Below are 144,179 nucleotides of genomic sequence, written 5' to 3'. Positions count from 1 at the left end.
TCTGTATGTATGATTGGTTTCTTAAATTGGTTTTTTTTACATTACTTTTAATATTAGATTTGTTCATATTGTCTTTTTACTGTTGTTAGCCGCCTCGAGTCTGCGGAGTGGGGCAGCATACAAATCAATCAGATAGATAGATAGATAGATAGATAGATAGATAGATAGATAGATAGATAGATAGATAGATAGATAGATAGATAGATAGATAGATAAATGCTAGTGAAGGTGCTGGCCTACAAAGCAGGAGATTGTGAGTTCTAGTCCCTATTTAAACCAGCTGGGTGGCTTTGGGCCAATCATTCTTTTTCATCCAAATTGCCTCACAGGATTATTGTTTTTGGGAACATAGGAAGCAGGAATATTTGACAACTTGAATTTCCAAAATATATAAAAGACAGGACAAAATTTTAATAATAATAAAAATAACCCTCAATGAGCCATTACCTTGACATGTTTGTGTGCAGGGGTTGGCAGCAGGCAGGACGGGGTGGAACACAGTTCCACGAGTGGGAATTCATTTATTTATTTAATGGATTTGTATGCCGCCTCTCTCCAAGGACTCGGGGCAGCTCACAACATAAATGAAGCTGTGTGCCCAGCTCCAGCTGACCATCCCACCCTCCCATCCTCCTCCTCCTCCTTGGAAAGCAGCAGGGAGACCAGCACCGGCAGGAGCTGCAGGGGGGGCATTTCCTCCCCCATCTTTCCTCAACAGCTGATTGGCACCCGTTCGCCTAGCTACCCAGCCTGAGGCAGGGGGCGACCCAGGAAGGAGAGCATGGAAAACGCGAAGCAAATTGTCATCACAGAGAGCTACACTGGTGAGGTTGTAAGTCGAGGACTTAACAGTTCACTTGAACGATGATCATTAAGCCACACCCACAAAATAAACCACACCCACAGTGTGGCAGTAAAAAATTTGGCTGCCCATTGCTGTTTGTGTGCCTTGCATGGTCTGAGGAAGATGAGAGCTATGTCAGATGTTCATCCATATTGAATAGGTCTCATCAGAGGAGCCAGACAAGTGTCTCTCCCATAAAAATTTACAGAAACTCATAGCGGATTGGCCATTGTTCAGGTCAAAAAGGGCTATGCTTGGTGTTCCTAGACAACTGGTGACAAATGGGCTATAGAAATGGTGCAACTAGGGCCACCAGTTGTAGGATTATTGGAAGAAAAGTAGTTTGCCTGTCACAAGAATATGAAGACTGAAAACAAAGAAATAATGATCTGTTATTACAAATCAAATGTAACCAGAAGAGAATACCTCAAAGAACAACATCCAGGACAGAGGCTAGCAGATTAATGTCAATTTATAATATGAAATAAAGTATTCACAGAAGCAAGATTGGAAAAATGTGAATGCCTAGCAAAGAAATCAAAACTTTGTGAAAAGTAAATCTCCCTGTAGAGACAAACCAAAGGGATTCAACATTAGAGGAAACGAGCATGCTTACTGATTTGTTTTTGTTCCCATGCCAAGTTCCCTTTCCTCTACCTTCTCCTCAGAAACAACAAAGCTCTTTAACTAAAAAGCAAAAGGAATCAAAATGAAGAATAAGTGGCCATCCAAAACAGCACAAAAACAACCAAAGAAGGCTACATGAATTGAAGTTTGTTCCAAACAAACAACTAGTAGAAGTATTCAAAGATGCCAATAGTGTAATATCAAGTATAAGCACCAATTCGCAGCAAGAAAGAAACCAACTAAAGTACAGCAAAGCTGCAATTAAAACGGAAAAGCTGGGATGCAAAATCAAGAAGAAAGCAAAACAAACAATGCACCACCAAAATAGGAGATACAGTTGGAAAATAAGATCAGATGCAAGCAATCCAGAACAGATGGGAAAAAAGCTGAAGAATGAGAATAACAAGAATATTGATCTAGAAATATCATTTATTTATTTATTTATTTATTTATTTATTTATTTATTTATTTATTTTGTCCAATACACAATGAGGGTTTTAGTGGGTATATATATATACACACACACATAGTAAAATACATGATGAAGGTTATAGAGGAGATACTCATAGTAAAATATATATATGAAAGAATAGAAAAGAAGATATAGTAATAGAACATATCAATGAAAGAAGAGAAGAAGAGATATAGGAATAGAAGAAAGGTATAGGAGATATAGGAGAGCAATAGGACAGGGGACAGAAGGCACTCTATTGCATGGGTTGCTACTGGAAAATGAAAGACAAATGACAGCCTCTCAGTTTTCTTTAACAGCAATAACTCTTTTCTGTTTGTTGGCTTTCATAGAGAAATCTTCCATGCTTTTGTTGCAAAAATAATGGTTTTTTACCTGCTAACAGCAATAGGACTTTTCACAGCAAACTGCAATATGTTACTCAGAGTACTATATAATAGTTAGTAGGTTTCTCATCGCCTTTCTATTCTGCCATGAATTATATCATATCGGATTCAGTGGTGGGGTTCAGCCAGTTCAGGCTGGTTCAGCGAACCGGTTATTAAATTGCTGGCTAGTCCTGTCCCTCCTCGTCCTGCCCCTTCCAGGAGTTCACATATGTCTTATTTTGGCTCCCACATAAATTCAGGAAGGCCTACTAGGCTAAAGTGACCAGATTAAAATTTATTTATTTATTTATTTAGTCAAATACACAATGAGGGTTTTAGTGGGTATACATATATATATACACACATAGTAAAATACATGATGAAGGTGATAGAGGAGATACTCATAGTAAAATATATCTATGAAAGAATAGAAAAGAAGATATAGTAATAGAACATATCAATGAAAGAATAGAAGAAGAGATATAGGAATAGAAGAAAGGTATAGGAGATATAGGAGAGCAATAGGAAAGGGGACAGAAGGCACTCTAGTGCACTTGTACTCACCTCTTACTGACCTCTTAGGAATCTGGATAGGTCAACCATAGATAATCTAAGGGTAAATTGTTGGGGGTTTGGGGATGACACTATGGAGTCCGGTAATGAGTTCCATGCTTCGACAACTCGATTACTGAAGTCATATTTTTTGCAGTCAAGTTTGGAGCAGTTAATATTAAGTTTAAATCTGTTGTGTGCTCTTGTGTTGTTGTGGTTGAAGCTGAAGTAGTCACCGACAGGCAGGACATTGCAGCATATGATCTTGTGGGCAATACTTAGATCTTGTTTAAGGCGTCTTAGTTCTAGGCTTTCTAGGCCCAGGATTGAAAAGTCATCTAGGGACAAGGAAGATTAAGGAAGCATTGGAAATAATAGATTTCTATTCTGATGCTAATATTTTTGACTATTTCTGCGCATGCGTGTAAGGAAAAAGAAAACCGAAATTTCACGCGCCCGTGCATCTTCTTGCAAGATTTGCTTCCTGCGCATCCGCAGAAGCCAAATCTCACTCCGACACATGTGCACACCTGCCGGTCACCTGGAGTTGTGCATGCATCAGCACTGGTAGCAGCGGTAAGTTGGAACTTCCGCCTGCTTACAACCATTCCTCCTACGACCATCACTGCATCCTTACAATCACATGATTTAAATCCTGACTGTTAGAAACTGGCATGCATTTACGATGGTTGCAGCATCGTGGGGGTCACATGATCACCATTTACAATCTTCCCAGCCATCTAAAAACAAGTAAAGTCAATGGATCAACCTACATTCACTTAACCAACTGTAGGATTCACTTAACACGTGCAGTGACTCATTTAACAGGCATGGCAAAAAAAAAAAAGGTAAAATTGGGCACAACTCACTTATCAACCACCTTGCTTGGCTGTGGAAATCCTGGAACCAATTGTGGTCATAAGTTGAGGACCAGTGTACATTCTTTAATTTAGTGCTGTCTGGCCAAGAGCACTCTCTATATTTGTGATACATGTGCAGTCATTGAGCTTGGGAAAGCCAAGTGTAACTTCCCCTACCCCCAGCTCTTGCCTTGTTCATTACTTGACTGAACGGCTCTTAAAATAGCTTTACCTCAAGCACCCATTTAGCCGCTTGTGTGGCAGTGCCAGATTTGGTACATGCTGCAGATGTTTCAGTCCCACAAATGTCCCAGTTTGCTAGTTGTGAAATGCAAAATGCAGCCCGGAAATGCAAGCTCCACCACAGCATCTAGGGGTTCAAGAGGTTATGACAATAAAATGAAATCATGCGTCTCTAGTGCTTTCGTTGGCTCGGTAGAGGAGTCTGCGACCTCCCTGCCCGGCCTCCAGTTCAGATAAACATCTCAAAGCTTCCCATTCCTTCCAAAGGCAGTTTGTTTATAGTCACTTTCAGGCCCTTCCAATACGCTTCTAGGTTGAGGGGTTTTTTTCTAGACTGAAAATGACATTTCTAAGTGCTTTTCTAGATGACTTCCGGAGGTCTCAGTTACATTGTCCAGTAGTTCTGCCCTCCCCACAACCTTTTGGGAGGAAGGTACAGTGAGCAAATACAAAGAGCAGATACAGCAATGAACTCTGGAACCTTTGAAAAATAGGATGTCAAACTATTACTGAGTGGGAAAAAGAGACTGATTTAGAACTGTTTCTACTCTCGACAATGATGAAAACCATGCAATGTAGACAAAGTTACAAGCTACCATGGTCATTTATAATTCCTCTTGAGCATGTACATTATCTTGCTAATATATGGAACAGGACTTATTGAATAGTTTATTATTTCCTAATCGCAGCTGGGAGATGAGAGAATTGCATTTGGAACTGTTGGAACCCTCTTGAAAGAAGAGGGAAGCCTTCATATCAGAAGTTTCCCAGTTATTATGTAAATTCTTTTGTTTGTTTGTTTTCAACCTCTTGTACAAAAAAATGTGTTCCCTAAATATCATGTCACTGTTTTACAAATAATTTTCTAAAATCCGAAGTTTCCCTCCTATTTTCTCTACATTTCCAGAACCATAACAACATTTATTTTCCCAATGGAAAATTGATGTGACTACTGTGTTCAGTATCTCTCCAGCTCCTTAAAATATTGCATATTTATTTATACAAAATACTACTGGAAAATGAAAGACAAATGACAGCCTGTCAGTTCTCTTTAAGAGCAATAACTCTGTAGCTGCTATTTTCCATTTGTTGGCTTTCATAGAGAAATCTTCCATGCTTTTGTTGTGAAAATAATGGCTTTTTACCTGCTAACAGCAATAGGACTTTTCACAGCAAACTGCAATATGCTGCTCAGAGTACTATTTAATAAGTTAGTAGGCTTCTGATCGCCTTTCTATTCTGCCATGAATTATATCATATCGGATTCAGTGGTGGGATTCAGCCGGTTCAGGCTGGTTCAGGCAAACTGGTTATTAAATTGCTGGCTACTCCTGCCCCTCCTCACCCTGCCCCTTCCAGGAGTTCACATATGCCTTATTTTGGCTCCCACATAAATTCAGGAAGGCCTACTAGGCTAAAGTGACCAGATTATAATTTAGGTAAAGCAGGACACCATTGCTGGGGGCGGGGGGAATGGGACGATGGACAGCTTTTTGTGTTTGTGTGTGTGTGTGTAAAAAATACCTCTAGGACAGCAGCCACGGGTGGGGGTATGGTTCCTCCTGGCCCAGATGGTGCAGGTCGGTGCAGGGCTGCTTGCTGAGGAGGGTGGCTGTTTCGGCGGCATCTACCATGAGGCTCAGGACTCCCGTCTTGTAGGTGTCGATGAGCAGGAGGGCCAGGAGGGTGAGGGGCAATTCCCATGCACATTCCATGTGGTCTGTACCTTCATTTGAGGAGGTGGGGGTGGGGAGGAAGAAAAATCCGCAACCACTCCACCAAATGGGAAAAGGTTCAGCTAGATTCATTTATTTACCGCTGAATGTAAGAGAGAGAAGTTGAAAATGTATCCAAGCAAAAGCCGTGAGCAATGGCCACGATGTCTCAAAGCAACCCCAACCAGCCTCCCCTCAATCTCTTTCAAACTATTCCCCTCATTCTGTTTCGTTCCTCCATTTAATTTTTGGTGCGGTGCGGCGAAGCTTCCATTGACGTTGGGTGCTCCCAACCAATCAGAACCGTACATTATATTCTCCAAAGCTAAGGTGACCAGACGTCCCATTTTTTAAAAATCTAGACTTTTTAAAAACGCCACTGAATGTGGGACAAATTGTTCAAAAGCGGGACTGTCCCGCCAAAAGCAGGACATCTGGTCACCTTATACTAGGCCCAAAATGGGGCATGGGGGGTTGGCGTGCTGCCCCAGAGGCCTATTTACACTCCCAGGAGGCTGCAGGGAGGCCAAATGGAGTGGAGGGGGAGTGTATCCCCCCCATGACCCATTTTGCTCCCATGGGGGTGCAAGAGGCCAAGTGCTGCCTGTCACAGCCCATGGCCATGCCCACCCACCTGGTCATTAGGGCAGAGAACCGGCTGTTAAATTATTTGAATCCCACCACTGATTGGATTCCTTCATGGCACAGGAAGTTGAAGATCTCAAAGATCCCTTGTCTATGGAGATATTCAATCATTCAGGTCATGGTTGTCCCAAAGGTGCTTTTTCACATGTCAGCTCAGTCTCAATTGCACAATCATAGCTGCCATGTTTGCTTTTTGGCCCACATGGAAGCTGGTGTATAGTATTTTTATATATATACTTTAAGGGCCAGAACTGCCATAAATGCTTCAGGGAGAGAAGTGATATTTTGTGCAAATAGAAGTTTAGGGGTAAATGTTGCTTGAAATATCTGTTTGCAATCGCGAGGGGCTGCAGTTTGGGAATCATTTGTTGTGAAGTTGTTTTTGTTCTGCCAAGTTACTGTGACATAAACGCATTAGCCAAAATTGCTGTACGATGGTGCTGTTACTAGGCAAAAAGAAAGAAAAGGTCAAGTTGGAGCAAAACAAAAATGCTGAAGCTTCAAGACTTCTACAACAAGGCTATGTGCTCCTTTCTGAAGGAGTGGAGGGAAGGAAAAGGTAGAATAATCACCAGGACTTATGATGCTACCTAGTTTGGACAATGAAACATCTGCAAGAAAACAAGCAAGCTCAGAGAGTATCAAGCACCCCTCATTTCAACCCTAAACTGCAAATATTCTCCTCTACAGCTGTTTCTAGTGTGGAACTGTGAAGTGTGGAAATCAGGAAAACCAGGCAGCTCAAATAAATATAGGGGGTTATTTCAAGTTTAAGATTTTCTATAAGAATAGAATAGAATAGAATAGAATTCTTTATTGGCCAAGTGTGATTGGACACATAAGGAATTTGTCTTTGGTGCATATTCTCTCAGTGTACATAAAAGAAAATATACATTTGTCAAGAATCATGTGGTACAACACTTAATGATTGTCATAGGGGTCAAATAAGCAATGAAGAAACAATCAAAATTAATAAAAATCTTAGGATATAAGCAACAAGTTACAGTCATACAGTCCTAAGTGGGAGGAAAAGGATGATAGGAATGATGAGAAAAACTAGTAGAAATAGAAGTGCAGATTTAGTAAAAAGTCTGTCAGTGTTGAGGGAATTATTTGTTTAGTAGAGTGATGGCATTCAGGAAAAAACTGTTCTTGTGTCTAGTTGTTATTATTATTTATTAGATTTGTATGCCTCCCCTCTCCGTAGACTTGGGGCGGCTTGGTGTGTTGGCTTGGTGTGCAGTGCTTTGTAGCAACGTTTTGAGGGTAGGAATTGAAATAGTTTGTGTCCAGGATGCGAGGGGTCAGTAAATATTTTCCCTGCCCTCTTTTTGACTCATGCAGTATACAGGTTCTCAATGGAAGGCAGGTTATAAGAATATGAACTACTAACAATCAAAGCAAATTGGTGGTAGATAAGATTCAATGGAATTCAAAGTGGGCTGGTCTTATGGACACGAAGGAACTTGAGACTGGTGACACTTTTGATCCTTCCCTCGGGCTCAGTCTGGTCATCTCCTACTATAACATGGCATTTCAAATGTGAGATTATGTATATTTCACTTCTCTAAACTGCAATTGTTCAATAATAAAATTAATCTTCCAAAATACGGCTTGACTAATAATTGTGCACACAGTGTATACACACACACACACACGTATGCATATTTTAATTCTTAAAACATTTCTGGAAGGCTGAGCTAGAAACATAGGAACAATTAACAATGAGACAGGCAGAATATAAATAAAATAATAAAGGATAATAAATAAATTAAAATAAATCACCTGGGAAGAGTCTAGAAAACAGAGAAAATTCCTGGTAAATAACAGTTGATTTCAGAATTCCCCCAATCTCAAATCATAGTAATTTGTTTAAATCAAATTGTCTGGTTCACATGTAGCATGAAAAACAAACCTCAACAACTGAATCCAAAGTGAAGATCCAGATAGTTTCTAGGCTTTTGCTGCTTTTATTTATTTTCTATTTCACTCTTTCCTGGATTGAAGTTTAAAATGTCCCTACTGAATTTTCAACCTTGTTTTTAAATTAAGATACCAATTATATGTATATATATTCATTTAAAACATTTATTCAGTACAGCATGTTGATAGTAGGTCACAATAGAATTGGAAAGGATTGGTAAGAAATATACTATACTGTACATGCCATTATACTGTAAAATATCCCAGATAAACTGAGAAATAAAATAAACAATGCAACAGTGTATTTAAAAAATATAAAAGGAAAAAGCAATAAAATAGAAATTAAAGGCAGTGATAGAAATACTAGAGAGCTCCTTTTAATTCTTTTTGTGAGGGTTTTGATTGAGAAAAGGTTGTAAAATGTATTTTAAAGGAACCATAGATTTTGGGCAAGGAAGGTCAGGGCTCTCTTTCAAAGGGACAGTCGCATTAGAATCATGAAGTGTGTGGGTAGAAGCAAACGGTCACACATTTTAACCTGAATCTAGTGAATTCCTGTTTCAAATGCTAGAGATGCTTACCCTTTTCCCACCCCTTTCCTAAGAACAACTCATTGTGGTTCGTTTCAAATTTGTTAACCTGGGACTAAGCCAGTTCCACTCTATTTAACACAGTAGCCTTCCCATAAACCATTCTGGGCCTTTCTTGCCAGCATGAGATCATTGTCTTGCAGAAGAGAGGGCGGCTGAGGAGGGAGCAGGGATAGGACCTTTGCAAACAGCTGGGACCACTTCACGTCTGAGTTTGTTGACTTCACCGCTCTGCAAACACAAGATAAATCCCTCAAGTGCAAATGTGCTTAAACCATGCCAGAGACAAATGGATTCCATGTGAGCTGAGTAATACTGGGGACGGGGGTGGGGGATAGTCAGATGAGAGGGAAGGAGAACAAGACTGGGAATACAGACAGAGCAAGTGCTAAGGAATCCATGTTCCCTCCACCTCAAACAATAGTTGCTCAAAAACACCAAATGTCACCACTAGTCCTGCCTAAGGAAGAACCTTTTTTTGGGGGGGGGGAGAATACGAACTCCTACAGACATTGTTCTGGCCCCTTCAGAACGGCTGCTTCAATTTACTGGAGCCTCCCACCCACGCATGAGGCCCTGTCGCCAGAAGATTTCTGGCTTCTAACAGGCAGGGGCAGAAGTCAGGGGAAGAAGGGTCTTGGAAGCAGGGAACCAATCCAGGGCTTCAGCCTGATCCTGACACTTCTTTCTTGTGTTGGGGCTACAATTTCCGGCCACTAATCTGTTCCTTGTGTCTCTTCCATCATCCCCTGTTGCCCAGGGGCCTCGGTGAATCCAATTTTGGTGTTTAAAACTGACAAAAGGGAGGGGCTTTGCACTCAGCAAGGTATAGACCAGTGGGTTGCTACCAGTGCGGTAGTGGACTGTGCAGCGCTAGCGGCCGCCAGATTGTGCAATTTGCGTGTGACCGCTCCAGTGGCGGATGCCGCCATCTTTTTTCTTCATTTTTTCATATTTTTTACTTGGTGCGCATGCGCAGAAGTAAAATCTTGTGAGGGGACGTTTGTGTGCATGTCCCCTCATGAGATTTCAGCACTTTTTTGCTTCCTGCACATGCACAGAAGCAAAAACACGCTGGGGACGCATGCGGACAGCGTGCACACACAAAAAACAACTGAAGCTGCATGCACAGCACACTGGTAGCAGCAGTAATGGCAATCCGACCCTGGTATGGACTGGAGGCCACTGACTTCCAATGAAAGGGTGCAGAAAACTTGTTTTCTTGTATTTCTTTATTATATATAATTTAGATGCCATCTAGTTACCAATTATTTTAATCGTTTACAACAATATGGTTAAAGTCCTTCAGGAGTTGGGCAGCATACAAGTTTAATAAATGAATGAATGAATAAATAAATAAATAAATAAAAGCAATTAAATGGTCAAAAATTATCAAAAGTAATTAATGGGGGATAGATCCCTCACTGATTATTAACAACAGCTATGTACTAGAAGTTGGGATTCTTTTTGCAGTTTCTGTAACGGCTATAATTTTTACAGGGACCCTCCTCTTTTCTCAACTGGGCTTGGGACCAACAATGGCGGAGTGATGGCTATTAGAAGATTTAAAACAACAAAATTAGCTGGCTTAGAAGAGATAACCGCAGAGATCTTAAAACCTGATGGCCAGGCTGTGGTGAAAGAGCTGACAACATTGTTTAATAAATGTTGGCAAAATGGTGTAGTTACAGAGGACTGGCAAAGTGGGGCTATTGTTAAAATCCCCCCAAAAGGCAACATTTCAAAATGCACCAGTTGGCAGGGCATTACCTTCCTCTTGGTGTCTGGAAAGACATTTTGAATAATTCTCCTAAGGCAACTGCAAAGTGCCATACACCAACATCTGAGAGAAGAAGAAGAAGATGGATTTTGCTATGGAAATTCCTGCTACAAACAAATCTTCACTTTTTGAAATGCCATAGAATGGTGCATTGATTAATGACATCTGCTGGTGATTGATTTATTGATTTTAAGAAAGCATTTGACAGTGTCACCATGGATCCTCTCTGGCAGATCCTACACATGTGTGGTGTACAGACAGTCTTCATTATTATCTTTTATGGACTGCATTAAGACCTGCTGTGTTAAGACTAAAAATAATCATATGGACATCTTCAAAATTATTACTGGACTTAGACAGGGATGTATTCTATCACCGCTCACCTTCCTCATGGCCCTCTAGATCAGTGTTTTTCAACCCTGGCAGCTTGAAGATATTTGGACTTCAACTCCCAGAATTCACCAGCCAGCGTATGCTGGCTGGGGAATTCTGGGAGCTGAAGTCCAGATATCTTCAAGTTGCCAAGGTTGGGAAACACTGCTCTAGATGAACATCATGCAGTGGGAAACACATTCATTTTTTTGACCAAGGCTGTTTTGGTGACCTGGATTTTGTAGATGATATTGTTTTACTTGAGGAAAATGAGATGACAACAACAACCTTAGATGAAGAAGCAACCAACATAGGCTTCAGGATAAGCAGCAAAAAAAAATAATGATCAGGTATATGAGCTCCTGGGCACAGATACAAGGAATCACAATTGGATCACAGAGACTTGAGGAAGTAAAAATGTTTAGCATAGTATCCTAATTTGGGAACTGTAGTCACCAAAAATGGAGATTCGGAGATGGACGTCAATAAAATCATATTTGTTGTCTATATCACTGAAACTTAATTCCATCTTCCCAAAGTTGCTTTTCAAAAGGCAACTGGATTTTTTTCCTGGTTTTTGTTATTTCCTTGAAGACATTTCACTTCTCATCCAAGAATCTTCTTCAGTTCCAGTTGCCTTTTGAAAAGCGCCTTGGGACAACCATGACCTGGATGAGTGAGAATCTCCACAGACATCTAAAGTCCATTTGCTCTTCTCTATAGTGATACCAACAGCTATTTATGCCAAGTGAGACCTGGAAGCGTCAGTGAGTATTAACAAGAGACTTGATGTCTTCCAACTAAAATACCTTAGCTGCATCCTAAAGGTTCCCTGTTTCAACCATATTACTAACAAAAAAGTCCTCTGAAAGAGTTTCTCCTGAAAGTGAAATAACATTTCACATGCAGATGACTCCAACTTGCAGGTTGTATTCTCTGTACAGAGAACAGAATCCCCAAGATGGCAGTGAGATGGACTCCCCTGATGCCAAATGACAAAGAAGGTGTCCTCAAACTACAGGGCAAGGAACATTTATGGAAGACCTCAAGCCTTTAAACATCACACTGAAGTATTCGCCCAAGCCTGAAAATGCTTGAAGAAATCCCTTGCTGCCAGTAATTTTTACTACCACACTGTGGGCGTGGCTTATGCAGGATGCCCTGCATTTTCTTTCAACATCTTTCAGTGCAAATTGGATGCTCTGGGGTAGAGCTCCATTTGTGCTACCCCACTGTATTGCCCCCCACCCCATTAGGGAAGCAGCCCACCCCTGCTTGCTGCCCAATATGCTAGCAGGAGAGTATCTAATGCTAGTGCTAATGTACTGGTAGCTTCCAATCCATGGCAATGCATCTTTATGTAGAGCGGCATTGTCCTGGGAAATGACGAAAGCAGCACCATATTGTATATGTATAGAAAAGAAGCAGAGTTTGCAGCTTGGCAGTATAACACTGCGTTCCTCATTTTGACAAAGGCTTATGATCCCCCAGTGGTCTTTATATGCCTAAAAGATAGAGAGAAACCCTCAATTTGATCCCTTGGTCTTGAATACAGCAATGAATCTGGCCATCTGTGTTGGGAAAGAAAACATCTGATTAACATCTGATTTCATTCTTCAGCAAGACCATTCTAATTTTCATAAGAAAATAAAGATTAAGAGCCTTGGATATGCCAGTATCCAGTGAAAGTAACCAATTGCCCTTCTTTAGCTGATCCTTCCTTGTGTGTCCAATCACACTTGGCCAAAAAAATTCTATTCTAGTTAGGGTATCTCCTTGATGTGGGGTCTTTGGTGCTGTCAGAGCTAGGTCATTTTCTTGCAGATATTTCATTATCCAACTAGGTAACATTATCAGTACTGAACATGGATATCAACTCTCACAATTTCCAAGCCAGCATTGCAGAGAATAATGGAAAATGAAAACCACACATTTAGAGGTCATCTTGGTTGGGAAAGATAGATCTAATAATAACTAAAATTGTCCCCCTTTGCCTGCAATGTGCATAAAAGGTTGTGTACAATTTGAAACAGGCAAGTACAACAATTTGAAACAGGCAAATAAGCTGAGTGGGGATTTCCAGAAACATACATGTCTTGCCAGGATCTTTGCTAATTTTCCTTCTGTTCAGTCACCAAGCATAAGTTGAATTTGGTACATGACCTTTTTTTTTTATAGAACCCAGACATTGTATAGCATAAGCCAAGTTTAGAGATTTGACTGGCGCCGCTCAAGAAGAACAACAGCAGCCTGCATTTGCTGTCAGTCATTCAGTTTCACAGAATCCTTCCTAGCTGCTTTCCAAATGGAACACCCTCCCTCTTTCTAAGAGCATGTTTGATTTTTTTTTTTTCTGGAGCCAACTGCTGTCTCTAGTTGGGTGACCTCAACTAGGCGTAGAGCTAAAGTAGTTGTGAAATAATTTACCCAAAATGATAGAAGTGGGAAATGCATCCCAGGCTCAGATTAGGCCAAACTTTTCCTGTAGGATATCAATCTGGATCAGTCACTGGGGCCAGAGGTTTGATGTTCTGAGCTTTTGGACTCATGCACTCATCTTCATTGAACTCTCTCACACCAGAAAATTCACCTTCATTTGCAAAGGTTTTCCTATTCAGAAGCAATACAACCAAAGCCATTAAGATCAGTTCAGCAGGAAACAATGAAAAGGTATCTTTGGAGGAAAGTATTTCAATGACACAATCCAGGTATTTGTTGTGTTAATCACTCAGAAAAAAACCTTCACAAGCACCTTCTCTAATTACAAGCTCATAGGCTGAACTCTGGAAAAAAACCGTTCCTTGCACCATTGAATTGAGAAATGGCTACAAATTAAGATCACTGGTTTGCTACGTTTTTGTAGTCACTAATACACTTTCTCCCCATTAATTGTGTCTGTGCTTTTACAAGAAGGGTGGATAGAGATTGAATACCTAGACAAGTAACAGGTTTGTTGTCATTTTAACATATTTAAGATAAGAGGCACGGTCGCTACTGTATTTATTTTTAATAATAATATTCTGCTTTCCCCTATCTAGAAATCTCAGTAATTGGCAAAGGGGACTGTGATGTCGTCAGTCTTCAAACTAATTGGAAAATAGGGTGACATTAACTGCACGGTCCCAATGACAAGTGCTATTCTGAAATAGAACTAAAAACAGAAGTAGCATCATATAAAGTAGAACTTGTACAGTAATGCAGTGATTCCCAACCTTGGCAACTTGAAGATATTTGGGCTTCAACTCCCAGATATGCTGGCTGGGGAATTCTGGGAGTTAAAGTCCAAATATCTTCAAGTTGCCAAGGTTGGGAAACACTGCAGTAATGCATTCTGTTAGGATAAAACCATAATTGCATGAGTGGCAGAAACCAGTGCTTCCTACCACCACTACCATCTTAGCCTAGCGCTCTCTCCCAGGAGTTCTGGTCCTGTTTTCCTGTACAGATTCAGTGGTCTTTCCAACAACTGCTAGATACAGTGGTACCTCTACTTAAGAACTTAATTCGTTCCGTGACCAGGTTCTTAAGTAGAAACATTCTTAAGTAGAAGCAATTTTTCCCATAGGAATCAATGTAAAAGCAAATAATGCATGCAAACCCATTAGGAAAGAAATAAAAGCTCGGAATTTGGGTGGGAGGAGAAGGAGGAAGAAGAAGAGGAGGAAGACAGTCACTGTTGAAGGAAGAAGGTGAGGTGAGGGGAATCAAAATAATCCAAAACTTTAAAAAAGAGAGAGAGAGACTCTGAGGCAACGCCCAGAGAAAGGAAAATGCTCCGTTCACTCTGGGCTGCCGTGCTGCCACCCTCCGTCCCCACCCCCTGATGCTGGCACAAGAGATGGTAGCTGCTGGATCCCATCAGCCCGCCGCGTTGGCAGCTGCCACTACACCGCCCCCTGTCCCTGACGCCAGCATGAGCAATGGGAGCTGCCAGCTCCCATCCGCCCACCATGTTGCCAGCCACTGCCACGCCATCCCCACCCCCTGACCTAGCACAAGCAGCCTGCCCGCTCCATCATGCCGTGGCTTTTACCTGCAATCTCCTGTTTGATGGGCCATGGCGCAGGGAGCAGGCAGGGCAGCCCCGAGCTCTGTGCTCTCTCACATGTGCTAAGAGATGCCCGCAGCGTGGGAGAGCAGAGAACAGGCCACTCGGCCGGAGCTCAGGCGGGCAGCTGTTGCTTGCTGGCCCCAGCTGCCGCTCTAAGGGCTGCAGCGAGATTTTGCTGCTGTGCATGTGCAGCAGCCGAAATCTCATGTTGACGTCCTTGTGGCAGTGAGATTTGGGTAAAAATTGCCATTTCTTTGTTTCTGCGCATGTGCAGAAGCAAAAAACCAGTAATTTTTACCGGAATTGCACCAGCCGCGTGTGCAGCAACGGAGCGGGCCTACATGCTCTGTTGCCGCTACTGGAACCGTGTTCCGGGCATTCTGGCTCATGGCCCATCACTGGATCTAAGGATTGCATCTCCTGGGTATGCTCTTTCTGGAGAGGTTAAATAACCTCTTTGCTAAAGGGTTTCACTTTATGAGCAAAAGTTGGCTGCTGATAGTTATCATTGCATCCTAAGTATTTTAATTCCTCAAGGGGCTCTGGCACCTTTCCTGATTTGTAACACGAGCTTGCAGGTATTTCTAATCTAATGATTGGTATTCAGGGCAGCTTTTTTAAAACAAAGAAACTTTTTGTACAGGCAATCCCTCACTTACAGCAGTTCATTTAGTGACCAAAGTTACAATGACACTGAAAAAAGAGACTTTATTTATTTTATTTTATTTTATTATTTTATTTTATTTTATTTTATTTTATTTTATTTTATTTTATTTTATTTTATTTTGTTTTGTTTTGTTTTGTTTTGTTTTGTTTTGTTTTGTTTTGTTTGTTTGTTTGTTTGTTTATTTATTTATTTAACCAAATTTATAGGCCGGACCTATGACCACTTATGACCCTTGCAGCATCCCCATGGTCATGAGAGGCCAGGCGAAGAGAAGCACGTCTCAAGATGAGTGATGTCGAGTTGGCCACACCCACACAATTACATAACCAGCTGGCCACACCAAGTGTACATAGGGACTGCTCATAGGGCTAAAAAGATTATTTTTGATTGTCCCTTGCACTTACGACTTTCCTCACATTTTACAATTTGTGCCCTATCTTGTCACCATGGTGAAGAGAAGCACCGAAGTTGTGAAATGAGTGACATGGTTGTTAAGACTGCTGCAATGGGCATAAATGTGAAGATGGTTATAAGTGTGAGGATCGGTTATAAGTGAAACACCAGTCATAATTCACTTTTTCAGCCCTCTGAGTTGTTCCTATACATGTAGCCACACCCACCTGATCACATGACCACCAAGCTATGCCCCCAAATAAGCCATGCCCACAGAACCTGTTGTTAAAAAAATTGAATCCCATCACTGGGATGAAACAGTGACAACATCAGGTGTTGTTCTTTAAAACAGTCGGGATTTTCATTCTGGTCTCTCTAGAGCAGTGGTTCTCAACCTGGGGGTCGGGACCCCTTTGGGGGTCGAACGACCATTTCACCGAGGTTGTCTAATACCATAGGAAAAAACAAATTTCCCATAGAGTTAGGAATTAAAGCTTCTATTCTGGCCCCTTGGAACATATTTTTATAATCCGACCAATCAGGCGTTTACAGTGGGGCTGTCCTTCTGACTCTCCTACCAATCAAAAGTTCTGTTGGGAGAACTGGCACTAGACTTATGGTTGGGGGTCATCACAACATGAAAAACTGTATTAAGGGGTCGCGGCATTATAAAGGTTGAGAACCACTGCTCTAGAGGAAAAATATGTATAAAACAACAAGCTGCTTAGTCTCAGCTTCAAAGCTCCAGAGTTAAATGAAAGTAGCCAAACGGATAGCTGAACTAGCATTTTCATCTTTGTAAATGTGTTTCTCACTTTATTTGAACATGGAAGATTTCACACTTCCAGATCTTCAGTGATGCTCATTGATCTTCTGCATCTCCATCCCAATCTCTTCTCTAAATTCTTGGGACTATGCCTGTGATTGTGTTTTGCCCTCTTCCTGTACCTCATTTTAGAATTTTTACATGGGAATTCGGGAATTTAAACTAAATGCTGTCTAGTTTTTGTCTTTGGAGTAAGATGAACTTTTTTTTAGCACGTAGATTGAGATAGAAACATAGAAACATAGAAGTCTGACGGCAGAAAAAGACCCCATGGTCCATCTAGTCTGCCCTTATACTATTTTCTGTATTTTATCTTAGGATGGATATATGTTTATCCCAGGCATGTTTAAATTCAGTTACTGTGGATTTATCTACCACGTCTGCTGGAAGTTTGTTCCAAGGATCTACTACTCTTTCAGTAAAATAATATTTTCTCATGTTGCTTTTGATCTTTCCCCCAACTAACCTCAGATTGTGTCCCCTTGTTCTTGTGTTCACTTTCCTATTAAAAACACTTCCCTCCTGGACCTTATTTAACCCTTTAATATATTTAAATGTTTCGATCATGTCCCCCCTTTTCCTTCTGTCCTCCAGACTATACAGATTGAGTTCATTAAGTCTTTCCTGATACGTTTTATACTTAAGACCTTCCACCATTCTTGTAGCCCGTCTTTGGACCCGTTCAATTTTGTCAATATCTTTTTGTAGGTGAGGTCTCCAGAACTGAACACAGTATTCCAAATGTGGTCTCACCAGCATTCTATATAGCGGGATCATAATCTCCCTCTTCCTGCTTGTTATACCTCTAGCTATGCAGCCAAGCATCCTACTTGCTTTCCCTACTGCCTGACTGCACTGTTCACCCATTTTGAGACTGTCAGAAATCACTACGCCTAAATCCTTTTCTTTTGAAGTATTTGCTAACACAGAACTGCCAATACAATAGTCAGATTGAGGATTCCTTTTCCCCAAGTGCATTATTTTACATTTGGAAACATTAAACTGCAGTTTCCATTGCTTTGACCATTTATCTAGTAAAGCTAAATCATTTACCATATTGCCGACGCCTCCAGGAATATCAACCCTATTGCACACTTTAGAGTCATCGGCAAATAGGCAAACCTTCCCTACCAGACCTTCCCCTATGTCACTCACAAACATATTAAAAAGAATAGGACCCAGAACAGACCCTTGTGGCACACCGCTTGTAACCTGACTCTGCTCAGAATACTCGCCATTCACAACAACCCTCTGGTGTCTATGCTTCAGCCAGCTGCAAATCCATTGAACTATCCAGGGATTAAGTCCAATCTTCACTAATTTATCTATCAGCTCTTTATGTGGAACCGTATCAAAGGCTTTGCTGAAGTCCAGGTAGGCAATATCCACGGCACCACCTTCATCCAACACCTTTGTGACATAGTCAAAGAAATCAATGAGATTAGTCTGACATGATTTGCCTTCAGTAAAGCCATGCTGATTTGGGTCCAATAATTTATTGTTTTTTAGGTGCTGATTTATCCTCTTTTTCAGTAGAGTCTCCATCATTTTAACGACAACTGATGTCAAGCTAACTGGCCTGTAGTTACCAGCTTCTTCTCTACTTCCCTTCTTGTGGATAGGCACAACACTTGCCATTCTCCAATCCTCAGGAACATCTCCTGTTAACAAGGATTGGTTAAACAAATCAGTCAGGGGGGTAGCAATGACAGATCTGAGTTCTTTAAGAACTCTGGGGTGGATGCCATCTGGACCCATTGCCTTATTTATCTTTAATCGTTCAAGTTCTTCTAAGACATCGGCTTCTAAGATCACTGGAGCTGAATCCGTACAGTTGGAGGCAATGCTATATCCCTCTATAGTATTATTTTGTAAGGTGTCTTTTGAGAAAACTGAACAGAAGTAGCTATTGAAATGGTCAGCGATCTCCTTATTCCCATTAATGCATGTATTTTTCCCGGTACTAAGCTTCGTGATGCCGCAGTTTTTCTTCTTCTTATCACTAATATATCTGAAGAAGGTTTTATCCCCCTTCTTTAGAGATTTGGCAATTTCTTCCTCTTTTGAGGCTTTAGCAGCATATATTATCTGTTTCGCCTCCTTCTGTCTCATTTTATACACCTCCCTATCAGCTATACTTTCAGACTCTTTATACCTCCTATAGGCAGCCTTTTTTTCATTGACTATAGTCCTTACATCATTGCTAAACCATAGCGGTTTCTTCTTCCTTTTACCTTTAGTTATTTGTCTTACATACAGTCCAGTGGCTTTTAAGATGGCCTTTTTAAATACAGTCCACTGGGTGCTCGCTCCTGCCATTTTATCCCTCCCCTTTAATTCATTATCTAAATATTCCCCCATTGCATTAAAATTTGTTTTTCTGAAATCCAATACTTTGGTTGCATTATAGGATTGCTCACAATGAGTTTTTATATCAAACCACAAACATAGATGGTCACTGCAACCTAAATTTTCTCCCACCTTGACCTCTGAAACCCAATTCCCATTCGTAAAAACTAAATCTAGAATATTCTCCCCTCTAGTTGGTGTCTTAACCAGCTGTGCCAGAGCTGCTCCTGTAAAGGCCTCTACTATATTCTTACTTTTGCATGTAAGGGCACTGGGGATATTCCAGTCAACATCAGGCATGTTGAAATCACCCATAACCACAATATCTCCCTTTACTGCCATTTGGGTAATTTCATCCACCATCTTGTTGTCATATTCCTCAGATTGCCCTGGAGGCCTATAGATCACCCCAATTCTAATGACAGAACCGTCTTTATTTTGCATGCAAATCCAGAGGGTCTCTAGATCTTGACATGTATTTTGAATTAGTGTTGTTTTTAGAGTTTCTTTAACATAAATGGCTACTCCACCTCCCCTTCTCTCTATTCTATCCTTCCTATACAGTGTATATCCTGGTATGGATATTTCCCATTCATTAGAATCCTTAAACCATGTCTCAGTTATGGCAACCAGGTCCAAATTATCTCTAGATATTATGGCCATTAATTCACAGAGCTTGTTGCTCAAGCTTCGAGCATTCGTGCACATTACACGAAGAACATTATTTTCATTATTAGTTTGCCCCTTATCATCAACAACTACATCTATTTTATTTGCAGCTCCCTTTTCATAAGCTTCCAAAAACTGCTTTATCCTCATTGGTCGGGGACAGAAATCACCCACATCAGTTACATCTCTGTCCCCTTTACCTAGTTTAAATGCCTGTCCAAAAAAGTTCTGAATTCCTCACCGAGTACCTGGGTACCTCTGTATGATGGATGCAAACCATCCCTCTTAAACAACTCCCTATTAGACCACCTACTGACATCATGACTTACATAGCCAAAACCTTCGGCTTTACACCACTGCTTTAACCACACATTAAACTCTATGATACACGTTGTTTTATCCTCTTGGCCACAAACCGGTAACACCTCTGAGAAAGTCACTGAATCTGCTATTTTACCCAGCTCCACACTTAGACATTGAAAATCTCTTTTTACTATATTGACATTTCTCTGGGACAAATCATTTGTGCCAAGATGCACCACCACATCAATGTTATTGCCTTTACTCACAGCCTTGACAATGTTTGTAATCCTCCTCCTGTCCCTGCTGGCAGTGGCCCCTGGGAGACACCTCAGCACCTTCACCACGTCCTTACTCTGTCCCAAATCAACACCTCTAACAGTTGAATCACCCACAAGAAAATGTGTCCTCTTTATATAAAGTCTACCTTAACCCTGCTGTTCTGTTCACATTTACGATACACTTGTACTGTTCTTGGGTCTTTTTGGACCCAGACTAAAAAAATGTTGATTTTAGCTACTGTAAATGGGTTTTTTTTTAATACCTATTGCATTAGTAAATTATATGTGAACATGCTTGATCATAAACAAATGAAAAATGAAATGAAAAAATATTTTTTATTTATTTTGCTCAGAAAAGCCCCCCCCCCCCGGGCTGTTTGTTATTATGTTTGTTTCATATATAGAATAGGCTGCATGTTTCAGATTACATCTTTGTAATTTGTAATTTGGAACGTGCAGCCTAATGTATATATAAAGCAAACATAATAGCAAACAGCCGGGGGAGTGGGGGGCTTTTCTGAGAAAAATAAAACAAAATTAATTTTAAATTTCATTTTTCATTTGTTTATGATCAAGCATGTTCACATATAGTTTACTAATGCAATAGGTATTCAAAAAAACACTTACAGTAGCTAAAATCAACATTTTTAGTCCAGGTCCAAAAAGACCCGGGAACAGTACAAGTGTATAGTCCTTGCACCCAGCAAAAACTAAACAACAAAAAACAAAAAACACTCATAGAAAGAACCCCTCAAGTGAGACAAAGTTATGTAATCTCAAGTTTCAGATATGCAGGGAATTTTTTTTACAGGGTATCAAATTTCATTTCGGGTCTAAGTACAACAGTACAGCAGGGTTAAATCAATTCTATATGTGTTAAATCAGAGGCTGGAGGCCGATGAAGAGGATAACAGCTCTTTATTTAATAGTCAGGAACATCTAAAGTGACCAGCTCGCAGGCAGGTAGCGACTTAAAAAACAAGCGGCCAAAACCGCACCTTATATACATTGTTACTAGCGCAGGGATTGGTGCCAATGTTTCAAGACTTCGTGCTGGAGCTTCCTATTGGTTGAGCCTGGAGGCTCCTTATTGGTCGCGCCCAGGCTTCCCATTGGTTGCGCTAGCAGGCTTCTTATTGGTCGCCCTGCTCCAATCAGCGATCACCTTTATTCTAGCAACTTGCAAACATAACACCCCTAGGTCGAAATGACTGTCAGTCATTTAGGTAGGTTACGTAATCCTGTAACCTGATTGGTGGCTTGGTTGCTCGCCCAGACATGCGCAGTTCAGTTTGTTGGGAGTTGTCCTCCTGGTCGGCTGGCTCCTGTGCAGCTCCATCCGGGTAAAGGTTGCCTTGGCCTATGGATGTCAATGCAGCCATACCAACGCCAGCCACCAGGGTTCCAGGACAGCCGTCGCTGGATGCCTGAAGATGTTGCGGTGAGTAGAACGGTTGTTCTTGCTGGTTTCTTGTGGTGTGGTCTGTGGGGAGAATGTCATTGTTATTTTGGGGTAATTCTCTGGGATGTTGTTTTCTTATTTGGTCGACGTGTCTTCGCCAAATCCTCCCGTTGTGAAGGAGGATTGTATAGGATTTGGGACCGGTTCTATGTTCTGTGGTCCCCTCCCTCCAGTGAAGGTTGGAGTCAAAGTCTTTGGCATACACTGGGTCGCCCACTTTAAAAGTCCTTTCAGGCTCCCCCGTTGGTTTGTCTCTTTCTTTGGTGTATTCCAGGTGAAGTCTGTCCAGCTGGGAATGGAGTTTTCTTCCCATGAGGAGCTCCGCTGGACTTTTCTTGGTGCTGGCCGAAGGGGTAATGTGTTGGGCTGTCAGGAACTTGTCCAGCTGCTGTTGCCAGTCTCCGGGTGTCGATCGGTGAAGGGCTTCTTTAGTGAACCTCACCATGCGTTCAACCCGGCCGTTAGTAGCCGCGAAATGGGGTGATGTTAATGCATGGCGGATCCCCCATTCGGCTAGGAAAACTTCCATTTGCCTGGATGTCAGTTGTGGGCCGTTGTTGGAGACCAGGACGTCAGGTAGTCCTTGCGTTGCGAAAATTTTGCGGAGTGCCTTTATTGTAGCTGTCATTGTAGTTGAGGTCATTAGAACAACCTCCAACCATTTTGAGTAGGCATCCACTATGATTAGGAACGATTGGCCCGCTAATGGGCCTGCAAAGTCTATATGAATGCGAGACCACGGTCTCTTTGGTGTTTCCCACTCTGTTGGCTTGGGCGGGTTTGGGTGAGTTTGGGCGAGTTTGTTGGCACGGATTACAAGTTACCACCCATGTTTCTATGTCCTGATCGAAACCCGGCTACCATAGATGGCTCCTAGCCAGGCTTTTCATTCTCACCATGCCTGGGTGACCATGATGCAGCAATTTTAATGCTTTCTTTTGTAGTTGCTTTGGAACTATTACCCGATCACCCCACAATATGCAATCTCTTAACAAGCTTAATTCCATTTGTCTATTTTTAAATGCTTGACAAGTTTCTTTTGGTATTTCTTCCGGCCACCCCCTTAGAACCCATTGTTTGACTCGGGATAACACGGGGTCTATATTTGTTTCTCTGGCTATTTGGTCTGCGGATATTAGCGGGTTTTCCTGCATTTCAATTAGTAATACATCTGAGGCTGGGGCTGGGTCCTTTACCAAGTCTGCCTGGGGGCATCTGCTCAGGGCATCTGCATGGCCAATTTCCTTCCCTCCCCTGTGCTTGAGGACATAATTGTAAGCCGCTAAGAATATTGTCCAATGGGTCATCCTTGGGGAGAGGAAAGTGGGGGTCTGTCTATCTCCCGCTAAAATTCCCAATAGGGGTTTATGGTCCGTAATTAAGGTAAATGAGCGGCCGAACAAATATCCATGAAATTTTTTAACACCTGCAACCAATGCTAGCGCCTCTTTGTCTAATTGAGAGTAATTCCTTTCTGCCGGAGCCAGGGTTTTTTAATAAAATGCAATGGGAGCATTGGTGCAGTCTGGAAATGTATGACTGAGGACGGCTCCTATCCCGAAGGGGGAGGCGTCGCATGTTAAGGTTACAGGCATGATAATATTATACTGTACAAGAACACTGTCTGATGATAGTAATTTTTTAATCGCTTGGAAGGTGTTGTGTTCGGTGGGTCCCCATGTCCAGACTGTGCCTTGTTTAAGTAGACGTTGGAGAGGCTCCGCTACCGTGGCTTTCTGTTTGAGAAATATGGAATAAAAGTTTAGTAAGCCCAAAAATGATTGTAACTCAGCCTTGTTTGTTGGGACAGGGGCATTTTTTATTGCTAGTACTTTCTCTTCTGTTGGATGGATGCCTTCCTTGTCTATAGAGAACCCTAGAAATTCAACACTGGGGACTGCCCATGAGCATTTATCTGGTTTTATGCAGAGACCCGTTTCCTTGAATTTTATTAGTACTTGTCGGATTCTTTCCCATAATTGGGAAGCTGATGTTGCAGAGATCAGCACGTCGTCGAAATATGGCACCACCCCGGGGATTTTATTTAATAGGCGCTCCATTAGGCTTTGGAAGATGCCTGGGGCGATTGCAACTCCGAATTGTAATCGGGTGCATTTAAACGCCCCCCGGTGCATTACTATTGTTTGAATTTCTGCTGTTTCCTCTGAGACAGGTAATTGCTGGTATGTCTGGGCTAAATCGATTTTGGCAAAAATGGAGCCATTTCCTAATGTGTGCAATAGGTGTTGCACTACTGGAATTGGGTAGGCATTGTGCTGCAAAGCTCTGTTAATCGTTGCTTTGTAGTCAGCACATATTCGGACTGAGCCATCTGGTTTTAAAGGAAGGACAATTGGAGTCTCCCATTTAGCATGATCAACCGGTACTAGGATTCCTTGGGCAATTAATTTGTCTAGTTGTTGGTCGACTTTTGGAAGCAGCGGTAAGGGTACCCTCCGGGGTTTGAGACAAATTGGGGCCACTGTGGGGTCAAGGTTCAATGAGATTGGGGTGCCCCTGTATGTGCCCAGTCCTGGTTCAAATACATCAGCAAATTCCCTCATTATATCCATCGGGGGTAAATTCGAGTTGGCAATGGAGTGAATTCCCGTAATGCCCATACCAAGCGGCTAGAACCAATCTAATCCCAACAAAGTATGTTTAGGCCCATCTACAACAATTAGTGGCAACATTCCCTTAAACCCTTCACAACATACAGGTACATTGATAGACCCCAACACAGGAATAGCATTTCCCTGAAAATCTGAAAGTCTGGAAGTCCAAGGAATTAATTGTTCCTTTTGGATGTGTGGCAAGTATAGGTGAAATTTATGCCACGGCATTATGGAATGACGGGATCCCGTATCAATTTCCATTTTGCAGGGTCGATTGTTAATAAAAAAGTGAGGTAAAAAGTTTCCCCTGCGTTGGTGAAGAGTTATAGTTAATGGTGAATGGGGAATTGCCTTTGCAGAATCCTGGGCGGAAACCAGTGGTTTGTTTGAAGTTCCCGCAGTTATAGGGAGCGTTGAAATTTCCGGACGCAGTTGGTTGGCACTACCAGGGTTGGGCAAAATCCCCTGGTGAAGGTGCTCGGCAAACCTCGGCGATGTGCCCCTTTCTATGGCAATGACGGCAGAGAGCATCCTTGAATGGGCATCTGGATCGGGCGTGTGAGCCGTTGCAACCGAAGCATAGAGGAAAAGGTCACCTTGTAGAGGAAAAGGTTATATTGCGGTGGGTGGCGAATCTGAAGACAGTAGTCCTCCTCTGTCGCTGGGTCTGGAGGTTGTGCAGCGGTGTCTTCGGTGGTTGTAGGGTTGTTTTCGGCTACCTTGTTTACTGTTGGTTCTGATCGCTTGAGTTCGGCGGCAGATGCGTCGGAGACTTCCGTGGCTTTGACAGCTTTTATGATGTCTTGTAAGGAGGCGTCCTCGTCGATGAGGTATTTTTTCTGAAGATTCAAATTGCTCATACCGAAGATGAGACGGTCGATTAGCTGTTCTTCTGGGTCTTTGTATTTGCATTTTGCAAGTAAGGCCCGTAGTCGGGTGACAAAGTCATTGATTGACTCGCCTTCAGCCTGCTTCAACTGGGAGAATTTGTTTCGGCTGATGCGAGCAGGAGTCGTTGGCTGGAAGTGGTTCGCGAACTTTTCCTGCAGAGCTGTCCAGGAGATGTTCTCGATGGATTCTTCATCTGTGACCGTAGTAGCTAGGTTGTAGATCGCTGGACCGCAGTAATGGAGGAATATAGCTCATTTTCTGTTCTCCGATGCGTCGTCTAGGTTGCTTGCTTGGAGGAAGATGCAAAATTTGAACATATATGCTGTCCATGTATCCTCATCGGGGTTGAAGAAGGGCAATGCGTGCGGCATTGTTGCAGCCATCTCTGGAATGCGAAGGCTCGAACCCCTCGTCGCCGCTGTTAAATCAGAGGCTGGAGGACGATGAAGAGGATAACAGCTCTTTATTTAATAGTCAGGAACATCTAAAGTGACCAGCTCGCAGGCAGGTAGCGACTTAAAAAACAAGCGGCCAAAACCGCACCTTATATACATTGTTACATTGGTGCCAATGTTTCAAGACTTCGCGCTGGAGCTTCCTATAGGTTGAGCCCGGAGGCTCCTTATTGGTCGCGCCCAGGCTTCCCATTGGTTGCGCTAGCAGGCTTCTTATTGGTCGCCCTGCTCCAATCAGCGATCACCTTTATTCTAGCAACTTGCAAATATAACAATATGTATTGGTGGTGTGGTTAAGGAAATAGGCTAGAGCAGTGTTTCCCAACCTTGGCAACTTGAAGATATCTGGACTTCAACTCCCAGAATTCCCCAGCCAGCATTCGCTGGCTGGGGAATTCTGGGAGTTGAAGTCCAAATATCTTCAAGTTGCCAAGGTTGGGAAACACTGGGCTAGAGAAGCTGGAAGGCTGTGAGTTTTAATCCTTAGTCACAAAGCAAATTAGTTGACCTTGGGCAGTTGCTCTTTTATTAGCAAGTTTGTTTAACAAGATTTATATGCCACCAACTCCAGTGGGCTCTGGGCGGTTAACAACAAGTCACTTCTGAAAATGCTGCCTGTCTACACCCACACACATTCCTTGATGCTCATGTGACAGCTATAAATGTAATGGAAAAGGAACATGGGGGAAGAGGTCTGGAAGACATCTGTACCTGCTATAGACAGTACGCTAGTGGGCTCACCAGAAACGTAACTTGACTCCTAGAGATTTAACTTTCAGAAAACCAAGGCAATGGGCTTAAACTCCGAACAATGAAACCTGGAGCTATTCTCAACAAGTTTTGTTTCTCAGCCTAGCCTGAGCAATCCTCACATTAAAGATAAGAAGAAGTACAATAGGTAGAAAGAGGTTTGTTTACCCAGCATGGATTCCAGGGACCATAAACCATCCTAATTAAACAAAGAAGGTTAGGGGGCCATTGCAAGCAGAAACCTTTTTCAAAGGGCAGGATTAAATGGCAAGAGTGGAATAGGTACTGTAAAGTAAACTTTTGCTTGAACAAGGTTTTTGCTGAAGAAATAGCTGCTAAGGAGAAGCTGATGGGGGGAAATCTCAGTGAAGGACTTTTGCAAAGCTCGGAGTGGGGGTGTCTAGTCTCTGTGGGTCTCTTTGGTCTCCAGACTGTGTGTGTATAGTCTGCATGCATTCACTCTACAGGTTTTGGACAAAAGCCCAGCTTTCATCTGTCACTGCCTTTTGCAAACTCAGACCCTTTCCCCTTTAATTTTGAAATGGGAGCCTCAGACTTCCATCATTTCTCCCAGCAGGCGAGTGGGCAGAAATGGCAGCATCAAGGTAGCTGTTTCCAATTAGTGTTCTTCCCTCCAGCCTAGAAAGAAATCAAGGAAATATGATCTACCGGATCCTTTCAGCCTAAAACTTGGAGAAGGGTGGGGGCTGCTTCTCTCCCTTAAGTAGAAAGGGCTGCCGTATTTTTTAGAACATAAATGTACCTTTTTCCTCCCTAAAAGAGACTAAAAATTTGGGTGCATCTTATACTCTGCATGTAGCTTTTTCCCCCAAAAAATTTTCATCCCTAACCAGCTGCTAACTATCTTCCCAGCTCTTACCTTGCAGCTCTTTCATTGTTTCTCTCTGCCAAGAATATTTTCCAAGCCCTAAGTCTGCAGAGTTCTTTTTTCATTGCTCTACTTGCTCGGAATGTTTCTTTCCAATCCTAATGAAGTGCTAAGGATGTTCCCAGCTCTTAGCGGCTTACAAGCTCTTTCATTGTTACTATCTCCAAATAAGGTTTTTTAAAAGCCCTAACCAGGGGATAAAGTAATGTGCTGAAGGTGAGCAGACTAAGGATGCTAGTGAGATGAATATCTAAAAGGCAGATCCCCCCCCCCTGCTGCCTATTTTCCTCTCCAATAACTAAAGTGTGTCTTATACTGTACTTTGAAAAATACGGTAAATTTTGATTACCTAGCTGACTCAATCCAAACAAGCAAAATGCCTAATCTATGGGTTCTGCCAGTTTGGAGATCTGACTTAGGTGACAGTCTAGGTCAGTGTTCCTCAACTTTGGCAATTTTAAGATGTGTGGCCTTCAATTCCTAGAAATACTCCAGCATCCATGTTGAGAAATACTGTTCTAAATTCTCAAGTCCAGGAGGATGTATTTGATTCTGCTGAATTCTAATTTTATTAAGTGAGATTTTACTCCCAATTCCTGTGAACACTATTACTCATAAGGCCCCAGCTGAATTTTGGCTGACTTGGGTTGGATTCATAGAGCACGCTGAATCACAGAAGCCAAGCCACATGTTAATTGGGCAAATGATGAACCCAACCATTTATGGTTCAGTATTGTGTGAACCTAGAATTATAGAAGCCAAACACAGCCTTAGTTCAGAAACCAAGTTGGGGGAACCAAAGCTCTCCACAGTGATATAACTCCTCATGGAATGGGTTGTGCCTACTACTTTCCTTGGCTCTTTTCTGCATATTTTTTCCCTGGCATGTTTGTGATATAGTGCAGTGTTTCCCAACCTTGGCAACTTGAAGAGATCCGGACTTCAACTCCCAGAATTCCCAGCCAGCATTCGCTGGCTGGGGAATTCTGGGAGTTGAAGTCCAAATATCTTCAAATTGCCAATGTTGGGAAACACTGATATAGTGGCCAGAAGAGTACTTTCATCAGAGCTGAATCCAAAAGTACAACAACAGCCAGTCAATTTTGATTATTTCCTAATAGGTTCCATTGCATCTTTTAAGCTAGTCACCCATGAGTCATTTCCAAACTTCCAGTGTTTACCTCCCCAATGTTTCTTTGAAATTGGGACATAACTGTTCTTCCAGAGCCATTCTGAGTACTGGGGCTGAACCAGTCAGTGGGCTTCTCATTCACGGGGGAGTAAAAAATATGATCATCCTCCTACTTATATGTTACTCCATATCTTCACGTGGCTGTTGGCTACTCACCATGAGGGGGGGAAATGAGCACTTTTTGTTAAGTTACTCAAAAGAACACATGGCAGCTATGGTTTTGATTTCTCTAACTTTTCAGTGGGAAGATGGGGGGATAAATAAAATAATAAATAAATAAAATGTTTAAGAGAATTATAGGGTTGATAAGCAGGCAGGGATGTCTACTGTGAATGGATCGAAAAAAGCAAAGACAGTGCTGTCACTTGTCAAGGCAAAGTTTAAGTAATTCTGGAACCAGACATCTATGCTGATTCAGAACATTTTGAAAATGGATGTCAACTTGAAACTTGAAGTTTTTCTTTTAGGAATGCCAGATAAACAGGTGGAAAGAAAACACAAGACTTGTTTTTCATAAATTTAATTTAATTTAATTTAATTTAATTGACTTTTATGCCATCCAATTCCATGGGACTCAAGGCGACTTACAGCAATAAAAATATAGCACAATGTTACAAAAAGTCAAATACAAATAATAAAAACAGTTTTAAAAAAAACTATTATACTAGCAATAAAAACCCTAACAATCTATCCAATCAAACACACATACATTCAAGTCAATCACAATTCAGCCATGCCTAGATATTAAAACTCATGGCCCACAGGACTGCCCGCAGAGCCAGGTCTTCACGACCTTTCAGAAGGCCAGTAGGATGGGAGCAGTATTGGCTTCAGGGCGGGGTAGTTGGTTCCATAGGGCCGAGACAGCAACAGAGAAGGCCCTCCCACACCGGCCCGCCAACCTATGGGACCTGAAGAAGGCCAACCGTGTTTGATCTAATTGGTCTCTGCGAGGTATGCGTCAGGAGATATAACATTGACAGAAATAACATTGACCACAAGGTTGCTTTATGGCTAGGGATGGAAAGAGGAATACATACATACATACATACATACATACATACATACATACGTACGTACGTACATACATACATACACTGCTCAAAAAAATAAAGGGAACACTTAAACAACACAATATAACTCCAAGTAAATCAAACTTCTGTGAAATCAAACTGTCCACTTAGGAAGCAACACTGATTAATATTCAATTTCACATGCTGTTGTGCACATTCAACTTTATACAGAACAAAGTATTCAGTGAGAATATTTCATTCATTCAGATCTAGGAGGTGTTCTTTGAGTGTTCCCTTTATTTTTTTGAGCAGTATACCTCTATACCTACCTACCTACCTACCTACCTACATACATACATACATACATACATACATACATACATACATACATACATGCACAATGGAAGAATGGAGTTAGCTGAGATGGAGAAATTGACCGCTTTGCTTGGAGACACTCTTGAGACTTGGAAACCACTATTTTATTTCTTGCAATGTAAGGACAAAAATTAACATTTGATATGGGATTTTTTTTCACTGCCATTGTGAATGGCTGTAAGTAAAGGACTGTGAAATGTAATCAATTGGGGGGGGGGAATTGAGGGCCAACATCCTACCGTCTTCCTTTGCATTTGTGAGATTTCTCCATTGGGCTCAATTAAATGTCACCTAATGATAAAAGAGTCTGCAGAGGGCTTCTATCAGACCTAGCCTCTTCTCTTTGCATGCAAGGTATACAAAGAAGTGGGTGAATGAAGTGAATGAAGGTTTTACCATTTATACTGTCCTCCCACAGGTCTGAAAAGCCTCCGTGGTTATGCAATCACTTTTCCTTAGGGGAGGCCTTGCTGTGGCCTATGTACTGAGGCAGATCAACTCCTGTGTCCTGCACTCCAGCCACATCAAGTCTGGATGTTTTCCATTTGCTTCCCCTTGGAAGTTGTGCCAAAGGTTGATTTATGTTTCTTGGAATCAGCCAGGACATGGATTCCTGGGAGAGAACATTTCTCTGGCCAAAAGAGGAGGATGGAGGAAGCTTGGGGGGACCTTCCTCTGATAAGCCTGACCCATATGATATGGATGCTGACGGATTTAGCGTGTTCAGAATAATTTCCTTTGTGTCGGTAGGAGGGCCCAGAAGAGAGAAGAAAGTAAGGAGTTTGTTGGTTTTTAAATGATTTTTTAAAAATCTTAGCTGACGTGGTTTGCAAAGAACAAATTCATTAAAAAAAATTGGTTTAAAGGAAAGCAACCTTTAAAGAGCAGGGTGTTGTTCTGTAGAGGAAAGCCAAACTCCTACACTGTTTTGGTTTTTAAATAACCAAATAGCTTGACGTAAAACATCCCAGAAAGGTGATTGTCTAACCACCACTGAGATACTTCTCAGAGTATTTATTTATTTATCTATTTACTTACTTACTTACTTACTTACTTACTTACTTACTTACTTACTTACTTACTTACTTACTTACTTACTTACTTAGATTTCTATGCTGCCCTTCGCAACTGACTCAGTAGCTGGTTTTACACTAAGGCAGTGGTTCTCAACCTTTGAGTCGTGACCATAGTTCCCTCTAAGCTGAGCAGTGAGCAATCACTCACTTAAAAATCATCATCAACTCAGAGTTTTCCAAACCTGCCCAGAAGCCGAGAGGGAAAGAGTGAGAGGGAAGGAGAGAGAGAGGAAGAGAGGAAGAGAGAGAAACAGATAGAAAAAAGAGAGGAAGGAAAAGAGAAAGAAAAAGAATGGGAGTAAGGGAGAGAGAAAGAAAATCAAAATCTAGTTTGAAACTAGCTCAACTATTTAAGTGGCATTTTGATATTGATAGAGTTGCCCTATTATGAGCTCATTGTTATAGACACACAGTACAGTATTTTATTTTGAAATTTGTTTGTTTATTATTTCTGTGCCGCCCAGTCCCAAAGGGACTGCCGCTCAGACACTATACTTTTCCGCCCACCCCCCCAAAAAATTAGAGGGAACACTGGTTGTGACCCCTTTGGGAGGGGTTTGAATGACCCTTTCATAGGGGTTACCTATGACCATCAGAAAAATATATATTTCCGAGGGTCTCAGGAACCGAGACACCACTCCTCTATCCGTCTCCAGGTGGGTACACCCACATGTAAATAGACCGATGCAAAAAAAATATTCTGTACCATGGGAACTTCTGAGCATGTGCAGAAGCCGAATTTCTGACACTGTGCATGCATCGCCATTTTGTTTGGGACTCTCTCTCTCCCTCTCTCTCCAATTTTTTTTTTAATTTCAGCACTGTGCATGCGCCCATGAGGTGCACCCACACAGCACAGGAGGAAGCGAACCGACAGCAAGGTAAGTTAGAACCCACCTCTGAGTTTCCTGATAATTTTATTATTTTATGGTTGGGGGTCACCACAGCATGAGGAACTGTATTAAATGAGTGTGGCATTAGGAAGGTTGAGAACCACTGAGACATGATTTCCCACTTATCTAGCATTGTCCATTCTTGTTCCCAGAATGCACTACTACACAGCTTCCCAAGATGGCCTCCAAGAGGGAATTTCCAAAGCAGCTTGGGCAACGCAAAACAATTGCTCCTATCCCCTTGAGGAGAGGGGAGGAGACTTTTGGCTAATTCCATTCCAGCTATGATGGTATTAATCTAAAGGCGAAAGCTAGTGAGAAGGGAATATCATTTCTCAGGCTGGACAGAACTGTTACATAAATAGGGAGCAGGCAGCTGTCTCCAACACTCCAGGCTTGGAAAAGAACAGGCAAAAGTTGATGAAAGGAAAATACAATTTAAACAGAGGAACAGATTAATAAATAGGGCTTGATTTGGCAGAGAACAGATCTTTGCTCCCCTGCAATAAAGACTATTCATGCTAACACTGTAAAACTTCACATTGTAAAACTATTAGGAGGTTCCTGAAGGAGTAGGGAAGGGCATTTTAACTCAGCTGAGAGAAAGAGGCCTTACAACTGTGTCACTCACAAGTTGAGGTTGAAATGTGGGCCAGGGGGGAAAGCTGTAGAGTAGTATTTATATCCAATACAAGTGGGCATTTTTTGTTCCAGTAAAATTGATTGTCATCCTAAATCTAAGAGCTGCTTTAACTCCCCTTCAAGGAAGAAAGATTTAAGGCAGCCGTTACCATCACGGAACTTTTCACATGGGTTGGGGTTGGAGTAGTTTTTCACCAGTATAGCCAACCATTTGGGAAACATGGGAGAGATTGTCAAGTTGATGTAGAGGACAAATATTTGAGAGGAAGTAAATATTATTATTATTATTATTATTATTATTATTATTATTATTAGAACAACAACAATAATAATAACAATAACAATTATTATTATTATTATTATTAGAACAACAACAACAACAATAATAATAATAATAACAATTATTATTATTATTATTATTATTATTATTATTATTATTATTATTATTATTTAGATTTGTATGCCGCCCCTCTCCGGAGACACGGAGCGGCTCACAACAGCAAAACACAGTACAAATCTAATGATTAAAAAAACAGTTATAAACTGTTTTATAAAAACAGTTATAAAAAAACAAATATAAGGAGGGAAGGATTTAGAAGGCAGGGACAATCGTTGGTTAACATTTCTCTTCCCCACCCCCCATTTTTGTATTATGTTGATTTGTATTGAGCAACCCACATTCTTTTCACAGATATTACAGGAAAATATAAAGAGGTTTATTTGTATAGACATATACTTATGATTGTGGGTCCTGGTATAAATGCAGGAATAGAACAGGGATCCCAAATGTGTCCCCATTTCTCTTGCCATCCCTCTGCACCCAGCAGTCTTTCTTCCTCTAAGATAAAGGCTTTTTTCTAGGAAGTGCAATGTGGAAGAATCTTGCTGGGTGGTAACTGGGAGCACAGGGAATATTTTACCCCCCAAAATGGTTTACCTCCCCAAATGTAAGAAAAATCCTTCCCAGAGCAATGCTAGTAAGAAACTCTTGTTACCATCTGCCATCTATTGAACTTGGTTGAAATAAGATACGATTTGCTTGTAGCTGCTTTATTGGATAAGCCATAATTAGCTTCTCCACACAACATGCTAAGCTATGATCCATGGTTTTCAGATCATAGTGCCTTCATGACTACAACAAATAAGCAGCCCACTTTATATCTTAATGTGAATCCAATTTAGTCCTTATTGGCAACTGATAAAACAGTTTCTTTGGATGTTTATTTATTAAATTATGTCTCACTGGCATCTTATCCAGGCAAAAGAACACGCTTCATTCTTTTTTCCAGTTTTATTTTCAAACTATTTAAGAGAGACAAGGCAAATGCAACCAATTGATATTTGAAAACAGCACATTGTGAATGAATCACATATTCCCTGAGTTAGGGAGACTTTTCATTCTGCAGATAATGAATTAAGGGAAGATACCATGTCTAGCACAGGGACCCCAGGACTGGTCTTCCTGGTGTCCCTCCACTTTTCATTCCCTTCCTAGGTAAAAGCTGCCTTTGCAATGAGCTTATCCACCCGAGAGAACCATATTCAGATTGCATCCCAGCTCTGTAACTTCTCATCGACCTCCTGAGTCACCCTTACATTTTAGATACGGTAATTGTGACTGTGCTCCATTCCCAGTCTGTTATTCTTCCAAGCCTATAATACTACCCTGCCTCAATTGGATAATTAGTGGCATGTCAGTGGCTGCACCAGGATAAATGTTTTATGCAGCTGCCGGTAATGTCTTTCTCTGCCAGGTGTCTTTGCCAATGGACTTCCATTAGTGCACAATTAACAACTTCCTTTTATTTAGGGAGCAACCTCTGGATTGGCACAGGCAAGAATAGGGTTTCCTAGCTGTGGTCATTAGCCCAGCCAAAGCCCAGCATCGCAGCCCATGGATTAGTGGATCTTGAAAGATGGTAGTTAGCAAGAAAGAAGCAGAGAGGCTGGGTGATCCAGAAGCCCAGTTAAACTTGATGCTGGGAGCATTCTGGTCCAAGCCCTTCATGGCATTGGACCAGAATACCTCCGAGACGGCCTCCTGCCGCACGAATCCCAGCGACCGATTAGGTCCCACAGAGTGGGCCTTCTCCGGGTCCCGTCAACTAAACAATGCCGGTTGGCGGGCCCCAGGGGAAGAGCCTTCTCTGTGGCGGCCCCGACTCTCTGGAATCAACTCCCAGAGAGATTAGAACTGCCCCTACCCTCCCTGCCTTCCGTAAAGTTCTTAAAATCCACCTTTGTCGTCAGGCATGGGGGAACTGAAACATCTCCCCCGGGCACGTACAATTTATATATGGTATGTTTGTGTGTGTGCTTGTTAGTATATCGGGGTTCTTTTTTAAACTTTTTTAAATATTTAAATTTATTTGAATCTATTTGGATTTGTACGATTTGTTTATGCCTGTTGTGAGCCGCCCCGAGTTCACGGAGAGGGGCGGCATACAAATCTAAATAATAAAATAAATAAATAAATTATTATATAGAGCCTCAGTGGTGCAGTGGTTAAAGTGCAGTACTGCAAGCTACCTCTGCTGATCACTGGCTGCCTGCCAGCAGTTTGGCAGATCGAATCTCAGCAGGCTCAAGGTTGACTCAGCCTTCCATCCTTCCAAGGTCGGTAAATGAGGACCCCTTGTTGGGGGCAATGTGCTTACTCTCTGTAAACCACTTAGAGAGGGCTGTAAAGCACTGTGAAGCAATATATAAATCTAAATGCTGTTGCATTTTGCTACTATCCAAGGCTTCAGAGAAAGAACCAGAAACTAGCTTCCAGTGTGAAAGAGTTGAACCAGGAGGAGAGATGGTTAAGAAGCTCAATGACACCAGTCTGAAAGTGACAGGGCAATTTTTCTGCTGTTTTATGGCATCCTTTTTTAGGTGTGCGAGCCCAGACTTTCTGATCAATTCCAATGCATCAGGAAGGCATCATGTTGGAGAATCCTGTTTTAACCAAGTCATTGAGATGGCAAGAAGGGGCACTGTAGCTAAGCACTTCTGGTGGTCTGAGCTATTTTTAAAGGAAGCCTGGGGAAACTATGGGTTCTCTTTTACTCCAAATTCTCATTCTGGACAGCGACAACCATTCAGAGGTGCTGTGGATGGTAGATTTTCTGCCTTGGACCAGGTGACCTTCCAGCTCTGATGTTCTAATGGCTGGCACATAGGAAAGGAGAAGCGTTTTGGTGTCTTCAAAAGTCTCTGGGTAGGTTTCTCTCAGAGGTTTTCAAGCCAAAGGCATTGGGTTTACATTTTCCCTGGTAGACATTTAAACCCACTCAAAATTACCATGAAACTCTCCCAACATAAATTTACAGAACATTCTTTAATAGGGGTTGTTAAATGACAGTAAGGTTGTACCGAGATACACCCACATCACTCCAACTCTCGGCAGACTGCATTGGTTGCCAGTTGGCCTCTGAGCACAATTCCAAGTGTTGGTTATCACCTTTAAAGCCCTATATGGCTTAGGAACAGACTACTTATGGAACCGTCTTCTACCTCATATTTCCCTAGAACCAATAAGAGCCCAGAGTGGGCCTTCTACAGGTCCTGTCAACCAAACAATATCGGTTGGCGGGACCTCGAAGAAGGGCCTTCTCTGTGGCAGTTCCGACACTTTGGAACCAACTTCCTCCAAAGATCCATGTTACTTATTTTATATTGTTGGTATTTATTGTCATTATTGTAAGCTGCCCAGAGTCTCTTTGGAGTTCGAATGAATAAATGAATGAATGAATGAATGAATGAATGAACGAACGAACGAACGAACGAACGAACGAACGAACGAACGAATGAATGAATGATTTCTCAGTAAAGGGGCTATGATGGAAAGACATAACAAGTACAAATCAAAAGTTGCAAAAGGTTCCCACTCACACTGTCAGGATAATTTCTTTGAACAAAGAGGCAACATGGCATCTGAAAAATAGCAGCTCTCTGTGTTCCTGCAAACTGTACAGATTACTTACGGGACCGCCTTCTTCCGCACAAATCCCAGCAGCCTGATAGGTCCCACAGAGTTGGCCTTCTCCAGGCCCCATCGACTGTTGTGGTTGGCATAACATCGACCAGACAATGTCGTCTGGTGGGGCCTAGAGAAAGAGCCTTCTCTGGGTGGCCCTGGCCCTCTGGAATCAGCTCCCACCAGAGATTTGCACTGCAACCCACCCTCCTCGCCTTTCGCAAGAGTCTTAAGACTCACTTATGTCACCAGGCTTGGGGCGATTAGATCATGCCCCCTCCTGACTACCAAATGTGATGTGTGGTTGTGATTGAGTTGGTTGACTGTTTTTAATATAGTGGGATCTTAGCTTATAATTTTAATTAATTAGATTTGTGTACACATTGTTTTATATTATAGCCGCCCTGAGTCTACGGAGAGGGGCGGCATACAAATCAAATAAATAAATAAATAAACAAATAAATAAACAAACAAACAAACAAACAAATAAAATAAAATAAAATAAAATAAAATAAAATAAAATAAAATAAAATAAAATAAAATAAAATAAATAAAATAAATAAAATAAATAAAATAAATAAAATAAATAAAATAAATAAAATAAATAAAATAAATAAAATAAATAAAATAAATAAAATAAATAAAATAAATAAAATAAATAAAATAAATAAAATAAATATATTGTACCCTATGAGTCACCCCGAGTTTATGTTTATGTTTATGTTTATTTAGATTTGTATGCCGCCCCTCTCCGCAGACTCGGGGCGGCTCACAACAAAGTGAAAAACAATTTACAACAAATCTAAATTTCTACTAAAAACATTTAAAAAACCCCATTTTCTAAACACACATACATACACACATACCATTTATAAATTGTATATGCCCGGGGGAGATGTCTTAGTTCCCCCATGCCTGACGACACAGGTGGGTCTTAAGGAGCTTACGAAAGGCAAGGAGAATAGGGGCAGTTCTAATCTCCGGGGGGAGTTGGTTCCAGAGGGCTGGGGCCGCCACAGAGAAGGCTCTTCCCCTGGGGCCCGCCAACCGACATTGTTTAGTTGACGGGACCCGGAGAAGGCCCACTCTGTGGGACCTAATCGGTCGCTGGGATTCGTGCGGCAGCAGGCGGTCTCGGAGATATTCTGGTCCAGTGCCATGAAGGGCTTTAAAGGTCATAACCAACACTTTGAATTGTGACCGGAAGTTGATTGGCAACCAATGAGTCTTTGGAGAAGGGTGGCATACAAGTCTAAATTAATAATAATAATAATAATAATAATAATAATAATAATAATAATAATAATAATATCTAAATGAACCTGGAAGATGTACCTTTGCTGAACCATTATGATAATATAAACTAGCAACTGTTGCAGACCCTGCAAGCCTAGGCCTTTTAAAATGTATATGCATATAGAATTGCATTCTATAACTTCAACTGCACAGGTATTTGGGAGATTTTATGACATTTTTTATTTTTATATTCCATCCGGTTCAGAAGAGGATTAACAGAGCTGGATCAGGCCCTTTTAAATCTCAGAACGTGCTATGGCTATAATTGTTTCAAATGTACAATATGTTGTTCAGTAAGCATGTGAAACAGCCAGGCCCCAGGATGAAAGGCTTCAGGCTTCTAACTCCTCTCCCAGAAAATCTCTAGGTCTTAAAAATTCTGCCTCCACCCTTCTGTGTAATTGCTCAGTAGCTACAAGTTTTATTGCCTATCTTCCAGAAAAGAAATCCTATTTGGCAAGCTCCCAGACCCTGTTGTATGTGGTAGATGAGGTTCCTAGAAACATTTGGTAATTAAAAGGTAAAAATGGAAATAACAAAATAATATACCCACTTATCCTTGTAATATTAAGTGCAATATGTTATTTCAGTATTGGTCTCAGTCTTTCACCCTATAGGAATTAAATCAATCTCACAAGACATAAATAAAATCAAATGTTATTGAATGAAAACAAATTTTAAATAATATGATATATAAAGCCAATCTTTACAAATGCATCCCACATTCTCAGCAGGTTACAAGATGGCACTGATCTGATACAAACTGTTTTGTTTGATGTAGTTATCTTGGGAGGAAAAGACAGTTTTTCAATTATACATTAGTACCCAAGAAAGTAATAAAGGGAACAATAAAACTTGAATTTGGTTTCAAATTGTGTAAAATCCCTTACCTGTGCAGATAAATAAAAATAGAAAAGGTAAGTCTTCTGAAAACGGAGAGATAAAACAAATTAAAACTAAATATAATGTCCAACTAGAGATGTTATCTATTCTTAGGAGAGCCACATGGCTCATCAGAATAGTCAAAATAGCCCCGTGTGATAGAAACTTCAGCTCCTTTTACACATGACAGATGTAAAAATAGAGGGCAGCCTTCCATCAGGCAGTAGTGGTTACTGTAATCTTGCCTTCTTTTGATGTTTCCTGCAAATACATACCTCTGACTACTCCTTGGAGTAACCTGAATGCCAGAGCAACATCCAAACTGCTTCTCAATCTACAAAGTATTAAACTGGTAAAGGATCTCCTTGAAAAAAGTTATGTATTCAAATTCAGAGGCTGGGGGGCATTTTGAATGGCAGAGAGAAAGCCGTATCATATTTTTGAACATTGGCTGACTCACATAAGTGCTAGAGAAAGAAGACATGTTAGACAACTATTTGCATGTACGGTATTTTATTGCCAGGAACAACATACTTGTGATCAAGTTGTAATGTCCTTGTTTGTAATACCGGTATTACTGTATGTGACACTACAGATCTGTACAGGAACAATGTGTGCACATTGGCTAAGTTCTGAGTTTTACAGCTTTGTACTTGCACACTGGAAATCACTTTATGATTTCTTTCTGGTATTTTCATTTTTGTCTGTCTTGTCCTTTTAGTTGCTAACACTTTGCTAGATCTGATGACATCATTTGAGGGGTTTCTTTCATTTCCCCTCTCCCTCACACTCCTCCCAGCAAGTTCAGTGACCCTGTCCAATCATAGAGAGAGTCAGTTTGGTCTAGTGCAGTGTTTCCCAACCTTGGCAACTTGAAGATATTTGGACTTCAACTCCCAGAATTCCCCAGCCAGCAAATGCTGGCTGGGGAATTCTGGGAGTTGAAGTCCAGATATCTTCAAGTTGCCAAGGTTGGGAAACACTGGTCTAGTGATTATGACGCCAAGCCAGAAAGAGGGAGATGTTGAGTTCTACTTTCCACCTTAGCTATGAAAGTCAGCTGGGTGACTTTGGGCCCATCATTCTCTTTCATCCCATTTCACTTCACAGGGTGGTTGTTATGGGGAAAATAGGAGAGGAAGAAGTCTTAGGTATGTTTGTAAAAATAACAAAGGCAGGATACAAGTAAAGAAATGAATAGAGTTTGGGGTACTTTGATCCAAAAACCCCAAATCCAAGCAAGCACTCCTTGGCAGGCTACTGGTAGAAAATGTTGCTGTCCTGCAGTGTCTGTCTGGATTTTGACAGCCAAATTTCTAGCCTTCATGCAGCTGAATGATAGAAATGGCTTACTAGAGTTAGTGTTGTAATCAACATTTGTTTTAGGTATACAAGGAAACTACAGTCACCATAAAGCCAAGGTGAAATGTATCTTCTTAAGGGAAAATGAGTGAGCCAAGGTGGCGCAGTGGGTAGAGTGCAGTACTTCAGGCCACTAAAGCTGACTGCTAGATCTGCAAGTCAGTGGTTCAAATCTCATCACCGGCTCAAGGTTGACTCAGCCTTCCATGCTTTCGAGGTGAGTAAAATGAGGACCCGGATTGTGGGGGGCAATATACTGGCTCTGTTAAAAAGTGCTGTTGCTGACATGTTGTAAGCCGCCCTGAGTCTAAGGAGAAGGGTGGCATTAAAAAAAATGAATAAATAAATAAATAAAATAGGATCAGGAGAGCAAGTTAGAGAACATATTGTTCTCCTTCAGAGTGGTGAAGATGTCCTGGGACAAGAAGACAACACATGTACTAATTAATCCAAAGGAAGAAAACATTCCAATTTAATTATAGCAGCAACAAAAGAAAAAGGTCAATTAATCCAAACAGTAGGTTCAAGTTGTGATAGCACTACTGTATTTCCTAGCTGCATTATTGACCACAAGGAAATGACAACATAATTACGACAAGCTCTTATTTTTATTGCTCTGAAGGGTGGAAACTGAAGTAGACAAGAGATTTGGATCAGAAAATCAGCCAGCAGAATGAATGAATCATCTTTTTCCCACCATTCCAAACCCTGTACTAAAAAAAGGTTGTTTGGCCTGAATAAATCTCAGTCTGCTAACAGTTCCTATATCTATTAGCCTGATTATTTCCTTCTCAACAGGTTTTGTTTCACTTATCGCTAACCAAGTAGTAGGCAGATAATCAGTGGCTTGTGCTTCAGGCTCTGCTGCTCTTTGCTGCAAGGAGATAAATTGCTGGCAGGCAGAGACCAAAGAGTGGAGGTGGCTGGGTGGGGCTACATTCGGTATATAAGACACACCCAAGTTTTCACCCTCTTTTGTGGGGTAAAACGATACTTATACTCTTATACTCTGAAAAATACGGTAATGCCAGACTGAATAAATGGAAAAGGATACTCTGTGTGCCTTTCATATCTACACAAGTTCAGGTGTTGTTTATCCTACTTTATTGAGCAATATTGTTACAATAACAAAAAGTCCATGTTCACTTAATTATCAAAATTATCACAGCTCCTCTTTTCCATTCTCAATGCAATTCTTCTTTCCCTGCTGCATTGTCCTCTTTGCTGCTGGGAATGGTCTCAGCTAGAGCTCTGAAAAATAAAGTTTTACTGCAAGATAAACACATTGGCAGGAAAATAGTGTTCATGAGCTAAGACAAGGATTAAGTGGGAAGGTGCATCAAATTACCTAGTCGATGCTTAGGAAAAAATACGTCTTTCAGGTCCTGCCATTCAATACAAACACAAAAGGCCTTTGTGTGCGAACCAATGTACCTAACAACTAAATTCCAATCACTAACAATGGTGGTGGTGGTGATGGAGCAAACTACCTGCTTGGTCAGAAACACCCCAATCCATAAGAGGAAATTTCCAGGAATGACCCCTTTCATACCTCTTTTTCCCTTGGGAGGGTTCCCTCCTGGCCCTCCCCAGACTGTAATTGCTTGCTGTAGAAAATTTTACAAAATGCCCCCTTCTAAATTAGAGGTAGAGGATAGGGGCATTTCTCCAGGATCACGGTAAGGGGCCATGCTTGGCCATTGAGCACTCTGCCTACTGGGCTCAGACTTCAAAATGAATTGGGTCTGGCAGAGAGAAAAAGAAAAACTGATTTCATGCCATTTATACTGGTTCCGTTAATGTGGAATGAAATGTAGCTTTGTCATTCAGAAGGGAAGAAATCCAGAAAACAGACCTGAATTTCTCCCTTTTACAAGACTATGATGTCAATTTGGAAGTCTCTCTAGGGCAGTGTTGGTGAACATTTTCAGCACCGAGTGCCAAAACGGGACTGGGGGTGCCTGCGCATGCCAGAAACCAGAAGAGCAGATGACCTTTCAGGTTTCCGGCACACTACCCAGTCTTCTGGTTTCTGGTGCACATGCGCAAAGACCACCTGTCCATGTGCTGGCTCTGCCTGGCCTTTCGGGGTCCTTGTGCCTCCTTGTCTACCCCCCTGGTCCCCCACCGACAATCCAGTTCCACAGCCCTGGACAGGGAGAGAATTTTGGGTGGGGAATGCCGCCTCCCTCCACTGGAAAGATGGAGCCCCTTCCCAGCGTCAGAAGGGGCATCGGTGATACTGGGGCTCCAGTTGGGGGACCAGCAGGCAGGAGAGTTTCATTCCAATCAGTTTCCGGTCAGTTTCTGGTCACAATTCAAAGTGTTGGTTATGACCTTTAAAGCCCTTCATGGCATTGAACCAGAGTACCTCTGGAACCGCCTGCTACTGCACGAATCCCAGCAACCAATAAGGTCCCACAGAGTTGGCCTTTTCCAGGTCCCGTTGATTAAACAATGTCGTTTGGCGGGCCCCAGAGGAAGAGCCTTCTCTGTGGCGGCCCAGGCCCTCTGGAACCAACTCCCCCCGGAAATTAGAACTGCCACCACCCTTCTTGTCTTTCGTAAATTACTCAAGACCCACCTTTACCGCCAGGCATGGGGGAGTTGAGACACCTTCCCCCAGGCTTCTTATATTTATATTTGGTATGTATGTGTTGTTTGGTTTTTTAAATATGATAGGGTTTTTATATGCTTCTTTTTAAATATTAGATTTGTTCCGCCATAATATTGTTTTTACTATTGTTGTGAGCCGCCCCGAGTCTCCGGAGAGGGGCAGCATACAAATCTAATAAATAAATAATAAATAAATAAATAAATTCCAACTCGGACTGAGATGAGACATTCCCCCAGCCTCCCACTGAGAAAAAACCAGTGCAGAACCGCCCCCCCCCCCCCTTTTCAAGCCATTTCTCAGCCAGCACACCTCTTATCCCTCAGCAGCACCTTCCTACTTCCTGGCCAGCCTGTTGCACCTCTTACCTCTCAGTGACTCCTCCTTCTCCTCCTGGCTGCTCCAGCATCCCAACCGGAAGCGGCAGGCTGAGAACCACCTCTTCCCTGCCCTTCACAGCAGAAGAAGCAGTGGGTGGGGCAGGCAGCTGCCCAGCCAGCAACCACTGCCCCCCCTGCTCTGTGCGCTCTGGACCACAGATGTGCATCAGTGCCAGAGGTTGGAGGCTGGGTGTGCACAAGAAGCCCACTCAGGCAGACAGGGAGGGAAGCCCTAGCCCACCTGTTCTGGTTGCTAGCTGTGCTCCTCTTGCTCTTCTGGGTTCTGGTGTCCAGCCAGCTGGTCTTCACACGTGTGGGAGCACCAGAACCCAAAAGAACAACAGGGTACTGCTTGCATGCCCAGAGATGGCTCTGTGTGCCATCTGGCAGCAACCCAGTCCTGGAGGGGTGTCTATCCCAGTGTGTAGAATAGAATAGAATAGAATAGAATAGAATAGAATTTTTGTAGGCCAAGTGTGATTGGACACACAAGGAATTTGTCTTGCTGCATATGCTCTCAGCGTACATAAAAGAAAAAGATACATTTGTCAAGAATCATGTGGTACAACACTTAATGGTTATCATAGGGGTCAAATAAGCAATGAAGAAACAATCAATATTAATAAAAATCTTAGGATACAAGCAACAAGTGACAGTCATACAGCCCTAAGTGGGAGGAAATGGATGATAGGAATGATGAGAAAAACTAGTAGAATAGAAGTGCAGATTTAGTAAAAATGTTTGACAGTGTTGAGGGAATTATTTGTTTAGTAGAGTGATGGCGTTCGGGAAAAACCTGTTCTTGTGTCTAGTTGTCTTGGTGTGCAGTACTCTGTAGCGACGTTTTGAGGGTAGGAATTGAAACAGTTTGTGTCCAGGATGTCAGTAAATATTTTCTCCGCTCTCGATGGAAGGCAGGTTGGCAGCAATTGCTTTTTCTGCAGTTCTCAGTCCTCGCTAAAACTGATCAATAATCCATCACCAACTCATCACAGCCATCTTGTCACAGGACAACTCATTGCTGGACAAGAGTTACACTAATTGCAAAGAGCCGGGGTGGCACAACAGGTTTAGGTTAGGTTTAGGTTTATTGGATTTATATGCTGCCCCTCTCCGCAAACTCGGGGCGGCTCACAACAATAATAAAAAACAGTACAGTACACAATACCAAATCCAATGCCCACCCATCCAGGTAGAATGCAGTACTGCAGGCCACTAAAGCTGACTGCTAGATCTGCAGGTCAGCGGTTCAAATCTCATCCCCGGCTCAAGGTTGACTCAGCCTTCCATCCTTCCGAGGTGGGTAAAATGAGGACCCGGATTGTGGGGCAATATGCTGGCTCTGTTAAAAAATGTTATTGCTAACATGTTGTAAGCCGCCCTCAGTCTAAGGAGAAGGGCAGCATTAAAAAATCGAATAAATAAAATCGAATAAATGAATGGTGGAGCAGATTCATTAAAGAAAGGATACAAAATGAGGTACAGAATGAAATATGAATGGCAAAAATTAAAATAAATTTTATTCATTTAAAATTAAATAGAATTAATAAATTGTCCTGCAGTGAGATGTCTCCCCCAGTGAGTTGTCCTGCAGCGAGATGGCCACGATGAGTTGGTTGCAGCAAGTTGGCCATGGCACGTTGTCCCATTCCCAGCCCAGCAGGCATTGTGGACTGCTAAGAGCATGACAAGACATTTAGATATCCTGGTCATCCCCTGCAGCAGATGAGGACTCCAGCTGTTCTCTGTGCCATTCGATTAAAGTCTCTTCTGCTGAGAGAATAGGCAACAGCTATTCCACCTAAAACTCTATCACACAAGATTGTGTTGTGCAATTCGTGTTAATCTACAACTCATCTGCAAATTCTCATGGTCCAAACCAGTGGTGGGCTGCCAAACTTTTTACTGCCACACTGTGGGCGTGACTTATTGTGCAGATGTGGCTTGATGGTCATGTGACTGGGTGGGAGTGGCTTGATAATCATGTGATCAGGATGGCTTAAAGGTCATGTGTCTGGGTGGGAGTGGCTTACTGACCAAGACCAAGGTGCTTGGACTCTATTTCATAGTTGATTAAGTCACATTATTTGAATAGCCACAAGAAGGCCATATTATAGACAGCATTATTTGTTTAGGAGAACAGTAACATTTTAAGGTTTTGTACTGAAACATCACTGGTCCAAACCCAATTTGTGGAGTCTTGCAGCGATGGGGGAGTAGCAAAGCAACAGGTGAAGATGACCACTGGATGTTATGTCATAAAACTTCATGTGGGTGGTCCTGGGATCAGTTGTCCTTCTCAGTAACTGGAGCAGACCTTCTAGGGTAGCATTGTTCATCTTCACCTGAGTCAGGGGGTTAGAAAAGGTACCCTAAACCTAAACAGTGCCTGTCTCACAACATCTGGCTGGTTAACCAGAGGAGAGGGGCGGCATACAAATCTAATAAATAATAATAATAATAATAATAATAATAATAATAATCCCCTTGGCAATTGAGAATCAAGAAAGCAGAATCAAAGAAAACTCATTTTTGGAACCTAGAACATCTGGACTTTGCTGGATAGAGAGAAGGTATCATAGCCTGAAAGACGAACAACCTCATAGCAGACGAACTTAACAAGAGTTGATTACAGGAAGCAAAACAGTGATGGTTATATGTTATTTTGGAAAAGGAAACCACAGACTGACAACAAGACTCACAGAAAGGATTTTGCAATAAAAACTGCCTGCAGAAGAACATTTCTATTTTACCCACTAGAATAAATGAATTCCTAATGAAGTTCCACGTTCTGCTCAGCATGTCCCGGTATATCACCACTGCCAGTGCCTACGCATCAACTCTCCAGATGAAGATAAGGACGCTTATTTTAACAAGCCCCCTGCCAAAATCACAAACTCGTGATTCTGAGTGATTTCAGTAATGTGGGGACAGAAACATAGAAACATAGAAACATAGAAGTCTGACGGCAGAAAAAGACCTCATGGTCCATCTAGTCTGCCCTTATACTATTTTCTGTATTTTATCTTAGGATGGATATATGTTTATCCCAGGCATGTTTAAATTCAGTTACTGTGGATTTATCTACCACATCTGCTGGAAGTTTGTTCCAAGGATCTACTACTCTTTCAGTAAAATAATATTTTCTCATGTTGCTTTTGATCTTTCCCCCAACTAACTTCAGATTGTGTCCCCTTGTTCTTGTGTTCACTTTCCTATTAAAAACACTTCCCTGCTGGACCTTATTTAACCCTTTAATATATTTAAATGTTTCGATCATGTCCCCCCTTTTCCTTCTGTCCTCCAGACTATACAGATTGAGTTCATTAAGTCTTTCCTGATACGTTTTATGCTTAAGACCTTCCACCATTCTTGTAGTCCGTCTTTGGACCCGTTCAATTTTGTCAATATCTTTTTGTAGGTGAGGTCTCCAGAACTGAACACAGTATTCCAAATGTGGTCTCACCAGCATTCTATATAATGGGATCATAATCTCCCTCTTCCTGCTTGTTATACCTCTAGCTATGCAGCCAAGCATCCTACTTGCTTTCCCTACCGCCTGACTGCACTGTTCACCCATTTTGAGACTGTCATTTTGAAACAACTGGAACAGAGTCCTTGGGAGAGATGATGTGGGAAAATTAAGCAGTAATGGCCTGCTACTTTGGGGCAAATGTGCTGAACACCATCTAGGCATCACTGATACAATGTTCAGATTTGCAAACAAGTGCAGCGCTACCTCTTTGCAACCCAGATCCAAACACGGGTACCTACTTGACTATGTCATAATGCATAAAAACGTCACTATCACTCATACTACGCGGGGTGCGAGTGCTGGACAAATCACAGGCTGGTACAATTGTTCCTTAATCTAAACACACTCCCTTTACATCATAAACAACCAAGGACTGTTAGAAAATAATTTAACATTGGCAGACTACAAGACCCAGACCAAGTCCAATACTTCCAAGATGTACTTAATGAAAAACTCTCAGGCAATTTACCACTTGTAGGAACCTGTTCTGGAAAGTGGACGCAGTTTAAAGATGCCATTGTGCAGACTTCAACATGTGTATTTGTGCTGAAAACCTGGGCACATCAAGACAGGGCTTGATGGAAACCACAAGACCATTTCACCAGACCTCCAGGCCAAGAGGTGCAGATTGGCAGAATGATTCATCACCCATTTCAAAGAAAGACAAGTTTAAGCATCTGCAGTCCAAAAGCACAGATGGAACTATGAGGAAAGCAGGATGAATGACGACAGGAAGGTTGAGTAGGCGGAACACTCTGCACACATGCATGGTGTCAAGAAGTTCTTCTGTGCTATTAAACCAGTGTATGGTCCTTAGGGTAAGGGGAAAGCTCCCCTTTACTGCTATCTTATTTATTTGTTTGTTTGTTTGTTTGTTTGACTTATATCCCGCCCCTCTCTGTGGACTTGGTCAAGCTTGATTAAAGACCAGGAAGGACTGAAAAACTCCTGGACTGAACACTTTCCCAATTTAATTCAACCGACCATCCAGAGTTGATCGTGATGTCTTACAGCAAATTCCTCAGCTGTCAGTCTTGTATGCCCTAAACATGCCTCCCTCTAGGAATGATAACAGGAAAGTGAACCAGGATGAGATTCCTGGTAAGATCTACAAAGCACTAGTCCAAATACCTTGCAAACATTTCATGACATCTTGGAAGACATTTAGTCCACAGAGGCAAGAAAGCTGATGTCTTCTATGATCTTCTCTTTGTGTGTGTGTGTGTGTGTGTCCTTCCAGAGCTTTTATTGAGGCACGTACAAGACTTATTCTCCCTGTTTCTCTTCTTGGGGCGGTTGATACTGGGGCAGCTTGGCCTTCAACTTCCAGTTCTCCTCCAGAAGGGCCTCGTACTTCTCCTTCATCTTGGCCACCTCCAGGCAGAGGGCTTCCACCTCCGGGCTCTTGGGCGCCGCCACTCCCAGGTGGTGCTTCAGGAAGTCGAGGGCGTAGCTGGGCTTCTCGGGCTCTTCATAGAGCGCCACCAGCACTTTGGTTAGTGTGTCCATCACGCCAAACTTCTCCAGGTAGCGCTGGAACTGCTCCTGCTTGGAGTCAGCGGTCTTGTAGGCGGCCATGAGCGCCTTCGGCTCCTCTTGCTGCTTCTGCGGCTGCTGCTGCTGCTCCCAGGCCAGCCACACAGGAAATGGGTGACTTCTATGATCCTCTCATTGTGGGTCTCCATAAAAACAAGGGAAGCAAATCGGACCTTCAGAGGTATCTCACTGCTGTCTATGGCAGAAAGGATCTTTGCCCCCATCACCCTAAACAGATTTGGCACTGTCTCAGGAAGGAACCTCCAAGAGGCTGTGTGGCTTTCAGCTAGAACAGAACCACAAACATGATATTTGTCATGAGGCAAGTCAAGAAGTGCATTCAGCAAAATACACCTCTGTATCCTGTCTTCATTGACGTGACAAAGGCATTTGACACTGTGTAAACAGAGAACCCTTCTGGATTACCATGAGATGTTATGAATGCCCAAAGAAATTTGAGAAGTTGATTCAGCTCCTCCACAATGGAATGACAGGAAGGTTCTTTACAACAGTGATACACCCACTGCATTTAATAATAATTAATTAGTTAATTAATTAATTAATAATAATTCATTCGATTTGTATGCCGCCCCTTTCTGAGAACTCAGGGCGGCTCATAACAACAATAACAATATAATCCAAATCTAATAGTTAAAACTAAAATTAAAATCCCATTATCATTAAAAAACAATCAATACTACACAATCATACCATACTCAAATCTTACTAGTCAGAAGGGGGCACATTAATCTGCCCATACCTGGTGACATAAATGGGTCTTCAGTGTCTTGTGGAAGGCAAGGAGGGTGGGGGCAGTTCTAATCTCCAGGGGGAGTTGATTCCAGAGGGCCAGGGCTGCCACAGAGAAGGCTCTTCCCTAGGTCCCGCCAGACGACATTGTTTAGTCAAAGGGACCTGGAGAAGTCCAACTTTGTGGGACCTAATTGGCCACTGAGATTCATGCAGCAGAAGGCAGTCCCGTAGGTATTCTGGTCCGATGCCATGTAGGGCTTTATAAGTTGAATTGTGTCCAGAAACTAATTGGCAATTAGTGCAGGCCGCAGAGTGTTGACAAGACATGGGCGTATCTGGGAAGGGCCATGACTACTTGCATGGCCGCATTCTGCACGATCTGAAGTTTCCGAACACTCTTCAGAGGTAGCCCCATGTAGAGAAATTTACCATTTCCAGTGGGACAAAACAGGGTTGTATGCTAGCTCCAGTCCTATTAGACCTGCCCTGACTGAGCTAGACTCCATGCTTCCAAACTGAGAGTGCAGAGACAATTCCATATCCATAGAGGAACTGTACATCTTTTCTGAACCCAAAGGACTAATATATATGAGATAGGGAAAGTAATATAGAAAAATTAAACGTACAAACTGGTGGGGGGACTGTGTAATATTTGGTATGTGATATGTGGTCTGCGGCGAAGACTGAATGTCAAAATAAACCAAAATATTTGTGTACAAGAGTGGGCTACACCACAAGAGTGTGCGCACAAGAATGGTGCTATACCATAAGAGTGTGCTACACACCATTTCAACAGCCTTCAGGGCAAGAAGAAAATTATATACCTATAAAACTGACTATAGCAGAACACATTACATAGATATGAAAACTGACTACATCAGGAGAAATGTAAAAATAAGTTGAACACAGTTGTAATGGTGTATTTAGGAAGTATGTGTGATAAACTAGAAGAGATCAGACTGAACAAATGTAGATTAAATGCAAAATCCAGTGACAATTACAAAAGAAGTACATAGAGGTGGTTTGGTTATGGAAAGGAGAGAAATGAGGAGGAGCTTATTAATAAATGTCACCTCTTTATAAATGAGCTAGATGAGGGGATTGAAGGAGAGCTCATCAAATTTGTCGATTATGCCAAGCTGGAGGGGGGGGGATTACAAATACTTTGGAAGAAAGACTTAAGATTCAGAAGGATTTTGACAGAGTTGGGCACTGTGCTTTATCCAAGGCAGTTCAGTGGTGAAAAAAAGGAAGGTCCTGCACTTAGGCAAGAAAAAAACAAATGCACAGCTACAGGATAGGCACTACCTGTGAGAGAGAGCCAGGTGTCCTGGTGGAGCACAATCAGTGGTGTACTCACTGCCCAAAAAGCTAATGCAGTCCTAGGATAGTTGAACAGATCATGAAAAGTGGTAGTGGTACTGCTCTATAAAGCACCAGTGAGGCCACATTTGGAGTACCGCTAATCGTTCCAAGCACCATGAAACAAAAAAGATGCTGAGGCTCTAGAAAGAGTTCAGAGAAAAGTAACAAAGATGACAAGGGGATCTTGATTTGGAGGGTAAATCGATGAAAGGAACTAAATATGTTTAGCCTAATGAAGAGAACGCTTAGGTCAGGGTATCAAACTCAAGGCATAGGGGCCAGATCCAGCTCACAGGGTACTTAGGTCTGACCTGTATGCCCACCTTGGAAACAGTGAAGGACTGACCTGCAATGCTTCTGCCAGTGGAAATGGGCTCCCAAGCTCCATTTTTGGCTGCCATGGCTTCCTGCAACACTCTGCTACTGAAAACTGAGCTCGGGAGAGCCGCATGCAGCCCTCCTTAGCTCTGTTTTCACGGGCAGAGGGTTGCAGGAGGCTGTGGCAGCCAAAAACAGAGTTGAGGATCCTGTTTTTGCTGACAGAGTACTCGGGCTGCCACAGGTGTCCCCCTGACAGGAATGACATCGAATTGGCCATGCCTACCCTGGCTCCTCCATCCCGGTCTCCCCAAGGTCCAACACAAACCTGATGTGTCCCTCAATGAAATCATGTTTGACACCCCTGGCTTAGGCGAAACATGATAATAGTCTTCCAAAACTTGAAGGGCCTCATAAGGAAGAGGGCATTGATTAGTCTCCATAGCACCTGAGGGCAGAACAAGAAGCAAGGAGAAATGGAGAATTTCCTGACAGTCAGATCAATTAACCAATAGAACAGCTTGCCTCCTGGAGTTGTGGGTGTTCCATCAGTGGAGGATTATAAGAAAAGATTGGACAACCATTCGTTTGGGATTGTATAAGGACTCCACTCTTGGGCTAGGGAAACAAACTAAATAAATGAATGAATAAATAAATGATCTCCAAGCTCTCTTCCAGCCCTGTGATTCTATGATTTTATGGGAAAATAATATGTGCAGGAATGGCTGAGAAGAAGGGGGAAATCAAGGATGTTGTTTGTACTCACTGTTAATGGCTACTCACTGTTAGGTTTGCGTTGCAATTCTCTGCAATTATTGTAGTTATATATTATAGATAAAATGTGTTTAGGCTTGATATCTTTGTTTACTGATTATGACAAAGACAACCGGTAAGAAAGGCTATGTACTTGGTAATATTTGGATTGTTATTCTGACTTATTATGTGTATGACTGTAGACTGTTAATCTGAACATGTTATTTCTCAAAATAAACTTTAATTCAAGTTAGTATATCTGTGTGTGGCTGAATAGTTATTCACAACTAATCTCAATCTAAACATTTCTGTGTATGCACAACCTTGGTAAACAAGGATTACTCTGCTCATACATTAACAGAAGTCATGATTGGATGGTGTTGTTGAGATCCTCAGAACAAGAGAAGTTAGATGTTTAAAGAACAAAAAGCAATGTATGACATGGTGGATGGAAATGGTGGAAACGAGATAAGATAGAGAATAAGAACAGAACTAAGCAAGGATAGAAATGTATGGAAATGTGTAGTGTTCATTCTCAGTCCTTGGAGTGAGATTAACCACTTTTGGAAGACAGGACCTCATGATGATTCCTTTGATTCATCTCCAGTCCACTGTGAAAACAGCAAAAACTGCTCCTTAGATGTTTTGGTTTTCAAACAGTGTTTTCTGTTTTCACATGACATAAATGTTGGCATACAAGCATTATATGGCTCTTCAGTCTTGGTCAGATGGCTGTCATCTGCTGAGCTCTTATTGGCCAGCAGAGGTTGCTATGGGCTTGCTCCTCCCCTTCAGTCATTGGTCATTGCACACTATGACTTTTGATGTGTGAACTGCATGAGAAACCAGGGTCCCAGTTTCCACAGAGACATATTAACATACACTTTGCAAAAAATCATTCAAGCATTACATGGCTCCTTAGAGATGTTGGAAAATCTACTATCAATTCCACAATTACAGAACCAGTTCCAAATAAAATTATATAGGAATTTTAGTTCTGTAGATGTCTGTTGTGGGATCCTAGGCTAGCAATCAGGAGACCATGAGCTCTAGTCTAGTCCCACTTTGGCGGCAATGGCAGACCTCTTTTGAAAAACCTTGCCCAGAAAATCACAAGGACGTATCCAGGCAGTCACTAAGATTCAAAACTGATTCAAAGGCACAAAAATAACATGACACCTATTGCATTTATCCTAGTAATTTGCTAGTGCAGTACTTTCTAATTTTAATTTTTAATATCCATTTCTTTACATCAATATCCCAGGTGATTTTCTTTCTGTGCGGAAATGGGAAGCATTCTAGATTTTCCATGGAATTATAGAGAGACAGTAAACCTTCCATTTAATTGATCTCAGTTTAGTGCATTTCAACTAAACCAAGATTGAGACATGGACTGAAATCTAGACAGCAGGGTCCCCCCATCCCAAGTAATTTTCATCATGGGAGAACAGCAGTTTCAGGCTATCATTGTGGGACTGCCCTTATTTTGTATGCTGGGCTTGACTACTCTTGCTTGGGTGACTAGAGAAGATAATTAATATTGTGTCACTAAAAAAAGAGAAGTCACTGATCAACTCTGGTCTGAGGAATGGATGTGATTATCTAGCAGACTGATTCCATCCAAATCACATGGAAAATCATTGTACTGAAGTGATTTTCTTAGAATAAGTGCATTTTAAAGTTAAAATACTAGGAATAGAATAGGAAAATGAGTCAAGATTATCTAGGATTTCTTAGCCTTTGTTCAGTTTCTTTTTATAGAACATCCAGATGACTTCATTTCAGACAGCTGTATTACTTTCTTGTTTGTTTAAATCTGATTTGGTAATGATTTTGCAATAAAACACAATGCATTGCCAGCTGCCTGACTGGATAGGCAAAACATTAACAGAGTTTTAAAAGTTGTTTCATCATTAAACTTTCTTTAAAACTTTTTTTGGTTTCGCTTTCTGCTTAGCATTGGTGGAATTAATGAAAAATAGCCTGTTAACATCAGTTCTTGTTCCCCCAAAGATAGGGGATCATTTGCTGTTTCCTTTTTATCTGTTTTAGGTTTTGTTTTGTTGGTGTTTTCTTTTTGGTTTTTGTTTTGTTTTGTTTGATCCTATAAAAAGCACAACAGCTGAAAAGAAAGAACATGATGAAATTCAGTATTTGATTTAAACCTTGCCCTTTTCCGAAGAACAGGAATTAATTTTTCAGCTGCACTAAATGAGAAAAAAATAAAATGGCTTAGAGGAAGCTGCTTATTAAAACTAACGTATTGTTTACATGTGATTAAGTATTGGGAACAGATAATACAGTCATTCCCTGTGCAAAAATCACCAATGAAAAATCTACTTCCAGCTCACTGATTAAAAAGAGATCAACTTTGTCATGAAAGGAGTAAATTCTTCAGAGCAGAGAATGAAAATTTCTTTTTTCCCCCTTCCAGGATATGCATGAATTTAAGAAAGAGACAGCAATGAGAAGAATACCAGTTCCATTTTGGTCTTATCTACATAAACATATGTTGGTTTTATTTATTTATTTATTTATTTATTATTTATTTTGTCAAATACATATTTGTAATTTACATAGATATATTGTTTATAAGATGGGTACTGATAAGAGGGAACAATTGGAGAGGGACGGTAGACGCGCTTATGCACGCCCCTTACTGACCTCTTAGGAATTGGGTGAGGTCAACAGTGGACAGTCTAAGAAATGTAATATATGAGAGGCAAGATAGTTCAAGCCGTGATTTGTCATAATTGTGATGATTGTGACGTACATGATTATGGGGTACAGCTCATAAAAACCCGAAATCCACCATCTCAGAAAATTAGAATATTACTTGCGATCAATAAAACAAGGATTGTACATAGAACAATATTGGACCTCTGAAATGTATAAGCATGCATATGTATTCAGTACTTGGTTTGGGCCCCTTTTGCAACAATTATTGTCTCAATCTGGCATGGCATGGAAGCTGCCAGCCTGTGGCACTGCTGAGGTGTTATGGAAGACCAGGATGCTTTAATAGCGACCTTCAGGTCTTCTACATTGTTCGGTCTCATATCTCTCATCTTTCTCTTGGCAATGCCCCATAGATTATCTATGGGGTTCAGGTCAGGTGAGTTTGGCCAATCAAGCACAGTAATCCCATGGTCATTGAACCAGGTTTTGGTGCTTTTGGCAGTGTGGGCAGGTGCCAAGTCCTATTGGAAAATGAAGTCAGCATCCCCATAAAGCTCGTCTGTGGAAAGAAGCATGAAGTGCTCCAAAATCTCCTGGTAGATGGCTGCATTGATCCTGGACTTAATGAAGCACAGTGGACCAGCACCAGCAGATGACATGGCTCCCCAAATTAACACAGACTATGGAAACTTTTGCATCTCATTTGGAAACCAAGGACCCAGAGTATGGAGGAAGAATGGAGAGGCACACACGGCAAGATGCTTGAAGTCCAGTGTAAAGCTTCCACAGTCTGTGTTGATTTGGAGAGCCATGTCATCTGCTGGTGTTGGCCCACTGCGCTTCATTAAGTCCACAAAATTGCCCACAAAATCTCTTTTTAAAAATAATTTTATTAAATTTATATACATTTAAAATACCACACAAAAACAAGAAACAAAAATTGTAAACAAAATGACATATACAACATATCAACCAAAAAAGGAGGTATAGACAATACAAAAAAAGAAGAAAGAAAACACAAACAACCAAAAATAATTCAACTTTTCCCTCTTAGTTAATCTTACCGTGCTAGATATCAACAGTCTATGTTCAGTTTTTATATAGTACATATCCTAAAGATAGTGCTCCTATTATCCCATTTCTATACTTTATTTATATAATCTTATGCTTATTGTTATCCTCAATCTTATATCATATATTTATTCACTTACTTTCTTAATGGTACAATACTATATCTATTCCTCTATCTATTTAATAGTTTTAAAAATGTTTACACTCACTATGTGCGGCTTCTATTATTTCCTCTTTGCCAACCATTCGTAAAATACATTCCACACTTCATAGAATCTAGAGTCCTCTTTCTCGTTTAATTCGAGTCATCTTCTCAAAAAAAAATTGATTACAATACTGTCAGTTAGTATCTCTTTCTGAATCCAGTGTTGTGCGAGACAGATTCTTGCTGCCATTAAAATATGTTGTGCAATATAATAATGTTCTTTCCTCATTCTTTGTTCAATACTGTAATTCCTAGTAAGAAAATTTCAGGTTTCATGTCTAATTTTTGTTTTGTAATTTCCTTAAATCAGATCCAAATTTTACACCAATTTTTTTTTTCTATAGGGGAAAGTCCACCACATTAAAGTACAATCCATTATTGTAACCACATTTCCAACAATTCGGGGGTAAATTTGGATATATTTTCACCAGTCTTGCTGGGGCTAAATGCCACCTATAAAACATCTTATATATGTTTTCCTTATAAGTAGTTAATTTTGTCAATTTATAATTTCCCCCATATTATAACCCGCTGTGCAAATTGATATTATGTCCAATATTCCTAGCCTAACTAATGTTCCCTTTTACTATCTCAACTTCCATTTTATAATTTAATAAGAATTTATATAGTTTGCTTCTTATCTTTATCCAATCTTGACTTAATTTGCAAATATGGCCACCAATCTATTTTAATTCCCTGTTCTAATTGTTGGATTGATTTTCAACTTCCTCCTTCATCCAAAATCTCTGAATATTTGACCATTTCGCTTAAATCTGTGGTGTTGGGACGTGTTATGGCTTCCATCCCAGAGAACCAATTTGGTAGCTTTATTATAATGTTGCTTTTTAATTTTGTTCCAAACCTCAAATAGTGAATCCCATATCTTGTGTCTCCTAAAATATGAGTGTATTTTATGTTTTTCATCCCAGAGGAATCCATGGCATCCTAATTTTAAATCATATCCTTCTAATGCCAGAAATCTTTTATTTTTAAGCTGTATCCATTCTTTGAGTCACACCATAATTGAAACCTAATAGTAAAATCACACCACGAGGCTAGTTGTTCAACTTCCCATCTGTATATGGTTTCACCGCTGTCTCAAATAAGACCAATCACTGTTGTATTGTCTGCAAACTTCAGTAGTTTAGCAGATGGATCATTTGAGATGCAGTCATTAGTGTATGAAGAGAAGTGGTGAGAGTATACAGCCTTGGGGGCCCCATGTGCTAATTGTACAGGTATCTGATGTGATTTTGCCTAGCTTCACCTGCTGCTTCCTGTCTGTTACTTACAAGTGTGTTCAGATACTGCTACCTGATTTAGTTAAAAGAATGTCCTGCATGATGGTATTGAATGCTGAACTAAAGTCTACAAAAAGGACTCTAGCATGGATCTTTGGAGATTCAAGATGTTGTAGGAGCCATATTAACAGGATCATCTGTCGATCTATTTGCTTGTTATGCAAATTGCAGGAGGTCTAACAGTGGATCTACGATAGTTTTCAAGTGGGACATCACTAGCCTTTCAAAGGTTTTCATAACTACAGATGTTAGAGCAACTGGTTTGTAGTCATTCAGTTCCTTGATGGAGGGCTTCTTCGGCACTGGGATGATAGTAGAGTGTTTGAAGCAGAAGGAACATAGCACAACTCTAGTGATTTGTTGAAGATTTGGGTGAAAATGGGGGCCAATTGGTTAGCACAGACTTTTAAGCAAGAAGGAGTTATCTTGTCTGTGCCTGGTGCTTTTCCAGACTTTTGTCTGTGAAATAGATCTTGCATTTCTTTTTCTGTGATCACCAGGGATTGTAAACCCAATGGGATGTGTTCAGTTGTAAAAGATTTGGCTGTAGTTGGTATGTCTGGGGTGGAGATAGGTGGCTGTATTCTTTCTTTTCAAACCTGCAGTAGAACACATTCAGGTCATCTGCCAGTTGCTGATTTCCTTCAGCTTGGGAAAGTGACCAGTATCACTTTTTGCTGTAACTGATGATGTTTTTGAGAGATTCCCACGTTTGCTGGTTCATTTGTTCAGAATTGTTTCTTAGCTCTTCAGAGTAGTTTCTTTTTGTTGCTACCGGTACTGCGTACCTGACCATACCTGTAAGAGCCCATCACTGGATATATGTTTATCCCAGGCATGTTTAAATTCAAATTTAAATTAAATTCCATGAGGTCCTTTTCTGCCGTCAGTCTTCTATGTTTCTACTCTGTGTCTGAGCGAGGCATCGGCGAAGCAAGTAACTTATATAGGCTGGAGGTGGGGTGGGTGGGCTGGAAGCACCGAGCTGAGTGGCGGGAAAGCAGGCTTTTTTTTTAAAAAAAAAAGAAAACGTGGTGAGTGGGAAAAGTGGCAAGCGGGTGATGGGCTCAGGGGTGTAGGGACCAGACCAGTTCAGGGATGTGGCCAGCCAGCCATTGCTACCTTTAAAGCGAACCACTTGTGCCCCTACCGGTATGTCTGAACTGGTCCGAATTGGGAGCATTTCACCCCTGGTTCGTGGGCAGAAGGCAGTTCCTCCTCATCACTAACCAGCTGGAGCTGCGTGTTTCCCCACACGAACCCTCAGGGCTGTCCTGCTCCAGCTGTTGTTTCATTCTCGGCAGGTTGCTCAGAGCCATTGACCAACTCACCTCTGGAGGTGCCTGGGGCTGGTTCCTCCTCCAATCTGACCTCTGCAGATGAATCAGAGGAAGCCTCTGGGGAAGGAATCAAAGTACCACTTTGCGGTTTCTGGAGCTTTGGGTGTTTGGTGTGCGTGCGCGTGTGTCCCAGCAAGATTTTGCTTCTGTGCCTGCAAAGGAAGCAAAATCCTGCCTGGGGGCGCATGCATGCGAGAGATTTCGGCGATTCCCCCCCCCCACTTCCGCACATGCACAGAGAAAGCAAAAAAATCACCAAAATCTCGCACGTGCTTGCACGTCCTCTCACAAGGTTCTGCTTCCTGAGCATGTGCAGAAACAAAATCTTGCTGGGATGCACACGGGCACACGCCAAACACCCAAAGCTAAGAGCTCAGGTCCTGTTTTTACTACCAGTGCAAAGGTGTCAGCAGGAATCTGCTACTGTTTATTTTATTTTATTTTATTTTATTAATTTAATTTAATTTATTAGATTTGTATGCCGCCCCTCTCCGGAGACTCGGAGCGGTTCACAACAATAACAACAATGTAAACAAATCTAATACATTTTTTTAAAAAAACATCTAAAAACCCATTATTAAAACCATACAACACATACCATACATAAATAATATAAACCCAGGGGCTCAATTTCCCCATGCCTGATGACATAGGTGGGTCTTCAGTAACTTACAAAAGGCAAGGAGGGTGGGGGCGGTTCTGATCTCCAGGGGGAGTTGATTCCAGCACTCCGGGGCCACCACAGGGAAGGCCATTCCCCTTGGGTCCACCAGACAGCATTGTTTAGTCGACGGGACCCGGAGAAGGCCAACTCTGTGGGACCTAATCGGTTGCTGGGATTCATGCGGCAGAAGACGATTCCGATTTATGTCCGAAATGCAGTGTGGGTTCCAGACAGATGAATTATATTCTAGGATTGATCTGGCAAATGTTTTGTATGCTTTGATTAGTAGTGTGTGATTATCAGAAAAGAAGTTATGTAACATTAGGTTAACAACTCCTGAAGCCTTTGCGTGCGCAGAAGCAAAATCTCATGAGGGGATGCTCTTGTGCATGTCCCCTTGTGAGATTTTGGTGCATTTTTGCTTCCTGCGCATGTGTGGGAGCAAAAATCACACTGGGGACATATGAACACATATGTGAATAGTACACACACATACAAGAGAATCCTCATGCTACGCACGCAGCACACCGGTAGCAGCAGGTAAGAGGAATCCACCCCTGGCTCCGACCCTATTTTATCATGCATGCACAGTATAGATTTTTCCTCTCTTTCTATGTGGACCATGCAGAAGAGAGGCCTCTTTCTCTCTGCCCCACTTGCATCCTTATTGAACTCCTACAAACAGTTTCCCTTCGGGCAGACACAGACACACTAGGAGTCTATTGTTCTCCTACAGACATTTACGCATGGCTCCGTCAATGATGCTGGGGTAGGGCTCTTTCTTCTTGGATGCACATCCCATCATCATTATCAAGAGAAGTGACCAGCTGTGGGTCTTTATCCAAGAATGAGTTGATTGTGCCTGGAGAATCTTCACAGAGGAAGGCAGAGAGCCAGGGCAATTAGAAATCCCAAACCCTCTAGAGCAGTGTTTCCCAACCTTGGCAACTTGGAGATATTTGGACTTCAACTCCCAGAATTCCCCAGCCAGCGAACGTCCAGATATCTCCAAGTTGCCAAGGTTGGGAAACACTGTTCTAGTTCTTTATCTGTAAAATGGAACATAATTGGGTCTGTGTTCTGATTCCCCCCCCCCCCCCGCATCAGCTATGAAGATCAGTTCTGCAGCAAGAAAAGCTTATTTGTGCAATGAAGATAAATTGCATAATTTAAGCATAACTCTGGTCCTGCTGCACACAGAAGACCACAACCTGATGCTAAAGGTCCACTTGTTTGCTCTCAAAGATACTATATAATCCATGCACTTTCTTTTGGGATGATTATACTGTACTCACTTTCGCTGCATTGACGTTGCCTCTGTCAATGCCAAAGATATTTTAATGTGACCTCTGAAAAAAAGAGCTATAGAGTTCCTGCTAGGGTTGATCCAGCTTATCAGAAACTGAGCATTTGCTGACTTTGGGGGAATTCACATCTTTGGGCAAAGTTTCTCTCCATCCTGCAAAACACCAAGAACAAAAGGCAGCCACCACATTTTTCAAGCAGCCTGAGCAGATAGAAAAACGGCCTTGTGTATTCAAATCCTCACATTGTCTTTCTCTATCCCAGCCAAGCTCTGAAAACCAATTTGGCAGGAGCTGAAAGCAATTCCTTTAAACTGGGGAAAAAAGCTGGCTAAGGTGGCCTAAGATTGACCGGTGCTCAAGAGACATCAGCTTCTCAATAATTAGCCAATAAATGCCAATATCCATAAAGACTGGCAGCTTGACTGACAGATACAGAAAGAATTAGGTAGTACTAAGATCAACAGAGCAGGTTTCAAGCCCACCTTGGCCATTGAAACATTAGTGGGATTTTGAAACATTCACTCTTTGTGAGCCCTACTTTTGTAGGATTGTTTATTGGGATGAGAAATTGAAGGCATCCAATGCATGAAGGCATACATTGAATGCCCTTTGAACTTCTGAAGTCAAGCATTTATTTGCTACCAAGATCCTACAGGCAAAGCTGATGTCAGGGTTCCAAATAGCATGGAAAATTAAATCAGAGTCCGAGGCGAAGTATTCCTCAAAGTTCCAATTTATTAACAGAGCCATGTTGGCACCTCTGGGAGAAACCCGAATCTGAAGTCCCAGGGGTTTCTCCACCCAGTTGAAAGTTCAAGCCCTTGTCTCCACACCCGCAAGTCCATCACGTTGACCAATCTTCATCTGCCAACTTGGCAGCAACTCCCATCTCCTTCCGTGCAGGTGTCGGAGCGCAAAGACAAAGGATCACCTTGACAATCTAAAAGGAATTTGTTATGACTACATGCAGCTATCCCTCATGCAATTATCCCTCCCAAATTACGCCAGCTAAGAATACATTTTAAAATAACATAAAGTGTGGCAGGCCAAAGACCCCACCTAAAATGGCTTCGGCCTGAGAGATGAACTATGAGATTTTTCCAGTCCTAAAATAGTTCTAATCTCTGCCTGGAATCTTCTCTCCTTTATCTCAGATTGAGTAAGTAAATCCAACCTGTTCCATGGAAAAAGCACTTGTGAACTTAGTGTCAAGGCACTTCTTGATATCAGGCTAGGATTTTGTTCAGTTTATAGCCGCATGAATCCCAGCGACCGATTAGGTCCCACAGAGTTGGCCTTCTCCGGGTCCTGTTGACCAAACAATGTCGGCTGGCGGGACCCAGGGGAAGAACCTTCTCTGTGGCAGCCCCGGTCCTGTGGAATCAACTCCCTCCAGATTCAAACAGCCCCCACCCTCCTCGCCTTCCGTAAAATGCTGAAGACCCACTTTTGTCACCAGGCGTGGGGATAATTACCACCTTCTCACCCTTTTTATTATGTTTTTGGCCTTACTGTTGAATGTGTATGTATTAATGTTTTAAAATTGATTTAACTTTCTACTATTGGATTTGTAATGTATTGTATCACTATTATGTTGTGAGCCACCCCAAGTCTTCGGAGAGGGGTGGCATACAAATCTAATAAACTATAACTAACTATAACTATAGTTGGAAAGAATATGACCCAATGTTTGTGACCCAGACACCTATCCAGGTCTGCATGCAATGCATTACTAAAAAATGAAATTAAAATAAATAAATAAATCAAAACATATCTACATAGAATAAGTTGCATTTCACAATAAAGTATTTCCACATGCACATTTGGGGAAGAAGTTCAAAAATAGAGTAAATGTCGATGTAAGCATGAAATCTTCATGTTGATATGTCGGGCTCTCTGGTAGAATCCTCCCAAAAATTCACAGGTACAAATTTCAGACACACACACACATTTGAAAATTCAAAACAATGTTCTTTATAATGAAAATTCACTTAACCCTGCTGTTCTGTTCGGGTCGTATGTGACCCGAAGCCAAGTTTGAGTCCCTGTAAAAATTTTTCCCTGCATATCTGAAACTTGAAATTTCATGACTATTTATCATTTCAGGGGTTCTCTCTATGAGAATTTTTTTGGGGGGGTGGGGGGCTTAGTTTTTGCTGGGCAAAAAAAGTTACAAATCTTCTGTTCGGGTCACATACGACCCGGACCGAAAACTCTTCATTTGCAGTGCTTATGTTTGGTCTTTTTGAAAGCTTTTTTCACTTGGAAAGTAGTCTGAACATTTCTGCACACAATGATATGAAAATTGAAATGAAAAAAGTAAATCTTATTGGTTTATTTTGCGGATATAATGCACGCCCCCCCCCGTTTTTGTGAAATTTTTTTCAATTTATGGATAGTTTTGCTTGCAAAATGCATTCTATTTTACTAAAGTTGGTGTGAGATTGGTAGCTTGAACATTTCTGAATATAAGAAAAATATAAAGGAACTGAAAAAAATGATTCTTATTGGTTTTTTAACATCAGAAATAAGGCCTCCCCCCCCCCCTTGGCTGCTTGCAACCATTTTCACTTTTAATTTTTTTATGCTCCAAATCCGAAATATTCTTTAAAATCTTAGGCATTCATTTACTCAATTTAACAATGCTGATCATCAAAAAATATTTTTGGGGTGGTGGCTAATTGTTTTCTGGGCAAAAAAAAATCATAACTTTGAATCTGTTTCTGTTCGTATGTGACCGGACCAAAAATATTTTTTTTAGGTACTTGAATTTGATCTTTTTGAAAACTTTTTCAACTGGAAAACTAGTTTGAACATTTCTGAACATAATGATATGAAAATTGAACTGGAAAAATTGAGACTTATATTTTTATTTTGATCAAAAAGCCCCTCCCCCCATCCTTTTTTAATTTCGTGTCAATTTCTATTTTTTAAGGCTACAAATCCCTAAGGAATTTTCCCCCAAGAGGTTTGATATACTAAATTGAACATTTCTGAATATAAGAAAAATATAAATGAACTGAAAAAAATGGTTCTTATTGGTTTATTTTTGCCACAAAAGGGCCACCCCCCCTCGGCCTTGCTGTATGCCATTATTGTCACTGTTTATACATATTTGTCTAGAAATATTTGGAATATCCTTTTGAAAATCAACCACATTGTAGCCAGAGAACTAATTTTATGAAACAAATCCATTTTACTAAAAAAAAGTATGTAAGTTTGAAATTAACAGCATAATTTTTATATAAATTGAAATAATTGAGGCATACTTTATGTGCAAAATAAACCAATATGCATCAATTTTTCCAGTTCAATTTTCATATCATTATGTTCAGAAATGTTCAAGCTACCAATCCCACACCAACTTTAGTAAAATAGAATGTATTTTGCTAGCAAAACTATCCATAAAGTGAAGACTATTTAAAAAAACGGGGGGGGCATGCATTTCATCAACAAAATAAACCAATATGCATCAATTTTTCCAGTTCAATTTTCATATCATTATGTTCAGAAATGTTCAAGCTACCAATCTCACACCAACTTTAGTAAAATAGAATGCATTTTGCAAGCAAAACTATCCATAAATTGAAAAAAATTTCACAAAAACGGGGGGGGCGTGCATTATATCCGCAAAATAAACCAATAAGATTTACTTTTTTCATTTCAATTTTCATATCATTGTGTGCAGAAATGTTCAGACTACTTTCCAAGTGAAAAAAGCTTTCAAAAAGACCAAACATAAGCACTGCAAATGAAGAGTTTTCGGTCCGGGTCGTATGTGACCCGAACAGAAGATTTGTTATTTTTCTTAAACAGAACAGCAGGTTAAACGAAGCCCTCTTTTGTTATAGCAAAGAGCACTCGTCTCCAAACAAACTGGTAATTTATACAAGTCCCTTATCAGTTCTGTGATACTTAGCTTGCAGCGGTGAGGCAATTCACAGTCCTTCTTTCACAAAGTGAAACACACTTTGCTCTGGTTTAGTTTCAAAGCAGGGAAAAATCAGCACACAAAAGGTCAAAGTCAGTAAAGCAGTCATGAAACACAACGATCAAATAATCCTCCACAATGGCCAAACCCACAGGCTGCTATTTATAGCAGCCTCACTAATTACCACAGCCCCACCCAACCACAGGTGGCCTCATTTTCTTTGATAATAATCTCTCAGTTGTTGCTGCCAATGCATCGCTCTCCGCATGCGTGGCTGTATCATTAACTCTTGTTCTGAATCCAAGGAGGAGCTAGATAATTGATCTCCTTCTGAGCTGTCTGCCACACTCTCCTCCTCCCTGTCACTCATGTCTTCTTGGTCAGAGGAGCCTTCATCAGCAGATTCCACCGGGGGCAAAACAGGCCTGCAGCATGTGGATGTCTCCCCCACACCCACAGTCCTTGGGGCAGGAGCTGGGCCAGAGCGAACCACAACACATGTAGTCGGTTATAATTCCGCTGTTCCATTGCTCTGGCAATGAAATGTTCCAAACAGCAATCAGTGCAGCAATTCATTCACGTTAATCTATGAAATAGGTGCAGCCCCAATGCGGTTTTGCTGGGGGTGCAGGAAGCATCTTGACATGACATCATTTTTCTGACGCAACATGACTGCCACTCTGCCTTGCAGCTATTATTACTCGATTCCTGTGTGGGTGAGCAGCTGATGCCACAAATATGGGGGGTTTCCCAAACAGAGATGTGAAACTACTTGTTCCATGATGTTTGATGCCTTGGTACCCAGAATGTCTGCAGCCTTGACCGTGCCATGGGGCTAGCAAGTACTTGAAATGCTCATGGCAGAGAGTAGACTGTAACCAGCACTATATGTTCAGAGTTGACTCACCACTCACATGTTTATCCCTCCTGTGTATTTCTTTTTAAGAAAAAGGTCACACTGTGGGTGAGTTAGGACAGTCCCCAAATCAGAATTTTGAAAGGGAAATCAGGGTTTTACACCCAGTCTAGACTACATGTTCCTATGCTTGATATTGGTACCCACTGACACAAGGAAATTTGAACTTTGTTTTATCTAGTCAATGACCAACAACATCAAATAATAAGAGCTAAAAGACAGCAAGTACAATCAGAATCAAGAGATAGAAGTGGACGCAATTATATCCAATACTTACCTGGATCACTGACACAATGAAAAAAACGTGAATTGCTCCTACCTTTTGTTCGATCACAGATAAAGCTATTTTGCTACCACTGGTAATCCATTAAACACATGCAAAATAATAATTTCTCCCTAACTGGAAGTGTCTGTCTGTCTGTTTGTTTGTTTGTTTGTTTGTTTGTTTGTTCAACTTCTATGCCACCCAATCCCGAAGTACTCAGGGCGGCTTACAACAATAATAAAAATACAATATAAATAGGTACAAAGCAATAAAAACAAGTTGAACCTTATCTAAAACAAAAACATTATCTAAAACTAAAACCCCATTAAAAAGTTATTTTAAAAGGGCAGTCACAATCATACACATGCACACTCTTCATAGAGTTGGCCATCAAGGATGTAAATTTATGGCCCCCAGGCCTACCGGCAAAGCCAGGTCTTTGTGGCCTTACGAAAGGCCAACAGAGTGGGAGCAGTACAGACATCGGGCGGTAGTTGGTTCCATAGAGCTGGGGCAGCCACAGAGAAGGCCCTCCCCATGGTCCCGCCAACCTGCATTGCTTAGTCGGCGGGACCTGGAGAAGGCCAACTCTGTGAGCTCTTATTGGCCTCTGGAAGGTATGTGGCAAGAGCCGGTCCCATAGTCTGGTCCTAAGCCATATAGGGCTTTATAGGTAATAACCAACACCTTGAATTGTGCCTGGAGACTAATAGGAAGCCAGTGCCGCTCGTGGAGCAAAGGTATTATATGGATGTACCAAGATATACCCATGACAGCTCTCGCGGCTGCATTCTGGACTATTTGCAGTCTCCGAACACTTTTCAAGGGTAGCCCCATGTAGAGCGTGTTGCAATAATCAAGACAGGAGGTGATGAGGGCCTGAGTGACTGTGCGGAGAGCCTCCTGGTCCAAGTAGGGCCACAACTGGTGAACCAGGCGAACCTGGGCAAAGGTCCCCCCTGGCCACAGCCGAAAGGTGGTCAAAACTCAGCTGTGGATCCAGGAGGACACCCAAGTTGCAGACCGTATGGACGGACAGATCAAGGAGTCCTTAGGAGGAAAAGCCCACAGCCACTCGGTCTTGTCTGGGTTGAGCCTGAGCCTGTTGTCCCCCATCCAGATCCTTACAGCTTCCAGGCAAATCCCCGGGCGGGGAGGGGAGACTTCCTTTGAGTTCTTTGCAGATTTTATCAGCATTGCTTGAAGTGGTGGAATGATCTGAAGTGGGGAGCCTGAGTAGAATCCTAAGTTGCTGCTGTACTTGGCCCTTTAGTCACAGAAGTTTGCTCAATCCTGTAAACTTTTAAAAACATGAAAAGGACAAAGGAAATGTATAAGTTACCAAAAAAACATCTAGTACACCAACTTGAAGATTTTTGGTATTATTATCATTTTGTTTCCGTTTTCACAAGTTTATTTTTAGCCTTTATTTAAAAATATTTCTCAATCACCCTGTCACTTCTCCGTAATTTACTTAAGCACCTCCACAATCTATCCAAAATACCTGGTTCAAACAAAGACAAATCCATCCTTTTGTTGTACTGGTTTTTTTAATGCTTTCCCCCCAGCCCCAGTGTCCTGGATAAAAAACCCCAACAGCTAAGACAAGTTTTACACACACTTGCAAAGAAAATGGCCATGGGTGGCGATGAGCAGTGACTGGAGAGGAGGGGGACATTCCTGCCAGAGTACATAGTAACTTGAGTGGTTGCCTAAAATGAGCCACAAAGCAGACAAATCAGAAAACACCCCCTGGGCCAGCCCAATTGAAACATCATTTCTGATGCACCCTAGAAAAGAGGGTAAAAAGGAGGACATCATATGTCCTGTCCTCAAGAAAAAATCAATAGCCTGAAAAGTTACGCTGTTTCTACAGGTTCACCAGGAGAACCTGAATTTGTACCTACCTGTAGTGCACCTAGAAACTGTCTTATAGGCTCAATATCTTATTGCATAGACAATGGTGAGATGGGAACATATTCTTCTTTCTTTCTTTCTTCTTTTTCTTTATTGGCCAAGTGTCATTGGACACACAAGGAATTCGTCTTTGGTGGATATGCTCTCAGTGTACATAAAAGGACAAGATACTTTCATCAAGAATCATTCGTCACTCAAGAATCATAAAACTTCCATAAAACAGTGTGGAATATATAAAGTTTAAAAGTGTTTACATAGAACTCAGGTTTTATTTATTGGTAGATCACAGAATTTGATTCTGTGCCGATACTGTCTTACTATAAAAGGAAAGATTATTGTCTTGAACAGAAATTAAAAACAAGAGATGTAATAAAAACTAAATTAAAAAATAACAAAAGCCCTTTCCACAAGCTGATCTATACTTCATGCTACACCAGTTTTATAAAGCCTCTACTTCCCATAAAACCACTGTTGTTTATTTTCTCAACTTCTCTTTGATGCCGACCTCAGCAGCGTTCAGTGCCCTGAAATTGGTCTTCTAAGTGCAGCTGGCTACCAGCTGTTTTTCTTCTGTTTTAAAAATTTCCTACACTAATGGCGATGAGGATGTTTCTCAGAATGATGTGCTGTACCTCAGGTTGATTATGAAACATGGAACTTCAGGGAATTGGGGAGGGTTTAAAAAAAAAGACCTTCCCCCCCATGACTTCCTTTTAAAAGAATCAATGGGGCAGAATCACAAGGTGGAAAACCCAGACGTCTAACATTGTGTTGTTGGTTTTTTTGACTGGGGTAAACTAGAAGTATGATAAAATAAATACATACTAATAAATTTAAAAAGTAAAAAAAATATTCAACCGACATTTCTTACTGAGTTAGTGATGCATCTCCAGAGATGATAGGCAGATACTATATATTAGGCATGGTCTACTGAATATACTATGTCAGCCAATTTCAAAGATTTTCTTTTTAAACAGTGACTCATTTGGAACTTCAAAGTTCCCCTGTTATATTTTTAAAATATAGTTCTTGTAATAAGAGCAAATAAAACTGCACTTTCTAAAGTATTATTTAATTCTCTGGTCTTCTATCCAAAGCTCTTGATTTGTGAACACCAAGTTAGAAATTGCATAACCTGAAGCTTCAGGATCTTTGTAGCCCCAAACCTTTCTAAGTATGGCCTTCCTCACCTTTCCTTTTTTCATTTAAAAAAGGGATAAAGTTAGAAAATGAGCCAATCATGAAAAAATGGTGAGAAAAATATATAACTCTGGAAAAGTCCCTGTATCTTGCCATGTCCAAGCATGGGCCACAAATTTGGTAAGGAATTTTAAAAGGCCATTTGTGTGTGTCCCACAATAAACTACCGCCATCATACATACTTCCTAAACATTCTAAACATTGCTCCCTTACATCAAGGATGTCAAACTTGATTTCATTGAGGGCCGCATCAAGGTTGTGTTTGACCTCGAGGGGCCGAGGTGGGCATGGTTATTGTGGGAGTGGCCAGCTCAATGCCACTCCTATCAGGGGTGCCTGTGGTGGCCTGAGCACTCTGCCAATGAAAATGGACTCCCAAGCTCTGTTTTTAATTGCCACGGCCTCTTGACACCCTCTTCCAGTGAAAATTGGGCTCAAGAGGACCGCACATGGAACTCCCAAGCTCCATTTTCACTGATAGAGGCATCGCAGGCCAGTCCTGTTTTTTCCAGGGTGGTCCCACAGGCCAGAGCTATACCCCATGGAACGGATCCAGTCTGTGGGCCTTGAGTTTGACTCCCCTGCTTTACATCCTCCAATTACACACTCACAAGCTAGACTACAGTAAATGTCAACATGTATTGTGGGAAGGAGGCATGTGTGAGATGTGTTGCTTTTGATAATATAAGAATTAGAATATTCTTCGTGAGTCAGACGCTGGAAACTCCATTTGCTGCTGCACTTGAGGAAGCACAGTGATATTTCAGTGATGAAAGGAAAACGAGATGTGATCTTCAGCAACATTTGTCTCGCTTGGCTGCCTTCTCTGAGGTTGGCAATGAATTTCTAAAATGAGTTGTGGCAATTCCATTTTTTCTGGCTAACAAATTAGTCACATCTGCTCCCATAATAACCCAAATATGGGTGCAATTTTTCTCACTAATCAAAAATGTGTAGAAGGGATTATTCAATGGTGAAAATGTAATTTTTAAGTATTCTCTGTACATTCAAAAGCTTTGATATATTTATTGCAAAAGGATGCAAACATTTTCTCTTTAAAAAATCATGCACTGAACAGCCAGTCAAGTCAGGTGGCCTCACTTAAAAATGTTTAGATATCTTATCCAGCTAAAGTTTTCTAAAAAAGGAAACAAGTATCTTCCTACTGGTCCCTGCAGGATTGCTTCTCTGACCTCATCAACTCAACAAAATGATTTCCCCACATACACACGAGAGAAAATTGTGAGTGGTGCATCATGTTCATGAAGTGTGGGGAGCTGAGCTAGGAGGTCCTTTCTGATAACACCCCCAATATTTTCAGGCAGTCTCTTCTTGGAAGCTAGACTAGCTCATTCTAGAGCAGTGTTTCCCAACCTTGGCAACTTGAAGATATTTGGACTTCAACTCCCAGAATTCCCCAGCCAGTATTCGCTGGCTGGGGAATTCTGGGAGTTGAAGTCCAAATATCTTCAAGTTGCCAAGGTTGGGAAACACTGTTCTAGAGTTCCCTCCTGGAGTCTGGTTAAAAAAACAACTCCTCCAGAAGACATTTACTGTAGGTACTAAATTTGCAGTCCTTGATTTACAACCACAATTGGGACCAGAATTTCTATTGGTTCCCTTGTACATCACTTTATTTTCAATGCTATTGCAACTTCAACAAATGAAAGGCTATAAATCAAGGATTACCCTTGACAGGTAATCCTTCATTTATAGCCATCAATTGCATGTTTGCTTACTAAGGGTTCCTCTGTGTTGTTTTTTATATATCTGCATATTAACTGCATTCACATTTTCATTAATTTATTACAATTCATTATTTTAATACAATTCATTATTGTATTACAGTACATGCTTTTATTGTTGTTTAGCTGCTGGAAGTCTTGGGATATTCAGTGGCATACAAAAATAATAAATAAATAAATAAATAAATAAATAAATAAATAAATAAGAGCATCTCCTTAGCAAGGAGCTGATATTAATGAAGTCTTCAATGAGCTTTGCTCATCTGACATCAAATCCACAGAAAATACCAAAAGTTTGAATTGTAGGTTGCCCAGAGACATTGAGAAGCTGAACAAACAAGCAAACTAATAAAAGGCAGGCTTGGAAGCAGGGTTTGCTGGAAGTGGAGCACTCGGCAAGCAAGAAGGCCAATACTGTAGAGGAATTATGCCATGTCTAAGGCAGGAATCCAGAACCGTCGTAGAACATCACAGCAAATTTCTTTGCAATGCCCCAACGACGGGGAAGGCGAACTAATAAAACGGCATTTCGAGCGTGGCTGTTTGGAGCACCGTCCGGACCAAAAAATCACGCTAAAAATCACGCAGAATCGCCTGTCCGCAAAAGCAACCCGCCATTCAATCAGCCACCCTTCCCTCAAGTTTTCACGAACTGGAATCTCCCAATCGCTCACCAAAACTTCGGGCGGGCTGAGATTCAGCTTTGTCCCCCCACCCGCGTCCCCCCTCCCGATTTCGGAAGAAATCTCCTCAGATTTGGGATTTCGATCGATATTCTGGTTTAAAATGTATTATTCCCCACACTGAAAGGACACAAAAGTTCGCGTTATTGTTCCCCGCGCATTTTCCCCCCACAGAAAAGCGGCTTTCAGCATTCAGCTATAATTTTGTAGTCTCTTAATTTCCCAATAAACTGAGGAGCGGTGTGTTGGTTTAAGGGCCTGTTACGCCCCAATTAATAAAAGCGAGGCCGTCGCCGCCAGTCGTGGTTCTCCCATCCCCCTCCCGCCCTTTGGATGGCTTTCAATACCGCAAGTTTCAATCGAGCCTCTTTTTTTAAAGAACGAAGAGAGCCTCCCGACTCTCCGTGACGGCCCCCCCCCCTTTTAATCCTGAAAAATTGCTCTTGCGAGGCCGAATCCAAATCTCAGCGAGTTCTCCGAGTAAAAAGTTCCAGCCTTGCCGCTCTCTGCAACTCGCCGGGGAACTTTGGCCCTTCCTCTCGGTCCAAATTGAGAGTTAATGGCGACCTACCTTGGAGGGTCGCTGTGTTGGTTGCTAAGCGCTTGGATTCCCGCCCCCCTCCCCTCCCCTCGGAGCGCCTGTTGCGACGACTAAGCACCGTTGAGGTAGCCAGAAAGGGCACCTTTTGTAGCCGGGGGTTTGTGTGTGTGGGGGGGAGGAGATAGCGTTACTCCGTGTTGATATTTTAACCCCCTCAGGCGTTTTTACGCTTCATTGATAAGCGGCCTTTGGGCGATACGAATTTACCACCCACGCCCCTCCTCACGCCCCCTCAGCCTATGGCGGAGCTGCTCCGCTCCGGCGGGGCGGGGAACAGAAGAGGGAAGAGCCCACGAATCCCGTCCTGCCCCGGCTCGCGGCGAGAGGGGCGGGCAGTGGAAGAAAGGGGTGCAACCCCCTGCCGGACGAAGCGCCGCTGAGCCCGCCGGGCGCCGCCGCGCCTCCTTTCCGCTTCATCCAAAGCACAGCTGGATCGCATCGACGACTGGGCGGGAGGTCGGGCAGGCAGACGATGGAGGCTGTTCGTCAGCCCCTCAGCTCGATCCGGCTGCCTCCTACTGCTGCTGCTGCCGACTGCGCCCGGGCTTCCACAGCCGGCTGAGAAGAGTAGACCCCGCCGTTGCCGCTTTCTGGCGCCTGCCGGAGCCGGGAGGTAAGTCCGGGCGGCTTTACGCGGGGCGCTCGCCTCTGCTATCGATTGCCGTCCAGCCCAACGCGGCGTGGCTTCTTCCCTCGGCATCCTCCGCCTCCCTTCTTCTGTAGCAATCCAGGCATCCCCCGCTCCCCCTGCCCACAGAGTCTCCTCTTTCTCTTTCTCTCCTCAACCGCCGCCCCTCCTTTCCTCGCTTGCAACTTTTGTCCTCGGCTCCGGGATGAGGAGGCCTCCGGAGTGGAAACCTACGCCAGGTTGCCCTCGCTTGCTGCTGCACCCCTTTTCGTAGACAGGGGGAAAAAAAATACCGAGCTTTTCTTACTCCACTCCCCCCCCCTCCCGCCGCCGCCGCTGCCGGGACAGCGGAGCCGACGCGCCGTCCCTCCCCTCAATCCTTTTTTTTCCTTTTCGTTTTGAGGCGCCCCCTCCTGAGCGGACGCTCTCGTAGACACCAGTGTTTCCCAACCGTGGCAACTTGAAGATACAGTATTTGGACTTCAACTCCCGGGTGCCATTGTCCCGATGAATGGCCTAATTTCGCTGTGATTAACCCGCGATGTTTAAACGCCTTTAGAGTTCTTGGAGGAGGTTATATTTGCGTCGGCTCATGTTTGCTTGGAAAGTTCTCTCTCTCTCTCTTTCTCTTTCTCTTTCTCTCTCTCTCTCTCTCTCTCTCTCTCTCAGACAGACAGACAGACATGATTTGAATGCTGCCCATCTCCCTAGGGCAGTGATGACGAACCTATGGCACGCATGCCACAGTGGCACACTGAGTTATATCTGAGGGCACGCAAGGCATTGCTCTATGTCAGCTCCAGCATGGATGCACGCACTTGCCAGCTGATTTTCAGCCTTCTTTTCAGCCATTTTCACACTAGGCAGCGACTGATGAGATCCAACAGAGTTGGCCTCCCCTGGGTCCTGTCGGCCAAACAGTGTCAGCTGACGGGACTGCAGGGGAAGGCCTTCTTTGTGTTGGCTCTGCCTGTCTGGAACCAACTTCCTCCGAAGATTTGCACACACACCCCCTGGCCTTCTGAAAGGACTTAAACCCATGGCTTTGTCACTAGGCCTGGGGTCGTTGAACAACAACATACAATCTGGCCCAAAGTGATGAATGATTGATGGATGGATGTTTCTAATTCTGGGGTTTTATTCATTGTATACTGTTATTGTTGTACACTGCACAGAGTCCATTTTGGAGATGAGCAGCTTATAAACCAAATAAATCAAATTGAATTGAATTGTGGCCTCGCGCACGCATGTTATCTCTCTCTCTCTCTCTCTCTCTCTCTCTCTCTCTCTTTCGTGCACCCATTTGGCACCCAAGCCAAAAAAAGGCTTGCCATCACTGCCCTAGGGAATCTAGGGGGTTTACAACAAAAATTAAAACCTATAAACATGGTTACGTGGTTCAGTTGCAAGGGCTTTCCAAGCGCAAGTGTAGCAGACAGTAGATGAAAATAGCTGAGAAAGCTAATGTTGAGGATAAGCTGCCCATGGTATCAAGTGGGCCAAAGACAAGTATGGATGGTTTTAACTCAGGATGACTTTTTCAAGTGGTTGGATACATTCCTGGAGGTCAATCAGTGGTTGGATACATTCCTGGAGGTCTATTCTTCAAGATGCCCTGTAATCTCTGAACTGAGGGCACGTGTTTTCAAAAGACCAATGGCAGAAAAGTAACAAGGAGATGCACTCTTCCTCTCGCTTGGGAGCACACAGAACCATCCAGTTTTCCACTGTGAGAAACAAAAGTTGAATTAATAGGCTTTGGCCTCTTCCAGATCCTGTTCTTGAGCACCGGGAGGCAGGATAATTAGGCGGAATCTTGGGGATGTTAGCTTTTACTACTGGGGTGTGGCCTTTCTATGTGAGTTGCCAGAAGAACTTGGCTGTGGGCCTGCTTTGGCTTGGTCGGGTGCATTTGCCCTTCTCAGGCTGCAAAATATTTGTTTATAGCAACTTTGGCAACTTTAAGACTTGTGGACTTCAACTCCCAGAATTCCTCAGCCAGCTTTGCTTTGAGGAATTCTGGGAGATGAAGTTCACAAGTCTTAAAGTTACCAAGGTTGGAGACCCTTGTTTTATAGGGATTGAACAAATTTTCTTTTTTAAACCATTTTTCAGGTGAGGTAGGCAGTGCTTGGGAGGAGGATTGTGAAGATGTACGCTGAATAGATCTTGTTTTTTTTTTAAACAGAAACTTTTACGAATTCAAAGCATTTGTTCTCTTAACAAGAGCCCCTGATTATGGGCTATCCGTTACCTGATGCATAAGGTGCCTGTTGGACAGATCACTTGTCTCTTTCAATTAAAATCTATTTTTTTATCATCTGGAGAAGAGAACCTAGACTAGTGATGGCGAATATTTTTTTCCTCGGGTACGGAAAGATTTAAGATTTAATTGGATTTGTATGCCGCCCCTCTCCAGAGACTTGAGGCTGCTCACAATACAGTATATACAAAAACCAGAAAACAATAGTAAACAATCCAATTAATAGTACATTTAAAAACAATGTTTTTAAAAATGTGCATAATACAGTATTGCACATACCCAAGTGCCCACACCCATAATTCAATGCCTGGGGAGGGTGAAAACAGCTTCCCCTTCCCCCCCCCAGGCCCTCTGGAGGCCAGAAATGGCCTGTTTTCCAACTTTTGGTGGACAGAGTAGGCTCATGTTTAACCCTCCCCAGGCTCCTTCCCCCATCCCCCCCGGAGGCTCTCTGAGAGCCAAAAACGTCCGCCCAGAGCCTCTGTGCGACCCAAAAGTCAGCTGGCCAGCACACACATGCACATTGGAGCTGAGCTAGGGCAACAGCTCGTGTGCCAGCAGATATGGCTCCATGTGGCACCTGTGCCAAAGGTTTGCCATCACTGACCTAGGCTGAAGAGGAGTTATTGACGGATATTCCTTGTAACTGTGTAAAATGTGAAGGGGAGTTAAAAGAAGCCACTAGGACCTGTGATGGTGGCTTATCTGGATTTAGATCTGTGCACGAGTGGCTGGAAAGTGTCCTTTTTTGACATTCAGCCTTTTAATTTTCAGCCTTTTTCAGGGATTTCAATCGGTTTATATGGTTGGGCTAGGCATCAAATCGGAGGTGTGATATTAGGCACCAGAAAGAAGCCGTGACATTTCCTTTGATAGTCATGTGAGACAAACCATTGTTTAGGAAAGAGTTGTCCCTCAGGACACCCAGGGTTATGTCCAGTTTTTGGTTCGAGGCTCATAAAAATAACCTTGTAAGGTTAGACCTAAGGTTCACTGAGTGCAGTGGGTAGGTCTGGAAATGGGGGAAGGCAGGAATCTGAATGATGGCAAGAGTTCAAAAGGACTTGATTCCTGGTGAGGACCATTGGCTAGCCAGATGCCTCTGGAACAGGCATCCCCAATCCATGGACTGGCACTGGGCTGCGGCATGCCAGCAACTGGGCTGAGCACACAAGTGGAGTTCCATACGGTGGATGCAGGCAGCACATGGAACCAAGCCCCCACCACCATCCGGTCCACTGAAAAAGCTCTCTCCATGGAACCCATCACTGATGCCCAAAAGGTTGAGAGCCACTGCTCTGGAAGACAGAGAATGTGGAAACAAAGCAGAAAAGACTCACATCTTATGGTTTAATGCAGTGTTTCCCAACCTTGGCAACTTGGAGATATTTGGACTTCAACTCCCAGAAACCCCCAGCCAGCGAATGCTGGCTGGGGGATTCTGGGAGTTGAAGTCCAAATATCTTCAAGTTGCCAAGGTTGGGAAACATTGGTTTAATGAACCTGTTTTTGACATTAGTACAACAGAGGTTTTGACCTTTTCAGTGGCAGCCTTATTTATTTTTTATTTATTTTATTTATTGCATTTATATGCTGCTCACTCCAAATGCACTGAGCGGCTAACAACAAGTATAAATACAATATAAGTAAAAAAAACCAATAAAAACGTCACTAAAATTGCATGTATTATAAAACCACACCTACAACAACCAGTCTTAGCACAGAAAATTTCCAATAGGAAATTATTGTTCTCCCCCTTTACAAATGAACTTTCAAAATTTGTGGATGAATTTGAAGCAGGTTTCAGGGGATGAGATTATTAAGGGTTTTCTTTAAAATAAATGTAATCCTCCATTTACAACAGTTCATTTAGTGACGATTTGCAGTTACAACAGCACTTAATGACCATTGTGGTATCCTCCTCATATCACGTGATGAAAATTCAGATGCTTGGCAACGGGTTCGTATTTGTGATGGTTGCAGTGTGGTCATGTGATGCCCTTTTGTGTCCTTCTCACAAGCAAATGATGGGGAAACCAGATTCACTTAACAACGTTAACTAACTTAACAAGTGCAGTCATTCACTTAACAACTGTGGCAAGAAAGGTTGTAAAATGAGACAAAACTCACTTTACAAAGGACACACTTAACAGCATAAATTTTGACCTTAATTGTTGTCATACGCTGAGGACTATCTGTAGTATGCATTTTACTGTTTTTAGATAGCGTGCTTTGGAACTTTTATATATAGTATTTTATATTTTCATTTATATAATTTTGTTATAATGACATTTAAATCGCTTTAAGACGGCTGCAAAACTCTTTATACATAACATTTGTCCTATTTCTTTTAAAAGCTGTCTGTCCATGTGCATTTCGGCCATCCTCTAGTGGTTTTTTAATGCGTATATTTGTATGTTTAATACTATCCAAGAGCAAAAGCCAGATATTGCAGAGACCAAGTCTCTACCCTTCCCCCTCTGGCCAATTTCTGCTCAAAACAGCCTTTCCCTCCCCCCACTCCACCCCAACCCACTTGTCACATCACTGCAAGAGACTTGAGAAGAAAGATACTTGCAGCTGGGTGTCATGTGTAACATGAGTTGACGGCCATCACAACATCCTGAAGCAATGAATTCTTTCAGCCAATTGTGTGTTGCATGGAGCAAAATTTCCTTTTGTTTGCCTTGTCACTTCAGCCAGTCTGTTGAACTCTTTGATCTCAAACTTGTGTCATGTTACCAAGACTCTTTTCCTATTCCCGTTTTTATCTCTAGTCCCCAATTCTGTTACATTTGTCCACAGCTTTACTCATATTCATTCAGACAGGGATGGGCCATCTTCTAGCTTTGTTCTATATCCCTGCCTCTGTGGACTAGATCCATCAGTGGTTGCTAATCTTGATAATGGTATACTATTCCTAAATCAACAAAGAGAGAGGCTTTTGCGCTCCTAGGTTTGTAGGTTTCCAGGAGGCATTTTTTGCCCAATGTGGCTGGACTACTTGTGGTTGAAAGTATGTATAACTGAAGACTGTTCTTAGCAGCATTATTCTTAGCAGAATACAGTGTTCCCTCGATTTCCACGGGGGATGCGTTTTGAAACCTCCCGCGAAAGTCGAATTTCCGCGAAGTAGAGATGCGGAAGTAAATACACCATTTTTGGCTATGGACAGTATCACAAGCCTTCCCTTAACACTTTAAACCCCTAAATTATCATTTCCCATTCCCTTAACAACCATTTACTCACCATTATTACTGGTACTCACCACTGAATAAGACACTTAGTGATCCTGGTATTTATAAACATAATTATTTATTAACAATAATTATTTTTTTTGTTATTTATTTGCAAAAATTATTAGTTTGGCGATGACATATGACGTCATCGGGTGGGAAAAACCGTGGTATAGGGGAAAAAACGTGAAGTATTTTTTAATTAATACTTTTTTGAAAAACCGTGGTATAGACTATTCGCGAAGTTCGAACCCGCGAAAATCGAGGGAACACTATTATTATTATTATTATTATTATTATTATTATTATTATTAGCAGAATAATTCTTTGTCTGTTCACTTTTAAATATTGCAGGAAGAAAACATTTAACTTTCTTTCAGCCATGATGGAGTGGTCTCTCAGGAATACCCCAAATGACTATTTTTGTTAAAGCTCAGCAAGCATGGGATCATTTTGCAAGAATCTCAGCATTTGGGAGGGAACTGGTTAACTGCAGCTTGGTCAAGGATTTGTCATCTTTTGCTTTAGAAAGGCCAGGTGATTTTGCATTCTTGGAAAAGTCTATTTAATCTAGATGAGTTGTTGGGAAACATCTCTACAAAGAAAGCCTAGAGAGATAACAACAATTCGCATCCGCCCCCTTCTAGACCTGGACTGTTTGTTTCAGAAACTCTTGAGCTGCCTCCCAAGTCAAATGTCCCCCTTTTCCATCCCAAGCTGCTCTTTGCTTGCTGTCTTGCCAGCCAGGGATCCCCTTCTTCATTTGCTTATGTGCAAATTAATTAGGGGTTCCTTGAAAAGTACCTATGAGTCATCCTACCCCCAATTCTGTCTTTCATAAACTCCCACTCTAGGAGACCAGTTCCCTGCTCCTTGAGTAATTTGCTTTCCCAAAGCCTCTTGCCAAATCTCAAGCCAGCAACGAAAAACATCTGTTGTAATCTGTGGCCAGCACAACTTTGGTTCCTTGGACTTCTGGCCTCGAATGTCCTAGAGTTGTCAGGGAGCTCTGGTTTTGATTAAGCCAGTCAAGCAGCCTTTGTTATCCTGCCCTGTGCTGCACATGTCCCCAAGATGAGTAAATTAAGAGCTGGATGTCGAGATTTAGCATTGAAAAAGCAGACCAGGAAGATATAGCTATTCTCCACCCACTCATACTATTTAAGAATGGAAGAAATTCTCTTCAGCTAGGATGACTTCATCCATTATAAGCCATCTCCCTGCCCCACCCTTTAACTCCTACAGATAGTATTAAGTTCCATAGAACAGGAAGTGCTTCATGGTAGTTGGCTTCTGAACAAAGATCCTTTCTTGGCATCTTGTGCCAAGGAACAGAGGTCAACAAGGATGGGTGGACAAGAAGGGTCCATGCTCTCTGTGAAATATCCAGATAGCAGAAAACAGAAGTGGGTTAATGCAGAAACCAATGCCCAGCAAGTCTCTGGCATTTGCCTCTGGTGTTTTCCAGATAGGAAGCAATATGTTGGCCCTTAAATGGAATAAATAAGCCATAGCTTCAACTTCAAGTAGAAGCGTACTTCCTGATTTGTGATTAGAATAGCAGCTAATGGTACATGTGAAGAAAGATTATACAGTGGTACCTCTACTTAAGAACGCAACGAGTCTTCGGAGAGGGGTGGCATACAAATCTAATAAACTATAACTATAACTCTACTTAAGAACTTTTCTAGATAAGAACCGAGCGTTCAAGATTTTTTTGCCTCTACTTAAGAACCATTTTCTACTTAAGAACCCGAGCCTGGAAAAATTTCCCAGGAAATTTGAGAGCGGCACGAAGGCCCTGCCAGTTTCCTGCCATTCCCCCTTTAATCCCAGCCATCTGGGCTGCCAGAGGAGCCTTTTGGTGGCGCTTAAAGAGGCTTTGGCAGTCCAGAGCGAACAAAGCATTTTCCTCTGCCAGCACCCAGAGAAAAGAAATGCTCCCTTCGCTCTGGGCAGCCGAGGAGTCACCGCAGCGAAGGAAAGGCACCGGCTACAAAGCGAGCGAGAGGAGAGGGGAGCCCTTCAGCATGGGAAGGAAGAGGCAGTAGGTAGCAGCAGCAGCAGCAGCCAGTGTATGGGAGGCAGCCTCACGCCAGGTGTATTGGAGGTGCGTGCTCCTCCTTGCCGCCCGAGTCCCTCTTTTTTTTAAGCCTTAAAGTTTGGATTTTTTTGATTCACCTCACCTCACCTTCCTTCGGCAGCGACTCTCCTCCTCTTCTTCTTCCTCCTCCTCCCACCCAAATTCAAAGCTTTTATTTCTTTCCTAATGGGTTTGCACACATTATTTGCATTTGCATTGATTCCTATGGGAAAAATTGCTTCTACTTAAGAACGTTTCTACTTAAGAACCTGATCATGGAACGAATTAAGTTCTTAAGTAGAGGTACCATTGTATACATCTTGATGATAAAACCTCTCTTAATATTATCATGCTTCAAGGTCAAAACCTGTCTTCTTCATCGCTTATTTTCAAGCTGCACCTTACACTGTCCAGGCTGGAGAAGACCTCAGGCTACCAATGATGTCAGCTCTTTTCAGCACACTTATTGCTGTAAGCTGCCTTGAGTTCCATGGGATTGGGCGGCATAGAAGTTGAATCAAATAAATAAATAAAATTTAGTGATGGAGTGTGTATATACTGCTCTTACTCATGAGATGGTGCAGGTTGGAACTTCTCAGGAAAGGTGGAAAGCACTTGCCACTCAGGCAAGATTTATTTATTTATTTATTTATTTAGTCATACAAATATAGTATTGTATTGTAGTATGTTTAACATAATATAAGTATAAAGTAGAGATAGAAAAGATAAAAAAGACATTAGGACAGGAATGCTAGGCACAAAGGTGCACTTATGCACGCCCCTTATGCACTTATGCATCAAAAGATGCCACTTTTGATTTGGAAGTGGAGAGGAACAAGGTTCAAAGGATGTGTCTTGGATGCAAGTGAAGGAAAATTGGGGGGAAATGTTTTGGGGTATTTTTTAAGATAACTCATTGCATGAAGCCTGCAACAGTCTTGTCAGTACCGATAGGTGAACCCCTTTCCTTATTTTTACAAGCATACCAAGTAGATGAGTTCATATAGCAGTTTATAATAGTAATGTGCAGTTTCACATCTGAAGGGAGGAAGATGTTTCAGAATATAAATGTAAGCACATATGGCAATTTTTGGCAATTCCTTGAACGAAAAATAGTTTTCCTTTGCAGCTGTGGGGGGGATATCCTGAAAACCCTTTTCCCTTTTGGTTTGAACTGCTGGACTTCAGATGTTGCATATTATTTCTCCCCCTCTCTCTTTCTCTCTCTCTCTCTCTCTCTCCATCCCTCTCTCCCTCTCTCTCTCTCTCTGCACAAGCACACACAAGCAAACATCAGAAGTTTGGTGAGCAGAGAGGATTCATCTTGTATTTTCATATGAATCCTACTCCAGTGCTCGGTGTGACTGCCTGAACCAATATTTTGCACCTGGATCAAATGTAACAACAATTGTAAAACACAAGAAAATTGGATTAGCATAAATTCTTTATAATGGTGATTTTCTAGGAAATCTCTTCAGGGGAAATGAGCATGTTAAATTGATCTTTGGCTGTGCATTACAAATTAAGAACAGTAAGAAGTACTATATTGTTTGACACAGTGGTACAATTTTTCAAGATACTAAGAAAACTCTAGGCGTCTTAGTAACATAGTTTGATAAACTATGATTAGAACGTCAGCAAAGATGGTTAAGTGAGACATTTTTAGAGGGCAATAGTGAGTATTCATTTAAGTTCAAAAGTTTAAAAAGAGTATAGGAAAGCTGCAACAACTGTAAGAAAAGGAACATAAACTAGAATTTTGGGAAAACATGTCAAGGAGAACATAGAACACAAAGGTAGAAATGAGTAATTTAAAAACTCAGGAGATTTATGTTCAAAGATTAATTCTATGGTTAAATAGTAACCTTTCAACTAATGGGACAGAGCAAGTAAAAAGAAGCAGGTCTCTCTTTCTTTGAGCTTATCAAGAGAATGTTGAATAATGTCAGGAATGCTAGATAGCAGATACACATTTTGGAGTAGAGGTACGGTATCTATCTATCCAAAGCAATATATCTGTACCTAAACAGCCCTTACATTATCCAAAAGTGGCATTTTGTTGCAAAGCTGCAAGAGCAATGGACACTATCTCTTGTGGAAAAGTGGAAGATTTCCTTTATTCCTTAGATAAATTAAAGAGATATCTGGCTCCAGTTGTGAATTCTTTTCAGGAAAGTGGGTAAGAAAGTTCTTGTTTGTGGGTTTCATCTGGCCCATCACATAATTTCCTCTCTGTTCCTGTGGGATTTTCACACTGGTTTCCCAGATGGACCTTGAAAATGTGCTCTCACTAAAGGAGCAGAGGAATGGAAGAGCAGGAGTGGGATTGGGAATAAGGATCACTAGAGGGGAGAGAGACCACAACTGTTGGAATAAAAACAAGAAAGATGCAAAAATGTGGTACCTGCTATCTAACAGATGAGTATCAGAAGTGAGTAGGGTGGAGAGGGGAAAGCCACAGAAAGTAAGCAATGAAAGGAATTCTGGTTTTCCATAAAGGTGCTGTAGATAAAAATGGAAATGTGGAGAAAAGCACCTTGAAGAAAGAAGAATAGTCCCGTTTCTGTTGAGCTTTAGAGGGGATGGGCAGCCAAGGAAGAAGGATTCAGGAGAGACACTTTCTGTCCCTTGTATCATCCTGCACGAGTCAAAAAGAGGGCTGTGAAAATATTTACAGACCCCTCACATCCTGGACACAAACTGTTTTAACTCCTACCCTCAAAACAATGCTACAGAGCACGGCATACCAGAATAACTAGACACAAGAACAGTTTTTTCCCAAACGCCATCACTCTGCTAAACATATAATTCCGTCAACACTGTCAAACTATTCACTAAGGCCTCATAGCTATTCATCTTCTCATCGTACCTATCACCTATCCCCTCCCATTTATAACTTCATGACAGTAACTTTGTTGTTTGTATCCTTACAATTTATATTGACTGGTTCCTAATATGATTTGATTGCTTAGTTGTACCCAGACTATTATTAAGTGTTGCACAGTGGTGGATTCCACTTACCTTGCGCATCCCCTCGTGTAATTTGGCTTCCGCGCATGATCAGTAGCAGAAATCAGCCTGAAACACAGCTGAGGAGCTGATCAGCTGTGCTTCGGGCAAAGAAATAATGGTCAGTATTAACCCGGGCAGGAGGGGCCCTTTTTCAAGCAGCGGAAGAGGAGAAGCTATCCAAACACGGAAATATTCACAAAAAAATTCCAAAAAAAAGATGGCACCGACAGAACCAGATCCATGATGCCATCATCACATCACCAGTAAATCTCTACCGGTTTGGGTGACCTGGTCTGAACTGGGAGGAACTTATCCTTATGATTTTTGACGAACATATCTTTTGTGTACACTGAGAGCATATGCACCAAGACAAATTCCTTGTGTCTCCAATCACGCTTGGCCAATAAAGAATTCTGTTCTGTTCTGTTCTGGAGAACAGAAAGGCAAAGAAGACTAAACAAAACCTCACTTATGCATGCACTTTTTTTTCCTGCAGCTTACTTTACTGTAAAAAACAATCATTTTAACAAACATCTTTCAAAAACATAGTGTTTGCTTCCTGACTTGCAATACAGGTCATACAAAAACCACCCTTGATTTGTCTCTGAACTAACTACATGATGAGATAGAAGAAGCGTGTGAAACACTTTATTGTGCAATTCCCACTTTTTTTCAGAGAACTTTAATAAGGCCCCGATGATGTCATATCATGTGCCCTTTTGAATCCTTTTATGTCTTCCCACCATTTCTCTCTCTCTCTCTTTTTCTCCTTATCAGTAAAATATGTTAATATAGAATGGAACTTCTGTTTAAGATCCCTCTGTTTGGCAATACCCATGCAGTGATACATAGAAATTATAAGTGCTGTGTTTTTAGATTTGGCTCTGGGTCCTGGGCCTAGATTGATTTCATCTACCACTGTCAACATAACCTACACTTTACAATATCAGAAGACTGGTCCTCACTTATTTCAGTCCATAAGTATTTGGAAGTAAATGATTTATCATATGGTAAACAGCTTATAGATCACTTGGAAAAATTATTTGACTTTTTTTTTTAGTAATGGTGTAAGGAAATGCTAACCATCGCACTATAGAACTAGCGATGTGTAAGAAAATGACATAATGCCTTTGTAAAACTCTGCTTCATCCCTTATGTCCTAAATAGAAACTTTACTGGATAGTGATACTGTATATTAATACGGACAGTTCTGATGTCTCTTTTCTAGTTGGTGATGTTTTGAATAGACAACACTCTTCATCTTGTTAGACTTGATAGCAGATTTTGATATCATCCATCAGTCTGTCTGGACCAGCTGTGGGGTTCAAGAGTAGGAGTTCTGTTAGTGGTTTCCTCTTTCCTAACTAGTTGCTTTCAGTTCATTGAGAAAGAGAAGTCAACCCAAGTTGCTCCAATTTGAAGTTCCTCAGAATATCTGCATGTAGCTGCTGATTAAGGTCATTGAGAGGCCAGGGAATCATCAATAGGCTAATGATAGCCAGCTCTACATCTCAGTTCTTATGCAGACACTTGTTGTAGTGGATGTCCTGTCCTGATTTCTGGAGAGCTTTAGGGTCCTGTTGGGAAGCAGCAGGTTGAACCCTAGTAAGAGAATTCAAGACCTTCCAGCAGGATCATGCTCCCCACCTTCAGAACTGGCATGAAGAAATATAGAAATAACCTTGATAAAGGAATGCAAGAATAATTAAAGGGAACTGACAACTCAGAACCTGTGAAAGAAGTCATAAGAAAAACTCAAAACAGTCACGCAGGCACACACACACACACACACACACACACACACAAATACACACTAGTAAAGGAACTAGTAAAGTAGAATACTACTATACTACTAGTACTAAATTACTAGTAAAGTAATATTCCTGGAACAGCAGGTGGAAACCTTCGTAGAATTTCATTTAATGTGTCATTGTGCCATTTCCTGGAACAGGATGCATTGCTTATAGCTGATCATGACCCCATCACTTCACAGTTGGTCTGTTGCAGTTCACACCAGATGGGGGGTCTTGAGACCATCTAGAACATTGATGGCGAACCTGTGGCATGCAGAGCCACATCTGCTGGCATGCGAGCGGTTGCCCTGGCTTATTTATTTATTTATTTACTTACCTACCTACCTACCTACCTACCTACTTACTTATGTACTTACTTATTTATTTATTGGATTTGTATGCCACCCCTCTCCGTAGACTCGGGGCGGCTAACAACAATGATAAAAACAGCATGTAACAATCCAATCCAATACTAAAATAAATAAATAAAAACAACCTTATTATAAAAACCAAACATACATACATACATACATACCATGCATAAATTGTAAAGGCCTAGGGGGAAAGAATATTGCGTGCGGGGAAACCCCGATTCGGCTCCTCGCTGCTGCTGCGCTACCAAGCAGATCAGCTGCTGGGCGGCCGAAGGAACCTTCCCTGGGTCTTCCCGGCCGCCCACGCAAAGGGGAAACCCCGGCTCCTCGCTGATGCCCGCCGCTCGCCCGCCAGCAAGAGGGGGAAGACCCAGGGAAGGTTCCTTCGGCCGCCCAGCAGCTGATCTGCTCGGCGCAGCAGCAGCGAGCAGACGAAGATCGGGGTTTCCCAGCCGCCCACGCAAAGGGGAAACCCCGGCTCCTCGCTGATGCCCCCGCTCGCCCGCCCGCCAGCAAGAGGGGGAGAGATAGAGAAAGAGAGAGAAGGAAAGAAAGAGATGAGAGAGGGAGGAAGAGAGTGTGAGAGAGGAAGAAGCAAGATAGAGAAAGAGAGAGAGAAAGAAAGATGAGAAAGGAAGGAAGAGAGTGACGTCATCGGGTGGGAAAATCGCGATACAGCATTTCGCAAAGATCGAGATCGCGAAACTCGAGGGATCACTGTACAAGTGAAAGATTGTATGATAAAATGGGTTAAGAACTTTGCATGATTATATTGATGGGAAAATGGCAAAATAAATGGTTAATAGCAATAGCATTTAGATTTATGTACTGCGTCATAGTGCTTTCCAGCCCTCTCTAAGCGGTTTACAGAATCAGCCAATTGCTTCCAACAATTTGGGTCCTCATTTACCCACCTTGGAAAAAAGGAAGGCTGAGTCAACCTTGAGCCAGTGGTGAGATTTGAACTGCTGAACTACAGCTCGCAGTTAGCTGCAATGCTGCACTCTAATCACTGCACCACCCCGGCTTTTAAAGAGTCTGAAGTCTTAAAAGGACTGAAATTTAATTTATGTTATAACCTATTTTTTTTTAAAAAAAAAATAATGTACCGTTGATATATTACTCAAGAAAAATGGTCTAGAATGTGTAAAGATACTTCAAATTTATATTGAAAATGTGGATAACATGAAGAGTGGTTTTTATTATGACTGGTGGATTTGTAAAAAAAACCCAGAAAGACAGGGAAGGAAGGAAGGATTTCCTATTTCAATAACCAATCACATCAATCTCAGAGTTAATTCCAGCTGCTGTGTGATGTGTGATATATATTTGGCTTCTCACCAAGCTCCTTCAAGTTCTTAGGCCCAATCTAAGAGGCTTTAAGACAAACTGGACCTCATTAATAATTTGTTAATTAATGTTCCACAAGGCCAAGAAAATATTTTTTTGACTTTTTCAAGGTTTTTTTTCTTGAAACAACATTTTTTTTGGAATAACAACTTAAAACTTTAAAATCTCTTCTTTTTTAACCATTTGTTTTTAGAGAAGTTCAAGAAACCAGAAATGCGAGAGATTCAGCCTAAGAGGAAAATTACTCCAATTCAACTGGCTGTCCCTGTTTTGACATTACATCTCTCCACCCCATCTCAGCTTTTACAGATATATCAGGCTGGTGAGATTAGGGTGTAGAAACACAGTCCCCTGTGGTGACTTTCATCTCATGTCAGATTAGTAATGTGAGGTGATAAAAGTGGGAGGAAAGGCCTCATAATTCTTGTGAAGGCTGCTGTATTGCCTGTCATGTCATCACTTGATATTTCAGATTAACAATGACATTATGAATTCAAGCCCTGGGATCCGGCATTCCCCTCTCTAAAGCCAAATAAATATAAAATAAAGTTGTGAGGGGAATTGACTGAGGGAAGGGTTGATCATACTAGAGGGTTTTGAGGTGGTTTCCTACTTTGCATTCTCTGTTTGCAGAGAAATAGCCTTAGGAGCAAAATTTCCTGGAGAAGTAGTGAGAGTCTTGCATATAACCTTCTTGTATATCAGTGGCACTAATGCAGAAATGAAAGTGGAAAAGAACTATTTTAAATTGACTGGCAAAAATATAGGTTCCACAATTGTTGTCTGGGCTAATTTTAAACAAGATTTCATCTGAAGTTAAAAATACAAATTGGAGCATTTTCTAAGAGTCCAAGGCTCTCTCTCATAATTCTCACAATCTCCTACCAATGAATGCCAGGGACTGAGCGGTGGTTTGTGTTAGTTGCCTTGGTCGTCTCTCCTTCCTCTTACAAACACGTGTCTGAGTTGATGTCCTCATGATATAGAGCAGTATTTCCCAACCTTGGCCACTTGAAGATATTTGGACTTCAACTCCCATAAATCCCCAGCCAGCTGGCTGGGGAATTCTGGGAGTTGGAGTCTAGCTATCTTCAAGTGGCCAAGGTTGGGAAACACTGATATAGAGGCACTCAAAGATGGAACCAAGTTCCAGTAAAATTCTCTAAGAACAAGAATAAAACATTGATAAATATATCCTGAAAGCAAATGTTTACTTTAAATCAAGAAAAGAAGTATTGAAAAGTTTCTGTTAGCATTGATTATAGCACCATCAGCACCTTCTCTTTCAAATTCTGGAAGCCAATATTGTTTAGTTGTTTTGAGTTTGTTGATAGATATAGAGAGGGAGGGATTTTACATGCTTGCTGAGTTTTATGCACATGAGGCCACCTGGTGTAGAATGTTTGGCCTTTTTCCGCAAATGTATTTGCTGGGATATATATGTAAATAGAAATTGCAAATTCGGGGTTGCAGTAGAACAACCTCTTTTTTACAATACCATGTTTGTCTTTAAGTAGAAAGATATAATTTTCTATTATGATGTTTATGGAAGTTTGAAGAAAAGCCCAGCCCATAAAGAATTCACCTCCCTTCTTCCAGCATATTATCCCTTCTCAGTTGTCTGTAAAAATGCACTAAGAGTCCATATAAGGGCTTGAAGAAGATGGTACAGAAGAGCCTTTATATTGACAGCCGACCCACTGCTGTCTAGATCAATAACTGCTGAATCGATCAGAGGATTTGCAATTTTTATCCAACACAAAAGTGAGCTAGCAGCTTCCAAAAGTGTGAAATCTAAACATTAAGGCATAGGGTTTATATTTGGCTGCAGTCAAATCCCTTAAATAAATAATCTTTCGTTACCAAAAGGTTAATGTATTTGGAATTTAGTTTTCTGATCTTGACATTTAACTGGATCCAAAATATGGAAGTGAAACACATTCTCCTCGAATCTTCCAAAAATTGATTTATCCAAACCTTGCAGCATTGACTTGCTGTTTGCAGAGAGCTTCCCTCATTACAGATTTTGAAGAAGCATCTTGTTGGGGAATCTTTTTCTTATCTATGTTGTCTTGTAGGGCAAGCAGGCTGTTCAGTATTGCAGGAATTTTTGAGGTGCTCTGTGTTTTCTTAAGAATTTGGGATTTTCATAATCAAAGCCAAATCCATTCTACAATATGCTATTCTTTTCTCTGTGTCCCTGGCATGGTCTCCATCTCTCTCTCTGGGATTACTGAGATGCTGCCTACATGGTTTCAGATTGGGTTCATCTTTCCATTGGGCCAATTGTCATATGATGGGATATCACTCTATCTTTGGAACAGAAGAAAGGTTTTTGCATTCTTTCCATCAAACAAACCTACCAAAGGTCATCCCTAGGCGCCATGGTTTGTTACAGTTGGGGGTAGTGTATATATATATCCTGTATTCCAGGAGAACATATGCATTGGACATTGGAAAAGCTCTTGTAATATTTGCCCATGTCCTTCTTCCTTCCAACCTACCTCATTTCCATTGAAAGTTATCTTTCCTGAGCCTGCAGAAGTATAACTATCTATGAAAAATATAGGCCAGTGTCTGGGCAGTGACACTCTAGTACTGTATATATAAACCAGTGGTGAAATCCATTTTTTTTTACTGCCAGTTCTGTGGGCATCACTTGGGTGTAGTGGGGCTTGGTGGGTGTGGCAGGGGAAGGATACTGCAAAATCTCCATTCCCTCCCCAATCAGTCAGACGTATTATTTGCTGGTTCTCCAAACTACTCAAAATTTCCACTACCAGTTCTCCAGAACCTGTTGGATATCACCCCTGATATAAACCCATACACAATCCAGGTGAATTCATGAATTAATGAAGATGCACTACTTTAGGGCTCAGTGGATCTTCTGTTATACTATAACATTTTTCAAAGTGCCCCTTTGAAAAATGGCCAAGGCAAAACAAACGTGAGGATCATGGGATGAGAGTCTTACTAGTGGAACGCTTCTCCTCATGCAAGAGAAAGTGTGGAGTTATTGCAGTAGTAGGGAAGGACAAGACTACCATCTTCCAAGACACATAGATCAGCCTGATGATCCAAGGTGCTTTAGCTCACTCAATACTTCTAGGATGATTGCTCTGCAGGTTCAATATGTACATTTTTGGATTTCAGTCTTGAAAATGTTAGCATCTCAATGTGACACCCATCTCCTTCATGTTAGATGTCAACCTGCAGGAAGCTACTCTTATTGGGGAATCTTCCTTCTCACATTGCTATCAACATGTTGCTATCAACAGAGTCCTGTTTTGAAGAATCATGAGCTTGGAACTACGTGCCTCTTTGATTTTTAATAAGTCATCTTCTTTTCCCAGTTAAACCAAAAATATGTAAAATTATACTGGGAAATTGTTTGTTGTATGTGCTCCTTACAAAATGTCATGTTTGAATATTCTTATGTTCAGTTCATAATAATATCCCCATAGTACATATCCTATGTGGCATTTTCTCTTACATTGACCACCAGGAGACAGTAGGTAGTCAGTTTCATTCTTACGAGAAATCATTAGAAGTAGAGGCCAATTTTATTCTGTGGGGTTTAAAAACTCTAACACGAACTGTACTTGTAAACCTTGATATTTTAGATTATTATATAAAATGCATTAGCTTTAGGAGGGAACTAGATTCTGGTGAAGGGCAATAACTTGAAATCATGTTTTACAGCATAGAAACTGAGGATGAGAGACGTTACCAGCTTGAAAGCTTCTGTATATTTTTATGACTGAGCTTCGATGGGGAACATGTGACTACAAGACCAACAGGAACTCTCATCCCAATGTCCTGCAGGTTGTGTTGTCAACTGGCTCTTCAGATGCTGTAGATCAGTGTTTCCCAACCTTGGCAGCTTGAAGATATATTCAAGTTGCCAAGGTTGGGAAACACTGCTGTAGATTAAGGGTGTCAAACTCGATTTCATTGAAGGCCATATCAGGGGATTATCTCACTAGGATTCACTTCCTCTTCTGCTATGGACCTATGAATAAAAAGTCAAGAAGAGAAAAAAAAGTGTGTATATATCTCGGTTTTTAGACGACAAAAGATTCCAATCCTGCCAAGTGAGGTTTCAGCCGGTGATGTGATAAGGGGCTTCAGCTCTTTGATTTTCTCCCATGATGTGACATTTGAGATTGCATTAAACTAATTCATCCTATTTGTACAATGCTTTTCTTGTATAAGATGATGCATGTCTCAGCTAGTGTTGTTATAGTGTATGAAGGCTGGCACTTATTTTCAGCTAAGCTACCTGCAGCATAGAGGGTTACCACATTCCTTTGCAACATCAATCTACCACTTCTGCTCTCTTTGTAATTGTCCCTTGTGCTTAAATATGCAAAGTCACCTCTGGTGTGCAGGGTTATATATGCAATTAACAGCTGGCTGCTTGTACCGTTGGAGCAAAGACAGCTTTCTCTGCTGTCACACTCGGGGTTCACTCAACTTTTAGTTGGGCCGTGTGCTTCCTTGTTTGCTAGATGGGTGTTTTCAAGTTACTTCTCTTGCTCTCAGATTGCAATCCTACTGGCTTGGTGCTCAGGTATTTTTCAAAACACCTGCATACTTTTTCTCTCTTAAACTCCCTCTCAGCTTTGTTGAGTCTAACATTCTTCCAAACATCTTAACTTTGCTGGCTTTTTCTGACAGACTTTGGCAAGATTGCTTTCTCTGGCTTGAAATGCTCTTTTCCTGGGGTTTTTTAGTAGTTGATTCTCCACTCCAAAACAAGTCTTCCTTCTTGCTGCTGCTGCTGCTGACTCAATAGCCTGAAGCCATAGGCTGGGACGTGCCTGAATATGATTTTTGGGCTGGCTACGCTGGTACATCTTGGCATTCTGGGTTAGTGCAGTTACTTTACCCGGTCACGTTGCTTGTGACCAGCTGGTTTCTTCGCTGAGTAAGCCACTTTCTGGGTAGGACAAAGCCAAGGATGGGAGACCTGTCCGAAGAGCCCTCTATCAAAGTAAGGTTGGAAACATTGAAGGGGAGAGGGAGGGCTGTCTTGGCTCCTAGAACTGCCGCAGTCTTGTGAGCCAAAATTCTAAAACTCCTCCTTTTAGATGGATCAGAAAGCACTGATTTCTCTTCCTCAGTATAGTTGTCTGTAATTTTTTTGACATGATTATAAATAAGTTGCAAGTAGCCATTTGTGTGATGAGTGGTCACTTTGAGGACCATTGCCACCACTCCTTGCCAGGTGCAGCTTTCAGTAAGGTGAGTATTGTGTGCAGTCCGTACCATATTGGTTTTCCTTATATAAGTTCAAGCGGTGTCAGTAAGTGACTAGCATCCGTAGCCTGTCGGTATGTAGGAGAAAATGTGTTATATAATTCAGCCCACTGGTGCCTGTAGAAGTGTAATGTGCATTGGTTGATTTGATATTGCATGCACAGGAATAGGTGACTTGCATATGATTGACCCCCTCAGCCCAGGAATCTTTGCAACATAGCCTTTACTAGGGAAGAGAGGCTCCTTCTTTTGTTATTGTAAAGCCAACCCCATGTTGCTCTCCCATGTCCTTGGGTTTGGCATTCTTTGTACTTGAGATCCACCAGGATGCCAGGGGCTGAACAGAGATGCCTTTTGCTGGTGATGAATGCCCCGTCCTGTGTATGTCTTTAAATAAAATTAGTCAGCCTCCATAATTTCAAACAATGGAGTGTACACAGGTCCCTCTTCAAAACTAATAGGATGTTTGGCAACTCTGAAGCTGCCTAATGTTATTTTATTTTAGAGTTTTAGTATAAGATGCTAAATGCATTCCCTCTCTTCAGTTCTGGAATCCAAATTAAAATATTCCAGACAGGTCAATAAGCACATTCTTCTTTCACATATCTGGTGAAGAGTAATCCACTACTTCTTTGGATCTTTTTTTCCTTATTCTCAGAGTTCTTATTGTTAGGATTTATTTTTCCTGAAATTCATTTGGAATTGGACATCCTCTAATTTAAGTTGAATGTTTTGTGTCCTGCATTGTGGAACGAGACAAGCCTTGTCCGCCTCATGTTGCAACCATGCAATATATCCTATGTCAAACATCTTTTCTCAAGAGTAAACTTTCTCAATATCTTCAATCTCTTTCTATAGTTCTCTGATCAATTTAGTTGATCTTCTTTCAAACTATTATAACATCTGCGAACGCATGATACCCAAGATTAGCAACAGTAATTTAGATGTCTGGCCAAAGGAGAATAGAGTGGAATAATTTTTCCTCTTGATTTGGAAATGATACTTCTTTATTATATTTTATTTGTTATTAGTTTTTTCAAAGTTATACAAACTGAAATATTAGGAAACTTTGCAGACATTATTTCTCATATTACAAATCATAGTTATATAAGAAACATAAAATAAGTCAAAGGAAAAAACATAAATAAAAGTTTCCCCCCATAACAGTTACACTAATCTCTTTCCCTCCCTCTCGCCCTACCCCCCCAACCTCCCCCCCTTCTCGAACTTCCCAGAGTGAAATCAGATTATCAATTCCCTTAATATCAAAATCATACATACTTAAATTCTATATTATCTGTTATCCTCCCCAACTCTACTACCTTCACACCCAAATCCATTTAGGCTCTTTATACTAATAAGAATCCTAAACTATTCATAAGCTATTTGAAATTTTTTAGAATGATATTTAATTTGAATAGAAACATAGAAACATAGAAGTCTGACGGCAGAAAAAGATTCTGTGACCATTTTATCATACAGTCCTTGATTAATTCTGTTTCAGAGTCTTTTTCTATAAGTATATTATATATTCTTTTTATGTGCATTGGACCTTGGTCCTTAATTTGTTTTATTAATTGTCCTTCCTGTTGTTCCATACCAAGTCTTTGACCCTTTTGCCATCTATCCTTCAACTGAGCATATTGAAACCATGTTTGCACTAATCCTTCTTCTTTTAAATCATTCAAAGATTTTAATTGTAATACTCCATCAGTTAATTTCAATACAGTGGAACCCCGACATAAGAGCTGCTCTACTTAAGAGCAACTCGAGATAAGAGCTGGGAGGGGAGAGATATTTTTGTTCTACTTACAAGCCCAAATTCGAGATACAAGCGCCAAGGAGCTGTCTCCTGAAGCCAAACGCTAACTTCCGCGTTCGGCTTCAGGAGACAGCTGCGAAGCGGCGCGCGTGTTTTAAAAGGTTGCAGCCGGCCTGGGGGGCTCGGGGGGGGTGCTTGCAGCTTTCTTTCTTGCTCTTTTTCTTTCTCTCTTTTACCTTCCCTTCCTCTATTTCTTCTTTTCTTTCTCCTTCCCACCTTCTTCCCTCCCTCCCTCCCTTCACTCATTCCTCTCTTACTCTCCCCTTTCATAAGTTTCCTTGCTTCCTTCCTCTGTTCCTGTCCCTTCCCCCTTTCTTTCTTTCTTTCTTTCTTTCTTTCTTTCTTTCTTGCTCTTTTTCTTTCTCTCTTTTACCTTCCCTTCCTCTATTTCTTCTTTTCTTTCTCCTTCCCACCTTCTTCCCTCCCTCCCTCCCTTCACTCATTCCTCTCTTACTCTCCCCTTTCATAAGTTTCCTTGCTTCCTTCCTCTGTTCCTGTCCCTTCCCTCTTTCCTTCCTTCCTTCCCACCCTCCGTCCATTCATTCACCCATTCCTCTCTTGATCGCTTAAAGCCGGTCCCTGGTGCAAAAAGGGTTGGGGACCTCTGTCCTACAGGATTGGGTGGCAGAGAAGTTGAACATATGTAAATTTAAAAGTTTAAGAAAGTTTACAAGTTAAGTGAAAGAAACTTCATTATTCATTTATATGTACATGTACATTTCTTCATTAAAAACATGTCTTTCTGCATAATTTAGACTAACTTTGTGAGTTTTTTGAGGGCTGGAACCAATTAAAATTATTTACATTAATTCCTATGGGGAAAAGTCGTTCGAGATAAGAGCTGCTCGACTTAAGAGCCCAGGTCCGGAACGAATTAAACTCGTATCTCGAGGTACCACTGTAATTCCTTATATGTTACATATACTTCTTTTAAGGCAGCCTAAAGTAGCATTCTTTGCCACTGTAGCCAAATCACAATTTTAGGTCCTACATAGTTTGTAGTCACTTACTTATCTTTTCTGCAAATAATATTAACCTTTTGGTCACATAGTTTCATAAGTAAAGAATTTCACACTTCCTCCTGTTAAATTTCAATTAAGTTACATTCATTCCATTTAACCAGATTACCAGAATATTATTAGTATTATGTGTGCATAATCTACAGTTGTCTCAAAGGTGCTTTTTCAAAAGGCAACTGAACTTTGGGTGTTTTTTCCCCTTGAACAAAAAGCAGATGTTTCACTTCTCATCCAAAAAGCTTCTTTTTCTTCATTTCACAACTTCTTTTTCCTCAAGGGGGAGAAAAAAACCCCATAGTCCAGTTGACTTTTGAAAAAGCACCTTTGGGACAATCATGACTTGGATGACTGAGATCTATGTAATCTATATAATCTACAGTTAGACTCCCAGTCTAAGACTGGTGACAACTTACTATGGTTCACTGCACAGTCAGCCAGATGTTTAGACCGAATTTGGCATGTTTATCCATCTATCAAATCCTACCCCAGGACCTACAATTGTGAGATATTGTAGTTTGATGGTATTAAACATGTGGTAAGCTGTTTCAAGTAAAACTGCCTTTTGCAATTGGTTGAAAGTAATTTTGTCAATTCCTTAGAACTGGTAGTAACTTGGTGGCCTGGGTCACTGGAACCAGCATCAACCCAGGCCTGCCACGTCCCTGAGCCAATTCTCTTGGCACCACCAGCTTTTTTTTAAGTATTGCACATGCGCAGCACAGCCCTGCATAAACAGCTAAAGTAAAACGGAACCCACCCCTAGATTGCACCCATGGTGCCTATTACTCTTATTATTTTACCTCTTAGAGTATTAGCTGTCCAAGCTATGTTGTAACATCTGCAAATTTGACAAGCATTTTCTCCACCTCTTCATCTAAATCACCAGGACAAGGATTGAACAGTAGAGGAGTGGATGTTGTGGCACTCCATTAAATTCCTGTCTTCAATTTTATATAGAACTATTAATCTCCAGCTTTTGAATTCTTTTAATGTTTTTAAATTGATTTCTTTTTTTAAGAGAGATAAGTAAGCTGGCATTCTGCAAAGGACTAGCCTCAAGCATAATTTATAGTTTTGCAATGTCTTTGGGACCCATCTCGAGCCTATTTAATTTTTTTGTTCCTAAAAATGAAATAAAATCCAAGGGTTTTCTTTTGCCACCTGGTGCCACAATCACCCCAAGAACCATTTTGTGAGTGCCCATATAATTCTCACAGAGTTCCATATATGATCAAGAATCTAAAAAGGTGGGTTCCCTTCTTTAAGGTCAAAGTTGGGAAATCTTATCTGGTCTTCCAGATTTTGAACAACCTTACAAGTCTTATTTTCTTTAAGCATCCATGAAACATTTGTATACTCTTCAGATTTGACTTGATTCTAAGGACATTAAGTAGCATCTTATATGCTGCACGAAAATGTGGATTGCTTTTCATGTATTGGTTGAGACAGGACCTCGCCATCTGACCTAAGATCACCCTTGCTCTCTTTAATATTTGCAATTGCAACTATAGATCAGAACAAGTTTGTTTACTTTAATGTTTAGCAAGTCATGCTACAGTTAATCTCAATTATTTTGATTGCTTTAGTTTATGTTCTCTGCTGTGGTCCCAATAATTGCTTCTTTTATTGCATTTTTTCCATAGAACTATTTTGTTCCTTATGTCCTCTCTAAATTACGGACCTGAACTTTGCACAGAGTCCTCTTAACGTGATAAAATTGGGCTTTGGTTGTGCTTATAGAATGCCAAATGTATCCAAACTGACGGATACCCAGTCCACACTACTATCTGAGAATATTATACTTTGCCTGGGTTCAACCAAGATGGGTAACTTAGCTGACAGTTACAAAAGTATTGTAAAAGCCTTAATTGGCCAAAGCAAAGTTAGGTGGGAAATACAAATATGGGCTGATCTGTCCACAGATTTGTGACCTGGAAGGTAGCAGGAGTAAAGGGAAAAGAGCATAAACCAACAAATGAAAGGAGAAAAAGAAAAATATTGTGTCTCTGTGAAATTAAAAGAATGGGGAGCAGAAGTCTTAACTGTTCATGTATTTTTCTGAACTTAATGGCTAATTGGGACTGGTCTCTGGGTGTCATGTGATTTTCATTGTCAATGTCATTCATTGTATTGACTACGACAATAAAGTACAGTATTTATTATTTAATGCACAAGCCCAAGAAAAGGCATAATTTCTTAAAAGGGTAGCCAACAGGTGGGGAGAGAACCTGGATTTTTGCCTGGTTCACATCTAAATGCTGCCTCTCTTTAGTCTGATCTCATAGGGTAAAACTGTTGAGTACATGTGGAGAAGTGAACGTTGTTCGTAGAAAAATTAATTTCCAACATAATGAATAAAAAGTGACATAGCCTTCAATAAGGGGAAACAAATAAATATGATTAGGTGATAAGAGTTCAACAGAAATATATAAAATTACAGTAATGGAAAATATGAAAAAGGATGCTTGGAATGATTAACTAAAAAAGACAGTAAGAAAAATGCATATACAAAAATGACTAATGCAGTGACAGAGAAAAAAGATATTTGTAAAGCATATGGACAGACAGACAGACAGACAGACAGACAGAAAGATAGTTGTGAAGAATGTATTCAGTGACAGCAGGGAACTATTAAGATTACTGTAAAGGGGCAGAGAAAATGCATAGTGCTTTTGATTAAAATAAAAAGTAGTTTGGGAAATACTCCAGGTGAAGGAGCCTCCACCAGTGTGAATGGAATTATAATGATGAGAAGATGCAGGATGTACTGTAACTCAAATGAGAGAATTTTGAAAGAGTATTAAAATACTCTAAAAAGATTTGTGTGGGAATGACTTGTCAAAGAATGGTTTTAAACAAACACTATACACAGTGTTCAATTAAAAAATAGCGAGAATGTTGAGAAATGATAAGGCGACAGGTACAGCTGGTCTAACTGGAGAAATGTTTAAATATGGATGTGGTTTACTAACTTGAGTGGCATGACTTGTGCAACACTGAAGTAAAGACTGCATCTGATACTTGGAAGAATCTGTTGTTCCCATATAAAAAAAAGTAGCAAATGTGGGGATCCCACAAGACAGATTTAGTGTGTTAAATGTATTTAGTATGGTAATTAATTTAGTGTGTTAATACTAAGGTTGACTCAGGGGTGACTCAGTGTTCCATCCTTCTGAGGCTGGTAAAATGAAAACCAGATTGTTAAGGGCAGCGTGCTGACTATAAACCACTTAGAGAGTGCTATAAAGCACTATGAAGTGGCATATAAATCTAAGGCCTTGATGACAAAGTTATGGCTTGCGTGCCACAGGTGAACCATCGTCCAGCTCAGCTTCATCACATGGTACAAGAGGGGAAAGTGAACAAAACTTGGGGCATGTAGGATGAAAATCTGTACAGGCAATATTTGCTATTTATCAAGTCACTGCCGAGGGTAAAGAAGAAAGTTGTTGGTTTAGAAAACCATATGATCATATGGATAGAACTGAATGATGGAATATTTTGTATACATTTAGAGTGTAGGATAAGTTGCTAAATTGAGAGAATATACAAAGAAATTCATAAATAAATAAATAAATGAAATGATTGTCCAGTGGTTCAAACTGAGCAGTCAATACAAATAGGTATAATACAAAAATGTATTTTTTATAAATGTATATGGAATCATGCTTGTGTTTTAACACCATGGGTTGTGTTGTTTGGGGATGTGCAGTTGAACATATTACTTTTGATAGGCAGGGAGCATACGATGCTGTTTTTCCCTCAAAAACTGAATGGAATGCAAGAGCATATGATGCAACTAGAGTTATAGATCTGAAAATTAATGTATCAAAAACCAAAGCAGATGTGTTGGACAGGGAAAACGTGGTGAACAAGCATAATTTAATATAAATGGCAAAAACCAGAGCATCTGTATTAAATTGTGTATAATGTTTGAAAAAATAAATGTTTAAGATGTTCAAATGCTGGTAAAAGAGGAGAAGACAGCATATATAAAGAATGAAGAAAACAATATCCCTGTGTATAAAAGTGTGTTTCTTCTGATTTGGTTACACAAAAGTGAAATTTTCACAAGAGGTATAAAAGTTGAATAACCTAAGGAAGAACCATTCATGATAAAGCATGAAATGGGCTCAGGAATGAATGTGGATTGAATACAAAATGTATGACCAGAATTTTTTTTTAAGTACACTGAAGTTATTTGATCCTCTGGAGAAAAAAAAATGAATTGCTGAATTGCAAATAAATGAAAAAAGGAGGAATTATTTTGTTTTAAAAAGTGGAAGGCCAAGTGGCTGGAAAGAATTAATAAGACTGCTTATGTTGAAAGGGAATAGCTAGAAAGGCATATATGTATTAAAATGTTGCTATATTTTAAAATATTGCTATATATCTATTTCTATTATAATGTATTTCTATTTCTATTATAATTTTAAAAGATAGTTAGCCAACTTCCACAAATAGGGCTGCCATAATAGCAAAGATAACTGCTCTGGATATTAATTTGGCAGGGATGGATTTAAGTAGATTCTACTGTGGAAGTCATTTCCCCAGGGGTAGTAATGGGCTGAGTCCATGTAATGCATACCTGGATCGAGTGTCAGTTAAGTATTCATATAACTATGTTTATTTATATAATTATGGATTCCAATCAGCTATTATCGGTACATCTGTATTTTTAATTTATCACTGGTTCAGAAGAATCCAGCAGAGAGGAATAAAAAATAATTACAGTATTTGCAATATAAAACAAAACAATGTTGTTACTTACTGTACAGTATGTAATCTTACCATAAACTTTAATCTCCTATATACTAATAGGGCAATTCTTTGGCAACTAATAGGACAAATCTAACATTACATTTCTACCAGCCTCTTGAGGACAGTTTCACCGGGTAAAGAAGAAATTCAAGCCAACCAACTAGTCTTGAGTGATTTGATATGCTATCTTCCAATCCATTTCTACATCCTTAGCATTTAGAAAGTTGAGCGATAGGAAAATCAGCCTGGCATTGTAATTAGGTGAATTTTGCTCTGGGCATGTCCCTTGATAGCAATAGCAATAGCATTTAGGCATATACCGCTTCACAGTGCTTTACAGCCCTCTCTAAGCGGTTAACAGAGAGTAAGCATATTGCCCCCAACAATCTGTCCTCGTTTTACCGACCTTGGAAGGCTGGAAGGCTGAGTGAACATTGAGCCTGCTGAGATTCAAACTTCTGGCAGCCGATGATCAGCAGAAGTAGCTTGCAGTACTGCAGTTCAACCACTATGCCACCGAGGCGCTCTCTTGATACAGTAATGGGTCTGCTAAGTGGAACTCTAGATCTGTTACAGCACTTTTCCCTATTTATATCAATAGGCCATTGCATTTCCTGGGACTAAACTAAAGGTATATAAAGTTAACAAATAAATAATTGAACCTTTATGATCAGGTATATTTTGCCCATGTTTTGCACTGCCCCTGCCCTCATACCATATGTTTTCAGATGCTGGTAAAATTAAGTGTTACAATCCATCTTTGGATACTCGGACATTCTCTGTTGTGCAGAAAATGAAAATAAAACCATTCCACCAGTTTTTGTAATGGAAAAAATGATTGTGTACAATATTCAGACATGTTTACCAACCATTTTCAATGGAATCCTAGTAATTAGTCACTGCATTGAAAATCTTATGAGTATTTTTTACCCTGTAACACTGACCTCTGTAAGCACCATGAGTGAGTCTTCAGATCTCTTTTTTAGTCACTGCTCTTTTAACAGTTTGAGTTCCGCTTGGCATGTAACAAAACCCATTTTTGTGCCCGCAACTGTAATGTTGATTTATTAGATTTTTATTCCACCTTTTTAAAAATCAACTCAAGTTGGCATACATACCCTAATGTTTCAGTTTCCCACCACAACTTTATGAGGTGGTTTGCACTGACAAAGAGTGACTATCCCAAGATCACCCAGCTGCCTTTCATGCCCAAGGGAAAACTGGAATTTGTCATCTCTTGGTTTCTAGTTAGCATCTTAGCCACTGCACCAAATTTGCTCTAGTTCCTTTGGGGCAGGGGTCTGCAGCCTTAAACACCCAAAGATCCATAAAGATCCTAACAGGAATCTCCCCATTCAATTCTGGTGCTGACTGGAAGTCCGTATCCCCCACCGTAGAGTCTCCTCCTAGCATCCCTTTTCCTCTAGCTGTCTTAACCGAAAGCCCCATCAATTGTGGAGTTGACCAGAAAACCCGCCCCTTGCCATAGAGTCTCCTCCTGGTCCATCATTCTTTTCCCCCTCCCTAACCGGAAGCTCCTCTCAAAACTGTGGTGCCAGCTGGCGAGAGGGAGCCGCAGTAGAAGGAGGAAAGAGCCACATGCAGCTCCAGTACCACGGGTTGCTGACCCCTGCTTTGGGGCAAATTTTTGAAGAATAAGAACTTTATTGATATGACTGATATAGAGAAGTACAGAGAAATTGTATAAAACAGATACAGCTGGGTTGTGTGTATGGATTGAAGGACCTGGGATTTTCCATTTCTTCTCAGTTCAGGGAGATGAGTGGGGTTGATAGGGGTGGAGTTTTTCAGTAATTGTGAGTAGAGGCAGCACGAGCAGCAGCCACAGGAGTGTGTAGTTCATCGGCTATATGGTTCTTGAAATGCAATGGATGTTTGCAGTAAAAGGTATGTCCAACTTTTAATACCAAAACAGGAATAAAATTAAACTACAGTAGCTGAAGGATAGTGAAATTAGAAGATCTAGCCCTGGGACTTTTAAATGAGCAAAATGTTTGGAATCCAAAGTAAATCAAGGTTATTCTGATCTTGGCCATGATTTGTTCTGCTTGTTTTTTTCAAATTTTAAGAATTTTACATTGCTTTCCTACTGTAAAGCAATGTATAAAACAGGAGTAATAGCAGTGAGGTGCCTTAGTTTGAAATGAAATACCCAATTCAATGAAACATTGAATTCTCACAGTACTGTCTAATGTCTATGTATATGGAACTTAGGTTGAATGACTATATTAGCAGTATTATCCTTCTTATCTTCCTTATGACTTCCTCTTATTGGGATGATGATGATGACGATGATTCTGTTGCCTTATATTGTACACTAAGAGTTTCTGTACCAGAGACATATTCTTTTTGTGTCTAATAACACTTGCCACATAACACTTGCCATTCTTATTCTAAACACTTGCCATGGAGAGCCAGGTCTAGCCCTTCTTGGGAGCTTCCAGAGCAGGCTAGCACAGAGGAATACAGCTGCCACCCAGCACACCAATCCCTTTATCTCCGTCCACTGTAGTTCATGAGAGAAGGAAAAACTCCATAAGCTTTCTCTAGTCACCTGGTTTGGTGGAAAAAAAACATACCTGGAATAGATAGACTCAAAAACACCAAATCAGGTAAGGTTTGTTTGTTCCTGTAACTAGTGGAGAAGCAAGCAGTCTATCCTAGCAGTAAACTTTGTTCCCAGCTCCTTTGCTTCAAACATTGTCCTTTGGGAGCAAACACTTGACTCCTACGGCTTTTGCCATTACCAAATTGAAATATTATCTCGCCCTACTCCAGTATTGTACCCCATACAATACTGAAGAAAATTATGCTGGTATAAAAATGTGCTGTTCGCATCATGGATCCCTATTCTAATTAAAATATCTAAAGATGCGTAACTCCCCTGTAAGGTATAGTGATCACATGTCCATTATTATAAAGAACAGTCATTAGTTCAGACCGTTTCCTTTAGTTTTATTTAAAAGAAACAACAGTCATTTAAAGAAGCAATAGTCATTTAACTTTTAGCATACAAATGGTACCCATGCATTCATAGCCATTCACATTCATCTGAAAACTAAGAATTTGAATGGTCTTTTTTTTATGCTGTTTAATTTATGGTTTTATTAGAATATGCAGTTTTGTAAAGGTTTTCTTGGTTTGGGCTTTTGAAGTTTTCTCTGTAAAGGAAAGTTATACATATAATCAATTGAAAGAGAAAACAAGAAAACATGATCAACACAATGTAAAGCTGTGAAATCAAAGCCTAATAAGAGCATAAATGCTACTTTAACTCCAGAACACCTTTGGATACTTTAACACTGGTCTAGTCAATGTCCCTGGATGAGATGAAGCAACTTAATGGTGAGACGGCAGAAGAAAAGATAATGCCCACACACTATGGTTAAGTTCAACAGAGAAGGGTCCAAGTCCAGGGATGAAATTCAGCAGATTCAGACAGATTCTATAGAACTAGTGGAGGCGATTATGCGCAGTTTGGAGAACCGGTAAAGTGCACCATTGACTCACCTGGTCCCTCCCACTCACTCCTTCTCTCCTCCTCCTCGGGCTCATACACACAGAGCAAACATGAGAAGGAAGCAAGAAGCAACCAGGTTGACAGCTAGAAGACTTAACCAAACTTTTCTGTCTACCCACAGTAGGGGGAAAATCTAAATGTCACCCCTATTCAAGTCTTTAAGTCTAGGTCATTGTTTTATTCTGGGCAGTTCAGCTGTTCTGAATGTCTTGTTGCTAAATACAGATGACACTTTCAGTTTTACTTCTGTACATCAGTCACAACATGCATCTTATATCCTCTTTCAACCCTTTATTTCTATAGCAGTTTTACTGCTAAGTTTTTGTTTCCTGGAGAGCTGTCTTTATTCTCAAGTATACTATCTTGATTTGTTTTAGTTATTTATTTATATACCAAATTTAGAAATTGCCTATCTCTCTCACATAATGATACTGTTAATGCCTTTCTTTGCAAGAAGTTTTACACTATTTAATTGTTCGTGTCAAATAGAATAGAATAACAGTGCAAGCACTTCCTCTGCAGTATGCATAGTCGCTTTATCAGTGAAATAGGCAGCATATAAATTTAATAAATATCCATTATTTGTGCCATGGTAAAATAATGTCTCTAACTTTATCCAAATGTTTATTCATGCTACTACTGGTAGGAGAATAGGCCCTTTTGAATGAGATCCCTCAAAGATCTGTGCCCCACCTTTATATAATGTGCTAGAGGACTTTAAAAACCTTGCTTGTTCTCCCAGACCTTGAGGTAGAGAGTTTTGGAGCCCTTATAGGGTTATGTCATTGTAAGAAGGACTGGGGTTGGCTGGACATGTAGGTTTTTCATGTTACTATGTCTTTATTATTTTTATTGGATATAAGGCAGCTAGAGTTATTTTGGAGTCAGATGGCAGAAGGAAAGGGAAGGGAAGGATCTTCACTGTGTAGAGCATTCCTTTACCTGGATTCTAATTATATGGCAAAGCTCTATGATGTACCCTAGAAGTGATCCTCTTCTACAGGGTCCTCTTTGTAGACTTTAATTCATCATTCAATGCCATCATAATGAACATCCTTCTAACTAAACTAAATCAGCTAGTGGTAACTGAACACACTTGAAAGTGGATCACAAGCTTCCTAACAGATAGGAAGCAGAAAGTGAAGCTAGGCAAAATCACATCACATGCCTGTACAGTTAGCACAGCCTCCCTCCCAAGTCTCGCCACTTCTCTTCTCTCTGTATACCAATGACTGCATATCAAACGATCCATTTGTTAAACTACTAAAGTTATTCTATTATTCTTAAACACTATATGAGAGTCTTTTCCTTTTGCATCCTTCAGATTTTGGCAACTTTGAGAACCAAAGAAGAATAGCAGTTATGAGCATGAACTATGGATTGGGAGACTAGTTCATCTATAGCAGTGTTTCTTAAACATTTCGCTCTTGGGCCTCCTTCCCAAATTTAATAATTATGGAGCACTTATTTGTGTGGATCGTACAGTATTTATCAATATTTACTGTATTAAAAATTAAAGTTGATGCATTTGTAGACTATGTATTAAACCATGTAAAATGACATTAAACCCATTAGATATTAATATAAACACAATGTTTTTCATGACATTTTAATGACTACATTTTAATGTCTACATTTAGAAGAAGCAATGAGGAGTGACATTCTTTTAATTTTTTTCAAATATCTGGCAAATAATTCTGATTTTGCAGACCACTCAAAGGGTCTTGGGGGGACTCCAGGGGTCCTCAGACCATACTTTAAAAACACTAAATTACAGTATAGCCACAACATAGATAACCCATCTCTCTCTCTCCCTCTCTCTGTTTCCCAGCCTGCAATAATCCCAGAATCCTTGAGATTAATGTCAAGAACTTGCATTTCTTATGTTGAAGGCGGAGTAAGCCCAGCAACATCCATGGGAAATGTGGATCAAAAAAGTAAAGTTGGTGGGCATAGCAATGCAATCAAAGCCCAGTGCCTTGTGTATGTGTGCCACCTTCACTTTCGACCCTCTTTGTGGGTACCACTGTACAGACCTATCCAATAACCTGTTTCCTATACGTAAATATTTACTGCTGTTCAACTGGAATCTGATAATTACTGTATTTGATTATCAGCACTGTCAGCAAAGGCAAAACTTTAACAAAAAGGCTGAATAAAAACAGGAAATGGGGTCTAGTACAGAGGTTTGGAACCTGCTATTTTAAAAAAGATAAAATATCTGATTAAGAAACAAAGCTCCAGTACTGTAATAGAAAATTGGCTTCACCTGAGTTATTTTCCCCCTTAATCTTTCATCAAATTGTCCATCAATTTTTTAGGAAAACCCAGGGTTTCATAGGGTGCAATTCTAGTCTTGTGTTAGCCCTTACTGTAATTGTTCTGGTTTCAATTGTAATAACCAGGATTTTTTTCATGGTATCTTAAGTAATTACAATTTAAAAATTCTATTCTAAAGCAGGGTAACCTTGGGTGAGTGACTTCTTGGAGAATTATTGCACTTTTGAAAGGAACACGGGCATCACTGCCTTTAAAAAGCAACAACCTCTTTCTCTTCTTAAAATAAGCATTCATTTTGTCATATCACAAATTGAAAACTTTTTTAAAAAATTTAAAGGCCCTGAAGATGAATCACTCCTCAAAGTAAACAAATATTGTACATCCACTAATCCTATCCTAGGTTAAGTCTGTGAAGTATCTGCGAAAGGGAATAAATGTTGACATGTTTATTATGGCATCATCACATAAATAATGCATCTTACAAGCTTGTATGGAATATCAAACTGCCAGTACATGTCAATTGAGAGATGAAGTCATGAAAGATGAGTCTTCGGAGAGGGGCGGCATACAAATCCAAATAATAAATAAATAAATAATAAATAAATAAATAAAATGCCTCTGACTACAGTATTAATATATACATGAAATACATATATTTCATATGTGTGTGCGCACACATATGAAAATAGTGATTTAGGACCAGTCCTCATACTTATGACTGTCACAGCATCCTGGTGGTTACATAATCAAAATTTGGGCCCTTGGAAATCAACAAATATTTACAATGGTTGCAGTATCCTCGGGTCACATGATGACCATTTGTAATCTTCCCAGGAGGCTTCCAACGAACAAAGGCAATGTTGGAAGCCAGATTCACTTAATAATCATAGTGATTAATTTATCTACCATGTCAACAAATGTTGTAAAATAAGGTATGATTCAATTAACAATGGTATCACATAGCCAAGTGTATCGGTGGTTATTGAAATGGATGTCCATGTGCCGCCTCTATGTTGGTTGAGGCAGGCAGGATTCCCTTGAGTACCATTTGTTGGGGGGTCAGGGGAAAGGGAGGGTTTGCCTTCTCCTTTCTGCTCAAGATCCCCATGGACAATTGGTGGGCCACTTTGTGACACACAATGCTGGACTCGATGGGCTTTGGCCTGATTCAGCCTGGCTCTTCTTATGTTCTTATGTTCTTAGAAGTCTGGGTATCCAGAAATTAAATAGAGCTCAGACATATAGAGCTTTGGGATCATCACTCACTAATCTGCAGAAGAGACTTTCTCTTGCCTTGTGTGCCAAATAGATAGATGATACTGATCAATTTGGAAACAAATTCAGACGACTTGCCCGCTTCCACAGTTCTGTAGATCAAACTCCTTCTGGGCGTTGAATTTCCATAAAATGTCATTACCCAATGCTCAATGCAGTGCTGACCTACCAAATGAGAACTTTAAAAAGGCTTTATCTACCCCCTTTTCCTCCCACCAGGGCTCCTCTATTTATGGGTCACATATTAGAGAAACCATAATTATTGGCTCCTGAATTCTATAACTGTTACCACCTTGCCAACATTTCTGAATAGCTACAGAAGGCACACGTTTTTCATAGCTTGGGTGTTAGGGAGCTTACAGTCTAATCTACATTAAAGACAGGCAACAAGACTTAACTGCATTTGATTCTTATTATGGGAAATGCAAATATATAGTACAGTAATTCTGTTTAGATTGGCACACAGCCTGTTAGCCTTCTTAAGATTTTTGAATTACATTTTTATGAATTCGGACAATTGTTGTATTGTGCATTTGGAGAACTTGCTCATTTAGACTGAAAGTTTTGTCCTTTGTACTGAGAATATTTGGAGAGTTGCAGTTATGACTGCTGTCCAGATTCAACTCAAAATATGCGCCTTTCATCAAAGGTTTGGTTAAGGCTATTTGGGCCATTGCATTTTCTTCAAATAAATTGAGATGAGTCCAGCTAGTGTTGAATCTATTTTGTGTTCTTGGAACCCTGCAGTATCGGGGACGTAAAATATAGCCTAAGCTTTTTCTATTTTTATGGTAAATTTGTTCTTAATCTTGATTCAATTTACATTGTGAAAGTGTTTCACTTACATTTAGTATATTTCTTCTTGTTATGCCTTTACGGTTCTACTTCCTTTGCTTCTTCTCAGACCACAATACTGCTGCAGATATCCCAGGGTGATCTACAGTATCTATGAGCTTTTCAGATTTTGTCCTTTATTGTATTGAGATTCTACCTGATCTCTCCTTCAGTCACACTGAAAAACAGAGTATGAATGCATCTTTAAACAGCACCTTCTTTACTTTGTATAGAAAGATACTTGGCTCAATTTTTTAACTCTTGTTCAGTTTGCTTATAACAACTCAGTTCATATATCCACTCATTTGTTTAGGCCATTTATAATTATCACCTACTTGGGGAAATACTTGGGGCCTTCTCCCATTCCAGAGACTTCATTTTCTCCATGTTATTTATGAAGGATCAATTGGACCATGCAAAGGGCTGTTAACCATCATCAGCATCACCCCCTAATGATGATGGAGACAAGTCTGATCTGGTTTTGTACCATATATCTTCCCTTAGACCAGTGTTTCCCAACCTTAGCAACTTGAAGATATCTGGACTTCAACTCCCAGAATTCCCCAGCCAGCATTCGCTGGCTGGGGAATTCTGGGAGTTGAAGTCCAGATATCTTCAAGCTGCCAAGGTTGGGAAACACTGCCTTAGACTGCCTAAAGAGATGGGAGCCAATCCTGTGGCATTTTGTTGGCAGCTTCTGGGCCTGGAATGCTTCTCCATACTCCATCTTGTATACGAGGTGCACATTGCATTACAGTATTAGATCAATGAACCAGAAAGCATACAGGAACAACTACTCCAGCCAGATACATTTGAGGAGGTCATCCTGGAAAAGGCTGCTTGTAATATTCCCTGTTTTTGTGACGTAGTGGGAGCTAAGACCAGAAAGCTGAGGTTCTCCATCATGGTGCCTGTGTATAGAGCGGCTTCCCTCAAGAAATTATAAGACTGGCCTCCTTCCTATTCATTGCTCTTGCAGAAGCTTTTAAAGACAGATTTTCTGGAGGGCCTTTGGCTACCTATTTTTTGATGATTAGGTTTTATAATTATTGTCTCGGATGTGACTGTGTTTTTATTATTTTTTTAATCATTGTGGAAATATTACTATAGCATGCCATACATATGTATATATTATTTTTATTTTCTTTATTTTTATTCATTGGACTTTTATGCCTGCCCCACTCCATGGACTCGGGGCAGCTTGCAGCATTTCGATAAAAAAGATGCAATATATAAAACATTTCTAAGCCAATTAATAGAATAGTTAATTTAAAAAATTATCTTAAAAACTAAACATTTAAAATCGCACAGTCACATCCAACACATTCACTGGGCAGAGGCTGGGGCCTAGTGACCTCAAGCCTGACAACATAAGTGTGTTTTCAGATTTTTACGGAAAGCAAGGAGGGTGGGAACAGTGCGAAAATCTGGGGGGAATTGATTCCAGAGGGCCAGGGCCCCCACAGAGAAGGCTCTTCCCCTAGGACCCGCCAAACGACATTGTCTAGTTGATGGGGCCTGGAGAAGGTCAACTCTGTGGGACCTAACTGGACGCTGGGATTTGTGCGGCAAAAGACGGTCCCACAGGTAATCTGGTGTTATGCCATGTAGGGCTTTATAGGTCATAACCAACACATATAGGCCTGATATATGATTATGTCTTTCCTGTCTGCAACAAAACAAGTTACCTATCCTGTATCTGGGCTTTTCTTTACCTTTCTATTAAAGCTTTAAATGAATTATAAATCTGGTCTGCTTTGTGCACTCTTAGTGAATTGCCATGAAAATATGTGTGGCTCTGTTCAGCTACAGCACATAAAAGTAATATTTCCACCATTAACTCAAGGTATTCCCTACTTGTGGGTGTCTCCACAGGCAAAACGGGCTTGTTCTTTTGGACGTCAATCCTGATGCGTACCTGAGCCTGCAATGCACCGCTTCTAGGAGACAACAAACATGGGTGTGAAGAATGGAGCTGCCTCCTGCTCAGAAATATGTAAGTAGTAGCTTCTTGCTACATCAGTCTGCAGTTCCAAGGGCTTAGATAAGGGCATTGGAAATATTTGGAAAATGTGCTTCCAATAAAGCCATTGCCGTGTAGCATCCATTCCTGGAGACTAGGTGCTTATGTTGGGCTCTTTCTCTTATGTGCTATGGAAACAGCAGATGATCCCCTGCCAAAACTTCAAAGGAAGGAGCGGGGAAAATAGCCGCACACACCCACTTACCTATTTTGCTAGTATGAAGGAGTGAGCAAAGCATACTTATTTTCCTGAAGCATTTTTGCTGCTTCAGTCAAGCTGGGACTAACTTTTAGCGAACTGAAGATCATTTACACTCCTTTGGGCAGGCATTCTCCCTCGGTGTACAATGACACTTCGTTGTCAGAGCTTGGAAACCTGTGAAATGGTGGTGAAGTGGTGGCCAATGGTGAAAGAATATCCATCTGTATACCCTTCAAAAGGCAATGCCTCCCCCCACCAATTTCAGGGTTTTTGAATTGCCAAAGGCTGGTGATAAAAGAGCTTTCTTACAGCTCTTTGTCTTTTATTTGTTTCTTAGAGCCCTAGTGTCTTCTGTTCTTCCTAATACTGTATTTTTTCCAATGCTCCCTGCTTTATATTGTATTTTTTCTGATGTTCCCTGTTTCAGGAATGCATTTTAACATTCAGTGTCCTCCCTCCTCCTCCTCCTCCTCCTCCTCCTCCTCCTCTTGTTACTCATTTTTTTTTTGCATTTGATTTTAAAAATGTTAATCCATCAACACATGTACCCAAATGATGTGTGCATATAAAATTGCCATTACAGTATGTTGTAAAAAGTATCTAGAAAGCCATAATGGTCTATCTTTAGTAGAAGACATTGCTGTTTTTGTACAGCTATATTAGTGAAAAAGTAAGGAGGGAATGGCTGATGCTATTGACTATTCGGGGTACAAAATGCATCTTATGGGCCTCAAATAACTCAGCTCTACCACTTTCAGCCCCAAGAACAGGTTTCCTAAATTGATCTTGGCTCCAAATTTTGGCCCATTTAAAGTGTAGTGACTTGATGAAGGTTAAGATGCAAAATAAACCTTTCAGAGGCTTATGACATTATTTTCTTCCTTTTATCCCCTCCTTGTCCCAAATCAAACTAACTTTGGATTCTGTCCCTGAGTACTTTAATGAAGCCTTTGACATTCCATGCAAAGCCCAAGAACACTTCAAACTGACATACTGTGCAGTACACCTCAAGCTAAATACAATCCAAAAAAGGTGTGTTATTTTATCAGATGCTACTATTAAGCTTCTCCATCTTCTCTTCCCACTTCTATCCACACATCTTTTCCTTCTGTTTAGCTTCATCACTCCCAGTTGGGTTTCTGTTCCTGTTTTTAATCTGATGTAGAAGGGAGGTACTGATCTAATTCGCATCAACCCCAATGCCCGCAGGAGGCATGGTATATGTATGTGTAGATGTCTACATGTATAGTTAGTTGGGCATGGTCTAAATGGAAAAAGCATTTGGGGTGAAGACAAGGAAATAATGGAGCTTCTTTCTCTGTGTATATAATCAGTTCCCAGATAGAATGGGCTTCAGTCTTGGGAGGGTTTTGAACAAGATCTTCTTTGTATTCTCAAGCAAAGCAAAACTAGACAAAAGCACTGAGTGAGAGATAAATAGGATAATATCTCTAAGAAATAGTGATTCAAACTTAACAAACTTAAGTTGCTGTTTAATGGCTATGCCTCTCCACTACTATAGCTGTTGATACTCGGTTGTTGTTTTCTTCTCTCCATGATAGTCTGGGACTGTTAACTCTTTAGTATCTTTGGATGGGATGGCTTATTTATCCATGAGTGAAACTTGACAATTTATTACTTTTGGCTAGACTTTATAGAAAATACAGTAGGTATGGCATTTATTCATTTATTCAATTTATTCATTTTCCATCGTTCAGTGATCAAATTCTTACTCAGGCCTTTTGTGATTCACATTGCATAGATGGTTATAAAGAAATGATAAGGTGCATTGCGTGATCTGACAAATCCTTCCTTTAAAAACCTGCCAGTCATAAACTCATTCAATTACTTTAGAAAAACACACTGCGTCAGCTACAGTCTACACCACAACACCCACTCCTGTACCCCCTAGCCTGCAAAACAGCAATAATATTGACCTGTTTCATGGTATTATGATAACTCCTGAAAACATGAGTAAATTGGAAATAGCTGCAAGCACTTGAACACTTTCTCTCAGGAAAACCTCTCTCCTCCTCCTGTACAAGCTCTAGGTTGTTTTTAAAGAAACAAATTGGAAGGGAAGCAATCGGGTTCAGTTCTTGGAATTTTTTTTAAAAAATCTGACATATGATTGTCTGATTTGGAAGATTTATTCTAAACTTAAAAGGCATGTACAGTGGTACCTATACTTAAGAACTTAATCTGTTCCGTGACCAGGTTCTTAAGTAGAAATGTTTGTAAGTAGAAGCAATTTTTCCCATAGGAATCAATGTAAAAGCAAATAATGTGTGCAAACCCATTAGGAAAGAAATAAAAGCTCGGAATTTGGGTGGAAGGAGGAGGAGGACATTCGCTGCCAAAGGAAGGTGAGGTGAGGGGAAATTTTAAAAATCCAAAACTTTAAGGCTTAAAAAAAAAGAGGGACTCTGACGCGGCAAGGAGGAGCATGCGCCTCCCATACACCCGGCACGAGGCTGCCTCCCATACACTGCGCCAGAGAGAAAACCAGGTGGGCAAGAGGGGGGAACCTCCCGCTCCTTTGACTGAAAGGCGGCTGCTGCTGCTACCTGCTTCCTCTTCCTTCCCATGCTGAAGGGCTCCCCTCTCCTCTCACTCGCTCATTTTGTAGCCAGCGCCTTTCCTTCACTGTGGTGACTCCTCGGTTTGGCTGAAGCCGAGTTGATCCAGCCGGGGCGAAGCGTCCCCTTTTGCTTTTCTGCGCCCAGACGCTCCGGGAGGAAACCTCGCACCTGGTGTATGGGAGGCAACGTGAGGGAGTCACCACAGCGAAGTGGTTTGTTCCCTCTTCAAGCGCCCAGAGAAAGGAAAATGCTCTGGGCTGCCCAGAGCAATGGGAGGGTTTTTTTCCTCTGGGCGCTGGCAGAGGTTTATTTCCTCTTCAAATGCCCAGAGAAAGGGAAATGCTTCATTCGCTCTGGACTGCCAAAGCCTCCTTAAGCGCCACCCAAAGACTCATCTGGCAGTCCAGAAAAGCCCAAGATGGCCGGAATTAAAGGGGGAATGGCAGGAAACTGGCCGGGTCTTTGTGCCGCTCTCAAATTTCCTGGGAAATTTTTACGGGCTTGGGATCTTAAGTAGAAAATGGTTCTTAAGAAGAGGCAAAAAAATCTTGAACACCCGGTTCTTATCTAGAAAAGTTCTTAACAAGAGGCGTTCCTGAGTAGAGGTACCAGTGTATTAGGAAATGAGGTGTCATTGGCATTTATATACTTACCCTTCAAAACCTTTTCTATGTTATTTTTCACCCAGTTAACACATTGATAATTTTGGCATTCAGCTTGTGGAAAAATGAGCTAAAATGGTTGGAAGAATATGACATGGAAAAGTGACAGTGCGTGGAAGTATTCACCACCCTTAATCAATTTTTTTCCTGGCCCCCACTTTTGCTCATATGGCTCCTTAAAGTCATAAGCCCTGGGTTTGCCTTGTGATGCTTGGCTCATTTACTTATTTTCCTTTCTTGTTTCCTGAGTAAAAGGAAGAATCGGTAGGCATGCTGAACTCATAAGGCTCCAGTTCTAAACAATGGAGTGCTTTGTAGACCAGTCTTGCACTCTTTTCAAACAAAACCTCTCATTCACAAGACGATTCTGCCTAAAGAACTCTGGAAGAGCTAATATCCTTCATGGCTTTATTGGAGCGCGGCATGCGCCAGTTGAAAGGAGAGCATTCTTTATGAGCAGAGCTCCATTCAGCCCGGAGGGACTCAACAGTCCTCTCCCCCCATGGAGCAACATGTTTTCATAAAGCCGCCTTTTTCCAGTAAGACATCTTTGTTTTCTAGTTAAAGTGGCGGCTGGCAGACTTCCGCAAGCCAAATGTATGGGCAACGTGGGGCAAGAAACTGAAGTGCACGTGAAAAGAAAAATGACAAAATGATTGCTGGCAGATGACGAGGAGCCTTTGGTCTCTGCTGAGTAGCTGGCTAACTCCTGTGGCCACTTCAGGATGGACAGACTAGGATGGGAACAGGCAGTGGCCTACTCCCGTAGTCAGTTTGCTTAGAACTTGAGCTAATTTGAAGCTTAACATTTAAAGTCCTCTCCTTCGCTGAACATTAGATCAGATCTTTATTATGGTCATAGACCATAATAGTATCACCATGTGATACTAATTAAATAGTGAACAACAGGCAATCGGTGGCCCTTTTATGACATTTGCAATGAATAACCTCCTAATGGTGGGGCTGGCTGAGCTGTTCCTCATATGTCCTCTCTAGGAAAGAGCAAGGTCAAAGAGTCCTTGTCTGTCTTTCTTGCCTTGAAAGAGTGAGTTCAAGGCCAGAACTTCCATGTGGACATTCCTTCTTCTGTGGCCCCTATTGAAATGAAAGTGTGAATGCCATATAGCTGGAATCAGCTCCCCCCAGAGATTCTGCCCCCACCCTCCTCCCCTTCCACAACAGTCTTAAGACTCCCCTATGTCGCCAGGCCTGGGGCAATTAGATCTTGCCCCCCTGACCAATAAATGTGATTGGATTGTCTGATTGAGTAATATATAGGGTTTTTAGCTGTAGTTTTTTTATGTACAGTATTAGATTCGTTTTGTATGCTTTGTTTCCATATTCTGTGAGACGCCCCGAGTTTTCAGAGAAGGGCGGCATACAAATCTAAATAATAATAATAATAATAATAATAATAATAATAATAATTTTTAAAAGCCAAGAGCAACTTTGCTAGGAGATGTTTCACACAGAACAATATTTCACTTACCTGAACAGAATATTTTGTTTCTCTGATAATTTATATGTAAATAGAGAATATTGTCTTTAGCCCTACTAACTACAGTAAGAGATGCTGATGATGTTTTTCTCTGCCTTTTCTTCCTGGAGTCTTAAATTCAGGATTGCCTTCTTTTGGATTAGATTCTGATTTGAAGATGAGATGTTGACTGGTGGTCTGAAGTTGTAAGAAGCAAGGAGGCTCACTTGGAGTTCCTTTCAGCCTCCCTTGACCTTCTTGGGAACTCCATTGGGATTCCTGGCCTTCTGCCAATTTTGTGGGATGGGCAGCCAGTGTCCAAGTCTCACCAGCTTCTGCAACTCAGATCTTGCTTTTCACTGACGCCTGCCCTGCATCACAGCAAGGTGATACAGGGCAGGTATTGCTAACTAAGTACAAAATACTAAACTCCTAAATTCAAGCATTTCTTGTGTTTATTTAGCACAGGACAGACTGGGGCTGTCCAAGTCTAGGAGTTGCCAATTCTAAATTCAGCCTTTAAATCAAATTTGAATCTGTTCTACAGACGTAATTCTAGAGGTCTACAAGTCTGCCTTACTAGTTTGTGTCCCAGAGTAGCTAACACAGTGTCTCTTGTGAGCTGCTTGAGGAAATTTACTCAGGTTCTGAAAGGTTGTATGTGATTCTCGTTGGCCCTTTATGCCAGAATAATAGCCTCCGAATATTAGATGTTTATGCAAAGCTATTTTCTGAATTCTGAGTGTTTCATATATATAATTAAAAACCTGTTTGGGTTCAGTTGTGGGTTTTATTTTTTAAATCCTGAAAATCTGGATTCTGTGACCTTCCTATATGATGCAGCCTGAGAACGTTTGGGTGATTCCTGTTTTACTACTCTGGCCCTTTGCAGCGATCCCTCTGGCTTTGGAGTTTTCAGTAGGCATTGCCCACTCAATTGGAATATATCTCCAGTCATAGGAGGTACAGACTTGTTTCTCCTGTAATTGCTATTCTATAAAAACGGAGTTTCTTGATAAGCTAGATTTTTGCCTATTGTTATATTCGTGGCCATTTTTCTTATTTCCATAAAGTCACAGAACTTGAGTTCCTACAAGAGACAGTTCAATAATATTGCTCTCTTATTGTAGCAGGGGTGGGTTCCTCCCATTTCGGACTGATTCACCTAAACCAGTAGTGACCTGCTGGCAGTGAAGGGCTACCAAATTTTTACTACCACACTGTGGGCATGGCTTATGCAGGATGCCATGCATTTTCTTTCAACATCTTTCAGTGCAAATTGGGTGCTCTGGGATGGAACTCCATTTTTGCTACCCCACAGCATCCCCCCCCTCAATCCAGGCAGCAGCCCATCCCTGCCTGCTGGTGATGTCATGTGATGACATCACCAAATCAGATCAGTCGATACTGGTCCGTGGGCACCACCATCTTTTTTTTAAAAAAAATTAAATTTTTATTTTTCCTTCAGCATGCACAGAAGCCGAATTCTGGCACTGTGCATGCAGTCGCCATCTTTTTTTCAACTTTGTTTTTTATTATTATTATTATTTTCCCTGGTTTTTTCATTATTCTGCATGCAGGAGGGGCGAACCAGCATTGGGGTAACTTGGAACCCACCCCTGCGTTATAGGTCTCTGCCTCTCTACCCCCTCCCTCCCTCTCATTTTCTACCATTGTGGAGGCCACACCAATAGGGCTGTGAAAGTGTGTAGGAATGTACAAATGCACACACATACATATATTGAACCAGAAAAAATTGCAGTCTTCAAAATAAAAACAATGCAGTTATACTGTCCTAAAGTTGTTTACATTTAAGTTCTAATTTCCCATTGGCCTCACATAGGCCAGACAGGAACAGCCAAAGGGCAGTATATGGCCCGGACATTATAAAAGGCCCAGGACTGTCCGTAGACTGTCATATCAGTCTACGGAGAGGGGCAGCATACAAATCTAATAAAGAAATAAATACATAGCCACCTTGCCATCCTCTTCATTCACTTGGAGGGCATATTTTGCTGCTTCCTCAAACTATGATAACTTCCCAACCTATTTCTCTTTATCATGAAACTGAGTAAGGAAGAAATCAGATCAAATGCTCTTGGGCACTGCTTTTGCTACCCTCATTGTCCAGGGACGTTAATAGACAGGTATGAAAGCTTCAGTGCACTGGTTGGCTCAGTGGGGAGGTGCAGGGTCACGAATATTTGCACAGTAGCACAGCGTTTCTGCAAAGAGTAGAAAGAGCAAGGCTAGCATGGAAGAACTTGTAACTCATTGGCTCTTTCTCTTTTAAACTAGATCTTGTTTAAGTGTTTTATTTTATCAATGCAGAGCCAATTCTTACCCACATAAAATAAAGTTTGATTAAAATAAGCAGTTAGAAAAACTGTCAACTTCTTTAAAAATTCCACCAGACATAAATACTCAAAATTATTACTGTGTGTAATCTGTTGATCTGAAGATGTTTCTCCCTTCCAGGGTTGCAAGCCTGCTCCATGCCCTGAGCTGAAGCACGCCGAGTAAAGTAGTTGCCCCTGGAGATTCTCAGGAACTGAGTGAGGAGGTTCCCAAACTTATGAAACCCAGTGTTTGTGGAAGTATGTGCATGCATACGTGGGTGTGTTTATGTGCAGGCACAAGTCTCTGCTAGGACAGAGTAATATTTTCTCTGTGGGCAGATGAAGATAAGCCAAGCAAGCTCTTGGCAGCTGTAAGAAATGGCAGAATTGGAGTCAGTTGGATCTATTAACAAAACAAAGCTGGGAGCACTTTGGGTGTCTATCCAAATAGGGAACACCTATATAGGTAGCTCTTCTGTCCATCTGGCCTGGGGTGCTGTTCATGCTGTGCCTTCTTCTAATGTTGAACTAATCTTCACTATTTGCAACTGCATTGCTTCAAAGGTTGAAATAAGCATTGTTTAGATGATTCCAACCAGTTCCCACTATACTAAAATTGAAGTCTCCAACTGAACTTAGTATACTATGTATAACACTCTCCTCTCCCTTTCTTCACTCACCTAAAAATACATGCCTTAGAATGTATGATTTTCTAAAAAATGACATTTTGTTACTTTTGCCCCGAGTTTCCTGGGAAGAGGGATTATATCACTTACTTGAATTTACTTCTAAGGTTAGAGTACCTTGGAACATCAATGTTGTGTCATAATAACTCAAATTTGAAGAAAGCTGCTCTTCTGTGGCCAATAATAATATGTCCCAGCTCACAAAGCAAAGATATATCTATGAATTGGGCAAGAGTTGCCTGAAAGGTGTGTTTTTTCGAAAAGGCAAGAAACATCCCAGTTGCCTTTTGAAAAAAAACAACTTTGAGACAATTATGTGACCTGGATGATTGAGAATCACCACCGACATTTGGGCATTTGGTTTCTCTTTTCTCTCTCTCTCTCTCTCTCTCTCTCTCTCTCTCTCTCTCTCTCTCTCCCTCCCTCCCTCCCTCCCTCCCCTCCCTCCCTCCCTCTCTCTCTCTCTTTAGGAAATTGGTGTTGCAGGGAATCCTACCGCTGAAATATAAAAAGGTGATATACCTTTTTGCCCATTTTTCCCATTTTCCCCATAGCTTGAATAGGCCTATGATCATTTTTGGAGGGTGAGAAGAATAGTGTTGCTCTGTACCCAACCAATAGGTTAAATACAGTGGGTGCAATCAGTTAAAACTATGGTTAACATTGTTTCTAATATTTTTTAGAACAGAGATCTTCAAATTTGGCAACTTTAAGACTTGTGGCTGGAGAATTCTGGGAGTTGAAGTCCACAAGTCTTAAAAGTTGCCAAGGTTGGGAAAAACTGATATAGAGGTACCTTTGCCAACCATGCTTTAATAGCACCACAGTGAAAGAGTTGCATTCTAAGTTTCCTAGCTGAAAACCCAGCAGAAATGTCGGTGTGTTATAGTTATTTTTCTTGTCCTTTGTTTTTTCCCCTTTGTTTTTTTAAATAGAGTAGCTTTACAAGACATAAGAGGCTAACAAGACTGTACCTGGAAAAAATATTTTAAAGCTGATCATTGTGTTTTTGTGTTACATACATTTCGATGCTTCACTTCTGTACAATATCTATAAAATTCAATTTAATTTTGCATTACTAACCACATATATACAGCGTGTGCACGCACATGCAAACACTTCTGCATGCATCTGTACACAAACATAAAAGTATACATCTCCAAGATGACTCACAATTGCACCGAGAGCACATCAGTTGGGACATTGTCCAGTGATTGGATGTGATTGCCTATTGTCTAGACGGAGTCCCTTGCAAGCAATTGCCAAAGTCTAGACAACGTTGTCTGAAGCCATTTTAGAATCAATCTGACAAGAGCAAGACAGAAGCAGCTTAAGAGTGCAATGTGGATAAGCCCTGTGATTGACTTAACCTAACACACTTTAATCTGGAGTTTTAAAGTCGGCCTCTTGGGAGAGAAATATGCAATGCTAAGACTATACAGTATAACAATCTGTCAAAACTAATAGACCAACAAGATCAGAAGTCATTTCTCCTCTCTCATTCTTGTATCTGCTGCTAAAACTGAGCCCCGGCTATGACATCATAGTTGTGGGGAGTTACTTGCTGAGATCTGCACCATCTAAGGAAATGGGGGAAGAGGAGAATAGATTTTTACACATAGTAGAAATAATAATTGTATACACCGCTCTTTATATACACCCTTCAATGTATTTCTTTCTTCTGTCCTCCCATACAATGGCCTTCACCTTACTAGTAAAATATACTGCATTTAATCAGCTGCATTAGTCTCAGATCAAACCAAGTAACTGCACTGATATTCACAGCTACAAAGTGGATAGCAAAAGATGCCGGATAGGCAATCAAGTTAAAAGTATAATCAGTGAAGGATCTAATCAATGTTTACAATCTGAAGAAAAGGGGAGAGGGAACTAAAACATTGGAGTTTCCATACAGTGGATTTTTATCAGGCTGTGTTGTGCACCAGCCAAAATCTTCTTGTTGATGCAAAAGTTCACAGAAACGGGGGAGTGGGAGGTTCATCTGTACCTAAAATTAGAAGTGAGCTGTGTGGTTTCCCCCCCCCCCCCATTAATCATCCTCACATTGTAAAATGTTGGTTTCATTGTCTTATGTGTTGATCACATGCCTCTGATAAATTGGTCCTTTGGCTTTCAGTTTCTTGCACAGTATGTCCCAATACTTGCTTGCATTTATTACTGAGTTATGGGGAGGGAGGGAAAAAAGGGCAAGAGTTTTAGTATTCCTTTGGGAGGAAAGGTGAATTTCCTGATCTGGCCAATAAAAGCTATAGCCAGCTGGCTTCTTCTGAATTGCTAATTTTTTTCCTAAGTTGAGTCCAATGATTAATTGCAAAAAATGTGCATCCACCACAAAGCCACCACTTGTGTCTTAATACATCTCTGTATATGTCCTAAAATTAAAAAAATCTCGTGCCTTCTATGCATGGCTCACATATTACATTCTGCCATCAGTTATTTATTAAACAAGCCCTCAAGTCCTGAACTATAAATCATGATTAATAAACTACAGAACCTGGTTTCCACATAGCATGCTAATTCAAAACAAAATTGCATTTCTCCTTAACGCATTTTGTGTATCCTCTGCGTGTGTTTTTGTGCGTATGCATTAGTATGCCTGCACATAGACTTAAAAAGTCACTGAAGTTTAAAAAGAAATTTAAGTCCAAGCAGTTCACTTGCAGCTTAATATTCTCTGGCACAGTAAATTGGGACACTTGAAATTTGATTACTTTAAAGCAGTAATGGAAAACTTGTAGCTTTCCAGATGTAACACAAATACATTTCAAAAATAGTGTGGTAAAGAGGTTTGGACTAGGAGAAGAGAGACTTGGCTGTAGTCTGCCCTCAGCTATGGGAGCTCCCTGGGTGACTTTGGGTAATTACTCCTTGCAATCCTTCCTTCCTCAAAGAATTGTTGAAGGGGAGCGGGAATAAGAAAAAGGAAAGATGAGATACAAATAAAATAAATAAACTACAATCCCCAGCGTCCCTCACCTTTGCTCATTTTATGAAATATAAATTCTATAAATCTGGCATACGTTTTCAAATTGAAGAATGATTCTGACAAATATTTTGGGAGTAATAAGTGGGATACCATTTGTTAGTAATATTTCTGAATAAGATTTTAGTTTATAACAAATTAAAATTAAATAATTTATCATGGTGTAAAGTATTAGGCATAATGACACATTATTTCCTATTATATATAGTCATATTAAGCATATTAAGCCCCAAGTTTACGGAGCAGAGCGGCATACAAATCTAATAAATTATTATTATTATTATTATTGTTGTTGTTGTTGTTGTTGTTGTTAAAATGGAATAAAATGATTAGCAGTTTCTCCATAGAAGATGGAGATAGCATCCAGGCATGAGTTGACCTTGTCTGTGAAGTCTATTAGGACTGAGTCTGTGAAAGTTGAAAGGCTCTACCTCTGTGCCCAGTTTTGACCCAGACCTCCGTCTGGACAGACGTGTCAAGATTTTCTCCCATCCTGCATCAATCATCTACCTATCCTTTATCACCAAACTACACGCAATCCCCAGTTGCTTCTAGCCCTAGGGCATCCGCACTATAGGAGGAGGTGTCGAAAGCTTCAGTTCTCCTTGGATGTCTAGTCCAGATCATGAGATAAACTTCTATGTGGGACTCTCTTAGTCTGCTACAGGAGTTATCAGGCTCCGTTGTTTAATCCGTGATAAGAAGATTGGTGTATTATTTTCCACTTGAATATCAGCCAGGCTGATGAGAACTTTTGAGCTCGAACTTTACTCCATTTTAAAAAGTATTGTTTGGGAGGAAGGAGCTGTGGATAAGCCACTAAGGTCATCGTTTTAAAAGCTGTGCAATCCAACAAACAGCTGATCATCACGAAGGGCTTTTTCACCCCAGCGAGGGATCGCCACAGGAGTCTGGCTTCACTTTGAAAACTTTTTCTCTTGTGGCTTGGAATAGCAGCGAGAGGTGCCTCTAGCCCCTACTTCATGCAGCTGCAGTCTCATTTCACTGCACAGAGGAGTGAACCGCCACATGGGCGGCAGCCATATTGTCAGCACTTCCATTTTTCCTCCCGGTGGCCATTTTAGCACCCACAGATCAGATTGGGCAAGGGTTTTACTCCATATTCTTGGGGGGTGGGGGTAGAAAGATTCTCAACCTTAAACAGCTGAACCTCCACGCAAAATATAGGAGTTTCAAGATGCATTTGCTGCAAATGACACTTGGTGGCATTAGACGGGGCAACTTCCTAGCTTCTATTGTTCTGACAGAGGCTTACCACCACATTCCTATCCTGCTGGTACATCTACAGTATCTGAGATTCTTCTATGGGGTGCCTACTTCCAATACCAGGCTCTCCCTTTTGGCTTCTCATCAACTCCCAGGGTTTTTACTAAGGTTCTGGTTGCAGTGGCAGCACACCTAAGGGCAAAACCTATTAGGGTTCAGTGTTACCTGGATGGTATCTTAATTCAGGCTTCTTCACTGTTACAGGCAAGGGAGGATCTCCAGGTGACGATTGACTCCGTTGAGCAACTACCGTAGGGTTCTCCATGAGCTGTGATAAGAGCTGTCTCTTACCTGCTAACCACATCCTGTATCTGGGAACAGTCGTTATTTTTTTTAAAAAAAATATTTTCACCATCTTTACATAAACATCCATACATGTAATATAATATCAAAACATACATATACATTTCTGTCCAAAATGCCATAAATAAATATCCTAAATTTGCACATGCATTTAAATAACACTATATAGAGCAGACGTGTCAAACATGTGGCCTGTGGGTTGCATCCAGCCTGAGATAGGCTGCGGAGATAACATACCGGGCCATGCCAGAGATGCCAAGGGACCTGCCCCTGCTGCCCCGGAATTGACCGTGCCCAACCAGTCAGCCATGATGGCCAGGCCAGGTTAGGTCCACCCCAGCCCCCCAAAGGCAAACAAACTCCTGATGCAGCATGTGACAGGATCCTGATTTAGAGCCTATAAAAAGGGGATACCAAAAAGTAAGTGTCCTTGTCATCATGGTTAAAAACACTTACATTATTAATTCACAAACAATATACACTGATACTCATTTCCACTTGATTCTGGGATAGTATACAGTGATACCTTGTCTTACAAACGCCTCGTCATACAAACTTTTCGAGATACAAACCCGGGGTTTAAGATTTTTTTGCCTCTTCTTACAAACTATTTTCATCTTACAAACCCACTGCCGCCGCTGGGATGCCCCACCTCCGGATTTCCGTTGCCAGCGAAGCATCCATTTCTGTGCTGCTGGGATTCCTCTGAGGCTCCCCTCCATGGGAAACCCCACCTCCGGACTTCCGTGTTTTTGTGATGCTGCAGGGAAATCCCAGCAGCGCAAAAACAGGCGCTTCGCTGGCAACGGAAGTCCAGAGGTGGGGTTTCCCATGGAGGGGAGCCTCATGGGAATCCCAGCAGCGCAAAAACGGGCGCTTCGGCTGGCAAAAGGGGTGAATTTTGGGCTTGCACGCATTAATCGCTTTCCTATTGATTCCTATGGGAAACATTATTTCATCTTACAAACTTTTCACCTTAAGAACCTCATCCCGGAACCAATTAAGTTTGTAAGACAAGGTATCACTGTATAGTCTTATTCCCTAACAGTTTTGATGAGCTCAGCATGTCTTTGGTTGCAGTCAACTGTTTATTTAAACTCAAATTGTGATGGTAAAAAAGAACCTGGGGAATTTGCTGTGCACTTGAGCTCTTGAAAAGAACTTTGCTGACTGTTCCCAGCTGAGAAAGAGGACTTCCTACCTTGTTTTACACCACAAAAGGCTTGACTCAGCCTCCTATTGAATATCCAGGCTCTTTAGACCTCTGCCCACATCTGACCTGACTTTTGTGATCACGCCTATTGCCACTTTTGAACAATGGTAAAAGGCCACCCTAGGCCAGGGATGTCAAACTTGATTTCATTGAGGGCTGCATCAATATTTTGTTTGATTTTGGAGGAAAGGCAGGGGGCGTGGCCAGGGAGGATGTGGCCAGCTCAACATGACTCATTGAGGCTCCATTTTTGGCTGCGACGGCCTCCTGCAGCCCTTTGACATTGAAGCTTGGGGATCCATTTTTCCTGACAGAGGGCTGCAGGCGTCTGACAAGGCCAAAAACGGAGCCTAGGCAGCAGAAATGTGATCCTCTCGGTTTGGACCAGTTTTACAGAACCGATAGTAACTTGGTGGCCTGGGTTTCCAGAACCAGCAGCGACCCAGGCCTGCCACGCTCCTGAACCAGCTCTCTTGGCAGTGCCATAGGGGCCGCCATCTTGTTTTTGGCTTCTGCGCACCAACAAAAGCTTGGGTTTTTTAGCACTGCACATGCGCACGCAAAGCACATAAAGGAGCAAACTGGCAGCGAAGAAAACGAGAACCCACCTGTGCCGGGCAGGCTATGTGTGGCCTCCCCGAGTTTTGTTTTCACTGGCAGAAACCGCATTCCTGTCCTTCACTGTTATCAGGGCAGACTGTGGACCACGTCTAAGCACCCCATAGGCCAGATCCGTCCCCTGGGCCTTGCGTTTGACAGCCCTGCCCTCAGTTGTCTCAAGGTCAGAGGCTTGGATAAGGGTGCCTTCGGAAGTCGTCTAGAAACTTTCCCTTCCCTTGAAGTGGAGGGAAGAAGAAGACATGTTCATGTCTTTTGTGGATTATTTGCTGTTCTGTTTGGAAGATGATTTCATGTTCATGTTCATTTTTAGTGTGAAAAAAATTAATGAAACATTGAGGGGGTATTCTGCTGTAAGATGAACATTCTAAGTTTGAAGTGAGACAAATAAATGACTGGTCACTTCTTTCATTCCCCTTGTCCCTATGTCTACCATCAGTGGGGGGACATGTAAATAAAATCCAAGCATTCCAGAAATCCAAGCAGATAGTAAAAGGCTGTATTGCAAAAGTGGGACTCTCAACTGATTTCTTTTGACATTTTCAACTGAAAAGCATGAAAAAAATTAACCTTCCTGTCTAACATACTTATTTCAGACTTCATTGAGCTTGCCAGCCTCAATATACTACCCTCCATATGGATTGGATTATAATTCTTAAAACCCACAGTTATTGGCTTTACCAACTTGCTGGCTGTGGATGAGGAATATTACAAGAGAAATACATTTCCAGGACATGACATTAGGGAAGACTATTACTAAATCTTGTAAGCAACCAATCTTATACACTAACAATATTAATATTATTTTTAAAAAGAAAAAAAATTGACAGTGCTTTTCCTAAAAGAAAGTGGAATTAGTAGTAAAGTAACAAAGGAGTGAAATCTTAAACTACATTTGTTAGGATTTTGCAGACGGAGGAATGAAAAAAAACCCACTTCTCTCTTTTCCATGAGCCTGTGCTTAGCACAATTACTAAGCTGAGAGAAGAGATAGCAAAACATTCCTACTCAGTACAAGTGAAATGAAAATGTGGGCACTAACCACTTACGAGATGCTTCCTCTGTGATTTCTGTTTTGTGCTCTTTTTTTAGCAGACTTTGTTATTTTATGCATTGTCAGCCGTTTGCTATCCCAGACTATCTACAGATTTACATTTTTGAGAACTAGACTGAAAAATGGAAGTGTATTTAGAGGGTTTGGAACTTGGGTAATTAATACCTGCATGAATGGTTGAATTAGTTATGTGAATTCATTATAATTATTTGGCACCATAACCCTGCTGCATGACATATATAAATCTTTTTTTCTTTGCTGGGTTAAAACCTAATATTGTATTATATAAAATATGCAAATATTCTTGCCTCACAGAGAGATTACCACAGTGATGTAGTGAAGTGATTCAGGCAACTTTTCATGTTAATTTTTTAGGGAAATGGAACTTGCACAGAGCTTCAACTTCCACATGGGTTTTCTTGCAGTGCACAGATTTTGAGGTGGAAAGGAAAGGTTACTTATGTTGCCCACATGTAGCATTGCTTCTTAGTCCCCAAACACAGAAAAATAACTTGAAGAGGAAACCACAGTTCTCTTCAAAAGTGCTAACTAAACCCAATTGGGGGGGGGGGAACCCAGCAGAAATCCCACAAGTTGTCTTCAGTACTGCAGCTGTAACAAAGCTCATCTCACTGATATACTATGCAAAAGAGAAATAAAGCAATTAGCTGGTGTAGTACACACACACAAAGTTCCATATTTTCTTGATGTTCTGTGCATTTGTCTGACTATATGCAAAAAAAATAAATCTGGGAAGCAATAGCATTTTTCAGAAACTATGACAATGTCAAAATAATTAGATATGCCACTGCTTAATTGGCATTATTACATAATGATGTCATGACACTTGATGCAAATACGTACACTGCATTATTTGTATTATGATGTAATGATCATGCTCCTTCCCCAACATGCAAAATACCATAAGATAAAATAGAAGTTTCTGCAAATGGGAAACTGAGCTTTACACATACTCTTATAGAGTTGCAAGGATTTAAGGAAAGGCTATTTTTACTGCATTTTCAAATATGTGAGCCGGAAATATGTTCATATTTTAAGAAAGATGTTCATATTTTAAGAAAGACATGTGATGTCAGAAATCTGGTGATGTTTTCAAACTGGATTTTTCTGCAGAAATGATGCAAGATGAACTATCTTACATAATATTTCGGGCTTCCTCTTTTTACTACAAACTTATCTAATTGATTTTGGCTAGTTTTCTACCAATGGATAAAAAGAAAGGATATTTGAAGATACTCTGGTTCTGCTCGTTAGATTTTAACTATTCAAAGGTCTTGTATTCCATTTGCCTTTAGGTTTCACCAATATATTTTCAAATATGTTTCTGTGCAAATTGCAGTCAAGTGGGCTAGAAAGTGACTTATAATGACAGAGACCTAAGAACTTTCAAATCAAAATAGCAGCAATTTTGTAGAAATCAGAAAGGTGCATGTTGTGGGTAAAATTTTCGTGAACCAGAGAGATATTGCTTGGAATATTAAGGCAGCAGAGTTTTTCAGTTGTGGGTGATATTCAAGAAGGATCAAGTACAGTTCAACTTTAAGTTTCTCTGGTCTTCTGAACAAGCGGTTTCTAAACTTTTCCAGGCCTTGGAACTCATTGATTAAAAAGAAATTTCCTAATCAAGAGACAAAGCTATAGTCTAGTGACAAAAGATTGACCATCACAGTAAACTTTCTTCTTTCTCCATTTAAGTTCTCATGAAAAGTGGAAAAGTTTGCTTTAAACCATGCTATGGTTCTCTCTACATTATATAGCCGATTATCTAGTCCCTCAGCAGTCAGGATTCAGGCCTGGCTACAGCACAGAAACTGCTTTGGTCTTGCTGATGGATGATCTCTGACGGGCCTTCTATCCTTCTGCACTGACTGGAGGGGTTGGGAGTGGGAGGTACCATTTTACAGTGGTTCTCCTCCTACCTCTCAGGTCAGTCGCAGTCGGTGTTAGCAGGGGGTCAGAGGTCAACTCCGAGGTCCCTCCCTTGTGGCGTTCCTCAGGGGTCGGTCCTCTCTCCTTTGCTGTTTAATATCTACATGAAACTGCTGGGTGAGATCATCCGAGGTCACAGAGTGAATTACCACCAGTATGCTGGTGACACTCAGCTATACATCTCCACCCCATGTTCACTCAGTGAAGCAGTGGAAGTAATGTGGCAGTGTCTGCAGGCTGTTAGGGTCTGGATAGGTATTAACAGATTCAGACTCAACTCCAACAAGATGGAGTAGCTGTGGGTGTTGCCTCCCAAAGACAACTCTATCTGTCCGTCCATCACCCTGGGGGGGGCACTTCTGACCCACCTCAGAGAGGGTTCGCAACTTGGTCTCCTCCTCGATTCATAGCTGACTTCAGAACATCATCTTTCGTCTGTGGCAAGGGGACGTTTGCCCAGGTTCACCTGGTGCACCAGTTGTGGCCCAATTTGGACAGGAAGTCTTTGCTCACAGTCACTCATGCCCTTATCCCCTCGAGGTTCGACTACTACAATGCTCTCTACATGGGGCTACCTCTGAAGAGCGTTCAGAAACAGCAAATTGTGCAGAACCCGGTTGCGTGAGTAGTCATGGGCTTGCCCAGACATGTACATATCTCTCCAACACTCCACAGACTTTACTGGCTGACAATTGGTTTCCGGACACAATTCAAAGTGTTGGTTATGACCTATAAAGTCCTGCATAGCATTGGGCCAGAATACCTATGGGACCACAACTGGTTAGATCCCACAGAGTTGGCCTTCTCCAGGTCCTGTTAACTAGACAATGTTTATTATTATTATTATTATTATTATTATTATTATTATTATTATTTATTAGATTTGTATGCCGCCCCTTTCCGTAGATTGGCAGGTCCTAGGGGCAGAGCCTTCTCTGTGGGGGGCCCGGCCCTCTGGAATCAACTCCCTCTGGAGATTCGTACTGTCCCCACCGTCCTTGCCTTCTGCAAGAGTCTTAAGACTTATTTATGCCACTAGGCTTGGGGCTATTAGATTCTTGCACCCCGGCCGATGAATGTGCTGAGAGAAAGTTGATTGAATGGGAATGACTGCATTTTATGGCTTGGGTTTTTAGATTTTATATTTAATTAATTGGATCTAAAATGTTATACAATGTTTTATTATATGTTGTGAACCGCCCCGAGTCTTCGGGGAGGGGCGGCATAGAAGTCTAATAAATAAATAAATATAGAAATGGAGAAAAGCCATATTTAAGGATGCAAACCTGGGGTTTTGTACTAATGCAAATCAGCAGCTCAGTTAGGGGAACTCATATATTTGCTAACAATGGCAATGATCCTACTGCATCTTTATTCTGTACTTATTATTTCAATTTCTTATAGAGTATGCTGTATTACAGTGAGTTGGCTTAATAGCAAAGTATAAATTTAATGTAACGTCAGACTGTAAGAATCTGGAAGTAAGTGATTCTGCTAATTCTTCTGCTTTCTGTTCATTTCCTCAGAAAAACCTAATGCTGACTGTTACTGAAAGGCTGGGAATCTGAACTAGAGATGAATCGTGGGCTTTCTGAATCCGGCCAGCCAACTGCTCCCCACACCTTAACTAAGGAACCTGCCAGGTAACTTGCTTTCTTTTTGTTGGTGCCTTTGTGAAATGTTGAGCAAGGTTCTCCCTCTCGAGCCATTTGAAGAACTCACCCACCCAAATTCTCTGCCCACATATTTCGTGAAGAATTTCTAAGGGCCAACTTGGCTCCTGTTCTTGTTATGCAGCTTGTTGCTATGAGTCAGATATGTTCAGCAACTTGGTGAGATGAAGAAACAGAGTCCCAGAATGGCAAATGCTTCCACAGCTGAAAGGAAATGAATTACCAGCTGCGATTAATGTTTCCTATAATAGCTGTGTCAATATTTGGTGCACGTGGCCAGATTCTCATTGCTTCTTGCCTACATCCTCTTTCTTAAGAGATGGAGCTGCCTGAAAGTACTTGTTTGTGTGTCAGTGTGTGTGTCCCATAGTCAGTGCTGCCCATCCCAGCAGGAGAGAACTTGGGAGGGGCTGAATGTCTAGTTGCTCTTTAAGTAATTAATAATGTGGAGTGGAAAGTAAGCAGCGGGCTTGCCTAGTTTTTTAAGTTTTTTTTAAGTTAGAGGGAAGCAATTTCACTTTGTATTCCATACACACTCACACACACACACATTCTGTGGGAGTGAGAAGCTTCTCCCAATCCGCCTGGAGTTCAGGCCTCTAACTTTTGGAGACTTGCGTTTCAGGGGAAGGTGAGGCTCCCAATCTACTACTTAAGTGAAAGTTGAAAGACAATGTATTTTAATGGGGAGGGAAAAGGGCAACGCTATTACCTGAATATCTGCCTTATTTCTTTGACAATCATGTTATGTCCTTAAGTAAGCAAAGGCACACCTTAATTGTTATACAGATGTTTGATTAAATGTGGGAATCTCATTATTGTTCTACTGTACATTCTCTAAAACCAGACTGAAAAGATCAAAGCCATGAGTTGTGGAAACTGGAACTTAAAAGCAAGTGATGTTTGTGGCCTGTGTTCAGTAGACCCAAGTACAGTGGCACCTCTACTTACGAACTTAATTTGTTCTGTGACCAGGTTCTTTAGTAGAAAAGTTTGTAAGAAAAAGCAATTTTTTTCCATAGGAATCAATGCAAATAATGCATGTGATTGGGGAAACTACAGGGAGGATGGAGGCCCTATTTCCTCCCAGGAGATTCCTAGAGAGGCCCGACGGAGGCTTCTCCCTGTCTTTTCCGGCCCTGTTTCCTCCCAGGAAATTCCTAGAGAGGCCCACAGAGGATTCTCCCTGTCTTTTCCGGCCCTGTTTCCTCCCAGGAAATTCCTAGAGAGGCCCACAGAGGCTTCTCTCCACCTTTTCTGGTCCTGTTTCCTCCCAGGAAATTCCTACAGAGGCCCCACGGAGGCTTCTCCCTGCCTTTTCCGGTTACAATTTCGGAGGCTCGGGTTTGTAAATGGAAAATGGTTCTTGAGAAGAGGCAAAAAAATCTTGAACACCCGGCTCTTATATAGAAAAGTTTGTAAGTAGAGGCGTTTGTAGGTGGAGGTACCACTGTATTTGAATGTTAGTTCTGCTAATCTTTCCTCGAGCCTTGCGCCTGATTTATTGAGCCAATGCGATAAATTGTCAGCCAAACACAGCAGTCATAGTTTTACAGGCTTTTAGATTCCACACGCTTTTGACTAACCGTAATACCAAGACACTAGGCCTGATATTAGTCATGCCTGATCTAATTTTTGGTTCCGAATCCATTTCCTTTCAAAAAACAAAATGACTTCGTTGGATCTATTTTATTAGAAAAATAGGAGGAAATAGACCAAAGGTTAGACCGCTTTTCAAGCTAGCAGCCAAATGTAGAAAATAACTTTCCTTGGAACACCAGTTATGTTACAGTGTTCCCTCGATTTTCATGGGTCCAAACTTCGCGAAAAGTCTATACTGTACCACGTTTTTAAAAAAATATTAATAAAAAAACACTTCGTGGTTTTTTTCCCTATACCACAGTTTTTCCCGCCCAATGATGTCATATGTCATCACCAAACTTTCATCCGCCTTTAATAAATATTTTTTTTAATAAACTTTAATAAATAAACATGGCAAGTAATATTCTAAATGGTTGCTACAGGAATGGGAAATTGTAATTTTGGGGTTTAAAGTGTTAAGGGAAGGCTTGTGATACTGTTCATAGCCAAAAATAGTGTATTTACTTCCGCATCTCTACTTCACGGAAATTTGACTTTCGCGGGCGGTCTTGGAACGCATCCCCCGTGAAAGTCAAGGGAACACTGTATTCTTCTTTGAACCTACGCTATCAGGTGTTTAGGATTTTTTCTCCCTCCACCGCAGAGATGGGTTCCTCCCAGTTCAGACCAGTTCGGCCAAACCAGTAGCAACCCGCTGATGATGTCACAGAACTGGCTCGGTCTCTGGAAGTTCCATATTTTTTAAAAAAATATTTAGGGGGGAGTGTTTGAATTTTTTTTCTGGTTTTTTTCTTCTTCCATGCTTGCACAGAAACTGAGTTTCCGGCACCGCACATGGGTTACCATCTGTTTTCAACTTTGGGGGGGGGGGTGATTTTTTTGCCAGTGTGCCTGTGCACGTAAAGTATGCCCAAGGAAGCCAACCGGCAGGGAGGTAAGTTAGAACCCATCCTTGCTCCTGCGGTTCTACAGTTTGATGAAAATAACTCAATGCAGAGTTTATACTTTGCATGTTGAAGGTTCCAAATTTGCTTCTCGGAACCTCTGTTGCATACAGAGTTCTGAAAAACTAAGACTGCAGAAAGCCTCCTGTCTGGATCTCTGGGGAGTTGCTGCTTCCGTAAGAGTCAACCATAGTGAGTTGGTTGTTTCAGTGTTTTGACTCAGCATGAATTACAATATCTAGAGCTGGATGCCTTTCACCCGCATAGATTTTCCAAAAGATGCCAGTGAATCTTTAATTGTGTTTGGAGTAAATAAACACAGGAATGGAATGAAAAGGAACGGTCGTTGGACAATTTGTGATGAGAAAGTCAGATGGGTACCGAGGCAGTTCTAGCTGGTAATATGTCCCAATGGCTAGAAAAATCACTAACTGGGTGTATGTTTCAAAGCAGCTCCTTGGAGAAGAGGCTTTTTCGGCCTGAAGTGTGTTCTTAGAGCTGGTATGACCTGAAAAACAGATCCCTTTCCCATCCCTCCTATGCATGGGAGGACTTGCTGTCTGAACAAGAATAAGGAATCATAATTCACCTGCAAATAATCCCACAGGAGAAAGGAAGGGGTGGTGCAGCAGCTTGCTTCCATAGCAGGACACCTCTCTTCTCCTTCTGCCCTCTAACCAGCAGATGCAAATCTTCTTCAAGAGGCTGGTGTTTTGAACAGGAAGTTTGTATTGCCAGTCACACCACAGCCATGTCCTTAGTTAACCCACATTTCTCTCACAGTAGGCCTAGTGTGGAAATCATAACGCTGACGTACCTTGCAACACCACTGCAAGGATGATCCCAGAGATAATAGGCATGAAGCGCTTAGATAGTCACTGATCAACAATTCTAACTCCCCTGACTTTCCCACAGCAGATGGCAGCATGCAGCCAACCTTGATTGATTTCAGAAAAGCTGCACAGAACTTACTTCTTAGTTTTTGAATCTATCAAGGCCGTAGGCTACATTGGGAAGTTAAAATCTCCAGAAGGCGGTAGTAGCAATTCCCTTTTATATTGTTGTCACTGGAAGTTGAACTTGATTCATGGAAGACTTTATCTTACTTGGACATTTTTCCATATCTCTTAAAGCTTTGTTCTATGTTGCAATGGTTTGAGTGCAGTACCGCAAGCTACTTCTGCTGATCAGTGGTTGCCAGCAGTTTGGCAGATCAAATCTCAGTAGGCTCAAGGTTGACTCAGCCTTCCATCCTTCCAAGGTGGGGAAAATGAGGACCCAGATTGTTGGGGGCAATAGGCTGACTCTCTGTAAACCGCTTAGAGAGGGCTGTGAAGCACTGTGAAGCATGTGTAAGTCTAATTGCTATTGCTATTTTATGTCTCAAATATCAAGTTCTCTGAGCCTTTTAAATAAAAATGTGCAAAACTCCTTGGACCTGATTTCTCCAGTGCTGGTGAAAGACCATCAGGTATTTCTGGGGAGAACTTTGCATCTAGGCAACTTCAGGAATACCCATGGTTATTGGACCATTTTTTTTTGCAGGGCTTAATAAAGTACTTGTGCTAGTAACGCTCAGCCAGGGTCTGGAATTATAAGCATGATGAACTTAACTACATGATTCAGTCAAAAAAGACAAAGACAATGGAGACAAAGGGGCATCTGAAATATAAACTTGGAGACTTCTGCAAGGGAGGCTGTACCTGAGCCCTAGATAAGGGAAGAGTGACAGTAGAGGCATGGAGTGGCAGTGAACAGGGACCAACAGAATGGTAGTATACTAATTTCCTTGCTCTTTTTCGCCAAGACAAATGTTTTTGAAGAGCAGTGAGTAATGCTAACATTTTCATTTTTTATGGCAACCTTCTCCAGATTTATTGGGTCTAGCACTATGATATTATCCATCCAACACGGGGTCTGGAGCGAAGGCTGATCCAAGATCTGATGTATCTAAATGTGTATGCTGTTGTTCCTATTTCTGTTCTGTGATTCTTTTAAAAGTTGCTTGCTGTTAGGAGTGCAAAAACTCCCAATCCTATGTACACATTTCATCCTTAAGTCTTTTGTAGAATTGGTGTCGGGGGAACCCCTATTCAATGCACTTCCCGGGATACTGGAAACATATCAGTTCTTAATCCTAGGAACAGAATTAGTCTGCTTGCCTGTTGGCCTTTCAGTTGGAATCGCTCAGAATTTGCAATTTGGAATGAGAGCCTGTTGCAAGGCATCAACTGAAGAGGTGACAGAGCAGATGGTCAGATTCTGAATATACCTGCTGCCCTGAAATTTAAGGTAGACCAAGAAGTTTTGCCTTCCAGTTATTCATGGCCGCAGAATTCGAATAGGGTCCATAGAAAGAAAATTATTTTCTTGAGCAGGTCTGAGATCCAGACAAACTGATGCAGAAATAGGATAAATTGAATTTCAGGTGAGACAAATGTAAAAGTGTACTGAAATTGTCAGGTTCACTCCTCCCTAAGCTTGTCAGCACAAATCAGCAAAGAACTTAATTATGTATACTCGAACATGATTAATTTGGCTAACCATAAAGCCACTTCCCATAAAACAAGCAATGTCATGTAAATGAGGTCATTCTCTTGGAGATTTCCATGTTAAGTAGCCAGAATGTAGGAAGCAAGACTCAGGTTTTTCAACTGAGGAACTGGCTAGCAACCACCACAAACATCTCCATTAATCCAAAATATTGCTTTAAAAAAAATAAAACATGAAATATGAGCTTGGAGGCGGGTGGTGGTGGCGGCCTACAGGGAGATCTCTTCAAATGTTGATATAACCTGATTTGTATGTCTTTCTTTGTCTTTAGATTTCACCTAGTTGATTCTCGGCTCCTCTGTTCCAAATGAACTCATTTCTGGTGGACTCTTATACAAATGTCCTCTGAGAGAGACCTCCCCAGGGAGGCACCTCGGTAACCAGCCATGGGAAACGTCTACAAGTACTACTTCAACAAGGACAAAATCCTCCAGCACTACAACTATACTAAGGACAAGCTGGAGAAAGATGAGTCTCCACTGACTCTCATTGCCGCTCTCACCATTGTACTCTGTTGCTTCATTATCTTGGAGAACCTGCTGGTGCTCATATCCGTCTGGAGGAACAAGAAGTTCCACTCTGCCATGTTCATCTTCATTGGCAACTTGGCTTTTTCGGACCTCATGGCCGGTTCGGCTTTTATAGCCAACATCGTGCTCTCGGGCCCAGCCACCTTTCGCCTCACTCCAATACAGTGGTTTGTGCGAGAAGGCACCGCGTTTACCACCCTGGCCGCTTCGGTCTTCAGCTTGTTAGCCATTGCAATTGAACGACATGTGGCTATCACCAAGATGAAGGTCTACACCAGTGACAAGAACTGCAGGATGCTGATGCTGATCGGGGCCTGTTGGGTCATCTCAGCCACCATTGGGGGGCTACCCATCCTTGGCTGGAACTGCATGTCTGACCTCGAGAAGTGCTCCACCGTTCTGCCCCTTTACTCCAAAAGCTACATTGTCTTTGTGGTTACCATCTTCACCGTCATCCTCTTCTCCATTGTGGTCCTCTATGTCCGGATCTACCGCATTGTCCGCTCCAGCCACGCTGAGATAGCCAGCTCCCAGACAATGGCCTTGCTCAGGACAGTTACCTTTGTCCTGGGGGCTTTCATCATCTGCTGGCTGCCCGCCTTCATCATCCTCCTGATAGACGCTTCGTGCGCCAGGAAGTCCTGTCCTATCCTTTACCAGTCAAAGTATTTCTTTGCCTTTGCTACCCTCAATTCAGCCATTAACCCCGTCATTTATACCCTCCGCAGCAAAGACATGAGGAAGGAGTTTCTACGGGTGCTTTGTTGCTGGGGGATGATGGGGCAGGGGAAGCCGGCGGAGCGCTGCATGATCCCTCTCCGCAGCTCCAGTTCCTTGGAGCGGTGCACTCCCAAACAGGACCTCCCCACTTTATCTTTCATGAAGGAACATTCCACGTTTGTGTGAAAAAGACACCGAGAAAGGAACTGGGGAGCGGCCAGGCAATGGCAGAGACTGGTGGGTGGGATTGGACCCAAGGAAGCGGTACAAAACCTGGTGAATATGTTGTCCTGGTGGTCAAATCAACCTGCCTTGGACTTAACAATGGAGGTATCCATTTGTTCACTAAGACCTGCACAGTATTATGATTTCATGTTAGGAGTGTGTGTGTATGTGAGACAGAGTGATTGGTTACTGAATGATTGACATGAATTGGGGAGGTCCAGGTAGCTGCTGAACTACCAAGACTGATTTGGTACGATTCTCCTCTTTCCTAAAAGTTGCCCTTGCCTGTGTATAGATCCACAATTTTCTTTTCTTTTCTTTGTTTCTTCTTTCTTTTTCGTCCTGCATCTCCGAGCCATTCATTCTCCTTATTGCACAAAACAATTCACCCACTCTTCCCTGGAAAGCAATTGATTGCTCGGATCAGTTAGGCCGTTGGAAAGTTTAGTTGATTTAAACCAGTCTTCAATTTGAGGCACACGAGATTACAAGGGCTCCTAATCCCAATCAACCCTTGGTTCCCTGTCCTTGATTTACAACCGTTCCTTTGATGACTGCTCAAAGTTACAACAGCACTGGGGAAAAAAGTGACTTATGACCTTTTTTCACACGAGCGTTACAGCCTCTCCAGAGTCACGGGATAAAAATTTGGCTGCCTGGTAACAGACTCATATTTATGGTCATGTAAATCACCTTTTGTTACCTCCTGATGAGCGAAGAAGCTGAACTAACCTAACATCGTAACAACTACAGATATTCATTTAATATCTGTGGCAAGAAAGGTCATAAAATAGAGCAAAATTTACTTAACTGTCTTGCTTAGCAACAGAAATTTGGGGCTCAATAGCAGTCGTAAGTCAAGGACTATCAATCCTGACTGAAGTTGAAGACTTCTTTAGTCTTCTTTAGAAGCACCGAGGGTATTTTAATTATACTTCTTCTAGTGCTAAAAATTCTGAAATATCTGGCTCTTTACTTTCAGAGGGGGATGCAAAGGCTGGTTCCAAAGTTGTATGTAAGTATTTTTGGGTACGTATCTGCTAATATCTAAGACATTACAGATGCCAAGCTACATGTTCTCTTCATCCTTGCCAAGACACTTTTATCAATGTTTTTAAAAGTTCACCATCTTCCTCTGCTGTAGCCAAACAAGTTTTGAATTTTTTTAAAAAAAAATGGCAAAAGTTATACATATTGGTTAAATAAACGCACAAAAATGCACAGCAAGCTTTTATGTTTAGTGAAGAGAAATAATTGCAAATTTATCCTAAAGCCTACTAAATTTATTCTTTCGGTTTTCATATTTTTTTTCCACTGGACAGAGTGCATTTACATTCTCCAGGACAAGATTCACATCTGGCTTTTAAAATGTTTTCAAAAGCAAACACAAAGCATGTCTCCACCTTTCGGTAGCCTCCCCTTCCCCTAATTTCCTTCCTTAGCCTTGTCTTTTTTTGAAGCTACACTGAGATATAATCATACGAGTAATTAAGGGGATATTTTTCTGAAAACTTCACACACACAAGCAATCTGGAACTGTAGGCTTGTGTTCAACCATGTTGTTCCCTTGTAGTAAGTATGAATAGACGTGATGCATATTAAGAAAGGGTGGACTTTAAAAAACAATGTTTTAAATGAGAGAGGGAAGATTTCTGTTTTAATTTTATTCCTTCACTTAGAGGTTGCTGAAATAAAGTTGGCACTTCCTAGAACACTTGGCGAGGGAGAAACCCTCCATCCATCAACGTACGATTGCTGTCGTTTTATGTTTTCAGCACGGACGTCATTATCAGTGATGATATCATTATTGTTAATCATTAATCCTTTTGATCTTCCTTCAGAGGTCCAAGAAAAAAGTTTTAGCATGGACAGATTTTAATAGACAGTTTAGGTACTATTGACATGCCCTGGTTTGGCCAGAGATTCTACAGGCAAATACAGTGGTACCTCTCCTTAAGGACTAAATTGGTTCCGTGACCAGGTTCTTAAGTAGAAACGTTTGTAAGTAGAAGCAATTTTTCCCATAGGAATCAATGTAAAAGCAAATAACGTGTTCAAACCCATTAGGAAAGAAATAAAAGCTTGGAATTTGGGTGGGAAGAGGAGGAAGAAGAAGAGGAGGAGGATAGTCGCTGCCCAGAGCGAAGGGAGCGTTTCTTTTCTCTGGGCACTGGTAAAGGTTTATTCCCTCTCCAAGCACCCAGAGAAAGGAAAATGCTTTGTTCTCTCTGGACTGCCAAAGCCTCCTTAAGCACCACTGAAAGGCTCCTCTGGCTGCTCAGAAAAGCCCGAGATGGCCGGGATTAAAGGGGGAATGGTAGGAAACTGGCCGGGCTTTCATGCCGCTCTCAAATTTCCTGGGAAATTGTTCCGGGCTTGGATTCTTAAATAGAAAATGGTTCTTGAGAAGAGGCAAAAAAATCTTGAACACCCGGTTCTTATCTAGAAAAGTTCTTAAGTAGAGACACCACTGTATTCTTAATTTATTAAGATGCAGTTTAGAGGAAGTTTGCCTGTAGAAGCATGATTGAAATGAATGGAATTTATACCATGCAAACATGAGCACTTATCTACTCTAAGCCTTTTTTTAAAAAAAAAAAAGTGAGAAAAACCAGCTTTTCTCTTTCTATAATGCATTAAAATTCAGAATATTTATAGCCAAACGAAATACAAAAAAAAAAAATCAGGTCAGCAATTTTGGGACCACCGTTTTCTTAGGTTTTGACTTGCACCACTATAGAACTAGAGGGAAACGTTCTTTGAAGCAAGTTCTCTCTCTCTAGGGGCCTGTTTCCTTTCCAGGATCAATACCCTTGCACCACATACAGGTAGTCCTTAACTTAACAACAGTTTGTTTAGTGACCGTTCAAAGTTACAACAGCATTGAAAAAAGTGACCTGTGACAGTTTTTCACACCATTGCAGAAACCCCCATGGTCACGGGTTCAAAATTCAGGCCCTTGGCAGTTGACTCATATTTATCCCAGTTGCAGTGCCCAGCGGTCATGTGCGACATTCTGACAAGCAAAATCAATGGGGAAGCTATATTCACTTTAACAAGCATATTACTGACTTAAAAACAGTAGTGATTCGCTTAACAGCTGTCAAGAAAGTCACAAAAAGGGAGCAATTGTGCCGCTTAACAACAGAAATTTTGGGCTCAACTGAGGTCATAAATTGAGGACTTTAATTGAGGATACAGTTTAAGAGGCATTGACAGGACAGGTTCCTAAAATCTCCAAAAGCTTCTGAAAACTATGCAATTGCATGCATGCCTACACAAAAAGAGGGCAGCCCTATTACTCAGTGAAGGGCTACCAAAACTTTTACTACCACACTGTGGGTGTGGCTTATGCAGGACACCCTGCATTTTCTTTCAACATCTTTCAGTGCAAATTGGGTGCTCTGGGATGGAGCTCCATTTTCACTACCCCACTGCGTTCCCCCAATCCGGGCAGTAGCCTGCCACTACCGTTATTGCATAAGTTTAGTTTAACATAGTCCCAGTTTGGCATTAAGCCTCCCTTAATGAATAGAGTAAACCAAAGCTCATATTAAGATGGTACCTCAGGGAACAAAAGCACTGTTGTGACATTACATGCTTAGAGAACATCTCATCCAAAGTCCTTGTCAGTTCCTAGTGTGCTTTTGGAGAATGGAGCTCAGAGAGGCCTCAGTTTAACATTCTGAGCATCCCCTATGCAGTAGTGGATTGAAGATCCGACAATTAGCACCTTTAGAAACAAATAAAGGTGTGCCTGTCATCAGGATCAAGTGCCCAGGTTCCAGCAGCCCACTGGCAATAGAAGTAATCTGATGGTTGGCAACAGGCCCTGCTGGCAATTCATGTTGAAATTGTATGGCCAACCCATGGGTTTCCCTCTTGAAAGAAATGGTGACGTGGAAGGTGGATCCAGAGCTGCAATTGGCAGCAACATCTATCTAGTCATCCCCCATTTTCTTGCCCCCCCTCCGCCCCTCAAGAACACTAATTCTGAGAGAAGATTTTGGCATCGGAATAATCATCAGCCCTAAGCATTTGTGTGAAGAAGCTGGGTTTGTGCACAAAATGCAGCCCTATCTTAAGTATCCCCGTCCAGACCTGAAATTCCAGTCTGCCACAGAGGCTTTCTAACTTCTGTCCCAATGACAACAACAACAACAACGAGCTGCAATGTGAGAACAAAGGAGCGCTGGGGGGGCCTTGCAGGGAGTGGATTTCTGAGGTTGGGGCACCTCTTAAGAGAGAAGCGATGAAAAGCAGGAAAGGTGGCGATGCCTTCAAGGAGAAAGCCAGGAGTGGGTGTTTCCTGCTTGCCTAGCTGGTTCCAGCCTGGAACCGTGATTCACCCAGCGTGATGTGTAGGGACATGCCATAGGAGGATGTTTTTATGAATCAGAACAAGAGGCAGGCGTGGGAATCACTTCTCTCCTCAGGCACAGGCAGTGCAGTCCACAGTTCTAGAGGAGGCAATTTGAAGAACCCGCCGCCCACACTTTATTTGCTCCAGAATACAGCCTGGTTGTGGAGGAGCGAGTTGCTGCGTGCAGCTCCTTTAGCAACCGCAATTGGGACCAGCGGTTGGTCACTTAAGGGAAAGCCATTGCCCCGGCCCTCTGGAACCAACTCCCCCCGGAGATTAGAATTGCTCCCACCCTCCTCACCTTTCGTGAGCTCCGTCAGGCATGGGGGAACTGAGATATTCTTTCCCCCTAGGCCTTTACAATTTATGCATGGTATGTTTGTTTGTAGGGATGTTTGGTTTTACAATAAGGGTTTTTAAGTTGTTTTAGTATTGGATTTATATGATGTTTTTTATTACTGTTGTTAGCCGCCCCGAGTCTATGGAGAGGGTCGGCATACAAATCAAATCAAATAAATAAATAAATAAATAAGACTGCAGGTGTGCTCAGGATCTTAACTGCAGCTTTCCTTTACGGGCCTGCAAAGATTGTAAATGCAAGAACTCATCTTAATCCCCATTGTAACTGCAAATGATTGCTAAACAAAAAGATGTTACAAACAACGGGTATAATAGGAAAGGCAAGGAAAAATGTGCAGGGATAGGGTAACAAGAAAATGATGAGTTTACCTTCCTGCCAATACATCTTTAGCAGTTACGCAAATTATGTGAGAAATTATTTAAATAAAGTAGGATAACGATAAATGCCTCATTCATTCATTCATTCATTCTTGTTCTCTCTCTCTCCCCCTCTTATTCTCTCCCCCATAACTAGATTGTTGGCCTGCCTGCTCTAAAGTAAGCCCCATTAAGTTCAATAGGACCCCAATGTATATCAAATCTTGCAGCCTTAAACTATGAAACCATGTATGTTATATGCTGCTTGTCATTGAAGTATCACCATGTTTTTGCTGTGTAGATACGTGTGTGTGTGTGTGTGTGTGTAATTGTTCATTTGCTGTGTAGGTGTGTGTGTGTGTGTGTAATTGTTAATAGGAGTGCCAGTGGATGTGGATCTGTGACGTAGCCTCTCTGTGAGGTATTCCTCATGCCTGCATTAACATCAGGATACAATGATGTAAATGCCACCCATAGCTGGTGTCTAAGCCCATTTGCCTTTAGGTGAAGGAGCATGGCGCAATGCCCATCTCGGGCAAGAAGGAGCTCTGCTGTCACATTTCTGTACACATAAAGGGATGTTATGCACCAGATGTCTATATCTCTCTCTTCCCTTGGCTAGAGTTTCTACTTGCCTTCTCTGTGTGTTCAAATCCTTTATTGGGAGGCAGATCCCTCCCAAGTAACTGACGCCATTCACTTCTTACCAGTAATAATCATGTTCCCATTGTTTGCAGGTGATCTTGAAAGGGAAAATATAAGCAAAATTGCTTACTAATATTAATATTACCAAGAGTTTAAGGTGACAGAATGAGCATCACTCAGGCTGTGACCCTTTAATTCACTGTTTCTGCTGGTAGATTTTTCAGGGTCTCGTAGGCCTTCCAAAATCTATAAAAACTTGTTTGAGTTGAGCAAATTAGATGTGTGTGTATGTGTGTGTTTGTACACAGACTCATAAGTAATATTGGTTACCTTAAATTATCCATCCTTTGCTATTATCTCCACCCCCCAATGCCTGATTAGTTGAGTTGCTTTACATACAGTACAAAGTTAACAATTTGTGTTCTGTGTATGTTTTGAACCAATATACCAAGATTTCCTTATCATTTGAATTTTGTACATTCTGAATTACCGTTTTAAAAATGCACTTTTTCAAACTTTGTGTTGGCACAGGTGTGTGTATATATCCGTTTATGCATATATTCATGAAAATGATGTATGCAAATTTATCATATTAAGAAAATTTCTTTGCAGAGGTTATGTAACATTAGGCAAAATCATCCACCAAATGCAACCAAAATTGGATAAATATTCACCATATTCACATTCAGTTTTTGATGGAAATTGGGGGGGGGGGAGACCACAAGTTTGACAAATCAGACTTGATCAATCTGCAAAAACCAAGAATCAGAGAAGCTGAAAATTATAAAAATCAAGTCTGAGAGAAAATGCCCAAATTGAAATATACCTATACATTCATTCTATGCTAAATATCTCTGTGGTTCATTGTTTTCCTATGCCATCCACATAATGAACTACACATGCTGTTTTACTGACAGTTATCCTGATAATGAAGTGATTAAATCTGGACCTCAAGTTCTAAGTCCCCTCTTAGGGATGGGAACCATTGGATGACCTTGAACCAATTTATTTATTTATTTATCAGATTTGTATGCCGCCCCTCTCCGCAGACTCGGGGCGGCTCACAGCAATAATAATACAATGTAAACAAATCTAATATTTAAGTTAATTTAAAACCCCAATTTAGAAACCAATCGTACATACTAACATACCATGCATAAATTTTATCAGCCTAGGGGGAGGGAAAGTCTCAATTCCCCCATGCCTGACGACAGAGGTGGGTTTTAAGGAGCTTATGAAAGGCAAGGAGGGTGGGGGCAACTCTGATACCTGGTGGGAGTTGGTTCCAAAGGGTCGGGGCCGCCACAGAGAAGGCTCTTCCCCTGGGTCCCGCCAAACGACATTGTTTCGTTGACGGGACCCGGAGAAGGCCAACTCTGTGGGACCTAACTGGTCGCTGGGATTCGTGCGGTAGAAGGCGGTCTCGGAGATATTCTGGTCCGGTGCCATGAAGGGCTTTATAGGTCATAACCAACACTTTGAATTGTGACCGGAAACTGATCGGCAGCCAATGCAGACTGCGGAGTGTTGGTGTGACATGGGCGTATTTAGGAAAGCCCATGATAGCTCTCGCAGCTGCATTCTGCACGATCTGAAGTTAATTACTCTCGGCCCAGCCTGTATATTTTGTTACAAAAAATATTGGGTTACTTTTGTTGGAAAAACAGGCGAATGGAGCATCACATATATTGTTTTGAATTGTACAATATAAAGTGAGATATATATATTAAATAAGGAGGGGCTGGAAAGAAAGGTAGCTCAAGTGTGCTTGGGGAATAGCGGGAAAAGCAGGGCCCATTCTTGAGTGTAGCAAAATGTAGGGGTGGGGAGGGCAAGGAAAGGCTGTGTGCTATACCAACTAATCTAATCATGATAAATTTACAAACTTCAGTGCAATCAGCCATGATTTCAAATAGTTAAAAGACTATTTACAATGCATGGTATACATCAGGGATGGCGAACCTATGGCACGGGTGCCACAGGTAGCACGCGGAGCCATATCTGCTGGCACACGAGTTGCTGCCCTAGCTCAGCTCCATGTGTGCCAGTCAGCTGATTTTTGGCTCACACAGATGCTTTGGGAGGGCATTTTTGGCTGGCAGAGAGCATCCAGGGGGGTGGGGGAGGGCATTTTTACCCTCCCCCAGTTCCAGGAAAGCCTTTGGAGCCTGGGGAGGGCAAAACACAAGCCTACTGGGCCCACCTCAAGTTGGGAAACAGGCTGTTTCTGGCCTCCAGGGGGCGGTGGAAGATGTTTTCACCCTTCCCAGGCATTGACTTATGGGTGTGGGCACTTGTGCACACACACTCTTTTGGCACCCAAGGAAAAAAGGTTTGCCATCACTGGTATACATTCTCTCTATAGAGGCTGAAGAGTTGGAAATCCCTGGGCTCGGCTGTGGAACAAACTTTAGCACATGCAGTGAAGAGCACCCATCATTCATAGCACCATGTTTCAGTCTCTGTCACATACACTAAACTGTACAGCCTTAATCCCCTGCAGAATCTTGCCTGTGGAAACACTTTTTTTTCACATACACGCACTCTGTCCCTTTTAATGGAGATACGTGTGTATTAAAATGTTTGCTTCTAAATTGGGCCCTTGAGCATTTTTGTCCTTGTGCACATTAAAGAAGAAACACTCATATGAAAAAGCAATAAGGAAAGGAGGGAGGAATTAGTGGTCTACAGATTACCCTTTTTTCTTTATTTGCTTATTTTATTTTTAGACCATCGCATTCCACTTTTCAAAGCACTGAACAGTGGAAACCAAATACAATAAATAATTGTTGCAGAGAATTTAAATATAATAAACATTGTATTTAAGATATTAAATGTAAGCATTCTCCACCACTGGCTGCATCACCAGGTAAGATTACTAAGAATTTTACATTACCAACTTCCAGAAGGCCAAATTTTCCCACCTTCCGATGGTACATAGGAAAATGTAGCCAACCTTTAGGAGTATAAAATATTCAAGGATATCCCCCACATACACTACTTCCTGTTGCTCCTGCCGCTCACCAAGGGACTCCTTTTTATACAATATTGGAAAGTACTGTATATCCCTTATAAGAGTTCTCTCTAACCTTGGCAACTTTACGCATGCTGAGGAATTCTGGGAGTTGAAATCCATAGGTTGCCATGGGTGGAGACCCCGCCTTATAGGTGCTATGAAAATGTGGAAACGTACTGGTTTTACATATAGATTATGAAATGCAGTAACGTGTAGGGTAGAAACTAAGTGGTGTTTCAAATACTAAAATCAATTGTGCTAAGAATCTTGGATAGCAATTACCCTAATTCAAGTATACTCAAACCAATATAACTGTCAGAGGTGAAAATGCTTAGAAAGATTAATCCTTAGAGTTGTAACTTTAAGGGGGCTCTGATGCTGCAGAATCCAAGGAACCTAAAACTCTGTCATTGTTCACCCACATGAGCAATTTGTAAAAATAATAAAGGCAGGATACAAATCAAATTAATAACAATTGTGAAGTAAATAGGCAAAAGGGGGCAGGTCTTCTTATCTATGACCTGGTTTCCTGGTTAGGAAAAGATTTTGAATATGGGTTGGGATCACTGGATTTGGCATGCTCTTGTTGACTCTTTCCCACAGAAAACGTAGCCTTCGAGATTTCCAAGGAGAGGAGACAAATAGGAGAAATCTGAAAAACCTTATCCCTGAGTTGTCCTCTATAGTTTAAGACTCAATTTATTTGATGTTTTTATACTTTTCAATAATAATTGGATGTCTGAGTGTATGAGGAACACCTTGTTAGATGGTAGCTAAGCTGCTTCCAAATTCTGCCTTCTCTTCCAAAAAATGGTATCTCCTTCCATGACACAATTTCAGTAGTGCCTCATGTTGTTAAAGATGTAGGTACCTATCACACATTTTCTAGCATAAT

The 144,179-nt window shown here is 41.3% G+C and overlaps 1 protein-coding gene and 1 pseudogene across 2 annotated transcripts; one reads left to right on the top strand and one right to left on the bottom strand.

Annotated features, from left to right (window-relative positions):
* Positions 1–48,079: 48,079 nt before the first annotated feature.
* LOC139158794 (c-Myc-binding protein pseudogene) lies at positions 48,080–48,391 on the bottom strand (annotated as a pseudogene).
* Positions 48,392–71,529: 23,138 nt separating this feature from the next.
* Positions 71,530–135,764, top strand: S1PR2 (sphingosine-1-phosphate receptor 2). 2 transcript variants are annotated; one of them, XM_070741466.1, is made up of 4 exons: positions 71,530–71,976; positions 108,772–108,892; positions 127,823–127,939; positions 133,340–135,764. In XM_070741466.1, the coding sequence occupies exon 4, from the start codon at positions 133,455–133,457 to the stop codon at positions 134,502–134,504; it is 1,050 nt and encodes a 349-aa protein (XP_070597567.1). In that variant the 5' UTR covers positions 71,530–71,976; positions 108,772–108,892; positions 127,823–127,939; positions 133,340–133,454; the 3' UTR covers positions 134,505–135,764. The 2 variants fall into 2 exon arrangements, with proteins under 2 accessions (XP_070597567.1, XP_070597568.1); XM_070741467.1 differs by lacking the exon at positions 108,772–108,892.
* Positions 135,765–144,179: the final 8,415 nt, after the last annotated feature.

This window comes from Erythrolamprus reginae, chromosome 2, assembly GCF_031021105.1.
Source record: "Erythrolamprus reginae isolate rEryReg1 chromosome 2, rEryReg1.hap1, whole genome shotgun sequence".
Taxonomy (NCBI): Eukaryota; Metazoa; Chordata; class Lepidosauria; order Squamata; family Dipsadidae; genus Erythrolamprus; species Erythrolamprus reginae.
Note: the sequence above shows the minus strand (reverse complement) of the source record. Positions and strands in the feature narration are given on the sequence as shown.

Coding starts and splice junctions, on each gene's coding strand:
- S1PR2 (XM_070741467.1), top strand. CDS start 133,455: ATGGGAAACGTCTACAAGTACTACTTCAACAAGGACAAAATCCTCCAG.